This window comes from Globicephala melas, chromosome 17 (assembly GCF_963455315.2).
Source record: "Globicephala melas chromosome 17, mGloMel1.2, whole genome shotgun sequence".
Taxonomy (NCBI): domain Eukaryota; kingdom Metazoa; phylum Chordata; class Mammalia; order Artiodactyla; family Delphinidae; genus Globicephala; species Globicephala melas.
The window spans coordinates 25,610,674-25,754,852 of NC_083330.1; positions in this window are offsets into that span (position 1 = coordinate 25,610,674).

The window sequence follows — 144,179 nt, forward strand, 5'->3', positions numbered from 1 at the left end:
CTGACATACCTGGGAACAGGAGGATTGGTGAGTAAATACCCCTTCATCCTTTATCTTCCCTTGTGGACCTTTACTTCCCCAGCTTCTTCCACATTAGTACAAGATATTGTTCCTACAAAAACTCCTTACCCTATCATACTCATACTGATTTTGCTTCCTTGACTGAACCTTCACTGATGTATCTTGCAAGCGAATGTCAAATTTCCTTAGGCCTCATCACAACAAACTCTCATTACCAATCCAGATTCTAGTATTACCCCATGAACCACATAAAGTCAATGTCAGATGGAAATTTTTGAATGTCAAAACAACTTCAAATTTCCCATTTATATTGGCAAAAAAATCTAGGGAATATATGTAAGAGTAGATTCCATGCATATTACAGAAAACGGAGAGGAGCAGAATTTAAGACCAGGTTGGATTTATCAATATGGGTGCTCTTAAAGATGAATTTCAATGTATTGTGCTAGCTTGATTAATGGGGAATGGTTCAAATTGTTTACTTGGTTGGTTGATTAAATCATAAACTCAGACTTGGTCTATATTGAACTAAGGTAGAGTGAAAGCCAGTTCATTAAACTATTCATTAACTATGTCCATTACAGAGGTCAAAAGAATCTCCCTTAATAGTGATGTTGATTAATATTTTGGAAGTTTCAGTAACCTTGAAAAGCACTTTATTAACTCTCAGAGCCATAGGAACCTAAGGACACATGATGATTAAATATAATGGGATATTTTTGATGGGGTCCTGGAACAGAAGGAAACACATTACGTAAAACTAAGAAAATATAAATAAAGTGTGGACTTTAGTTAATAATAATATATCAATATTTGTTCACTAACTGTGAAAATCTACAATTATAAAGTACAATAATAATAACAGGAGAAACTGTGTGGAGTATTTGAGGACTCTGTTGTCCCCAATTTTCCTGTAAATCTAAAACTATCTAAACTAAAATGTTTATTTAACAAAAGAGGTATTATAGTTACTTTTCTCTGAAGTCCTGAGATAAATATGGGAGATACTGTTATTAAAAGGGACTCCAATTTTAGTGAGAATGAGTTCTGGCTGCAGAGGCAAGGTTTTAGCCCCTTAGTACCAGGAGTAATGGGCATTGTCATAGACAGCAGGGCTAATACAATAATGAGAATGCTGTGGCGTGGAAGAATCTTTGAAGATGACATATTGCTCATTGTGTCCCCAATTTTGTGGACAACCTTCAAATGTTCAAAAAGAAAACAACAGCACAAACAAAAACCTTTAGTTCTTCTAAAGAAAAATAATCTTTGATCAGTTTAGTTGTTTTGGTTCCTCATCAACATTCCCGGGTTTGAATCAGTTAATAAACACAGAGCTCCTTGAATGAAGCCCTTTGATCTTCTTGTAGAAACACCCTGAAATATCACCAAAATCTTACTGCCTTTCTTCAGAGGATAAACGACCATTAACCCAAGTTTCTTTCCATGTCAACAAGTAATCGTCAACAATACCAGACTATTGGACGCTGACTTTAGAAAATGTCATTCCCTGGATCGCAAAGTGGGGAATTGCAGGGTTTAGGTGGTAAATGGAATTTGGCCTATTACCATCCACTGTGGCATGGTGATTCCATGAACCCATTATGTGTTGGTCACAGACATTTAGGCGTTGCATGCAATCAAACATGTGGATCATCTTTGCCACAACTATTCCCGTTACCATCAAAACTGCTTGTCCACTCTGCCAGCAGCAGAAACCAATATGAGTACCAAAATGACATCCTATTCAGGGTGGAGGGAAAAGGCAGGGGCCAGCTGGCCACTTGACTATATTTTGATTGTATTTAATGTCTTCTATCATGGAGGAAACAACAATTTGTTCACCTTAGAGTGGATATTTATTCTGGGTATGGATTTGCCTTTCTTTACTTGCTATGCTTCACATGCAATGTTAACCACAGAATTATTAAAAAAAAAAAAAAAGAAAGAAACAAAAAAGTCTTCTAAGGTATGTCACTTCTTACAGCATTGTTTCTGAGCAAGTAAGTCATTTAATAGCAGAAAATATGCCCCATTATTGATAAAGAGTTGATCACAAAGAAAGACATAACTTATATAGGACTTAGTTATGGTACCAGCTAGGAGACAAAAACTTATTATATTAGATTTCTTTTTTATAGCAGGAGATATATATTCTGAATCAGTAAACAGAACATGATGTTGTTTCTTCTGTAGTCAGAGGAATCTATAAGTAGAGAGATGTCTCTGATCATTGTGTCTAATTACCTATTTCTCATCTTTTTGATTCCTGAACTTGAAACAAGAGAGAGTAGAAAGAGTTACCTTGAGCTGGAATTTGAGACTGGCATTTGATAATATGTTGTTGACTGAATTCTGGACCAATAGACTGAAGATTAAGTGTTGTTTGGGGGTGATTAATGACTATCAAGAGAAAATAAGGTTGCTTCTGCACAATGGGAAGAGGGAAAATAATACATGCAACCTAGAGAACTCTCTTAGGGTGTTTCCCACTATTTCAATAGTTTCATTGTAAACTGTAATAAAAGATCTGAGTAAACTTATACAGGTAGGAACAATAGCTGTGAATCACACTTCAGGAAAGATTTGGGTTACTTTCTAGAGAAGGTGCAAGCTTACAAACATTGTCAGTACGAAGAAACTTTTGGGGGTAATAATATCTTCATTATTGTGTTGTCTTAATTATGTGTATACATGTATACATACAAACGTGTGTAAATATTAAAAGTGAATGATAATAACATATACAGTTGATTGTATTCATTTATTAATAAACCTATTTTAAAAAGAAATAGATAACTTCATATTCCTGTAGCTTATAAAGAAATTAGATTATTTAAAGACATTCCTACAAATAAAATTCCATATCCAGATGGCCTCACTGATAAATTTTACCAAACTTTAAAAAAATAAATAATAGAATTCAGAGTTATATTGACATTTGAAAAACAGTGTGATTTATCACATTAACAGACTAAAGAAGAAAAATATATTTACCTATATAGATGCAGGAAAAACATTTGACAAAATCTAATATCTATTTCTAATGAAATTTCCCAGCAAATAGGACTATCTCTCAACCTGATAAAGAGCATTTACAAAAAATTCATAATTTTCACCCTTCTTAATAGTGAAAGAGCTAATATTTCTCACTAAGCTCAGGGACAGGGCTAGGATGTAAGCTCTCCCTGCTTCTATTCTTCATTGCACTGGAGACATAACCAGTGCAATTAAGGTAAAAAAAATCATTCAGGCTCATAAGAAATAATTCAACTCTCTTTGTTTGCACTGTTTTTGTTCTCAGGTGACCTGATGGTTGGAGAAAGTAGTATGGAATCTACAAAATATCTACTTGAGATATTAACTGACTATAGCAAGTTTGCAGAATAAGACCTATAGATAAAAAATCAATTGTGTGGTCTTCCCTGGTGGTGCACTGGTTGGGAGTCCGCCTGCCAATGCAGGGGACATGGTTTCGTGCCCCGGTCCGGGAAGATCCCACATGCCGTGGAGCGGCTGGGCCCGTGAGCCATGGCTGTTGAACCTGTGCGTCTGGAGCCTGTGCTCCGCAACGGGAGAGGTCACAACAGTGAGAGGCTCGCGTATCGAAAAAAAAAAAATCAATTGTGTGTGCGTTTGTGTGTGTATGTGTATATATATATATATATATATAATATATATATATATATATGAGACTATTTATTATTAAAAATTTTAAAAAACACCATTTAAAATGCAAATATATTATTTTATTTGTTCTACCCTCCAATCCACATATATTCAAATTATAAAAATAACAAATAAGTTAATAAACTTTAAATGACAGAAGACAGGAGGTTTTACACTGTCAGAGAAATAAATAGAATATAAGAAAGGGGAGAAGACTTGAATGAACTGTGTGATGATGAATTAGAGTCAGTCATATCTGTACAAATTCATATTGATTTTATTATACATGCATATGGATAGATAGATAATTAAATATTGAGTTGTAGGTATAGGTGGGTTAGTATATATACATATAGATTTCCTAGGTGCATCTGCTGAAAGAACCTAGAGATGGTCACAAACATGCCAGCACCTAGATCTTTGTTTTTTATACAGTTAGTTCTCTAATAAAAGGAAATGGTTCCACTTAGAGAAATGGATAATTTAAGGGCTGAGGCAGAGAAATTACAAAATGAGCCTAGAACATCTTGTAATACCAGAAAGCAAGAGAAAAAAAAATTAAGGCATAGGGCATGTCACAAGGACATAGGAGCCAACTAAAATGAGTTCCCAATGGCCAAATTTGTAACAAAATTAATGGCAATAGTATTAGATTCTAAACCAAGGAATAAAATGGGTATCTGCAATTGTCTATACTGATAAAACTACGTGATAATCTAATGGGTGAATAAACGGTGAAGAGGCAGAGAAGAAGCAATTAATTTTACTTACACAACATAGAGCCAAGCATTTATGTATATTAAACACGTACACCCTACAATCACGAATGTTTATATTTGGGTGTTTTAGATATATGTGTGTGTGTGTATATATGTGTGTGTGTGTGTGTGTGTGTGTGTGTGTATGTATATATCTGTTATATATATATGCATATGCATTATATATCTTAAGCAGTCATATACACAATGTATATACACTATATATATATATAGTTTATATATATAAATTCACAGTAAAATGGATGTTTACTATTGCTATTAATATTCCTTATTATTTTATTAGATTATAATTGCTTTACAATTTTGAGTTAGTTTCTGCTGTACAACAAAGTGAATCAGCTATATATATACCTATAATCCCTCCATTTGGGGCCTCCCTTCCACCCTCCCCATCCCTCCCCTGTAGGTTGTCACAAAGCACCTAGTTGATCTCCCTGTGCTATACATCAGCTTCCACTAGCTTTATATTTTACACATGATAGTGTATATATGTCAATGCTACGCTCTCAATTCGACCTACACTCCCCTTCATCCCCCTTGTCCACAAGTCCGTTCTCTACATCTGCATCTCTATTCCTGCCCTGCCACTAGGTTCATCAGTACCATTTTTCCAGATTCCACATATATGTGTTAATATACGGTATTCATTTTTTTCTTCCTGACTTACTCCACTCTGTATGACAGACTCTAGGTCCATCCACATCACTATAAATGACTCAATTTCATTTGTTTTTATGGCTGAGTAAAATTCCATTGTATATAAGTACCACATCATCTTTAACCCTTCATCTGTCGATGGACATTTAGGTTGCTTCCTTGTCCTGGTTATTGTAAATAGTGCTGCAAAGAATATTGGGGTATATGTATCTTTTTTTTTTTTTCTTTTCTTTTTTACTGTGGTCTCTCCCACTGTGGAGCACAGGCTCCGGACGCACAGGCCCAGCAGCCATGGCTCACGGACCCAGATGCTCCACGGCATGTGGGATCTTCCCGGACCAGGGCACAAACCCATGTCCCCTGCGTCAGCAGGTGGACTCTCAACCACTGCGCCACCAGGGAAGCCGTCTAGGTATACTTTGGTTTCCTGTTTAATTTGTCCAGTTATCTCTTGGTTGTTTAGTAGCGTATTGTTTAACCTCCATCCGTTTGTGGTTTTTGCAGTTTTTTTTTTAACCTGTAATTGATATCTAATCTTGTAATGTTGTGGTCAGAAAAGATGCTTGATACATTTTCAATTTTCTTAAATTTACAGAGGCTTGACTTGTGACCCAAGATGTGATCTATCCTGAAGAACATCCCATGTGCACTTGAGAAGAAAGCATATTCTGTTGTTTTTGAATGGAATGCCCTGTAAATATAATTAAGTCCATCTGCTCTAATGTGTCATTTAAGACTTGTGTTTCCTTTTTATTTTTCTATCTGGATGATCTGTCCATTGGTGTAAGTGGGGTGTTAAATTTCCCCACTATTATTGTGTCACTGTTAATTTCCCCTTTTATGGCTGTTAGCATTTGCCTTATGTATTGAGGTACTCCTATGCTGGGTGCATAAATATTTATAATTGTTTTATCTTGTTCTTGTGTTGTTCCCTTGATCATTATGTAGTGTCCTTCCTTGTCTCTTGTAACAATCTTTATTTTAAAGTCTATTTTGTCTGATATGAGTATAGCTACTCCAGCTTTCTTTTGATTTCCATTTGCATGGAAAAACTGTTTCCATCCCCTCACTTTCAGTCTGTATGTATCCCTAGATCTGAAGTGGGTCTCCTGTAGACAACACATATATGGGTCTTGTTTTTGTATCCATTCAGCCAGTCTGTTTCTTTTGGTTGAAGCATTTAATCCATAAGGTGATTATTGATAGGTATGTTCACTATTTTCTTAATTGTTTTGGGTTTGTTACTGTAGTATTTTCCTTCTCTTGTGTTTTCTGCCTAGAGAAGTTCCTGTAGCCTTTGTTATAAAACTGATTTTGTGGTGTTGAATTCTCTTAGCTTTTGCTTGTTTGAAAGCTTTTGCTTTCTCCATTGAATCTGAATGAGATCTTTGCTGGGTATATTAATCTTGGTTGTAGGTCTTTCTCTTTCATCACTTTAAATATATCCTGCCACTCCCTTCTGGCCTGCAGAGTTTCTGCTGAAAGATCAGCTGTTAACCTTATGGGGATTCCCTTGTATGTTATTTGTTGCTTTTCCCTTACTGCTTTTAATATTTTTTCTTTGTGTTTAGTTTTTGTTAGTTTGATTAACATGTGTCTTGCATGTTTCTCCTTGGGTTTATCCAGTATGAGACCCTCTTGCACTTCCTGGACTTGATTAACTATTTCCTTTCCCATGTTAGCAAAGTTTTTGACTATAATCTCTTCAAATATTTTCTCAGACCCTTTCTTTTTCTCTTCTTCTGTGACTCCTATAATTAGAATGTTGGTGTGCTTAATGTTCCAGAGGTCTCTGAGAATGTGCTAATTTCTTTTCATTCTTTTTTCTTTATTCTGCTCTGCTGCAGTTATTTCCATCATTCTATCTCCCAACTCACTTATCCGTTCTTTGCCTCACTTATTTTGCTATTGATTCACTCTAGTGTATTTTTAATTTGGTTTTTGTGTTGTTCATCACTGATTGTCTGCTTTTTAGTTCTTCTAAGTCCCCATTAAACATTTCTTGTATCTTCTCAATCTGTGCCTCCATTCTATTATTGAAATTTTGGATCATCTTTACTATAATTACTTTAAATTCTTTTTTAGGTATTTTGCCTATTTCCTCTTTATTTATTCGATCTTGGGGTTTTATCTTGCTCCTTTGTCTTCAGGATATTTCTCTGTTTTCTCATTTTGTCTAGTTTACTGTGTCTTAGGTCTCCTTCCCCCATGCTGCAGGGTCATAGCTCCTCTTGCTTTTGTTCTCTGCCCCCAGCGCTGATGTTGGTCCAGTAGCTTCTGTAGGCTTACTGATTGTAGGGACTGGTGCTTGTTTTCTGGTGGGTGGAGCTGAGTCTTTTCTCTCTGATGGGCAGGACCATGTCAGATGGTGTGTTTTGGGGTGTCTGTAAGCTTTGTATGAATTTCGGTAGCCTCTCTGCTGATGGGTGTGTTGTGTTCTTGTCTTGCTTTTTGTTTAGTGTGAGGTGTCCAGAGTTGGAAGCTGCAGGCAGTTGGGTGGAGCTGGTCTTGTATTCAGATAGAGGCCCCCTTAAGAACTCTCACCAAATAATATTCCTTGGGGCTGGGAATTCTCTGGTGGTCTAGAGTCCTGGACTCGGAACTCTCTCCCCAGAGGCTCAGGCCTGACTTCCGGTAGGGGAACGAAGACCCTGCAGTTGCTCATTACAGCAATAAAGAGGATTAAAAAAAAAAGACAAACAAAACTCTAGACAAATGGTAAAAGCAAAATCACACAAACAAAAACAGAAACAAGGAAACACATGCACACACACAAAAGGAGTAAAAACAGAATCAAGTAAAACAAAAAGCAAGATAACAACCAGACAAACAAAAGAACCCAAAAATGAAATCAGACAACTAAAAACAAAACTAACAAAAACACAAAGCCAAAAAGCAAAACCAGAGCAGATTGCCAGCTGAAGAATAAAGCAAAGAAACAAAAAACAAACTGACATAAATGATTAAAAAAAAAAGGGGGGGGAACATAGAACAACAGAAAAGCAAAGTGGAAATAGAAATATATTTAAAAAAATATATTAAAGAAAAAGTTGTAAGAAAAGAAAAGGGGAAAGAACACAGGACAACCAAAAAACAAAGTAAAAATAGAAATATTTTTAAAAAATAAAAATGAAAGATAAAAAATGTGTTAAAAAACAAGGCTTATTTAGCCAAAAGGCTAAATAAGAATAATAAAAACAGTTACAACAAGAACAATAACAACAACAAAAGTAAAAAATTAAAAAAAAGAAGCAACAACAGGATGAATCAAAACATAATAAAAATAGTAGTAATAGTAGTAATAATAATGTTATCCTGATGTCTCAGCTGTCAGTGTCCTTGATCCCACTGTAAGCCACAGCCCACCTCCACCTCTCCAAGAGGCCCTCCACTATCTCTGGGTTGGTCTCTGGACTTGTTGTGGGCTCCGTGGGGACCACTCAGTCTCTGAACTGGCCCAACTGCCATGTGTGCTTGCTCCCAAAGTCCACAGCTACCAGAGCTGGACCGTTTTCATTTCTGGGAACTCTGTCTACTCAAATAGTCCATAGACACAGGGTCTACCTAGCTAATTGCAGGGATTTAATCTGCAGCTTGTGCAGCTGATAGAAAGATTTTCAATCCTCTTCCTTGGTCTCCCCACTCCTGGGTTCAGCTTTGGTTTTATCCCCACTGCTGGGTGTGGGCCATCCACAGGATTCTGCTCCTGGGACTGCCTTGGAGCACTTGGGTCTGCCCCTGTGAGGACAGGGTGCAGAGGTGGTATGGATAATGGGATCCCCAGTAGTGCCAAATGTGCAGAGAAGCTGGCGGCCACAGGAGCAAAATATATGGCCTTAATGAAGGCCTTTTTTTTTTTTTTTGCACCTGGCAGCAGGCATGCAAGGACCAACTCTTGCCAGTCTTTATCTAGCCCCATGCAGCAAGTGCACTACTATTTCTTTTTCTTTTTCTATTCTATTATTTTTTAAACGTCTTTATTGGAGTATAATTGCTTTACAATGATGTGTTAGTTTCTGCTTTATAACAAAGTGAATCAGCTATACATATACATATATCCCCATATCTCCTCCCTCTTGCGTCTCCCTCCCATCCTCCTTATCCCACCCCTCTGGGTGGTCGCAAAGCACTGAGCTGATCTCCCTGTGTTTCTTATTATTTCTTAGAGTTTGCTGTTAGTAAAGAGGAAGGGGAAGAATAAAATGAGACAGTGCCCTTAAGAATAAGATGATTATAGTTTGTGATGAACTAAGAAGTATGTATCAAAAATAATTATAACAACAACAATTAAGATGTAAATGGATATAAGTAAAAAGTAGTCCCTGATCACTTAAGTAATTACCCATTATTTTATCAGGTATCTTATCTGATGACTAGTATAATTCTATCTTTAATAAAATGTAAATTACAATTGTTTCTCCAAAAGTTAAGATCAAAATAAATCTATTCACCCATTTAGAATTTAAAATCCAGGAAATTAAGAGGATAAGAAGAAACAGAAAATGATTCATTAAGTGCCTGTCAGACTTTACAATATCACCCTTTTTAATGCACTATATTTGCTTCCTTTTAATTGACCCTTGTGAAAACCTTTTTCTTTCTTGAGCAAAAATGTTTATAAAGTATTAATAATTCTCAAAAGAAAAAATATTGATATATTATAGGAGTAGCCACTTATAATTTTCCAAGTGAGGTTGGAATTTTATGTTCAAGCAATTATGAATCTTCTTTTTCTGTACACTTGTTCAAGAGCGAACCACGATATCTCCAACTGCACAGGTACTGCTAACATTTGACTACATAAGTGTTTGTTACATGCTGGTTTTTAGATAAGAGATATTAAAAACAGTGTGTCCTTAAGAGAGCATTTGTGTTACCCCTGTTTCCATATATCAGAAAATAATACACTTATTTTTATTGCTATCAATTTTACTATTTATTCTATGCCATGATCTATTAACTCCAAATACTATAAATAAGCATAAGTATTTGTGAAATGATATAAGAACATTTATAACAATGTTTTCTTTTGTAATTACCTGGAAATATTTGAATCCACAGTGCAAATAAACTTTTTGTTTAATGTGTTATTCACATATATTTGTGTTTGTTTTACATGAAAAAATAAAAGACTGAGGCTTTATTTTAATCAGAAAAAAAACCAAGATTTTTTTCTAAATATTTGACACAAAACTCCCTTTTGCGAGCATTTTTCTTAAAAGTTTCAAATACATCTATTTTGTCTACAATCTTATCTAAAATTTCTACTATCAAGTCATCAAAAAGTCATAAAAATAATTTTAGAAATAATATAAGTAATCAAGATAGGAGTAAATATTCATTCCTGAAAAGAAAATTTAAGGATTAAGTTGATAGTAAGCAAATTGGTTAATTGTGTAGTACCGGAAATAGACATGTTTTCCTGAAATGCAAAGTCTATAATAATAGAATATTTAAAACTTCAGACAAAGGCTTCAGCAATAAGGAAACAAGGATTTTATAATCTGGTACTTTTATAAAGAAAGACCTCTGAGGTGGGGTTAATTATTTACCTATTTCCCAGTTAATATTCAGTGGAGAAAAATTAAATTCGCACATTTGTAAGATTATTTTAATCAGAATCTATGCATCTGTGAATTGTTTGAAGAAAGAGACTCATTTATTCTTGTAATTTATCTATTAGTTTTGTAAACCTGTTTTGTAAATTTTACTATGCTAGATCCTGAAACCTGCAATGGCAAACTATTCTATTTGCCTTAAAGGACATGGGATTTCCAAGGAATAATAATAACTAAAAAGGCAATTATAATGTATCTGATAGGCAATAATTTTCATCAGAGAACAAGAGAGTCACCTAATTCAGTATTTAAATATCAAGGAATGTTTTCTGTTGTAAGACCTTCTAATCTGTGGACTAAATTAAAGATGATGAATAAAAGTTACAGAGATAAAGTCAGACAGGAGTGGGAAGTGTTGATGAGGAAGGAGAATGAGTGCTCTGTGCCAAGTGAGAAGATTAGACAGAGTGACAAATAGGAATCATTGGAAGAACCACAAGTAGTATAATAACATGGTAGAAATGCCAAAAGCAAGACATATGGGTGGCCATATAGATAAAAAAGTAGGAAACAAATAATAAGTGGATTTATTATCATTTTTAGGGAAATAAAAATCAGTAAAGAGACTGGGGATATGTTTTTGGTGCTAGATTTAACTGGGCATGGTGATGGAACAAGAAAAAAGATGCGGGATTTGTTTGGGCAAGGGCTGAAGTCATATTCTGAAAGGAGGGGAATTATTTTGGGGCGAGAAGACATTGATTAGCTCACTTTTTAGCACATTTAATTTGATTGGCTTTTTGTATATCAAGTGAAAATGTCCAAGAGGAACTGGACCTGGAGCACAACAGAGAGTTCTAGGAAGGAGATATAGATTTAGCACATCACCGTATATTAGTAATTTATCTCCCAGGTAGTAGATCACATCTCTCATTGAGTGTGAGTCTAGTGAGAATGGAAGAGGGCCTAGTATTGTCTTCTTTTTCAGTCGATTTTATTGAAGTATAGTTGATTTAAAATATTGTGTTATTTTCTGCTGTACAGCAAAGTGATTCAATTACATATATATATATATATATATATTCTTTTTCATATTCTTTTCCATTATGGTTTATCACAGGATATTGAATATAGTTCCCTGTGTTATACAGTAGGACCTACCTTGTTGTTTATCTATTCTATACATAATAGTTTACATCTGCTAATTCCAAACTCACAGTCCATCCTTCCCCCACTCCCCCTCCCCCCTGGCAACCATAAGTCTGTTCTCTATGTCTGTGAGTCTTGTTCTCTTTTGTAGATAAGTTCATGTGTGCCATAATTTAGATTTCACATATAAGTAATATCATATGATGGTTGTGTTTCTCTTTCTGACTTACTTTACTTAGTATGATTATTTCTAGGTACATCCATATTGCTGCAAATGGCATTATTTCACTCCTTTTTATGGCTGAGCTGTATTCTATTGTATATATGTACCACATATTCTTTATAGAATTGTGTTGATAATATGTTACCTAGGCAGAGGAAGAACAGTTCAGAAAGGATATTTTGAAGCATCAAATAGGCAAAGGGAAAATGAGTATAGTGACATGGATTCTTATGACAAAAATTCTTGTAAGGAATGAATTGTTATTAACAGTGTCATAGGCTATGGGGAAGAGTATAAGATGGAAAATATGCAGTGGATTTAGCCATTAAATTGTTTGCTCATTAAGGTGATAAATCCACTATTAGTGAATCTCAGGGCAGTGGTAAAAAAGAATTATGGTTGTAGCATTCTTAGTACTAAACCCACAGTAACTAGCTTTAAAACAGCAAATACTGAATATTCATGAAAGAATGCAAAAACATGAACTTGCTTACCAAATCTTAGAACATAAGACCTATAGTTAAACTATCACATTTCAAGAAAGTATTCCTTAAAACAAATTTAAGGAAGTGGTAAAGAGAATTTATACAGTAAGTAATGAATCCATGTCCTATTTTCCAAACCAGTTAAACAGGCCAAAAACAAGAATAGATTTTATAAAGTACTTAAATGTTCTTCTGAGTTAGAGATAAAAATTTACATAAGCTAAGCAGAGAAGCTTAGGAAGCTATATCTCTAAATGTGTCTCACATTATTGAAGATAAGGATTAAAAATTTTATTGTAAGAAACAGTTTTCTATTTCTGGATCAATATGGAATAACTTACTCATACTAACTACATCAAGGAAAGATGAGTGTTATCATCATGCAGTTAGAAATCTTATAGGAAAAGTTTTTAAAAAACAATCTGATAGGGTCTCCCTGGTGGCGCAGTGGTTAAGAATCTGCCTGCCAATGCAGGCAACGTGGGTTTGAGCCCTGGTCCGGGAAGATCCCACATGCCATGGAGCAGTTAAGCCCATGAGCCACAACTACTGAGCCTGCATACCACAACTACTGAAGCCCGTGTACCTAGAGCCTGTGTTCCACAACAAGAGAAGCCACTGCAATGAGAAGCCCACGTACCACAACGAGGAGTAGCCCCCGCTCACCACAACTAGAAAAAGCCCTCGCACAGCAACGAAGACCAAACATAGCCAAAAATAAATAAATTAAATTAAAAAAAAAAGAAACAATTTGACAAGCTTATTAAGTAGTGTGAAGTAGGTGCACTGATTAAGATCATAGTTTGTGTTGTTGAATTAGCATATTTTCGATGTAATATCCAGAAATTAACTATATTATAGTTAACAATTTATTTAATTTCTCCAAATATAAACCTCAGCATCCAGATTAGTAAAATTTAGCCAATAACAGTACCTATCTCATGGGGTTATGATGAAGGATGACATAAAATTATCCAAATATATACACAAATCTGTGCCTAGTGTATGCTGGATACTTAATAAATCTTTTTCCTATTATTGTTGTTATTGGTTTTATTATAATGAATCATCATAAAATCATATCAAATATCTTGTCTTCTGTTCAATAGCTAAGGGATGGTATCATACTTGAGTTAAATAAACTCACTTATTTGCAGTTTATTATAATGATTATCATTAGAAATTTTAAAAGATTACAGTAGAATGATCATGTATGTAACCCCCACTGCCTCTGTGTCTCCCCAACACGAAGGAGCAAACATAAAATGAGAAATTTTACAATTTATTGCAGCCCTGGGCCTCTGCTCAAGTATGAAACAGTGGGAGATTAAGAGTTCAATTTCCCACAGTGCAGTTGCTTTAAGCAGAAAACTTTATTTTTCAAGGGTAGCATCCTTGATTATGTTTATTAGAATAAGAGTCTACAGTTATTCCTCAGATTATTTTTACAGTCATACATACTGATTTCATTTTGCTAACAGCATGGAACTTCAGGTATTTTGAGTCCCCTGGTGATTTAAAGACTGTGGGCAGAAGAAATTTCCCCCATCAATTCATCTATATTCCATTATTTTTAATACGTTTAATGTAAAACTGGTACAAATTTCAATAATATTGAAACATCAGAAAATAAGATGAAAATCTGTACTCATGTTGTTATGGTAAAGACATATAAACAGCATAAAGGAAGTGTGTATTTTTACTGTTTTACATAAATTTAAGTAGCTTACAAGTTTTCTGTTTAAACTTTTTTTTGTCTTAACTCAGGCCAAACAAAACCATTTTATTTTTAGTATATATTTTATGACTTTGTTTTGGAAATCACTACATATAAATTATTCATAACAAATTCCTATTGCTATTCTTTCTATAAAGCTATCCATAATATATTATGAATGCTATGGCTGTTCAGAAACATTTTAAGAGCAGAGATTTTTATAAATCTATAGTGAGGAATGGAAGCCATTAGATAAATTTTGAAGAAGTTTTACAGTGACAACAACTAGCACAAAAAAATTAAGCAACAACTATAACAATGACATATATACCTAGCTATTTATTGTTTTTCTGTTATTAGGCTTTGACTGTAGAAAGTTCATTAACAAGTTACATTGATTAGATAGTTAGATTGATTAGAGTTCTTAAAATAATTGTATGTATTTAACAAAACTTTATACAGAACTCAGAAAATACATTTGAACACTTTGAAGAAACTTTGTGGTCATGTATGTCCTTTCATTTTTCTTGAGTCAACCAAAAACAACAGAAGAATCTTATAATTTTGCTAAGAATCTTAAAAGATATTTAGTCATGAAGATCTGCAATGGGGTCCTAGTCGGCAAATCAGTTTCCACATTTTAATCAAAAATTTCTCTTTCATACACTGAAATTTTCCCTACAGACTCTTAAATTCTTCTTGCGATAATTTGTTTCTTAACTTGAAAATCTATGCATAGTATATATTATTAAGTCTACCCACCTTTCATCTGCTAGAATACAAGTGTATTTCTTTAGGATAGTTACTGATTGTCATTCCAAGATCCCTTGAATATGGATGATATTTTTCAAAATTTGTTATTTCTTTTCCCAATGTGTATACCAATAGTGTATCTCAATATTTGGGGTTTGTTATGAAATATGCCTCTTCGTTCTAGTCATGTACAGAGCCAGAGATTATCTACACTTATTTCTTAAAGATTTTGCATTCAGTTCACTATAGATCTCTCTACTATGTGATTTTCCAACATCTTGGACTTCAAAGTCTTCTCCTCCAAAGCTCTTGTCCCCGAACCTACTTTAGCCACCCACTTCAATCATCTTAGCCCACGTCAATAAATTTGGAACTGCAAACAACCCTATGTCATTCCATCATCTCTTTACCTTCTTGCCCCTTCTATTAACCTAATTGCTACAATTTTTTAACACTTATCAGATCTGCTACCAGCACCAAATGCCCACTGTTTCCTTTTTCTTTTTCCTAAGGTTAACTAGACAATGGCTTTTCTTTTTTATTAATTTTTTTATTGAAATATAGTTGATTTACAACGTAGTGTTAGTTTCAGGTGTACAGCAAAGAGATTCAGTATATATATATATATATATATATAAAGTATATATATATACTTTGACCTCATTATCTATCAACTCACTCTGCTTTTCTCTTCTCCAACTACATTAGTCTGCTTATGTTTCTTTAACATTCCAAGCATATTCTGTGCCCTGGTCTTTGAACTTCTTATGTATATAACATTTATGTGTGTATATAAGTGTTTTACCATCTGTATACTCTCACCAGAATGTAGAGCAGCTTTCATAATTCTTGACATATATTATGCACTTAATAAAATAAATATATGTTGAATAAATTTATAAATTAGAATTTTAAACCTGAAACTCATCCTTTGGTTTCAGGTATTTGTATTTGGTTTACTGATATTTTAAGTCATTTTTATTTCCCTAATGGGATCTGGTTTGGCTACACTTATGGAAGATTTGTAATATCTCGAGCAAAAATCTATGCTCTAGCACAACCTGTGAAGAGCTCTATCCTGAACCAAGTCTCATGTCCATTGATCTAGCAAGGTAATCCTATGCCCATTTAAGGTGGAATTAATTTAAAACACAAACATATCGTCCTTTTACTCAGGATCAGATGGCGATATATCACCATGTTAATGGAGGGATGACTTATTTCTGTTTCAAATACAGTTCCTTTTTCTAGCATTCCATCAAGACCCTATTCCATATCCATTTCTCTATATGGACTCGATTTTAAAGTTTATGGTTGTCTGACTCCTGCTCTAGACATTTAGGTGAATTTCATGAAAAAATTCCCTGCCTGGGAGTCCTAACTGCTAGACCACAGAAACCGGCAGCTAGGACATAAACCCCCAGTTATTGTCTGCCTTATTGGGAAAGAATTCAGGAGAGGAGGCAGAAGGTAAAGAGAAAAGTAAAATGTTTATTGGAAAAACAAAGTACATGCGGAAAGATGCACAGGCGAACTCAGAGAGTGAGTCACACCTTTGGGAAGTTTAAATCCTTTATAAAGGAGCAGTTTTCCGGGTCTTTTTCTCCCTTCTGGCCAATCATCTTGCTTTGTTAACCCTGACTAATCTGTCTCAGGATCCTCCCCTTACGTGCACACGCACCTCTCAGCCAAGATGGACCCTGACACGAAGGTGTCTGGGAGAAGCAAGAGTCACCATGGCCTGGAGTTGTCCCCTGACTTTTGACCCCCAAGGAGCATTTCTGCACATGTGTTGTGTCTCCCTTGCCCCAAGGAGTGTGGGGGGGGGGGAAGCAGAGATCCTTTGATCCTTTGCTCAAATGGGTTTTGCCCCCTTTGTTCTCGCCATGACTGCTATCTTATCCACAATAGACAAAACTTGGCTATTTACCCCATTTCTGTCATTGCTTCCATTTCAGAGAGCAAATAGGAAACTCATTTTAAATGTCTAACCTGAAGCCCACCTGTCTCCTGTCTCAGGAAATGCAAACAGGAGGCTAGTTCTAAGTGTCCAGACCAAGCCCACATATTTTCCTGCCCTGTGAAATGTAAACAGAAGGCTAGTTGTAACAGATTAACCTGGAGCCCATCTGTCTCCTGCCTCAACAGGTTGCTGTATATTTACAATAATGTTGTTTTTGATGGTGTCTACAGATCAAAATAACTATAATTTAATACAGACATTTATAAAGTTGAGAGTGATGGAATAAACAATGGTACTTCCACAAAATGAAAAAAAATAACAATGTCAATAATAATAATAATCATTAGAATATATGGAGATATGATGAGAACAAGTTTGGATCAAAAGAATGGTGGGAGGTCTTCCCTGGTGTGGCAGTGGTTGAGAGTCTGCCTGCCGATGCAGGGGACACGAGTTCGTGCCCCGGTCCGGGAAGATCCCACATGCCGTGGAGCGACTGGGCCCATGAGCCATGGCTGCTGAGCCTGCACGTCCGGAGCCTGTGCTCCGCAACGGGAGAGGCCACCACAGTGAGAGGCCCGCATACCAAAAAAAAAGAATGGTGGGAAAAATACAGTCTTTTCAGTAATTGACTACAAGCTCATTCCCAGTGGGAGGATGGGAAAAAAAAAAAAGCAGGTCCTCTACCTCACACCATATACAAACGTCACTCCCAAGAAAATTTGTAGTTCTGAATATTTATAAATATATGTAATTTTAGAAAAAATATAGGAAAATATCTGGATCAGAAAAGTTTCTAAAGAGGTCACAAAAACATTATCATTACAGAAAAAATTAGCCAAATTGAATACAATTAAAGGAAGAACTCCAGTTCATCAAATAATATCATTAAAGAAGTATCTAATGAGTTATACATATATCTGTCTTTGTACAGCAGAAACTAACATAACATTGTAAATCAACTATACTCCAATAAAAATGTATTAAATAAAAGAGTATATAATGAAAATTACAAAGTCATATGAGAGAATATTTGCACCAAATTAACAGAAATATCTCATATCTAAATAATACCTTTGAAAAATCTCTGCAAATCTAATAGTAAGACAAATACCAAAATAGAATAACAACTGAAAGCCTTAAACAGGCATGTAGAAAAAGAAGATATCTACATGTGCCAATCATAATTATTCATTAAGCAAGTGCAAATTAAAAGCCCCAATGTGATACCAAACTATTTACCATCCTTAATGGCTAAGGAAGGAAGGAAGGAAGGAAGGAAAAGAGATAGAGATTACTAAGTATTAGAATGTAATACAACAGGAGTTTTCATATACAGCTATATATAATATATATTGGTTTAATCACTTGTACAACAGAGATTTTCTATTAAACTTAGAAATATGTATTCCCCCAAACTTAACAATTCTATTCTTAGGTATATACTAAAAAATTGCATAAAAATACAACTAAGAAAATATTTCAGTAGTACTAATAGACACATACTAATAGACACAAACTGGAAACAACCTAAGTTTTCATAACCAGCAAAATGCTTAAAAAAGTGTAGTGTCCTCTTAAAATAGAATATTACATAACTAAAAAATTGGGAAAAATATAATGGATGAAACAGATGAAAACAATGCACACTGTACAAATGTCTTTAAAAGAAAGAGAAATATATTGAATACACCTTTAAGATGCAAACGTACATGGTAAAATCATAAGGAAAGAAGAAAAAAGCAATAACAATACAAATTAAGATCAGGAGTATTTTTGCCAAGGGGATCAATGGTTGAAAGAAAATATGACAGGGCCTTTAGCCTTTAAAGTTGTTAGTTGATGTTCTTTTGTGATGTGTTTACCCAACTGTTTACTTTGAGCTAAAAGGTATCTGCTTTTCTTTTTGGTCCATTCTTATGAATACACACTATATTTTACATTATAAAGACTACAAAATTCACCTGGACATGTTATTTTTTGAAGATGTTCTGTTGAAAAGTCAAACATTAATACTCTAGGATTAAAGGAGAATCACATATTAAAACAAATAGTGTTATTATATTTTTGAAGGAAGGTATATCTGATGTGTTCATTTTATAAGAAAGGAAATTGATCTTTAGTTTTATTATGTGATTTTGTTCAGAATATGCAGGGACTTGTCAATAGGGACAGAAAAAGAACAAAGATCTATGCTCCAAAGTCAGTGCTCTTACTAATACACATGCTCTCCATAATGTAGATATATCCAAAATGTGATATCTTCTATATGTTTACACTTTCTGTGCCTCTATAAAATCCTAAGTTACGGTTAACTTCTTCATTGTTTCTAGAGATTTTGATAAATAAGCAAGTTGGATTGGAAAAGTGTAGACTTCAAAGGTTTGGAACTATACAGCAAAGTGACATGTAATTCAGGAAGAAACTTTTGATGAATAAGGAAAAAGAAATGCTTTTGGCAGCTCTGGGAGCCAATCTGAAAGTATCAAATTTCTAGAAGAAATCATCATGAGCAAAACACAAATTGGAATAAATACAATAGACCTCATTGAATAACCATGTTAATTGTCTGTATGTGCATATTTTTCCTTTAAGTAGGAGGAACTTTTTGTAGTTAGAGAAGAAAATTTGAAGCCATGTTATTTTCAAAATGATGTGTATTGAATAGGGCCAAGTAAAGGTAATATTCATGAGGATACAGCTTCCTAAAGTGATAGAATTAACAAAATATTCATCTACCAAACATTTAAAGAAGAATTTATACTAATTCTTCTCAAAATCTTACAAAAAAGATGAGGAGGAAATCCTTTCAAACTCATTTTATGAGGTCAACATTGCCGAGATAGCAAAACCAGACAAGGGCACCACAAGAAAAGAATGTTACAGGCATGAACAAAATACCCCTGATGAACATAGATGCAAATATTGTCAGCAAAATAATAGCAAACAAAATACAGCAGTACCTTACAAAGATCATACACCATGATCCAATGGGATATATCCAGGGATGCAAGGATGCTTGAATATTTGTTAAAATGTGATGCACAACATTAATAAAATGGAGGATAGGGGCTTCCCTGGTAGTGCAGTGGTTGAGAGTCTGCCTGCCAATGCAGGGGACACAGGTTCGTGCCCCAGTCCGGGGGGATCCCTCATGCCACGGAGCGGCTGGGCCCGTGAGCCATGGCCACTGAGCCTGCACGTCCAGAGCCTGTGCTCCGCAACAGGAGAGGCCACAACAGTGAGAGGCCCACGTATCGCAAAAAAAAAAAAAAAAAAAGTAAACTAAACTAAACTAAAATAAAATGGAGGATAAAAGTAATATGGTTTTCTTGATAGACGAGAGAAAAGCCTTTAAAAAATTTCAACTTTCAGTCATGATGAATACCCTCTATATCACAGGCAACTCTACTCAAATTCTGTAATAACGTAAATGGGAAAAGAATTTGAAAAAGCATAGCTACAAGTATATGTATAATAGAATCACTTTCCTTACACCTGAAACTAACACAAAATTATTAATCAACTATACTCCAACATAAAATGATATATATAGTGTATACAAAATATATATAAAAGTATATATATTATATAGAATGTACAATATATATTTATATATTATAATTATAATTATATACTGTATAATATAATGTATAATAAATGTAATACTATGATATATTTACATTTTATATATTATATAATATGGTATTTATATATACTATATAATATATATTGATATAATACAATATAACAATAATATATTATGAATTATATTATTGTATATTATATTATTATAATCTATTATATTAATATATACTATATGCACTAATATACATATTAATAAATTAAATATATATATTTAATATAATTATGTATATAATATATGCACAATAATATATACAATATATTAATATTATATTACAATTACTGTATTAATATATACCATATTGCATATTAGCATTAATATTATATATCATATGTTATATATAAATATATGCAATTATATATGTTATATGTAAATATATAGAAATCTATAACCTTGTAGACAAAACCTAACCTTTATATATGAAATTATATATGTACATTATATATATAAAATCTTTATAGATTGAATGTACCTCAACATAATAAAGTTCATACGTGAAAATTTCACTGATAATATATACTCAATAGTAAAATCTGAAAGATTTTTCTGTAAGGAAAAGATGCCACCTTTCACTAATTTTATTTAACATAGTACTGAAAGTCCTAGCCAGGCCATTAAGCATGAAAAAGAAATAAAAGTCATCTAAAGCAGAAGGAAAAAGTAAAATTGCCTTCATTTGCAGATAACCTTATAGTATATATAGAAAGTTCTAAAGATTCCACCAAAAAACTGTTAGAACTAATCAACAAATTTAGTAATACAAGGTCCACATAAAAAAATAAGTTGCGTTTTTATATACTACAATCTATCAGCAAAGAAATTAAGGAAATAATATTATTTATATTTGTATCTGAATAATAATATACCTAGGAGTAAATTTAAGCAAGAAGGTGAAGGATCTGTAAGTGCAAACTCTAAGACACTGATAAACAAAATTGAAGACACAAGTAAATGAAAGAATATAGATAGGAATAATTAATATTGCTAAAATGTCCATGTTACCAAAATAATCTGTAGATTCAAAACAATCCTTATCAAAATCCCAATGAAATTTACACAGAATTAAAAATCAATCCTAAAGATTTTATGAAACTACAAAAGATCTCAAGTACCCAAAACAATCTTAAGAAAGAAAAACAAAGCTAGAGACATCACAGTTCCTGACTTCAAACTATACTACAAAGACATAGTAATCAAAATAGTATGGCATTGGCATAAAAAGAGATACATTAATTAATGGAATAGAACAGATAGCCCAGACATTAACTCATGCATACAGAGTTGACCCTGAACAACATGGGTTTGAACTGTGTGGGTCCATTTACACATAGATTTTCTTCAGTAAATACATACTCCAGTACTTCATGATCTGAGGTTGGTTGAATCCACAGATGCAGAACTGCAGATATGGATTGCTGAATATAAAGTTATATGTAGTTTTTTGAATGCTGGGGTTGGGGATCATCTCCCCAACTCCCACATTCTTTAAGGGTAAACTGTGTATATACACACACGCACAGGAATATTGTATAGCCATAAAAAGAAGGAAATCATGACATTTGTGACATAATAGATGGACTTTGAGGTCATTATGCTAAGTAAAATAAAAACACTGCATGATCTAACTTCTATATGGAATCATAAAACGTTGGATTCATAGAAGCAGAGAGTTAAATAATGTTTAACAGGGGTGGTAAACTGGGGGAAATGAAGAAAGTTGTTTCCATACTGCTGCAATGAAGACAGGAATAAAATATCTCTCCTGACCGTATACAAAGGTTCCCTTTTCTCTACAGCCTGACACACCAACTTATATTTTTTTATTTTTTGGTAATAGGTATCCTAACAGGTATGGGTGATACTTCATTGTGGTTTGATTTGTATACACCTAGTGATATTGATCTCATTTTCATGTATTTGTTGCCCATCTCTATGTCTTCTTTTTTTTAAAAAAAAAATGTTTATTCAGGTCCTTTTTCATCTTTTTTTATTTTGGTATTGAGTTGCATAAATATTATATATTTCAGATATTAACCCATTATCAAGTAGTTAATTGGCAAATATGTTCTTTCATTTTCACAGGTTGCCTTTCATTTTGTAGATTATTTTATTTGGTATGCAGAAGCTTTTTAATTTGATATAGTCCCACTTGTTTATTTCTGCTTTCATTGCCTGAGTGTCATATCCAAAAAATCATGGAAAGGCCAATACCAAGGAGCATTTTCTATATTTTCTTTTAGGAGATTTATGGTTTCAAGTCTTACATTTAAGTCTCTAATCCATTTTGATTTGATTTTTAGGTATAGTATAATATAAGGGACCTGTTTAATTCTTTTGCATATGGATATCCAGTTCTTCCAAAAGAATTCGTGTTATGAAAAAATAAACATAATGGACAAACCATTTGTTAGACTAACTAAAGAAAAAAGAGAGAAGACTCAAAATCAGAAATGAAAGAGAAGACATTAAAATGGATGTCTCATAAATAAAAACGATATAAGAAATTATTATGAATTATTTTATGCAAAGAGGATAACATAGGAAAAAATGGATAAATTCTTAGTAACATGTAACCTAACAAGACGGAATTATGTAGAAAAATAACATCTGAACAGAGCAATAACAATTGAGATTGAAGTAGTAATTAAAAATTTCCCAAGAAAGAAAAGCCAGATGACTTCATGATTGAATTTTCTCAAGTGTTGAAAGAAGAATTAAAAATAATCCTTCTTAAACTCTTCCAAAAAAATTAAAGTAGACTGAATATTTCCAAATTCATTTTATGAGGATATCATCTCCTTTGTACCCTAACCAGACAAAGAGATCACAATAACGGAAAACTACAGGCCAATATCTCGATGCACAGATGTGCAAATTCCTCAGTAAAATACTAGCAAACTAAATTCAACAGCACATCAAAAAGATTTTACACCAAGACCAGGGGGGACATATCTCTGAGATGCAAGGTTGGATTAAGATATGCACATCAACCAATGTGATACACCACACTAACAGAATGAAATATAAAAACCACATGATAATCTCAATAGATGCAGAAAAAGAAAAAAACATTTGACAAAGTTCAACATCTATTCATCATAAACAATCTGAAGAAAATAGATATAAAAGGAAATTTTCTCAACATGATAAAGACCAACTTATGAAAAGCCCACAGCTAAAATCATAAACAATAGGGAAAACTGAAAGTTTTCTTTATAAGATCTGGTGCAAGGCAAAGATATCCACTCTCTCCATTTACATCAAACACAGTACTGAAATTACTAGCAAGAGCAATCAGAAAAGAAAAAGAAATAAAAGACACCCAAATTAGAAGAAGTAAATTTACCTCTTCAGATGACATGATATTCTATGTAGAAAATCCTAAAGATACCACAAACTTAAAAAAAAATATTATAACTAATAAATAAATACAAACTCAGCATACAAAAATCAGCTGCATTTATTTACATCAAAAACAATCAATCTGAAAAGAAAATTTAAAAAGTTCAATTTATGAAAGTATCAAAATGAAGAAAATGCTTAGGAATAAATTTAACCAAGGAGGTAAAAGATATTACACTGAAAACTATAAAACATTGATGAAAGCAATAGAAGATATAAATAAATGAGAAGATTGTCCATGTTCATGGATTGGAAGAAGTAATGCTGTTAAAATATCCATAATGGAGAGCACAGTTTTACTTTTGCTTTAGGCACTAACTGGTGGGCTTTGGATAAGTCACCTCACTGCCCCATTCCTTCAATGTATCAAGCCGTGTGGATGAAAGGCTCTTGGTGCTGCAGCCAGGAGTCAGTGCTGTGTCTCTGAGGTGGGAGAGCCAACTTCAAGACACTGGTCCACAAGAGACTTCCCAGCTCCACATAATATCAAATGGCGAAAATCTCCCAGAGATCTCCATCTCAACACCAGCACCCAGTTTCACTCAACGACCAGCAAGCTACAGTGCTGCACACCCTACGCCAAACAACTATAAGACAGGAACACAACCCCACCCATTAGCAGAGAGGCTACCTAAATCATAATAAGTCCACAGACACCCCAAAACACACAACAATACATGGACCAGCCCACCAGAGAGACAAGATCCATCCTCATCCACCAGAACACAGGCACTAGTTCCCTCCACCAGGAAGCCTATACAGCTCACTGAACCAACCTTAGTCAATGGGGACAGACATCAAAAACAAAGGGAACTATGAACCTGTAGCCTGCAAAAAGGAGACCCCAAACACAGTAAGGTAAACAAAATGAGAAGACAGAAATACACACAGCAGATGAAGGAGCAAGATAAAAACCCAACAGACCTAACAAATGAAGAGGAAATAAGCAGTCTACCTGAAAAAGAATTCAGAAAAATGATAGTAAACATGATCCAAAATCTTGGAAAGAGACAAAATGCAAGAAACATTTAACAAGGACCTGGAAGAACTAAAGATGAAACAAACAACGATGAACAACACAATAAATGAAATTAAAAATGCTCTAGATGGGATCAATAGCAGAATAACTGAGGCAGAAGAACGGATAAGTGACCTGGAAGATAAAATAGTGGAAATAACTACTGCAGAGCAAAATAAAGAAAAAAGAATGAAAAGAACTGAAGACAATCACAGAGACCTCTGGGACAACATTAAATGCACCAACATTCGAATTATAGGGGCTCAAGAAGAAGAAGACAAAAAGAAAGGAACTGAGAAAATATTTGAAGAGATTATAATTGAAAACTTCCTTAATATGGGAAAGGAAATAGTTAATCAAGTCCAGGAAGCACAGAGAGTCCCATACAAGATAAATCCAAGGAGAAAAACGCCAAGACAAATATTAATCAAATTGTCAAAAATTAAATACAAAGAAAACATATTAAAAACAGCAAGGGAAAAATAACACACAAGGGAATCCTCATAAGGTTAAAAGCTGATCTTTCAGCAGAAACTCTGCAAGCCAGAAGGCACTGGCAGGATATATTTAAAGTGATGAAGGGGAAAAACCTGCAACCAAGATTACTCTACACAGCAAGGATCTCATTCAGATTTGATGGAGAAATTAAAACCTTTACAGACAAGCAAATGTTGAGAAAGATCAGCACCACCAATCCAGGTTTACAACAAATGCTAAAGGAACTTCTTTAGGCAAGAAACACAAGAGAAGGAAAGGACCTACAATAACGAACCCAAAACAATTAAGAAAATGGGAATAGGAACATATATAGCGATAATTACCTTAAATGTAAATTGACTAAATGCTCCCACCAAAAGACACAGATTGGCTGAATGGATACAAAAACAAGACCCATATATATGTTGTCTGCAAGAGACCCACTTCAGACCTAGGGACACATACAGACAGAAAGTAAGGGGATGGAAAAAGATATTCCATGCAAATGGAAACCAAAACAAAGCTGGGGTAGCAATTCTCATATCAGAAAAAATACACATTAAAATAAAGACTATTAGAAGAGACAAAGAAGGACACTACATAATCATCAAGGGATCAATCCAAGAACAAAATATAACAATTGCAAATATTTATGCACCCAACATAGGAGCACCTCAGTACATAAGGCAAATATTAACTGCCATAAAAGGGGAAATTGACCATAACACAATCATAGTATGGGACTTTAACACCCCACTTTCACCAATGGACAGATCATCGAAAATGAAAATAAATAATGAAACACAAGTTTAAATGATACATTAAACAAGATGGACTTAATTGATATTTGTAGGACATTCCATCCCAAAACAACAGAATACACATTCTTCTCAAGTTCTCGAGGAACATTCTCCAGAATAAATCATATCTTGGGTCACAAATCAAGCCTTTGTAAATTTAAGAATATTGAAATTGTATCAAATATCTTTTCCGACCACAACACTATGAGACTAGATATCAATTTCAGTAAAAGATCTGTAAAAAATAAAAACACAAGGAGGCTACATAATACACTACTTAATAATGAAGTGATCACTGAAGATATCAAAGAGGATAGAGAAAGAAGAACAAAAACATCCAAAGTTAGCAGAAGGAAAGAAATCATAAAAATGAGATCAGAAATAAATGAAAAAGAAATGAAGGATATGATAGCAAAGATCAATTAAACTAAAACCTGGTTCACTGAGAGGATAAACAAAAGTGATCAACCATTAGCCAGACTCATCAAGAAAAAAATGGAGAAGACTCAAATCAATAGAATTAGAAATGAAAAAGGAGAAGTAACAACTGACACTGCAGAAATACAAAAGATCATGAGAGATTACTACAAGCAACTCTATGCCAATAAAATGGACAACCTGGAAGAAATGGACAAATTCTTAGAAATGCACAACTTGCCAAGACTCAATCAGGAAGAAATGGAAAATACGAACAGACCAATCACAAGCATTGAAATTGAAACTGTGATTAAAAATCTTCCAACAAACAAAAGCCCAGGAACAGATGGCTTCACAGGCCAATTCTATCAAACATTTAGAGAAGAGCTAACACCTATCCTTCTCAAACTCTTACAAAATATAGCAGAGGGAGGAACACTCCCAAGTTCATTCTGCGAGACCACCATCACCTTGATACCAAAACCAGAAGGATGTCACAAAGAAAGAAAACTACAGGCCAATATCACTGATGAACATAGATGCATAAATCCTCAACAAAATACTAGCAAACAGAATCCAACAGCACATTAAAAGGATCATACACCATGATCAAGTGGGGTTTATTACAGGAATGCAAGGATTCTTCAATATACGCAAATCAATCACTGAGATAAACCATATTAACAAATTGAAGGAGAAAAACCATATGATCATCTCAATAGATGCAGAGAAAGCTTTTGACAAAATCCAACACCCATTTATGATAAAATACTCTGCAGAAAGTAGGCATAGAGGGAACTTTCCTCAACATAATAAAGGCCATATATGACAAACCCACAGCCAACATCGTCCTCAATCGTGGAAAAATGAAACCATTTCCACTAAGATCAGGAACAGGACAAGATTGCCCACTCTCACCACTCTTAGTCAACATAGTTTTGGAAGTTTTAGCCACAGCAATCAGAGAAGAAAAGGAAATAAAAGGAATCCAAATTGGAAAAGAAGAAGTAAAACTGTCACTGTTGGCAAATGACATGATACTATACATAGAGAATCCTAAAGATTCTACCAGAAAACTACTAGAGCTAATCAATGAATTTGGTAAAGTAGCATGATACAAAAAGTAGCATGTTACAAAATTAACACACAGAAACCTCTGGCAATCCTATACTCTAATGATGAAAAATCTGAAAGTGAAATCAAGAAAACACTCTCATTTACCATTGCAACAAAAAGAATAAAATATCTAGGAATAAACCTACCTAAGGAGACAAAAGACCTGTACGCAGAAAATTATAAGACACTGATGAAAGAAATTAAAGATGATACAGATAGATGGAGAGATATACCATGTTCTTGGATTGGAAGAATCAACATTATGAAAATGACTCCAGTACCCAAAGCAATCTACAGATTCAGTGCAAAACCTATCAAACTACCACTGGCATTTCTCATAGAACTAGAACAAAAAAATCCACAATTTGTATGGAAACACAAAAGACCCCGAATAGCCAAAGCAATCTTGAGAACGAAAAACAGATCTGGAGGAATCAGGCTCCCTGACTTCAGACTATACTACAAAGCTACAGTAATAAAAACAGTATGATACTGGCACAAAAACAGAAAGATAGATCAATGGAAGAGGATACAAAGCCCAGAGATAAACTCATGCACATATGGTCACCTTATCTTTGATAAAGGAGGCAGGAATGTACAGTGGAGAAAGGACAGTCTCTTCAATAAGTGGTGCTGGGAAAACTGGACAGATACATGTAAAAGTATGAGATTAGATCACTCCCTAACACCATACACAAAAATATACTCAAAATGGATTAAAGACCTAAATGTAAGGACAGAAACTATCAAACTCTCAGAGGAAAACATAAGCAGAACACTCTATGACATAAATCACAGCAAGATCCTTTTTGACCAACCTCCTAGAGAAATGGAAATAAAAACAAAAATAAACAAATGGGACGTAATAAAACTTCAAAACTTTTGCACAGCAAAGGAAACCATAAACAAGACCAAAAGACAACCCTCAGAATGGGAGAAAATATTTGCAAATGAAGCAACTGACAAAGGATTAATTTCCAAAATTTACAAGCCACTCATGCAGCTCAATAACAAAAAAAACAAACAACCCAATCCAAAAATGGGCAGAAGACCTAAATAGACATTTCTCCAAAGAAGATATACAGACTGCCAACAAACACATGAAAGAATGCTCAACATCATTAATCATTAGAAAAATGCAAATCAAAACCACATTGAGATATCATCTCACACCGGTCAGAATGGTCATCATCAAAAAATTTAGAAACAATAAATGCTGGAGAAGGTGTGGAGAAAAGGGAACACTCTTGCACTGCTGGTGGGAATGTGAATTGGTACAGCCACTATGGAGAACAGTATGGAGTTTCCTTAAAAAACTACAAATAGAACTACCATATGACCCAGCAATCCCACTACTGGGCATATACCCTGAGAAAACCATAGTTCAAAAAGAGTCATGTACCAAAATGTTCATTGCAGCTCTATTTACAATTGCCCAGAGATGGAAACAACCTAAGTGCCCATCATCAGATGAATGGATAAAGAAGATGTGGCACATATATATAATGGAATATTACTCAACTATAAAAAGAAACGAAATTGAGCTATTTGTAATGAGGTGGATAGACCTAGAGTCTGTCATACAGAGTGAAATAAGTCAGAAAGAGAAAGACAAATACCATATGCTAACACATATATATGGAATTAAAAAAAAATGTCATGAAGAACCTAGGGGTAAGACAAGAATAAAGACACAGACTTACTACAGAAAAGACTTGAGGATATGGGGAGGGGGAAGTGTGAGCTGTGATAAAGTCAGAGAGAGGCATGGACATACATACACTACCAAACGTAAGGTAGATAGCTAGTGGGAAGCAGCTGCATAGCGCAGGGAGATCAGCTCGGTGTTTTGTGACTGCCTGGAGGGGTGGGATAGGGAGGGTGTGAGGGAGGGAGATGCAAGAGAGAAGAGTTATGGGAACATATGTGTATATATATAACTGATTCACTTTGTTATAAAGCAGAAACTAAAAAAAAATCCATTCTACCCAAAGTGATATACAGATTGGACATTTCTCTATCAAACTTAAAATGACATTTTTACAGAAATAGAACAAACAATCCAAAAGTTTGTATGGAACCACAAAAGAGCTCTAGTAGCCAAAGTGATCTTGAGAAAGAAGAATGGAGGTTGAGGCAGCATGTCTCAAGTTTCAATTTCAAATTATATTACAAATTTATAATAATCAAAGCAGTATCACACTGACATAAAAGCAGGCATATAGACTAATGGAACAGAATAGAAAGCCCAGAAGTAAACCAAAGCATATACAGTCTCTTAATTTTCAACAATGGTAACAATAATACACAATATGGAAAAGATAGTACCTCCAATGATTTTACAAAAACATGTCTCCTAGTTTCTTTATTCTTATCTGTTTTTTTCCCACAATCTCTTCCCTTCCTTTCCATATTTCCTGCACATTAAAAGTAGTGAACATTTTCTTATAATTATAATCACCAAATTAAAGTTTTTCAAAAGTGCCCCTATTTAAAATTATGTATTAGATAATAATGTTTAAATTCTTACTATATCTCCCTACCTGTCACAACTCCTATTTCTTAGCTTGATTAATTTTTCAGTCAAATTGAAATACCCTAGTTGTCAAAAATATTCTGTAATTACTTATTTATTTGCATTTTAGTACAAAATTTGATCTATTGTAAGATGACCTTTCTCAATCCACCATCTTTTATCACAGTGAAGTCCTATTTCTATATCAAGCCTCCATCCATAAGGTATATATTTTGAAATACTTTTCTTTCTCTCTCATGCAAATTTAGCCTCCTTCTACCTTGCATTCTATGTAGTAGGACTACATGAGATAGTATTTCATTGTTGAACACTATGTTGATTGAATATATTGCTCAACACTTACACAAATTATATTTTCAAAAATATTTTTTAAATTGATAAAAAATATATTTATTCTCATATATTACATCTTGGAATTGTATGTTACTTTGTCACCTCTTAGAATTAGGAACCATGTAAAATTTAACATGACTTTATAATCACCTTAATCTGACCCAGATCTATATATCATCTGAGGTATCCAGTACTTATATTTTCCAGTATATTTTATTTCTGGTTTTTGTAGAAAGAAAAATTACATATTTTACTTTATTTTCTTTCCTTTTTAAAAGAAAATTATTGGAGTATAGTTGCTTTACAATGTTGTGTAAGTTTCTACTGTACAGCAAAGTGTATTAGATATACCTCTTTTTAGATTTCCTTACCATTTAGGTCATCACAGAGCACCAACCAGAATGGCCATCATCACAAAATCTACAAACAATAAATGCTGGAGAGGCTGTGGATAAAAGAGAACCCTCTTGAACTGTTGGTGGGAATGTAAATTGATGCAGGCACTATGGAGAACAGTATGGATCTTCCTTAAAAAACTAAAAATAGAACTATCTTGTGACCCAGCAATCCCACTGCTGGGCATATACCCAGAGAAAACCATAATTCAAAAAGACACATGTACTCAATGTTCATTGCAGCACTATTTACAATAGCCAGGACATGGAAACAACCTAAATGTCCATCAACAGAGGAATGAAAAAAGATGATGTGGTACATATACACAGCGGAATATTACTCAGCCATAAAAAGGAACAAAATTGGGTCATTTGTAGAGATGTGGATGGACCTAGAGACTCTCATACAGAGTGAAGTAAGTCAGAAAGAGAAAAACAAATATTATATATTAACACATATATGTGGAATCTGAAAAAATTGGTATAGGTGATCTTATTTACAAAGCTGAAATAGAGACACAGATGTAGAGAACAAACGTATGGATACCAGGGGAAGGGGGTAGTGGGATGAATTGGGACATTGGTGTTGACATATATACACTACTGATACTATGTATAAAATAGATAACTAATGATAACTTACTATATAGCACAGGGAACTCTGCACATATTTTACTTTTAAATATAAGTTTTAGAAACAGTAAAGTAAATTCTGATAATAATAGTCATGATTCAGTGAATACGTAAATGTAAAGAATACTAAGAAAAAATGTTTGATTAGGAAAATGCAATCAGTCTTCATGTCCCAAAAATAATTAGCACAGCAGGCCACTATTCAGTTGTGGATTAAAAGTATAAATTGATATATTTATAATAATTATTTTTGCTACTATGTTACACGGTGTAATAAAACAAGAGGAGTTATTTTTGAGTTTTAAAGACTCTTTTAGGTGGTATAGGTTAAAACTTAGCATTCAAAGATGTCTAGTTATTGCAAATAATGAGATAGTGGCAAAACAACAAATTTATTGACTTATTGAATAACTTTTCAGTGAAGTAAATGGCAAATGTAAACATCTGGATAATTATGACATCTTAACACTAACTGCTCTCAAACTGTCACCAAAATACCTAGAAAAATAAAGGAACCATAAAATTAATAAATAATAAATATAATGGATAAAGCTTCTAGAATTCAAAAGGAGGTAGCAAACGTAGAATGTTCATTAACTGTAAAATTATTTGTGCTATATTAAAATGTAAAAACACAGTTAGATGTGTTTTACACTATGAAAAAAATTATGAAAATTAGTTGCAAATTTGTCTGTACATTTCGAATTCTCTGACCTCTACTTGAGAACAATCATTCCTAAAAACTAGAGACATTAAAATGCACAAATTTTCCATGTGAACCATATTTCAGATGTTGCCAATGTATTTTTTTCCCAATGTCTTTCTATATTAATACTGGAATACTATTAGAAAGAAGATAGACAGAGAGGTTTGAGAAGAGGAAGAATAGAAGTTTTCACTCTATATAGTGAAACATAATAAGAATAAATAATATTTTGGTTTCAGGATTCAAAGTGGGAAAAATAAATTATAGTAGTAATGTTTCCTGGGTACCAGAGGAATGAGGGGAAATAAAGAAACTGAAAAGTGTAAACACATCTGAAACTTAGAAAGGAACTTATTTCTGTTCACAACAAACTGCATCTATAGATTTGAGAAACTTATTTCACATCACAATGGCCCAAGCCCAATGCACAGTTACACATATGTTTACACACAAAAAATATGTTGTGTCAAAAAAAAAATGTGTTTTGCATTGTTGAAAGATAATTAAAAGAAAAATATTAACAAATACAACAACTTGTATTCTATGAAATACCCAGCAGGGTAAGGGAAGGAGAACAGAAACTTAAGGACTCAAAAACTCTAAAAATTATATTGAAAAAAAAATCCATACTTAAGGATGCAAAGGAAACTTCAGTACCACAAGAAGACATACTCCTTATAAAAAGGAGCATAATACTATTAGAAGACACATAACCTGGAATGAAAATGTCCAAAATACAAAGGAACAAGGATAAAATAAGATTTTCAAAAAAAAATAAACAAAATAGCTAAATTTAAAAACACTGGAAGCAGTAAAGAATAAAACCAACAGTGCTGGATACCAAACAAATAATTAACAAACAAACTTGGGTAAAAAGCTTAAAAAGCAGTGAAAAAGGAAACAGAAATAAACGTATTGGGAAAGAAGTTTGTACATAGAGAGGCAGGGAATAGAGATAAACTTGTGGATACTAGATTATTCTTTAAAAACACACTAAAAGACACCACACTAAGTATTGTCAGAAAAGATGAATGCTAAAAGAAAAGAGAGTGTGATCAGTGAGGGGGAATCAAATCAAAAGATATCTGAAGTTCAAGGGTAGGAAAATCCTGAGGACAAACAAAAATCCCAAATCCTCTAGCATGCTTACATGCCTGAGGTGACAGTGATCTCAAACATTCAGTTTAAAAAGTTCTGGATTTTAATGAAATGAGAACACTCCCTAACACTATACACAAAAATAAACTCAAAATGGATTAAAGACCTAAATGTAAGGCCAGATACTATAAAACCCTTAGAAGAAAACATAGGAAAAACACTCTCTGACATAAATCGCAGCAAGATCCTTTTTGATCCACCTCCAAGAGTAATGAAAATAAAAATAAACAAATGGGACCTAATTAAACTTAAAGACTTTTGCACAGCAAAGGAAACCATAAACAAAATGAAAAAACAACCCACAGAACAGGAGGATATATTTGCAAATGAAGCAACTAACAAGGGATTAATCTCCAAAATATACAAACAGCACATGCAGCTCAAAATGAAAAAAACAAACAACCCAATCCAAAAAATGAGTGTAAGGAATAAATAGACATTTCTCCGAAGAAGATATAGAGATGGCTAAAAAGCATATGAAAAGATGCTCAACATCACTAATTATTAGAGAAATGAAAATCAAAACTACAATGTGATATCACCTCACACCAGCCAGAATGGCCATCATAAAAATCTATAAACAATACATGCTAGAGAGGGTGGAGAGAAAAGTTAACCCTCCTACACTGTTGGTGGGAATATAAATTGGTACAGCCACTATGGAGAACAGTATGGAGGTTCTTTTAAAAAACTAAAAATAGACCTAACATATTACCCTGCAATTCCACTCCTGGGCATATATCCAGAGAAAACCATAATTCGAAAAGATACATGCACCCCAGTGTTCATTGCAGCACTATTTACAATAGCCAGGACATGGAAGCAACCTAAATGTCCATCAACAGAGGAATGGCTAAAGAAGTTGTAGTATCTATATACAATTGAATATTATTCAGCCATAAAAAGAACAAAATAATACCATTTGAAGCAACATGGATGGACCTACAGATTCTTATACTGAGTGAAGTAAGACAGAGAAAGACAAATATCATGTGTTATTACTTATATGTGGAATATAAAAAAAAAATTGTACAAATGAATTTATTTAAAAAACAGAAATAGACTCACAGATGTAGAAAACAAACTTATGGTTACCACAGAAGGAAAGTGGCGGGGGGAGGGAGGAATAAATTGAGAGACTGGAATTGACAAATACACACTACTATATATAAAATAAATAACTAATAATGACCTGATGTATAGCACAGTGAACTCTTCTCAAGAGTCTGTAATGCCCTATAAGGGGAAAGAAACTAAAACAGATGGATATATGTATATGTATAACTGATACACTTTGCAGTACAGTAGAAACTAATGCAAAATTGTGAATCAACTATAATCATGTTTTTTGAAAAAGTTCTGGATTTAAACAATCTGCAAATAAAAAACATGTCAGAGATTCTTCATAATACCTCACGAACAATGAAAGGCTAATTTGTGTATCTGAAGGAAAGGAATGTTCCTTCCAAATAGCCTTTTATTATATTTTTAATTTTTTTTATTTAAAAAAAATTAATTTCTTTTAACATTTTTATTGGAGTATAATTGCTTTATAATGTATTAGTTTCTGCTTAATAACAGTGAATCAGTTCTACATATATCCCCATATCTCTTGCATCTCTCTCCCTTGCACTCTCCTTATCCCACCCCTCTAGGTGGTCACAAAGCACCGAACTGATCTCCCTGTGCTATGCATCTGTTTCCCACTAGCAATCTATATTAAATTGTAGTGTAGTAGTGTATATATGTCCATTCCACTCTCTCACTTTGTCCCAGCTTACCCTTCCCCCTCCCATATCCTCAAGTCCATTCTCTAGTAGGTCTGCATCTTTATTCCCGTCTTGCCCCTAGGTTCTTCATGAACTTTTTTTTTTTTTTGGATTCCATATATATGTGTTAGCATATAGTATTTGTTTTTCTCTTTCTGACTTAATTCACTCTGTATGACAGACTCTAGATCCATCCACCTCACTACAAATAACTCAATTTCGTTTCTTTTTATGACTGAGTAATATTCCATTGTATATACGTGCCACTTCTTTTTCCATTTATCTATTGATGGACACTTAGGTTGCTTCCATGTCCTGGCTATTGTAAATAGAACTGCAATGAACATTGTGGTACATGACTCTTTTTGAATTATGGTTTTCTCACAGTATATGCCAAGTAGTGGGATTGCTGGGTCATATGGTAGTTCTATTTTTAGTTATTTAAGGAACCTCCATACAGTTCTCCATAGTGGCTGTATCAATTTACATTCCCACCAACAGTGCAAGAGGGTTCCCTTTTCTCCACACCCTCTCCAGTATTTATTGCTTGTAGATTTTTTGTGGATGACCATTCTGACTGGTGTGAGATGATATCTCATTGTAGTGTTGATTTGCATTTCTCTAATGATAAACGATGTTGAGCATTCTTTCATGTGTTTGTTGGCAATCTGTATATCTTCTTTGGAGAAATGTCTATTTAGGTGTTCTGCCCATTTTTGAATTGGACTTTTTGTTTTTTTGATATTGAGCTGCATGAGCTGCTGGTAAATTTTGGAGATTAATCCTTTGTCAGGTGCTTCATTTGCAAATATTTTCTCCAATTGTGAAAGTTGTCTTTTCCTCTTCTTTACAGTTTCCTTTACTGTGCAAAAGCTTTTAACTTTCATTATGTCCATTTGTTTATTTTCGTTTTTATTTCCATTTCTCTAGGAGGTGGGTCAAAAAGGATCTTGTTGTGATTCAGGTCATAGAGTGTTCTGCCGATGTTTTCCTCTAAAAGTTTGATAGTGTCTGGCCTTATATTTAGGTCTTTAATCCATTTTGAGTTTATTTTTGTCTAAGATTTTAGAGAGTGTTCTAATTTCATTCTTTTACATGTAGCTGTCCAGTTTTCTCAGCATCACTTATTGAAGAGGCTGTCTTTTCTCCACTATATATACTTGCCTCCTTTATCAAAGATAAGGTGACCATATGTGCATTGGTTTATCTATGGGCTCGCTATTTTCTTCCATTGATCTATATTTCTGTTTTTGTGCCAGTACCATACTGTCTTGATTACTGTAGCTTTGTAGTATAGTCTGAAGTCAGGGAGCCTGATTCCTCCAGCTCCGTTTTTCATTCTCAAGACTGCTTTGGCTGTTCAGGGTCTTTTGATTTTCCATACATATTGTGAATTTATTTGTTCTAGTTCTGTGAAAAATGCCAGTGGTAGTTTGATAGGTTTTGCACTGAATCTGTAGATTGCTTTGGGTACTGGAGTCATTTTCATAATGTTGATTCTTCCAATCCAAGATCATGGTATATCTCTCCATCTATCTGTATCATCTTTAATTTCTTTCATCAGTGTCTTATAATTTTCTGCGTACAGGTCTTTTGTCTCCTTAGGTAGGTTTATTCCTAGATATTTTATTCTTTTTGTTGCAATGGTCAATGGGAGTGTTCTCTTAATTTCAGTTTCAGATTTATCATCATTAGTTTATATGAATGCAAGAGATTTCTGTGCATTAATTTTGTATCCTGCTACTTTACCAAATTCATTGATTAGCTCTAGTAGTTTTCTGGTAGCATCTTTAGGATTCTCTATGTAGAGTATCATGTCATTTGCAAACAGTGACAGCTTTACTTCTTCTTTTCCAATTTGGATTCTTTTTATTTCCTTTTCTTCTCTGATTGCTGTGGCTAAAACTTCCAAAACTATGTTGACTAAGAGTGGTGAGAGGGGGCAACCTTGTCTTGTTCCTGATCTTAGTGGAAATGGTTTCAGTTTTTCACCATTGAGGATGATGTTGGCTCTCGGTTTGTCATATATGGCCTTTATTATGTTAAGGTAAGTTCACTCTGTGCTTAGTTTCTGCAGGGTATTTTATCATAAATCGGTGTTGAATTTTGTCAAAAGCTTTCTCTGCATCTATTGAGATGATCATATGGTTTTTCTCCTTCAATTTGTTAATATGGTGTATCACATTGATTGATTTATGTATATTGAAGAATCCTTGCATTCCTGGGATAAACTCCACTTGATCATGGTGTATGATCCTTTTATTGTGTTGTTCGATTCTGTTTGCTAGTATTTTGTTGAGGATTTTTGCATCTATGTTCATCCGTGATATTAGCCTGTAGTTTTCTTTCTTTGTGACATCATTGTCTGATGTTGTTATCAGGGTGATTGTGGCCTCATAGAATGAGTTTGGGAGTGTTTTTCCCTCTGCTATATTTTGCAAGAGTTTGAGAAATATAAGTGTTAACTCTTCTCTAAATGTTTGATAGAATTTGCCTGTGAAGCCATCTGGTCCTGGGCTTTTGTTTGTTGGGAGCTTTTAAATCACAGTTTCAATTTCAGTGCTTGTGGTTTTTCTATTCATATTTTCGATTTCTTCCTGGTTCAGCCTGTGCATTTCTAAGAACTTGTCCATTTCTTCCAGGTTGTCCATTTTATTGGTGTATAGTTGCTTGTAGTAATCTCTCAAGATCCTTTGTATTTCTGCAGTGTCAGTTGTTACTGCTCGTTTTCATTTCTAATTCTATTGATTTTAGTCTTCTCCCTTTTTTCTTGATGAGTCTGGCTAATGGTTTATCAATTTTGTTTAACTTCTCAAAGAGCCAGCTTTTAGTTTTATTGTTCTTTGCTATAGTTTCCTTCATTTCTTTATCATTTATTTCTGATCTCATCTCTCTGATTTCTATCCTTCTTCTCACTTTGTGTTTGTTTTTTTTTTTTTTCTTTTCTCTATTTGCTTTATGTGCAAAGTTAGGTTATTTATTTGAGAAGTTTCCTGTTTCTTAAGGTAGGATTGTATTGCTGTAAACTTCACTCTTAGAACTGGTTTTGCTGAATCCCATAGGGTTTAGGACATAGCGATATCATTGTCATTTCTTTGTAAGTCGTTTTTGATTTCCTGTTTGATTTGTTCAGTTGTCACTTCGTTATTAAGTAGTGTATCGTTTAGCCTCCATGTGTTTGTACTTTTTACAGATCTTTTCCTGTAATTGATATCTAGTCTCATCGTGTTGTGGTCGTAAAAGATACTTGATACAATTTCAATTTTCTTAAATTTACCAAGGCTTGATTTGTGACCCAATCTATTATCTATCCTGGAGAATGTTCCACAAGCACTTGAGAAGAATGTGTATTCTGTTGTTTTGGGATGGAATGTCCTACAAATATCAATTAAGTCCATCTTATTTAATGTATCATTTAAAGCTTGTGTTTCCTTATTTATTTTCATTTTCTATGATCTGTCCATTGGTGAAAGTGGAGTGTTAAAGTCCCCTACTATGAGTGTGTTATTGTTGATTTCCCCTTTTATGGCCGTTAGTATTTACCTTATGTATTGAGGTGCTCCTATGTTGGGTGCATAAATATTTACAATTGTTATATCTTCTTCTTGGATCAATCCCTTGATCATTATGTAGTGTTCTTTTTTGTCTCTTCTAATAGTCTTTATTATAAAGCCCATTTTGTCTGATATGAGAATTGCTACTGCAGCTTTCTTTTGGTTTCCATTTGGATGGAAAAAGATATTCCTCACTTTCAGTCTGTATGTGTCTCTAGGTCTGAAATGGGTCTCTTGTAGACAACATATATATGGGACTTGTTTTTGTATCCATTCAGCCAGTCTGTGTCTTTGTTTGGAGAATGTAATCCATTTACATTTAAGGTAACTATCGATATGTATGTTCCTATTCCCATATTCTTAATTGTTCTGGGTTCATTATTGTAGGTCTTTTCCTTCTGTTGGGTTTCTTGCCTAGAGAAGATCCTTTAGCATTTGTTGTAAAGCTGGTTTTGAGGTGCTGAACTCTCTCAGCTTTTGCTTTTCTGTAAAGCTTTTAATTTCTCCATCAAATCTGAACGAGAACTTTGCTGGGTAGAGTAAGCTTGGTTGTAGGTTTTTCTCCTTCATCACTTTAAATATGTCCTGCCAGTCCCTTCTGTCTTGCAGCGTTTCTGCTGAAAAATCAGCTGTTAACCTTATGAGGATTCCCTTGTGTGTTATTTGTTGTTTTTCCCTTGTTGCTTTTAATATGTTTTCTTTAATTTTTGACAGTTTGATTAATATGTGTCTTGGCATGTTTCTCCTTAGATTTATCCTGTATGGGTCTCTCTCTGCTTCCTGGACTTGATTAACTATTTCCTTTCCTATATTAGGGAAGTTTTCAACTATAAGCTCTTCAAATATTTTCTCAGTCCCTTTCTTTTTCTCTTCTTCTTCTGGAACCCTTATAATTCGAATGTTGGTGCATTTAATATTGTTCCAGAGGTCTCTGAGACTGTCCTCAGTTCTTTTCATGTTTTTTTCATTATTCTGCTCTGCAGTAGTTATTTTCACTATTTTATCTTCCAGGTCACTTATCCATTCTTCTGCCTCAGTTATTCTGCTATTGATCCATTCTAGAGTATTTTTAAATTCATTTATTGTGTTGTTCATTGTGGCTTGTTTCATCTTTAGTTCTTCTAGGTCCTTGTTAAATGTTTCTTGAATTTTATCTATTCTCTTTCCAAGATTTTGGATCATGTTTATTATCATTATTCTGAATTCTTTTTCAGGTAGACTGCCTATTTCCTCTTCATTTGTTAGGTCTGTTGGGTTTTTATCTTGCTCGTTCATCTGCTGTGTGTTTTTCTGTCTTCTCATTTTTCTTATCTTACTGTGTTTGTGGTCTCCTTTTTGCAGGCTGCACATTCATAGATCCCATTGTTTTTGGTGTCTGTCCCCAGTGGCTAAAGCTGGTTCAGTGGGTTGTGTAGGCTTCCTGGTGGAGGGTACTAGTGACTCTGTTCTGGTGGATGAGGCTGGATTTTGTCTTTCTGGGGGGCAGGTCCACATCTGGTGGTGTGTTTTGGGGTGTCTGTGCCCTTATTATGATTTTAGACATCTTCTCTGCTAATGGGTGTGGTTGTATTCCTGTCTTGCTAGTTGTTTGGCATAGGGTGTCCAACACTGTAGCTTGCTGGTCATTGAGTGAAACTGGGTGCTATTGTCGAGCTGGAGATCTCTGGGAGATTTTTGCCATTTGATATTATGTGGAGCTGGGAAGTCTCTTGTGGACCAGTGTCCTGAAGTTGGCTCTCCCACCTCAGAGGCACAGCACTGACTCCCGGCTGGAGCACCAATAGCCTTTCATCCACATGGCTCAGAATAAAAGGGAGAAAAAGTAGAAAGAAAGAAAGATGATAAAAGAAAATAATATAAAGTAAGGTAAAATAAAATAAAGTTATTAAAATAAAAAAATAATTATTAAGAAAAAAATTTTTAAAGTAAAAAAAAAAAAAAAAGGACAGATAGAACCCTAGGAAAAATGGTGAAAGCAAAGCTATACAGACAAAATCTCACACAGAAGCATACACATACACACACACAAAAAGAGGAAAAGGGAAAAAAATAATAAATCTTGCTCTCAAAGTCCACCTCCTCAATTTGGGATGATTCATTGTCTATTCAGGTATTCCATAGATGCAGGGTACATCAAGTTGATTGCGGAGATTTAATCCACTGCTCCTGAGGCTGCTGAGAGATATTTCCTTTTCTCTTCTTTGTTGGTACAGCTCCTGGGGTTCAGCTTTGGATTGGCCCTGCCTCTCCGTGTAGGTTGCCTGAGGGCGAATGTTCTTCGTTCAGACAGGACGGGGTTAAAGGAGCTGTTGATTCAGGGGCTCTGGCTCACTCAGGCCAGGGGGAGAGAGGGGTACGGAGTGTGGAGTGAGCCTGTGGTGACAGAGGCCAGTGTGACGTTGCACCAGCCTGAGGTGCACCGTGCATTCTTCCGAGGGAGTTGACCCTGGTTCCTGGGACCCTGGCAGTGGTGGGCTGCACAGGCTCCCCAGAAGGGAGGTGTGGATAGTGACCTGTGCTCGCACACAGGCTTCTTGGTGGTGGCAGCAGCAGCCTTAGCATCTCATGCCCGTCTCTGTGGTCCTTGCTGTTAGCCATGGCTCACGCCCGTCTCTGGAGCTCCTTTAAGCAGCGCTCTTAATCCCCTCTCCTCACGCACCAGAAAACAAAGAGGGAAGAAAAAGTCTCTTACCTCTTGGCAGTTCCAGACTTTTTCCCGGACTCCCTCCCGCCTAGCCGTGGTACACTAACGACTTTAGCTGTGTTCATGACGCCAGTCTTCTCCCTGCGCTCTGACCGAAGCCTGAGCCTCAGCTCCCAGTCCCGTCTGCCCCGGCGGGTGAGCAGACAAGCCTCTTGGGCTGGTGAGTGCTGGTCGGCACCAATCATCTGTGCGGAAATCTCTCCACTTTGCCCTCTGCACCCCTGTTGCTGAGCTCTCCTCCGCGGCCCCAAAGCTCCCACCACACCACCTGAAGTCTCCACCCGTGAAGGGGCTTCTAATGTGTAGAAACTTTTCCTCCATCACGGCTCCCTTCCACTGGTGCAGGTCCCATCCCTATTCTTTTGTCTCTGTTTGTTCTTTTTTCTTTTGCCCTACCCAGGTATGTGGGGAGTTTCTTGCCTTTTGGAAGGTCTGAGGTCTTCTGCCAGCATTCAGTAGGTGTTCTGTAGGAGTAATTCCACGTGTAGATGTGTTTCTGATGTATCTGTGGAGGTGATCTCCGTGTCTTACTCTTCCTCCATCTTCCCCCTCTCTCTCCATCATAGTCATTTTATATATATATATATATAAAAATAATTACCCTCCTCTAGTTAATTAATTAATTAAATTAATTAATTAACTAAATTGTTTATTTATTTAATTTTTGTGATAATATTTACGTTTTACTCTCAGCAAATTTTGATTAACAGGAAAGTTGCAGGATACAAAATCAAGTTACAAAAATCAGTTGTATTTCTATATATTAACGATGAACTGTCAGAGGAATTATGAAAACAAACCCATTTACAACTGCATTAAAATAGGATAAAATATCAGGAATAAGTTTAATCAAGGGGGCCATATGTACCCTGAAAGTTGTAAGATATTAAGTAAAGAAATTGAAGAGAACACAAATAAATGGAAATATATTCCATGCTCATGGATAAGAATAATTAATATTGTTAAAATGTTCATATAACCCAAAGCAATCTACCAATATGTATTTAGTGCAGTCCCTATCAAAATTCCAATGAAATTTGTTACAGAAATAGAAAAAAATCCTAAAATCCTTATGGAACCAAAAAAACCCACAAATAGCCAAAACAATCTTAAGAATGAAGAACAAAACTGAAAACATCACACTTTCTGATTTCATACTATATTATAAAGCTATAGTAATGAAAGCATTATGGTATTAGAATAAGTACAAACACATCGATCAATGGAACAGAATAGAGAGCCCAGAAGTAAACTAGTGATATCAGTCTTAAATAAGAATGGACAGCCAATGATTACCAGATAATCAAGGAAAACTTCCAAAATGGAAGCCAGAGACGAATGCAAATGAATAGAGAAAGGGAGCCCAGAAAGAACAAAATTAATGAAGAGGTAAAAGGACAAGTTAAATACATTATAATTATTATTTTTTTTTGGAGAGATGAAATGTTGTATTTCATGGTACAAATACAAAATGCTATTAAAAATTAACCATCAGAAAATAGAAAATAGATGTTGGAAATTAAAATAGGTTGGTCCAAATGTAGATGTTCATAGAATGTAAGATGAAGATGAGGTATTCCCTTAAAAAATAGTAGAAAATAAATGGAAGTCAATAAGAAGAGAATATTAAGAAAACTAGAATATTAATTTAGAAGATAAAAAGAAGATCATCTTGAAAGTTTCAGGAATGTTTTCTAGATCAGATATTCCTGCATCCTCAGATTGAAAATGCCATCTATGTACTTTGCACAAGGAATTAAAAAATATAGTGCCAAGGCACATAATTGTCTGAATTTAGAATGTTTCACATAATGAATGTTGCACAGTTTAGAACAGTACACAGTTTGTAACAAAATAAGATATATTACAGGAACTGAAAAAAGTGAAAAAAAAAAACCAGTTCTCAATGTATCAGTGGCTAACTCCATTAAAAATAAAAGTTCCGGAAGGAAAATATAACCATGCAAAACTATTTGAATCTGTATTAAATTATTTTCATGTAGTTACAATAACCAAAATACTAAATATAAACTTAACCAGAATTGAAGATATTTATGGGGAGGATCAATTAAAAAAAAATTGTGGACTTGAAAATGAGCTAAAATCTTATCTCCAGTAAAGGAAGTCACTAAAATATTTAAAAGCAAAGAATTAGGAGATGTAATAATGTTATTGGTTTCAATATATGTTGATACATTTCAAAAAACACACACACATGAAAATATCTAACTATTGGGAGTGGTGGTTTCCTCTGGGCAAGAAGTGTTGAAAAATGATGAAAGAGGAACTTTTGTTGTTGTTATTGATGACATAATATTTTTAGCACTTTAAAACTGTTCGAACCACTTGAATGTCATAATTTAACAAAAATAAAAATTAACATTAATGAAATTTAAAGAATGATTTCATGTTTTCAAAAACTAGTAAGTGCAAAAAGATAAGTAAATTAAATAACAATACATACACTGCCTGGAAATTACAGTAGTGAGTTTAACTTTCTCCATTAATTTGAAAGATTCCCTCAACTCTTGATTTTTTCATTAATTGTACTCAGCAAATTATTGTCCCAGTTTGACATTCCTTAGGCAATTCTCTGCTTCAAGGACTCTTCTCACTACTAGTTGGTAAATTCTCTTGTAATGTACCTTAATTTTAATTTAATCTTTCTAAACTATAATTGGAGAGTTGACCCTGAAGTACTATCATCAACATTTTGCATAAGAACCTGTAGTTTTATGGGTATCTTATATTCCATAATAAGGATTTTTTTAAAAATATGTAATTTTACTCATTTTATTTCCACTGGAGTTATTTTTACTAATTTATTGGCTTTTTAATGATATAATTAATATTACATGATACTCATCTCTGGCAAGTCCTCAAATAATTGATATTAAAATGCTTAAGAATATTGTGGTAGAAACAAAATTAACCCAAAGAATAAATATGTCATAAAATATAATTTAAAAAGGAATAAATTATTTACCTTCAAAAAATCTATAGGAAAACAACATATACAGTGCCAAAAACTTTTTTCAAAAAGGCATGGAGTAACTGATTAATATGAGTAATGAGAAAATTTTTATTGGCAAATTCACATAACTTAGAAATTAGTGCAATAATGCTCCAATGGTCATAAGGGATTTAGAAGCACTCACAACTGTAAGAAATCATATTTTGGTCAACAAATATATATGCTACCAAGAAAATTACATGATCGATGTCAAATTCATGAATATATATATGAAAAAGTTGTTTCTTTATATTATCAAATATATATTTCTTTCCATCTTCCTGTTCCATCCTTCTCATTCTCTCTCCTAGTTCTTCCCTTCCTCTTTTCATCTTTTCTTCTTTCTTTCCTTCCTTCCTTTCTTTGACAAACAGTAAGACTAGTATTTAACAAACATTAAGCTAGATGTATAAGGATACACAGATGATCAGTAATGTTTCCTATATCCATCTAGTTAACATTCTATTTAAGCAATCAGTCAAGAAAATCTTTTGGTTTACTTTATTAAAAGGTATTATGAAAGAGGACCATATCTCTTTGTGATTAGAAACTATGTCTTGTTTCCAAATATATTCCAGTCTCTAGAAAAGGGGTTGCAGCCTTTTCCTTAGAGTTTGAGATAGTAAGTATTTTAGTCTTAGTAAGTATTTTAGCCATACATACATTTTTGATCCAGTAAGTATTTTTGATCTTAGTAAGTATTTTAGCCATACATACATTCTCTGTGGTAACTGTGAAAAAATTTATAGACAAAAACAAATCAGTTGTAGCCTGTAATTTGTTGACTCCTTGTCTAGAAAAATTATAACTTAATTCTTTTGGATTCTGGAACTCCATACTCCCTTGATTTCACCTCATTACACTGGCTGCTCCTTCTCCATCTCCTTTCTAATTCATCTTGCTTACGTGCTTCTGAAAATAATGATAATTTTAAAAATAAAGACAAAATTCACCATACCTGTCATCTGATTAAAAACAAAATCAGGCATGCAAAGTAACAGGAAAATACAACACATACTATGGCAAAAATATCAGTCAGTAGAAACAATTCCAGAAATGAGACAGATGTTAGAAATAGTAGGCAAGCATATATAATATACATTGCTTCATTTGTTCAAAAAGATAGAGAAAATTGTGAAATGATAAAAGAAATGGATGATATAACTAAGAGTCATACTGAATTTAGAGTGAATATATGTTGGAGAGAGAATATACCCAGCAGATTAGACACTGTGGAATCAAAGATTAAGGAACAAAAACTCTGGAAATAGAAACTATGCAAAATGAAATACACAGAAAAAAAAAGCCCAAATGATCAAAATAAAACCGATTATTAGTGAATGTTTGAACAATATCAAGTGGTTTAAAATAAGTGTAATTGGGGTCCCATAAGGAAAGAAGAAATAATGGCTGAGAATGTTTTCAAAATTTGGTGAAATGTATCAATCCACAGAGTTAAGAATCTCTATGAACTCCAAGCAGGAAACATTGAAGAACCACATAAATGCACATCATATGTTTCTGAAAACCATGTATGTGGAGAAAATCTTGAAAGCATTTAGAGGAAATAGACACACATATGGAGAAACAAAATTAGAGTAACAGCTAACAATTCAAAACAGAAGACTGTCAGACAATATCTCAAAAATTTTAATAGAAAATAAGAAATAAATTTGAATTATGTATCCAACAAAATTTACTCTTAAAAAGTTTGAAATAAAAACTATTTCAGGGCTTCCCTGGTGGCGCAGTGGTTGAGAGTCCGCCTGCCGATGCAGGGGACACGGGTTCGTGCCCCGGTCTGGGAAGATCCCACATGCCGCGGAGCGGCTGGGCCCGTGAGCCATGGCCGCTGAGCCTGCGCGTCCGGAGCCTGTGCTCCGCAGCGGGAGAGGCCACAACGGTGAGAGGCCCAAGTACCGCAAAAAAAAAAAAAAAAAAAAAAAAAAAAAAAAAAAATTTCATACATAAAAAGCTGAAATAATGCATAACCAGCTGGACAACACTATAAACAAGAATAAAGAAAGCTTTTCTGGCAGGTTAAAAAATAATATGGATGGAATTAGGATTAACTTAAAAAAGAAAAAGCAATGAAAATATTTGGGTAAATAATTTAAACACTTTTTATCTTATTGTTTATATATCTGTAAAGAACAAGTGTTTAAAGGCAAAATAATAACAATAGATTGTGGAGTTCATACAGTACAATAAAGTAGCACATACAATAGCACAAAGCTGCAGGAAAAATTGGAATTATATTATTTTAAGGTTCTTATACTGTATGTGAAGTGGCATAATATTGCTAGAAGGTAAACTGTGATTATATTAACGTTTTATTCTGTAAACCCTAGAGCAATGATTGTAAATTCTATAAAAAGAAAAAAAAAGAGATAGGGATAAGAAACAAATAAAACCTATACAAATCAAACATAAAAAATATATTCCATTAAATCAACCATAAGAGAGAAATAGAGAAAGGATAGGGGGAAGAGGAGATGAGACAAATAGAAAACAAATAGAAATATTATAAATTCAAACCAAATGATATTCACATTGAATATAAATAATCTAAAAACAACAAATAAAAGGCAGAGATTGTCAAATTGAATAAAAATGAAGCCTCTTACTAATATATGCTACCTACAAGAAATCTACTTTAAATACAAAGACCAAATAAATGAAAAAATAAAAGGATGGGAAAACATATACTAACTAACACTATTCAAAAGAAAGCTTGATTGACTGTGGATGGTAAGAAATGATCTGGCTATGGATAAGAAGTTCTTTATCCATTTGGAGATCTTCACTGATATCGTTCCTTCTCATTCTTCTTCTTTTTTTTTTTGTTTTCAAGAGAAATAAAACTGATTATGAAAGAAACGGGAATGCCTCAAGGTAACATGTATTCTGTGTCCTAAATTGGAGTGGTTATAACCTTCCTTAACCTTACTCTTCTTTAAACAATACCATAAGTACTAACACTTTGAGAGGTTCAAGGCAAAGATAATGAAGGTGATTTAAAAAAGGAAATAAGGCAATAAAGATAAGATGCAGTGTGATTGTGTTATATTCTCCACCTGAAAAGACATGGTTTTTGACAGCCAGTTGCTCTGCAGACAAATTAGCTAATAGAAAGGTTGAAAGGAGAAACCATCTACTGATAGTACCAGGTTGGACAGAGAGAAGGAAGCATGTATTCCCTGGTTCTCTCTCATCTAATTTCCTATTGCTTATGGTGTATCCCAAGTGGGAACTATCTCCTCTACCCTCCTCATGTTGGGTTCCCACGAAGTTAGATCCCAAAACCTGCCTGATGTTTGTTTTACTGAAGTCCAGAAGTAAAGGGGCAACCTCATATGAGTAAGGTGAGAGCCAAGATAAAGAAGAGGGAGGTAGTTGGGGGAGGCTGAGAAGCAGTACAATGTTCATGTATAATGTACTTCTCAACTTTACATTTTTTTTGTTTCCACCCCCATACACCTTTTGTTCCCAAATTTTAATGTCCCAGTTTATTTTGAGGAAGGCGGGTTCACTGTATGGAATATTTAGTATATCTATGAACCAGCTCATCTTTTTGGAGCTGTTGTACATGAAATGCTTCTACTCCTCAAAATACCATCTTAATTCTAACTGGGAAATGAACAATGAACCAAACAAAGTTTTGAGTAAATAAAAACAATATTGTATGTAGAAATGATAAAGAGAGAATGAGAGAAATACACAATTACATTTTATTCCATTTGAAAGAGTTGGGTTTTCACTTTTGTTGTTGTTCAATACGATCATAATGTTTCCTCTTTATTTTCAATACTACATTTTAAATTGATTCAAAAATTTTAATGTTGTCCCTGAAATAGACTAATTTTCTCTGAGCAGACCACTTAGCCACTTGATATTTTTTTCTTTTGAGAGATTTATATGGCAGCATATTTCTTTTGGTAAACAGGTGACTAACACAAAGAAAAGTGGAAAGTTGGTGTTGAACTGAACATTTAATATCCTCTCCATGTGTAAAATCCTAAGTGTTGGCTGGGTTTCTGCACAGTAAATGTGAAAAATGAAAGAATATATATTTTTCTTTTGATTTTCAGCCAAAATGTCAAAAGGAATGACATTTCTCTTTTATTTATTCATGTATTTGATTCTAAGGGCTAGAATTTAAAAATTATGATAAAAAAGAGAAGAGGCAGACCAAGCATTTTGTACATTCAGAATGGGCAGTAGTATAAGAACCTACAAAGTAATACAAGAGGAGAGATTAAATATGAAATATGTTGATCATCTTTATCTGAATAATTTCCTAAATTCAATCTATTAAAATTTAAGATATAAGAGTTGTATTCTATGTGGCAGTTTAAGACTCCCATAAGAAAGGATGGTAATTTGGATCAATAGTTGAGTCAGGTAAAATTAGGCAAAATTAACTGGACATGCTGTATTATTTGAATATTTCTACATAATTTTTATTGACTTTGATTTCATTAGCAGCTTGAACATGAAATTGTTGAATAAATACTTTCACTTCTGAGACTTTTTTCAAGCATCGATAACCCTACTCAGATTTAATATTCAGAGCAGTCATGGAGACTGAACCATTCCTTAAAAAAAAAAAAAATCTTAAAGTGATTTGTAAAATATTTATACAATTGAAAGAATCCCTGATAAACATTACCATGATTTTTTGAAAAATGTAATAATAGGTCTAAACTGTCAAACACTTTATCCACTTCAAAAAGTGCTATATAAACATGTCATTAATATTCTACCACTCTCAATTTCTTGAACATATTATTAATAAAAGAGCAATATTCCCAAGTTTCTAAATGTTTTTCAATAAGGTAATGCACCAAGAAAGCAATAACATAATTTTTTACAAGAAAGCAATAACATAAATAAAAAATTTAATATAGTGAGAAGTATGTACTTCAGGACATGCTTGGGTTCTCACAGATACCAAGCAAATGTTCTGAAAAATCAGTTTAAAAGAAATTGAATAAATTCTTGTCTTTTTTCCTTCCCATTTAAAGGATGACTATGTGTTGTCTAAGTTGAAAACTTGTGTGTGGTCTCTGACTACTGCCTCTCAATTCTTTAACCAATTAGTTATAAAACTCTTCAAAACTACTTACAAAGATTTATTCAGATTCATCTGCTTCTCTCCATAATCACTACACACATTCCCACCATCCCTCACCTAGATTTCTTTACCAGCTTCTTTAGCTTATCTTCTTGTATCCAGTATTGTCCCCATAATATCCAATTCAGTGTGGTACTGAAGCAGGTATTTTCAAAGTTTTTGACCTCAAGATCCTTTTAAATGCTTAAAATTCACTGAAGAACCATTTTTTTTTTAATCTGGGAGAATGTACAAAAGGGATTATAAGAAACTATTCAGAAGAGTACAGGCACAGTAGGCCTCAGTTGGGTTACATTTTGATGGAAGTCTAATTATTTCCTAAATCACACCTAACAAGATTGTATGTATCTTGAGAAATTGTAAATGAGTGAGATTGTGATTTTTCACTTATTTTACGTGTTTGTAACGTTTGCCTAAACATTTCAAAATGTATATGGTACCCATTTAAAAATAAAGGACAAACATATAACAGAAAACAATGAATAAAGTTGAGTGGAGAGAAATATCGAATGCCAGGATAATGGAAGTATTGATTTTTAAATTTTTATAATAGAGGTAAGAAATCAATATTTAGTAGTACTATATAATAATAACCAGTGTAGGGCTTCCCTGGTGGCGCACTGGTTGGGAATCTGCCTACCGATGCAGGGGACGCGAGTTCGTGCCCCAGTCCGGGAGGATCCCACGTGCCGCGGAGCGGCTGGGCCCGTGGGCCATGGCCGCTGATCCTGCGTGTCCGGAACCTGTGCTCTGCAAAGGGAGAGGCCACAGCAGTGAGAGGTCCGCGTACCACAAAAAAAAAATAAATTAAAAAATAATAATAACCAGTGTAAATCAAACAATGATCAAATTAATTATCAAAAACCATATAATTCATGTTTCTATCTTTAGGGTGAAGTGAAAGAATTTACCCAATACTGAGCAAAAAGTATGTTTATGTAATATAACATTTGAAATATATTCTAATTTGTCTATATGTATTTGCTTCACAGTGCATTTTCAAATGTTTCACTCTTAAACAAATAACAAAGTACACTTTTTTAAAATGATTTATCTAAAATTAATCTAAATACATGAAATTCCAAAAAAAGTAAGAAATTCAAGTAAACAATTTACAGGTCCTGGCAAACTGAAAGAACTACCCTGCTAGGCACTGATTAAAGCTGATTAATTTAGGCTTTCACTATCAAGAAAGTTAACCACTATATATTACATATGCCTGTATAGAAAAAGGGGGCTTTTCAGGGTAATGAACAGATAGAGACAACTTTTCAAGGCTTGAAATGGTAGGAATTATATGATTCAGAGACCATTATTTATTTACTGATGGCAACAAGTGATGCAAAAACAATAAAAATATTCAACAAAGTAGCTGTACATAAGAGGTAGCTATGGAAAACCTGAATTTAATGTGTTGCTTTTAAAAATATCATTAATTGATACTATTTTTATATCAGTTTTAAGTTTATATAAAATTGAGTGGAAAATACAGAGAGATCTAATACACTTTCTCACCTCCTCTTACAGTTTCCTCTATTAGGAACATCTTGAATGAGTGTGGCACATTTGCTAAAATTGATAAACCAATATTGACACCTTATCATTAACTAAAGTTCATAGTCTAATTAGATTTCACTCTTTATTTTGTATAGCTTTATGGTTTTTGACAAATACAAATGCCATATATTCGCCATTGGAATATCATACAAAATAGTTTCATTGCCCTAAAAATGCCATGTGCTTCACTTCTTCCTCCCTCTTGTCCTCCCCATTAGCCGCTGGAAACCACTAATCATTTTGCTGTCCTCTGAAGTTTTGCCTATTTCAGGATGTCATACAGTTGGAATCATACAGTACATAGCCTTTCAGACTAGCTTCTTTCCCTAACCAAGGTGCCTTTAAGGTTTCTTCAAGTAATTTTGTGACATGGTAGCTCATTTCTTCTTTCTTTTTGTTTTCATGACGTTTTTATTTTTAAAACGGTTTAAGACTCATAGGAAAATTAAAGGGAAGATATAGGGACTTCCCATATACACCCTGACCCTAAACATGCAAAATCTCTCCCATTATTAACATCTCCTATCGTTGTGGTACTTTATTACACCTGATGAATCTACCTTGACGCATTCTAATCATCTCCAGATTACCATTACAGTTCACTTTTTGGATTGTACATTCCATGAATTTAGACAAATGTATGATGATACCTATGAAAGAAAGAATGTATTAGATGTTGGATCACTTGTTGAACATTTGTATATATAATTTCTTCTGGGCATTTTGACAGAAAGCTAATTGATATAATTGAAAGTAGAAATGTATTATCTATTTTAAATTTCTATGTGATTGATGCAAGAAATCAAAAGAAAACATTCATATTTAGTAATTGATATCAACAGTGCACTCTCCATGAAAGTCTATCATTTTTAAGTAAAATATAGTTTTGAAAGCCATTAAAAATCAAAATTTCAAATAAATAGATTAAAACTCTAGAATCATATCACAAGACAATTATATATCTTATAAGTTCATAAAATATTCAATAAAATTTTTCAATTTAAAATTTTACCAATAGTATTTTATAAAGAACAAAACCATTTTATAACAACAATAAGCTGTTTGAAATATTATTCATTTAATAATTATCTTAACTGTTTATAAGTTTAAAACTTTTGAACAGTTAAGTGAAATTACTATAATATTACTGTTAGTAATATTAATCATTATATACCGGTAAGAGGATGAATTGTAAATAAAATATAGATATGGAATTTATAATTTAAAAACTTTAAGATCTAATGTTTTAATGGATTATAAGCATTTTTAGGGCAATTAAGATGTCTTGTTCCCCACTGAGTACTTCAAAATTAGCCTAATGTTTGGTACATAATAGGCTCAAAATAAAGATTTATTTTAGGAAAGAATGACTACCTTGAAGTTAAATTAATTAATTAATGAAACAATGATCACATTATAAATGAGGAAATTAACTAGTTATTTTCTAAGATAAGGACCTAAACCTAGAATTTCTGAGTTTCTTAGTGCTAAATATTCAAGATCCCACATCTTCTTAATTTGGATTCTTTTTTTCTCACTGATATCAAGATAATTGGAGAATTATAGTTTATTGGACATATAAGGAGATGCTAAAGGACAGAGTAATTCAAACAAAAATAGGCATGGGAATTCACATCTGTTAATTCTTTATGCAAAATGTCTGTTAAAAATGTAAGGAATTTAGAGATGATGGAGAAAAAAAAGGTGCTTATGTGCTCTCTTGGTGCAGAATGGATGTACTCTGAAGAAATTCATCTGGATGGACCCCAGAAGGCTTTTACTATGATAAGATATCCTACAGCTATCTTGACAGTAAAACAATAGGTATAATGTGCTATTACCTGAGCTTTAGCAAAAATTCATCAACTGTATCAAGAGCTTCCTACCAAGGTGGACATAAAGGAGTAATATTTTATAGATATACATAAACCACAATAAAAGCAGGTTATATGTAAGTACAATTTTGTTTTAGATCATGTCACTTCAGAAGTTTGATTATATCATTTCTAATGTGTCAATTGGGATACTTTGCATGTATTTTTTTTGATAATTAAAATGCAATTGCAAAATTAATCTTTCAATTTAACTTAAATTGTACACTTACAGAAATCATGAGCCCTCTGAAGGCTTCCTTATCTATTTTCACAGGCAAGAGTATCAGTCCTGTAACTTTGCAAAATATACAATTTTTGTGTGCATTTCTGGTAGTGTTGTCTCCAAAAATATGTAGGGAAAATGAATGAATAAACATCAATGAATAAGCTTTTAATATTCAAGAATATTTGAAAGTATTTGGCTTAACTCATAGAGTATTACTAAGAGAAATATACTCTAGGCTTCGTGTAAAATTACCTGCTATTAATACTGATTCTCAGCTGCAGCTGATTTCTTTCTTTATAACTGAATTCATACCTAACTGGTAAAATAATAATGCTGTTTCCCATTTCTAACTCTTTCAAATGGATTGAAGATATGCAAGAACTTAAGTAAATATAAACTTCTAGGTCATTTTATAAGGAAAAAAGAAGGTAATACACCATAAACATATGATTTTGTCTTGTTACACTAATCTTATGGAAAACAATTTGTCTGGGAACAAAGAGGTCACTTGCACACAATGATTTTATTTTTCTTTAGGGGTTCCAGTCAATACCTAAGAAGAGACAATTTACTAAGCTGTGTCTTGGGGCATTGTAATTCACCATACATGGGTGAATATTTTGCTTTGGGAAGGTAGTTACTCATGGCAAGATCAAATCTATCCTGTTCTATTTTGCAATGACAACAGTAACTTGTATAAGAATAACATTACAGTGTAGAGTCCACTTTTTTTTGAAGTCATGCTTTACTCTCTTAAAATTTTAGTCTGCTTTTTAATATCTTCCTAATTGGTTTTCTCTGTGTAACGGTATAACCTTAACAATGTGACATAAGTTAAAAAAGAATAACTGAAGCATTCTGTATATGTATTCTACCTCTTTAATTAAGCTTTCTTTTGGCTCAAAAGACTATAATGCTATCCATTTATATAAGTCTAAAACTAGTAATAGTGTTTCATTCAAGATGCATTTAATGAAGCACTGATTTACATTACTTTTGTTATTTGATCAGGAATTTTTGTACATAACATTTAATCTTCAAAAAACATTAATAGTTGAGTATTTGTCCTTTCTGTATCAAGAAATCAATGTTAGTAAAGATTGACATTCTCAAGGTCATCTGGTTATTAAATGGCAGAGCTTGGGTTCAAAAATTTTTCTATAAATTTTTGTTGAAAAATTTCTCTGAATTTAGATATAAATTCTTATTTCTATTTATCATGTCAGTCAAAATTGAACTTACCTATGTTGATGCAATAGATTTAACCCATACTAGGTGTTCACTGACAATTTAATATTGAAGGACATACATCTCAATTTTGGACTTATTTAAAGCTCTAGAACCATTCAAATACATTGTCATAAAAGAGAAATGTCATTTTTATAACTGTTAGGCTGACACAAATTCAAATAACTAGATTGTAGGTATCCCTGGTGTGTACCTCAAAATAATATATCATTCTCAAGGTTTTTGTGCCCATTGTTGATGAAAAGCCACATGGTAATCTCTCAAAGCTCAAAATCTTAGAAAGTAATATGAATTATTTCAAATATTTTAGTTTCCTGCTGTTGAAAATATTATTTGAATGATTCCTCCCACAGGACCATTGTCGACTTGTTCTAATATGTCATTGTAACTATAAATGACCAGATACAATTTTGCTTTTGACTGCCTCTTTGCTTTGAAACCTCTCTACTAGGTAGAAATATACGACAAGGTGTGTTTAGTGTTTCTAATACTGCCTTATCTTTTGAACTGATTATTACATTAAAGAGTGCACTAGTAGCCATTTTCTTTTTTTTCTTTTCTTTTTTTGCCCCTGTTTTTAATTTCATATAGCTCTGTTTGATGAACGGTTCTCTGCTACCTTCAGGATCAAATCCAGACCCTTTTTAATTTGCCCTGTGATTAGTTCTCCAATATCACCATTTGGCAGTCTCCCCTCATGCCTGGGCTCCAGGCACACTGGACCATTTCCTGTGCCATAGCAATGCTGTGTTTTCTCATGCCTGGGTGTCTTTGCTTGTTCTGCCTAGTGAGTGCTTCTGTTCATTTCCCTGCTTGGTTAAATCTTACTAATCTCTCAAAACTCAGTTCAAACATTGACTAGGGATATTTCCCACTTGACTGTAGCCTAGATAAAATAGATACAGATATACATAGATAGATATAGACATAGACATAGATATAGATTACAATTGTACTACATACACATTCAAATTTCCTCAAGACTTTTGAACTTATCTTAAAAGCCAATCTCACCAACTTGTGCAGTCTCTATAAAAACAAACAAAAAATGTGGTTATGTTCAGTTTAACAAAGCTTAATATTATAATTGAATGTTGTAAACACTAAAGCCCAGCAAGAAACTTAGAATCTTCACCCATCTTCGCAGTTATCTCTGATGAAAGTGAAAATGGATCAAATATCCAGATCTGCTGCAATATATTTCTTATGCTCCTTCCTTTATTCCATCTCAAGTGTTCCACATATTCCCTCATGAATGCACCAGAGTTTACACAAAGCCATGTATAAAGTATTTTATGAGTGAGTTAAGAGATTTTAATAGTGATTTTAACTTTATACTGCTTCAAAATAAGTATTGATTTTAGGATGCATCCCTCAATTAAAATGTAACTCCAATTATTTTATATGCCCACATACTCCATTAGCACCCTATGCTTTTTAAACATTTTCCAAATTGAATTAAATAGTATAATAGTAGGTATGTGTGTGTGTATATATATATATATATATATACATATATATATATATATATATATATACACACACACACACACATATAGTGGTCCGCTTAAAGGTTTTTAAAAACAAGAGATGAGATGTTTTTTTAAAATTTTGCAACTAATTGCTCTACTTTGGAGGTTCAAAACTTTTGGATAATGCAGTTTTTAAATTAATTTATACATAGACCTTAATAGGTATATTTTCTCAAATCACAGAAAACTTTATCACCACTTTGTTATTGAAAATTAGAAAATTTGACCACATGATATGATATCTTCATTATTTCTGTCACTGCTTGTTCTATTGCCTTAAGTTCATCAAAGGAGATATATAATAAGAACAAAAATTCTTTGCATTTGAGGGAAAGTATATACATAAAGTTATCAAAGAGGTATTTTACTCAAGATTAAGATCTATGAATCAGCATAAAAATAGGCAGTGAAAATAATCAGTTTAAAATAGTGCTTTGAAAAATGCAGTAAATCTAAATAAGATTTTAAATATTCCAATGATGAGAAACACGTACGTGCAAGTCCTTATACTGACACCGTTGTTGTATATCTTCAAGTAGCAAAAGATGCTTGGACATTTAAATAATTATCCATTTTGACATATTTTTCACTACTTTGAATCAAGGATGAGTATGTAAGTTATGACTTCAATTCATCTTTTCACTGGCAAGGAAAAATGTTATTTGTCTTTATCAACCTGATTAATTCTAATATAGCCACCAGAGACCAACCAGTTTTATGAATTATTTTGAAGTTATAGACACCTACAAGACTTTGAAGTTTTTGCCAAATGACATTGGAGCAAGAATTTTCTTTTTCTAAATAGAAATATGTTTTATGCCATTGAATTTTTAAAATTATATTATTTATGTTTTCTATAATCATGGACTCATTATTTGTGTTACAGTTTATGTAAGTCTACTCTGATGGTATAAACTTGTAAAAAAAAAATGCTGTTTTGGACTGTTAGGAACAAGAGGTTTTCAAGATGATGTGCTTCTTGACATATATTGATAAATATCAGTGAAGAGAAAGTCCTGCAGAGGATCACAGCAATTCCATATGTTATATTTTTCAACAAAATCTTAATTTAACACAAAATTTATGGGTTTCCCATATGATATAAATAATCAAAATATGTTAAAAATTAAATTCAGTCTTTTCTTCTAAACTTTCTGCTCTTCTTTATTGACTTTTCACTAACAGAATTATACCTCTTTCTTGGACCAGTCCTTCAATATTAGATATTACGCCTTTTAGAGTATTTAGGTTGTAAAATAACAACACTATAAAATTTATATTTAAAACTTTTATTTATACCAGAAATCCAAATTTAAAATTTACAATTATAAGAAATATGCCAATATGTGTCTGCCTCATTTATTCACATAACTGAGATAAATTTGAGGTTGGTATTTTAATAAATATATTTTAAAAATATATGATAAAGGATATTTACAGGTTGGGGACAATTTGGTAGTAGTCCAAACTCAACAATTATATATGATATTTATATATGTGATCGTCTACAAAGAAAACCATTTTCATACATTCAGTTTCCTAATCTATAAAATGTATGGGTTGCAATGGTTAGTACTTAACGTCTATTTTATATTATAATTAAATTGTCATAAGATTCTGGCAAGTCTAAATAAACCTGGTCCTGGGATTTTATCTCCATCCTTTACACTTCACTCTTTACTATTTAGCACCATTTATGTTAGAGTAGTTTTACAAGATCAAAGCGCTTTCTCCTCTCATCATTATTAGAGCTCCTTTATACAATATAAAATCATTAAAATATTCCTCCTTCAGTGCTGAACTAAAGTATACAAGGAAAATAATCTTTAACACTAAAATTTTCACACATATGAAAATTATTTAATAGTCAATAAATGGAAATTGTTTCTATCCATGTCTATGTTTCACCCATATAACTCAATCAATTCCTCTATTTTTGTAAAATATTAAGTTAATTCTTACATTGTTAGGGCCTTTAATGGGAATTTTGAGAGAGTGTATAAAGTTATTGTATCATAAATTACAAGGCAAAGAGCATTACATGAAAACAAAAAAAATTTTAATGAAACCAAAACATTTTCCAATACTATTTTGAGAGGTATAGTGACCTCAGTTTTGTACATGTGAGATTGAGATTCAAGAATATATAATATTAAAGTGGTAAAGTAAAATAGTAACTTAAGTAAATAATCTTGATAGGGATGAATTATGTACATAGTGTAGCAGCATGTGCTGTTTGATGATTAAAGAAATATTTAACAGAAAAATAAGAGAAGAAGATCAGAGTGGGTGATGTAATAAAGCATTGACTTTATGTAGAGGAGCAGGCATATTTTCATAAAAATAGTATCATATTGCTCAAATCATTTATCACACTCCTGATAATGAACTTGTTCTGTGGCTAATAGACATAATTATTTCATTCATTAACTTTTCAAATGTATCTATCTTACCTACAGTAAAGAAAAAAATATTTGCGTGCCAAGGTCAAGACTGTATTTTTGGCTTCAGCCACGGATATACGTATGTGTGTGTAGTACAACTGGATGCCAGTGTTAGGGAAGAACAAAGAAAAAAATATTGAAACACGTTGTCAGTATTCAGTATATCCTTTGAGAGTGAATGTTGGAAACAGTTGAAAGTTTGTTTATATATGAAACAAAGTAACTACATTTTATAGAAAAATAAGTTTTTAATTTCCATTATGTACAGCAACTTTCTTCACTAATTTTATGTGACCTAACAAATCCATAGTTATAGGTGACACAACCATAGAGTATTTTTGGAAGCCATTTGATTTTAACTTAATAGAAAATTATTCTTTCTACAATTGTAAGGTTGAAACAGATTCTTTCATCAACTTATGGAAATCACTATGCCCTAATAATGGGTATTACTTGTTGAATGCCTATTAATTGTTAAAATGTATATACTGATTCCAATTTATTCCTTGAAACAACTCCTTAAAAATGAATGTTTTTATTACAATTTTATAGATGAGGAGAGTAATGTTTAGAACAGTTAATGAATTCCCAAGTCTAATTAGGATTTTCCAAGTTCCCCAAGTTTACTGGCTAAAACCTCCATCGTGAGGCTATTTACAAACAGAAATAGAGTCACAGATATAGAAAACAAACTTATGATTACCAAGGGAGAAAGAGGTGGAGGGATAAATTGGGAGAATGGGATTGACATATATACACTACTATATATAAAATAGATAACTAATAAGAACCTATTGTACAGCACAGGGAACTCTATTCAATACTCTGTAAAGACCTATATGGGAATGGAATCTAAAAAAGGAGTGGATACATGTATATGTATAACTGATTCACTTTGCTGTACAGTAGAAACTAATTCAATATTGTAAATCAACTATACACTAATAAAAGTTAATTAAAAAGATAAAACCTGCATTCTTTCTACCACACACACACACACACACGCTTGCATGAACACAATAGTTTTTTTTTTCTAACACATTCATTTTTTCCTGTGACTGGGCCTTATTTGTTTGTTTGTTTATTTATCTCAAAAAAACAAAGGTGGAAAAATTTCTCTTTTATATTTACTGCAAATATGCCAGAGACAAAGAGATGAAGAAATACTGGGTTGGCCAAAAAGTTGTTCAGGGTTTTCTGCAACATCTTATGGAAAAACCCAAACGAACTTTTTGGCCAACCCTATAGGAACCCAGGGGGGAGAGGTGACTAAGGACACAAACAGCCTTGCATCTGGTCCAAATTTTGGTAGGTTTTTAGATTTCTCAGGAGCATGGAATAGGGATTTTAAACAAAGTTACCTAAATTTCAATGCCTGGAAGTATCTTACCTAATATATGTGTTGAGTTTAAGAGATCTTTTCTCACAGTAGTCAAAGAATAAAATAGTAGAGGAAGTGGGTTGCCTTAAACCACTCTCAAAATCATGCATATCTGACAAAGAGTTAGAGAGGTCAGAACATTCAGGGTCATCTCTCAGCACAGCATGATACATTATTCTTCAGGTCACTAACCCATGAATCATCATGAATGGGGATGGGGTATGAATGAACACGAATGAGTCACCTGTGTGAGAAGCTGAAGAAAATGTATTGAGAGAAACGACATCATTAAATTATAGCCCATCATTTTTGACTGTCTCAACATTCAGCTTCAATATCAACAATCATCATGATGTCTTGATTTTTCTATATGGTGTTTCCCAAATGATACAAAAATATATACAGAATATTCAGATTTAATTAGCATAAAAAATGGATAATACAAAAAGAAAATTTATACTGGTGTCTATGGGAGGAAGAATAATAATGCCCCCTCCCCACCAAGAAATGTCCATGTCTTATTCCCCATAAACTATAAATACGTTACCTTACTTGGCAACAAGAAATTAAGGTTTCAGAGGCAATTAGTTGGCTAATCAACTCATTTTTTTAAATGGGGAAGATTATCCAAGGTTATCTGGGTGCGTCCAATCTAATGACATTCCTTAAAAATGGATGAGGAAGAGGCAGAAGAAAAGTGTCAGGGAGTTGTGATGTGAAAAAGATTTCGCTCTCTTTTGCTGGCTTTGAAGATCAAGATTGGCCACAAGCCAAGGTATGTGGCAGCCTATAAAGCTGAAAAATACAAAGAAAGAGATTTTTTCCCACTGTTTCCAGAAAGTCACACAGCCATGCTGACACCTTGATCTTAGTCCAGTAAAATTCTATGTCAGGCTTGTGTTGTTTTAAGCCACTAAGCTTGTGGTAATTTGCTATAGCAGCAACAGAAAAAAATACAGTGTTGTTGCATTCAAATCTTTATGCTTTTGAATAGAGTGAGGAAATAGGAAAGCTATTTTTGTGTGTATTATTGCAATGGTTTATAAATATGTTCAGGTAAAAATGAAAGCAATATTGTAGTTAGTTGGATTTATACCTGGATATTACCACTGCCCACCAATCTTCTTTTCCAGATCTCATGTATATCTGTTTTCACTTCTATTTTTTCTTTGCTTTGTAGTTATATCAGCTTGTCTGATCATATATCTGACTATTTTTGAGTACTCAAAATTAAATGTTAAATATTATAGAGATAATCTAAGGCTAAGTCTGATATAACTTTCCTCAGAAAGAATTTATTTGCTTTTGGCAAGTATTTACCTGAGAGAACTAGCAACCCTATTTCACATTCATCCAGTCAGGGATCAATCTGATTCAAAGACTGTTTTTCACTTTTATGAGGGCTGGTTCATATAGGTTTCACTCTAACTTCTTGTGTATAGGCTTTCTGGAGGGTTTCCATTCCCCCATATCCTTAGAGGGTTTTGTACTGAAATTTTGATTTCTCTCGGCTGGAGAGACTATTGAAATCTCTGCTTATTTCTCAGTCAACTATGTGGACATAGCATCTTTTGGGAGAAAGTGGCTCAAAATATTGGACTCAGCTCGTCGCATTTTCTTTTTTTTACGTTTTCCATAATGCAGCTCTGTCTTCGTGATCTCATGTTTTCCATTTTTTTTAAAATTTTTGTTCAGCTTTCTCAGTTGTTTTCAGTGGTATGATCAGTTCAAAGGATCAAGCTGCATTAATGGCTGTTTGTAGTTATTCTAAATGTTTAGGGAAAATTTGGCATCTGTGTGTTCTGATTTAAAATAATGAATTGCCTATAAACTTTAAATATATATATAAATGGAAACTTTAAATAGCACATGCTACACTTACTTTAAAAATGTAAAAATAAAAATGTGTATATATTGGTTTCCTATTTTCATCTAGAAACCTAAATTCCTTTCATTTTGGAAATGAGCAGACTTATTGAATATGGAATATCTCTTTTTTAATTGCAGCTTTTGGTTTATTGTAATGATTTAAATATGATTTAAGGAAAATGACGTTAAGTTGCACAAAGGACATAGATTCAAACATATACATTGGAGTATATTGTTTACAATAGAACCATTACAAAAAATTATACTCTTTATGTCCAGAATTATAACAAGTTTACATTTTATTCACAAGAGGGGAGAGCAGAAGCAACACCTTGGTAAAAATAAGAGAGGGGGGGACTTTTAAAAACTAACACAATAAATAAATGTGGATACTAACTCGGGGTGGTTGCAAGCATGATGATGGAAATAGTTTGCCATCATTTTTTTCCACTGGAAATAGGTCTACAATTACACAGATGGCTTTTTCTTTAAGGAAGTTTAGTTGTCATTCACATTATATTTGATACATTTTGGAATGAATCAAATATGATTTTCTTCCATATGTCTAGCAGATCAAGCCCATTTATAAACACTAGTCACACTCATTTCAATCTGGTTCCTCCAAGTGTAATTCCCCAGAGATAACATGTATCTCCTATAAGTGCATCAGATGACAGTAATGATATACTTTAGTTATAATTTCCCTGGAAAATAGTAGGGTATCTTCTGTCATATTGGTTCTTATGAGCTAGAAAAAAAAGTGTCAGCAATTTGAAGTATTTTTATTTTATTCACTGACATTACTTAAGAACCAAATGTTTCCTTCATTGAGTCCCACACGAATACCAATAAATATTTGTATTTCTTAATAACCTTTGATTTAAGGGAAGAAAAAAGTAGATGAGATTTTTATCTTTAGAAGATATTTTAATCTAATTGTTTGAAAGACAATTAGAGGTAATTCAGTTCAACCAGGTAGTTTATTCAGTTCTCTGCCCTATAACTAAGGCAAGTAGTTTGAATGTGCTTAAATACCTCTAAAAGTTGAGAAGACATTTCCTTATATGCTGAGAAATTCCTCTTATGGAGGTTTATTTGACCCATGGCAAACTAATGGGTATTTTTTTTCATGAATGTGACAAAAGCAAAACTTTTGTTGAGGAAATTAAGGGTTCTTAACCTTTAACATTGCACCATTTACCTCAAATATTTGTTCAACGTTTTCATTTTGTCATTTGTTTAATAACAAATCACTAAAAGAGCTGTTACTTGTTTGTTTGTTTTTGCTTTTGTACATAATTTGTTATCATCTTTAGGATTATTGAAAAGTTTAATCTCTTTTCTCTTGAAGTTTTAGTCCTCTTTGCACTGTTCATTACAAATATATATCATCTTATTCTATGAGTCCTCGCTTTTGCATATCCTTTTAAATGGAAGCTACTGCAGAATCCTCTATGCAACCAAAGTCAATTCTATGGGCATGTACCATGTTGCATTTAACATAAAAGAACATTTGTGGTTATGAAGTCATAATCATTATTTGAGAGCCCTGTGCATTTTTGAAAAATCTTTTATCAAGGAACATTATTCATAATTGATTTCAACAACTATGTGCAGGGTGATAACTGCCACCCACTGTTTTCTCACACTCCTCATTTTCCATTTTTCCTTATTCTCATGCAGTGAAAGAAATTCTTTTAAACCCTTTTGTTTTTCTCAGTTAGTAAGTTTTTATTCATGTATATGAGCACACAGCATGGCAGCAGTGAAAAGGGCCTGTGGGGTAAGGTGGTATTATTTCTTTCTACTACATTTTGATCTCTTCCTCCAAGGTAAGAATTAACTCTGTTCACCTCAGAACCAGCCATCTCTAGGAGGCTGATCCTCTGATGCACAAAGAAAAAGATGGTATTAAACTAACGGGGTGTTCTTGGAGCAGAAACCACAAAGAATATTTTTGTTCCTTTAGCATCAAGAGGGACATAATATGAGCTCAACTGAGAGCTAGTATAAAATAAAGGTTAAGAAAATGGATATCAGAGTGCATTCATGAATAACTTTTTAAAGAAAGGATATATGAGTTCCATACTTTCTGAATCCTAGACTGTCTAAAGTGCCTTTCTTCTGTCTGTGTATTTGAACATCTTAGCTGATGATGTTTTTTATATTCTAGTTCTATATTTTTCAAATGTTTGAAAGCATTATTATGTCATCTTCTAGTCTTCAGTACTAGATATGAGAAATCTGGATCTTTCTATCTCTCTCTTTCCCTCCATCTAAATACATATATTTTATATATACACACACACACACACACACACACACACACACACACACACACACACACACACACACACATACATAGTCTGTACAGTCTAATGTGTCGTTTGTGGCCAGTGCTTCCTTATTGATTTTCTGTTGGGATGAGCTGTTCATTGAGGTAAATGGGGTGTTAAAGTCCCCTATTATTATTGTGTTACTGTCAAATTCTCTCTTTATATCTGTTAATATTTACTTTATGTATTTATGTGCTCCTACATTGGGTGCATGTATACTTACAATTGTTATATCTTCTTCTTGGATTGATCCCTTGATCATTAAGTAATGTCCTTCCTCGTCTCTTGTAAGAGTCTTTGTTTTAAAGTTTAAAGTTTATTTCATCTGATATGTGCATTGCTACCCCAATTTCTTTTGATTTCTGTTAGCATGGAATACATGGTCCTATCCACTGACTTTTAGTTCGTGTGTGTTTTTAGTTTGGTAGGCAGCATATATAGGTTTTTGCATTCATCCAGCCATTTTATATCTTTTGATTGGAGTATTGGTTCCATTTACATTTAAGGCAATTATTGATTGTTATCTACTTATTGCCATTTTGTTAGTTGTTTTGAGATTTTTTTTTTGTAGCTTTTGCTTTTCTATTGCTCTCCTCCCTGGTGATTTGATGATTATCTTTAGTGTTATGTTTGGATTCCTTTCTGTTTTGTGTGTGTATATCTGTTATAGATTTTTGATTTGTGGCTACCCTGAGGTATATACATATAAAACAATGTACATATATATATGTGATAATTTTAAGTTGCTGATCTCTTGAGTTTGAATGCATTTTAACCACCCTGCATTTTTACTCCCCACACACACATTTACTCTTTCAGACATCATGTTTTACATTCTTTTGCTTTGTGTATCTCTTATTTACTTATTGTAAATGTAAATGATTTTACTACTTTTGTCTTTTAACCTTCTTTCTAGATTTAAAAGTGGTTAACTTACTACCTTTATTGTATATTTGCTTTTTACCAATTATATTTTTCCTTTCGTGATTTTTATATTTTTAATTATGGTTGTTTTTTCCACTTAGAGAAGTCCCCTTAACATTTCTTGTAAAACTCTTTTTGTAGGGCTGAACTTTTTTAGCTTTTGCTTGTCTGTAAAACTGTTGATATCTCCTTCAAATTTGAATGATTGCCTTGCTGGGTAGAGTATTGTTGGTTGTAGGATTTTCCTTTTCATCACACTAAATATATTGTGCCTCTGCCTCTGGCCTGCAGAATTTCTGCTGAAAAGTTAGCTGATTGCCTAACGGGAGTTCCCTTGTATATAACTTGTATGTCCCTTGCTGCTTTCAATATTCTCTCTTCATCTTTAAATTTTGACATTTTAATTACAATGTGCCTTGCTGTGGTCCTCTTTGGGTTGATCCTGTTTGGGACTCTGTGCTTTCTGAACATGGATGTCTGTTTCCTTTCCCAGGGTAGGGAAATTTTCAGCAATTATGTCTTCAAGTTTGTTCTCTGGCCCTTACTCTCTCTATTCTCTTTCTGGAACTTTCTATAATGTGAATGTTAGTTTAATATTGTCACAGAGTTGTTTTAAACTGTCTTCATTTCTTTTTTTTAAAGTTATTTTTCTACTTTCTGTTCAGCTTCAGTAATTTCCACTATTCTATCTAATCCTGTATCATCTAATCTACTGTTCATTTCTTCTACTATATTTCTCATTTCAGTTACTGTATTTTTACCTCTGTTTGGTTATGCTTTATATTTTCTAATTTTGTGCTAAATTTCTCACTATGTTTGTCCATTCTTCTCCTGAGCTCCTTGAGCATCTTTATGATCATTAACTTGAACTCTTTATTGAGTAGATTGCTTATCTCTACTTCACTTAGTTCTTCAACTTGGATTTTATCTTGTTCCTCCATTTGAAACATATTCTTCTTTTGCATCATTTTGCCTAATTTGCTGTTTTTATTTCTGTGTATCTGGAAAGTTGGTTACATTTCCCAGTCTTGGAATAGTGGTCTTTTGTGGGTGACAGACATCTTATTTGTGTCGACAGCATATTCACCTCTGGTCACCAGAACAATATGCTCTAGGGGTGCCCCCCTGTGTGGACTGTGTGGACCCTTCCGTTGTGGCAGGCTGACCACTGTGAGCCAACTTGTAGGTGTGGCTAACCCTCCGTCCAGCTGGTTGCCATGTTCTGCCTTATATAGAGGCTGCCAGCTGCTGATGGGCAACACCACATCACTAGGTGACTAGCTGCAGAGCCCTAGAATGTACTGATGGTAGTGCTTTAGGCCCTCTGGTGGGCAGAGCTGGGTCACAGGGTGACTGACTGTGGGGCCAGAAGTCTCTGATTTAGTGTCTGCCGGCCAAAAATCAGAGCCATTTCCTGACATGCTAGCTGCAGGGGCTGGTATGTCCAAAAGGTATTGAGTGTGGCCCAGTACTGGGGTTGCTGACTGAGAGATTCAGTGTGTCCCAGAGCTGGTGTCAGCTTACTGGTGGGTGGGGCCACAGCTCAGGGAATCCCAAAGCTAGTGCTGACTCAGTGGTGGGTGGAGCCAGGTTGCAGAGTGAGTGGTTGTGTGTCCAGGGTCTTGGATCTACTGTCAGCCTTCTGGTGGGGTGCTGGTTCCTGACATATCTGGCTGCAGGGTTCACTGTTTCTACAGCTAGTGTTAGTCTGTTGGTGAGTGGAACTGGATCCCAAGTTCTGACACAGCAGGCTGGGCTCTCGTGGTCCTGGAGCTGGTGTTGGCCCACTGGTCAGCACATTTGGGGTATAGAAGGTTCTGGAGCTGTTATCTGCCCACTGGTGGGTAGAATCAGGTCCTGAGCACTCTGGGGCCTGTGTTTCCCCTGCTGGTGTTGGCCCACTAGTGGATGGGACATGGGCCCAGGTGGTCCCAAGACTAGTGCTGGATCACTGGTGGGTAGAGCGGGGACCTGAGGTCTCTGGCTGCATGACCCTGGGTGGGCCCTGAGCTAGTGCTTGTCCACTGGTGGGTGAGGCCGGTTCAACGGTATTTCCAGTGCACTGGTAGATGGAGCCTTGTCATCTTCTTTCAAATAATGTTGGAGTTTTCTAGAATTTCATATCAATGGAATCATGCCATATTCACCCATTTGTAGTCAGCTTTTTTTTTTTTTTGCCTCAACACAATGTTTTTGACATCCGTCTATGTTTTTTACACATATCAGTATTTCATTTTTTTATGGCTGAGTAATATCTATTATATGGATGTCCCACATTTGTTTTATCATTGTTTTCTTTTCTATATTATGAAAACTAGTTAAAATATCAGCTCCAATTAACATAACAGGATACAAGTAATTTGTAAATCAAGAAAGTAAATAGGAGACACATCGTCCTTTGTGCTTGCTTTACAATTTGTATTATAGACCAAATTACTAAATTACAGACTTGTCATTTTCAAAGATCTCTGAATATATTCACAGAGTTTATCACATGGAAACCAACAAGAACAAAAATGATTGCTTGTTGAAACATTCCATTCCTTATATTGCCAAAATTGTTGCTTTGAAGCTGTTATGCATGAAACCATAATACTGGAATAATAGAACCCTAATGAATGTAAGTCACTATTTAAAATGGAAGCTAATCAGTGGGATAGTGCTGTAAAGTGTTTGAAGATGGATATTACTGCTGTGTAGTAACATCAGTCATGTTTATAAAGCACTTAATGCATGTGTTTGTCTTAAATATATTTCCATCATTTAGTTCTAAGAGAAGTGTCATTTAAACCACAATAACTCCAAAACAAACAATAAAAGGGAAAGTAATTTTAAAAGTTTTCTAGTGTTTTATCCCACTCATGCCTTTCCTCTCTCCCCTTCTAGCTTGCCTCTTCTCAAAAGATGAGCTAAGACCTTAAGCCCAGGTAAGACATTACAAAGCACGGGGACCTTCACTTAAGAGCATCTTGAACTTTAAGGAGTCCTGCACTTAACCATCTGTGGCTGAACCCCTTTCCATGAGGTCAGAACTTACAGGGCCAAGGAGAGCTTCCCGTCTAGAACATAAGCCCCTTCATTCTAAACCATGCTCTAGCTACATAGTAATTACAAGCCCCTGAGTCTCATTCTGGTTTCTGTGCTGGCCTCTTCCCTAGTACCTTCTTTCCAATAGTAGACACATTACTAGTCTGTGTACCTGAGGCCTTGAAGAGTAGTTAAAGAGTGGCTAGCTGAAAGGGGTTGGGGATGAGAAGAGCATGTGCTTTGGCTGTGTTGTCCACATGAACCTATGGGATGGCAAAAGAGGAGAGGTTTATGGGCTAGGAACCTGAAGGCAGTGTCCAGTTCTCCCTTGACTGTGGTGTTTGGCCATAGATATATAAGGAATAGAAAATTCTAATTTTGAACCTGTTCTTCCAGGTCATCATGAAGAATATTTTTCAAGATATAAAAATAAGATATATTGATATATTTTTTTAAAGTTTGATGGCTTAGTTTACATTTGAAGCTATTTATATGTATGGTGAGTCTCCATGTGTACTCTGGCCCAAGTCCCCAAAATATGAGACAAACTTAATTTGTTTTTGAGTCTAATATTAGATGAATATTACAGGCCAAGTATAAAAAGTTGTTTTAATTAACTCTGTTTTCAGTAAGTTTTTCCTAGGATATTGCTCAAGAGCTAGATCTGTATCTCTATACAAAAGAGTCTGAGAGTAAAATGATCTGATCATTTCATTCTTCTTGTGCTTTCCATCAGTGAAAGGTCAGGGAAGAAGGTCTATGCTGTTTTGTTGTGTTTTAATAAAACAGACTTCTTCTTATTCCAGTCACATAACCACTCATTATTTAAAATAGTGATGATTTTTTATCATTTTCAAGTAGATAACCACACCACTCACCGAGCTGTTGTTATTTGTTTTATTTAGAATAAAACATTCAAACACTAGAAAACCAAACCAAAAAGTTAACATTTCTCATGAATTTTAAATGTGTATATTAAATGCTAAGTACTTTAGAAAAGACGAAGGATACAGAGAAGTTTATATTTTTAGAGTTGAAAATTTTACACAGAGTTTTACAAAGACATATATCATCTGTGTAAGAGCCAAACACAATAGACTTGACAATATAAATTTAAAACTATGTATGTCAAGAATAGCATAAAAATAGTGAAAGGAAATAAGAAAAATGTTCTAATAAATTATTCAAATTTGTTAATATCTTAGTTATAAAGCATAATTTTTAAGGAGGAATTAAAAATATAAACAATTCCAAAGAGTAATTAGGCAATGACTAAGAACAATTAACTGGAAAAGTAATAAAATAGCTAAAGATATCTGAAATTTTATTCAACCTATCACTTGTTAGTAATTAAAAATAATAAAATAGAAAGAATAAGGACAAGCCATTTTAAATTTGTCACATTATGTAAAATGTTAAGATGAAATAATATTCTGTGTTTGGAATTGTACATTCAGATTGACATCACCATATTCTGTTATTTAGTTTGTTTTTTCATCAAAAGAAATTTAGCCATATATATTAAGGAACACATCTAGTACTTTAACCTAAGAAAATGACCTCATACACAGGGATTTAAGAATAATTTTTCTCATCTGAGTATTATTAATATAAAAAATATATGAGGAAATTTATGGATAAATTATGTCACTAGCATATAATGGGATAATCTACAACCATTAAAACAATGTGTTCAAAAATATACTGATGGTATTCAATTATTAACTTTAAAAGGTGCTGCATTAAAAATTGTATTGGGATAATTATCATATTTTTCAAATACAAATGACCAAAAGGATAACATTTATTCTGTCTGGCTGTTTAGATTCTAGATTATTTATTCTGATGCCTCTTCATATTTTCCAACACACATGTATTATGTTTTTAACAAGGAAAAATATCATATTTTGAAGGATCATGAATTAAGCTCTTCATTTTACTGCACTTGAGACACAGATGGGACTGGGGGTTTCTCACAGAGTTAATTGGTCAACCAGGTTCAAAACCCAGTATTCCAAACTAGGGTTCTCACCAGGATATCTTTCCCGTCCACAATCTGATGTCCCACGTCTTTGTATATTATTGTCAGGATTGATCTGCTTGAATTCACCTTGAGTAGTTGGTATTAAATCCAGCAGTGGTTTTGCAGTGGAAAGACATTGAGTTTTAAATATAATAGAGGACTTCCCTGGTGGCGCAGTGGTTAAGAGTCCGCCTGCCGATGTAGGGGACACGGGTTAGTGTCCGGGTCCGGGAAGATCCCACATGCCACAGAGCGGCTGGGCCCATGAGCCATGGCCGCTGAGCCTGCGTGTCTGGAGCCTGTGCTCTGCAACGGGAGAGGCCACAACAGTGAGAGGCCCGCGTACCGGAAAAAAAAATAATAAAAAAATAAAAATAATAGAAGTTCAAATGTTGATATATTAAAAAAACTTTACAGTAAAACTCTACATCACCCAATAGAGGAGATGGATGGAGAGGAATTGGTGCTAGGAGTTTCGGTGAATGGGGGGACAGTTTTCTGGAAAATGAGAATTTTCAAGTTAAGTTTTATGCAATAATATAGTAAGAAAGTGAAACTCTGTAAAAAAAAAATGGTAAGCTTAAATCACGGAGTAAAAGAATAGAGCAAATTGTGTAATGAAAGCAAGTAACCATATATCAGTCAAAAGTGGTACTTGGACTTCTCATAACCATAACTTATACAGCATTTAAAGCACCACGATGAAGAGAAATGACTGGGCAGGTAGGAATCAGCAGTTCTCATTCTCTTACGTCAGGCCTAAACTATCATAAACCCATATTTTGTACACAAACACTAACAAGAAAGCATAAAAACGGACTATAATTATATATACATGCATATGTGTATTGTACATGTGTGCATGTATGTGTGTGTGCTTGTGTGTTTTTGAGTTTTTGAGTATCTTGCCAGGAAATAATTAGTTCTCGATCTTAATCTGACTACTCTAAAAATAAAAGTGTGTGGTATATCTCTGTCAGAGCAGGCATTTGGAGCATGTTTTCACAGATTGATGCCTAATTATGATTCCTGCAAGATGCCTAGTCCCTGTAATTTCCATTACTATAAACTGAAATTCCTATGAATAAGACACTTTCTTTTGAAGCATTGACTAAAATATTCACATTCATTCCCATTTCCAAACTTTTTATTGATGATAAAAATTTTCTAAATGTAATGAGAAAAGAGTGATATTAATTAAACATAAAATTTTAAATGAATAGCAGCATTCCTGATTAAATAAAATATAGTGTGTCATTACTTAAAAACTAATTAAATTACTATTTATTTCCATCATTACAATCAAATTCTCTATATAACGTTCAGTTAATTTTTAAAAAGTGAAATACTTTACATTGTATCTTTTATTTTTTTTTGATTTATTATATTTCTTTTTTATTCATATAATACTTGCTCAAAGTTGTTACATTTCACAAATCCACTGGTGTACATTACTTTTTAGAAATCTATATTTGATAATCATATTTATACATCTGTTTTAAAAATTGAACTATTTCGTTTAAGAATCTTAAAAATGACTTTGAAAGATACTCAGAACAATTTTTTCAAAGTTGAAGTCATCACTATGGAAGTAGACGAGCTTGTGACATATCTGATTTGGCATGCTTTTCTGATTTCTTAAATAGGTAAGCAGCAACCCAGTAAAGTAGCTTATGTCTTCTCTTCCATAAAGACTTGAAGTTCACCCACAAAGATAACAATTACATTTTCCATTAAATACAAATTATCACTTTTCATTTCAACAGTATTTTACCCATTTTCATATTTACATATTTTCCCACATAGATCTAAGTTATTTGAAAATAGCAGTGCTGATATTAAATTGAATTAATGACTGCATTTCTTTAGTAATCTTAAACACTGTACCTACAAGGCCTTTTATTCATATTTATTCATATTCAATGTGGAATTGGAAATTAGGACTGTAAGAGGGAAATACATACTTAACATCACATGAAATGAAGTATTACATGAAAAAAGTCAACCCTCTTTTTTTTGTCTATTTTGTATTATCTACAAAAAAATCACAGAGATTTTAAGGATATGAACATTTTAAAAGTTTCCATATCTGTTTACTTTCTCACAAGACAAAATTTAAAACACTAATATTAAACCACGGTCACAGAGGGGAGAAAAAAGGCAGATTAAAAGAATAAGAAATGAAGACACTAATAAAAAGGAATGGGAAACATCCTAATGACACAGTGTGGTATGCAGAGAATCATCCTTGAAAGACTTGGCTCATAGTTGTCTGGGTTTTGTGTTAATTAGGTGCTTCCTTCATTAAGTGTGCCTGTAACTTACTTAAATTCTTTCCAATTCAGCACTTAGTGTTCAGAAACAAACAGAAAATAGCCTTGTCCCCCCTTTAAAAGTCCAAGATAAAGATACAATAATTATTAGAAATATAGGTTCAAACTTTTTAATGAAAGTATGAAAAATACCTTTTCATTCATTTGGTTTGGGAAGATAATTTTGTTGAACACTTTTGTCCTCGAGAGTCAAGTACAAATCAACTCTGAGAAGTTTAAGATAATATTTTTGGAGCAAATGTTATTTCCTGTATTGTTTGGGAAGAGCAAATAAGAACTAAGTCTTCAAACCATCTAGACATAAAATAATATGACAAACCCCAAAATTCAAGAGCTCATAATACATGGTACTTCATTCTTCAACTAGGTAATATTATTCATAATAGAAAAGTTGCACAATTTTCAGTTACATATTGTTACACACTTTCACATTTTCCTGTAAAGCCCCATAAAATACAATTTAAATTCACTTGGCAAAACACCATAGATTTACCTTAAACTTTTTAAGATTTCAAGATTTTTGGTCTGGCAGTTTCCTTATGAATTATTGACAATAATCACTTCCTTAAAGTGATATCATGGAGCAAATCATTATTAATGGTATTACTGATGATATTAAATTATTTTGAATGAAAAATCTATGCTTAGGTACATGGATAGATGGAGATAAACAGGGAGGAAGAGAGAAAATACTACTTCAAATAATATATTTTAAAGTTTGTGTGGAGTTTTTGAATGTAAAGTTTAATAAACATGTGAAAAAAAGAATAGGTATCTAAGGAACTGAAAGGAAAGTAAGTCCCAAGAAATATATAACTGTAACATTTAAATTATTTAGCTTATTATTAGATACCTACATTAGAAAATAATTATCATTAAAACATAGAAGGTGAAGACATCATAAACAGAGAAAATCTCCAATGTAATAAATAAAGCACATGAACTGAATAATGTGGCACTGATGAATATCAAAGACATTAAGTTAATCATGCGTTTGTACCAGCAATCTAAAGTGAAGGGTGAACTTGACAGAAATGATGAAATGTTTCACATTAATCGTTTCAGATTAATGCCTATACCAATAACATCGTTTCTAGTAACATTAGTGATCAAAAAAAAATAACAATAGACTTTATTTCTTAGAGTAGTTTTAGGTCTACAGAAAAATAAAAAGAAAGTAAGTACAAAGGGTTTCCATATAGTACATATATCCCCCACCAACAGCCCCACCCAAGTTTCCCCATGATTAAAATTTGCATCTATATGGTACATTTGTCACAACTGATGAATCAATATGTATATATTGTTTCTAAGTTATGTTCATAGTTTATATTAAGGTACACTCTATGTTGTACAGGTCTATGGGTTTTGACAAATGCATAATGTCATATATCTATCATTATAGTATCATATAGGGTGGTTTCACTGCCCTAAAATCCCCTGTGCTCCACCTGTTCTTTTCTCCCCCTAAACCTCCGGAAACTAACATTTTTACTATTGTCACAGTTTTTCCTTTTACAGAATGCCATGTAATTGAAATTATACAGTATGTAGCCTTTCCAGATTTGCTTCTTTCATTTAGCAATATGCATGTAAGTTTCCTCCATGTCTTTTTTTTTTTTAACATCTTTATTGGAGTATAATAGCTTTAAAATGGTGTGGTAGTTTCTGCTTTATAACAAAGTGTATCAACTATACATATGGATATATTTCATTTTAGCAATGAATAAGCTTCCAGTGTATGGATGTACCATAGTTTATTTATCAATTCATCTATGGAAGAATATCTTTGTTGCTTCCAATTCACTGGCAATGAATAAAGCTGCTATAAACAATCTTTTGCCAGTTTTTTGTATGGATACATTTTTCCAACTAATTTGGGTATACACCTAGAAATACAGTTTCTGGGTTATATGAGAAGACTATGTTTACCTTTGTACGAAGCTACCAAACATTTCTCCTAACCAGATGTACCATTTTGCGTTGCTTTTAACAAACAATAAGTTCTGTTGCTCTGCATCCCCTCTGGCATTTTGTATTGTCAGTGTTCTGAAGTTTAGTCATCCTAACAGGTGCATGGTAGTATTGTTCCTGGTGAATTTGAGGTTCTTGCCACATATCAAAGGAATTCAGAGACAAAGCAGGGAGGTTAAGAAAGTAAAATGAGAATTTATTTAAGCAAGAATACTCTCTCAGACTGAGAGCGGGCAGACAGGGGGAAGGAGGAATTTTTGTCCTTATTTAGCTTAGATCAGAAGTGTCATGGCATTGGTGAATGATGAGTACTTCTTATCTGTAAGGCTAATATTATTGTAATGAGAGCATAATGAGTAACAGGTTCGCCCAAAAAGTGTGGTTTCCTGTCAGTCTGGAGGTTCCTGCATTTTTTTTTCTGTCCATGGACCCCCCCGCTGTTTATAAGACGTGTGATTTATAATCACACCTGGCCACCTGGCCTCTGCCCCCATTTCTCTGCTCATACCTAACTACCTGCCTGCTGTAGCAGTATCTCATTGTTGTTTTGTTTACCGTTCTGTATTGACCAATGACGCTGAGTACCTTTTCATTTGCTTATTCAGTATATATCTTTTATAGTGAGGTGTCCAGATCTTTGGCCCATTTTTAAATTGTTTGCTTTCTTATTGTTGAGCTTTTAGAATTTTTTGTATATTTTGGATATCCATCCTTTACCTGAAATGTTATTTTCAAATATTTTCTCAGTCTTCATTTCCTTAATAGTGTTTTTCACAGAGCAGAAGTTTCTAATTTTAGTGTTGTTCAACTTATCAATTTTCTTTCATAAACAGCATTTGTTGTTGTATCTAAAAAGTCATAGCCAACCAAAGGTCACCTAGATTTTCACCTAGGTTGTTTTCCAGAGCTTATAGTTCTGCCTTTTGCGTTTAGGTCTATGATCCATTTTGAGTTATTTGTGGGAGGAAGGTTTTATGTCTAGATTCATTTATTTGCATGTGGATGTCCATTTGTTCCAATACCATTTGTTGAAAAGACTTTTGTTCTCCATTCCACTGCCTTTGCTCCTTTGCCAATGATCAGTTGACTGCATTTGTATGAATCTACATCTGGTCTCTCTATTCTATTATATTGATCTAGTTGTTTGTTTATTTGCCAGTACCACCCTGTATTGATTCATGTATCTCCATGGCCAGTCTTAAAGTAGTGTGGTGTCAGTCCTTCTACTTTACTCTTCTTCAATATTATGTTGGCTCTTCTGAGTTTTTGCTTTTCAATATAAACTTTAGAATAAGATTTTCAAAATCCACAGAATAATTTGTTGGAGTTTTGAATGGGATTGTGTTGACTCTGGATAAATTTGGGAAAAACTGAAATCTTACCAATACTGAGTCTTCCTTCTCATGAACATGCAGTGTCTCTCCATTTGTTTAGATATTCTTTGATTTCTTTCATTAAAGTTTTTCATGTAGATCTCGTACATATATTGTTAGATTTATACCTAAGTATTCTTCTTTTGGTCCTAATATAAACAGTGTTGGGTTTTTAATTTCAAATTCCAATTGCTCATTGCTGGTACTTTTGTGTATTTTGCAAACTTGCTACAATACCTTACTTTTTCGGAAGTTTTAACATTTTTTCTAAATAGATGATGAGCATGCCATATGTGAACAAAGATAGTTTTTTTTTTTTATCATCCTTTCCAATCTGTATTTTTTTTCTTTTTGTTGTCTGATTGCATTAGCTAACACTTTTAGGGGAAAAGCATCTAGTTTATTACTATGAAGTTAAGCATAATGTTGTAGACTTTTTTTTTGCCAATGTTCTTTGTCACTGTGAAGAAATTCCCCTCTGTTCCAAATTTGTCGATAGTTTTTATTTTGTTTTAATTACAAATGAATGTTGGATTTTATTAAATGCCTTCTCTTTGGCTATTTATATAACTATTTATAACTTTTATTAATTTTATATTTAAACTTATAAAACAAGTAGGTTTGATGCATAGATATTTGAAAATTTTTCCTAAATGCCAGTCAATATACTTGTTCAGGAAAACACATTTTTACCCCTGAAATTATCATTAATTAACATGTTTACAAAAGTATTTATTTCAAAAAACTATTCAAAGTCTACAAAGAAAATGAACTAAATTAATAAACTTATTTGAAGACAGGTTATAAGAAGTCACTGTGCTGGGCAAAAAGGAAGATATATGGAAATATAAAATGTGGCCATTACTTTTGAAAACCTTGCATTCTATTTTGCTAAATAATATGAAGGAAATAAATTACTGTTTAAATAACAAATTATTTTAATATCAGTAAAATATAAAATATAAGGAATTAAAGATCCCAAGGCAAAAACCATCAAATTATAAATTCAATAATTATTATGGCTTTCAAGGAAAGAAAAGTTCAATAGTATTGAAATACCTGTCATTTACAACAATTAGCTTCATAATAACAGATTTGTCTATTCCATTCTCTGTATCTAAATGTTTGTATTTCCCTTCACTCCCAAAATATTACATACTTCATAACATGCACTGAAGATAATTCGTGATGTGACTTTAGAGCTACCTTTAAAGTATCATCTCTAGTATATTCTATTTTCTATCTCTTCTACAGATAACTCAAACAACTGGGCTAGTGATTTTTAATATGAAAATGTTATATAACTTCACACATCGTAGCTATTGTGAAACTGGCATAAGCCAAAGTTGCCAAAAATGACTTTGACAATTTGCTTGAGATCAAGATGGTAGAATAGGAAGACCCTGAACTCACCTCATCCCATGGGCACAACAAAATTACAATTACTTACAGAGAACTGTCTATGAGAACAACCTGAGGATTAGATAAAAGATTTTCCACAACTAAAGATATAAAGAAAGAGCCATAACAAGATGGGTAGGAGAGGCAGAGATGCAGTCTAGTCAGGACCCACATCCCTAGGTTGGCAACCCCAAAATGGGAAGGTGTCACAATCACAGAGGTCCTTTCTGAAAAGTGAGAGGTCTGAGTCCCACTTTGGATTCCCCAGCCCAGGGGTCCTGCAGCACTAGGAAGATGAGTTCCAGATATCTGGCTTCAAAAACTAGCTAGGCTTATGTTCAGGAGAGCTGGAGAGCTATAGAAAACAGAGACTCTGCTCTTAAAGGGTGCTCACAAAATCTCATATGCTCTGAGTCACAGTCCAGAGACAGTAGCTTGAAAGATGCATAGGTCAGACCCACTTGCTGAACTGGCAGAGCCTCCCAGAGAGTTAGGAGGCAGATAGGACTCCCCTCTTCCCCAGTTGGAACCACTGGCAGTAGCCATTTTTGAGATCTTGGTTTACCATACTGTCAACAGTGCTGAGAAGCACCATTCTGGGATTCTTCCTCAACTCTATTAGAGCTAGGGGCTTGCCCCCACACAACAAAGGGCCCATAGCAGTCATGAGTTGCCAGGATTGCACAGCCAGCTATTCAGGAGCCTGCCCCATTCAACAGTGAGCTTGTAGCCCATCTGCCACCAGGTATTGCCCTCAGCTGTGCCAAGTGCCTGCCTTGCCCACCAGCACAATCACAGCAACCTCATGAGGCAGAGCCTCACAACCAGCCAGACCAGAGGCGAGCCTTGTCTACCAATGTACCAAGAGTTGACCCCACCCCAATAGCCCACATAGCCCACATAAAATACATCCCTGGAGCATCTAGCTTGGGTGGCCAAAGGGGAGTGTGCTGCTAAGCCCCATAGGATATCTCATAAATAAAGCCACTTTTCTAAGATTAAGAGATGTAACAGACCTAGCTAATATGTAAAAATAAACCTAGAGAAATAGGCACAATGAGGAGACTAATATGTTCCAAATGAATTAACAAGAGAAAATCTCAGAAAAAAAGAAATAAACAGTGATAAGCAACTTATTCAATAAAGACTTCAGTGTAATTATTATAATAATGCTCACCAAAATTGGGAGAAGAAAAGATGAACACAGTAAGAATTTCAACAAAGAGAAAATACAAATAAATAAATAAATAAGAGCTGAAGAATACAACAATTGAAATAAAAAATACACTAGAAGAAATTGACAGTAGATAGATGATACAGAAGAATGGATCAGTGATCTGGAATACAGAGTAGTGGAAATAAACTAAGCATAACAGAAAAGGTTAAAAATAATTAAAGAAAATAGTATGGTTTAAGAGACCTCTGGGAAAACATGTATCATTATAAGGGTCCTAGAAGGAGAAGAGAGAGAGAGAAAGAGGCAGAGAACATATTTGAAGACATAATAGCAGAAAATGTCCCTACCCTGGGGAGGGAAACAAACAAGGTCCAAAGAGCACATAGAGTTCCAAACAAGATGAATCCAAAGAGGTTCAAACCAAGATACTTCATAAATAAAACGTCAAAAACTAAAGATAAAGTGAGAATCTTAAAAGCAGTGATAGAAAACAACTAGTTACATACAAAGGAACACTCATAAGGCTGTCGGCTAATTTTTCAGCAGAAACTTTACAGACCAGAAGGGAATGGCATGATATATTCAAAGTGCTGAAAGAAAAATACCTGTAACCAAGAATAGTGTACCCAGCAAGGGTCATCATTCAGAATTGAGAGAGAAATTGTTTTATAGACAAGCACAAGCTAAAACAGTTCATCACACAAAACCGGCCTTAGAATAAATGTTAAATGGAATTCTCTAAGCAGAAAAGAAAAGGTCATGACTAGACGTAGGTAAATTAAGAAAGAAAAACATCACTGGTAAAGACAAACATGCAATAAAATTAGAGCATCAACCACTTATAAGGCTAGTACGAAGGTTAAGAGAGAAAAGTAGTAAAATTAATCATATATACAATAAGTAGTTAATGGTTACACAAAATAAAAATATGTAAAATATGACATCACAAACATAAAACATGGGGGTGCAGTAAAAATATATCACTGTTAGAATGCATTCAAACTTAAGAAATCACCAACTTAAATAGGTACCTATATAAATAGGTTGTTATATATGAACCTCATGGTAACCACAAAATAAAAACTTATAAGGGATACACACAAATAAAGGAGAAAAGAATCCAAACATAACATTACAGAGAGTCATCAAATCAAAAAGGAATAGAGCAAGACATGAAGAAAAAAAAAAGAGAACTACAAAAACAATGAGAAAACAATCAACAAAATGGGAAAAAGTATGTACCAATCAATAATTCCTTTAAGCTAAGTGGACTAAATGCTCCAATAAAAAGATATACAGTGGCGGAATGGTAGCAAAAACAAGAATCATGTATGTGGTAACTACTACAGACACACTTTAGATTTAAAAATGTACACAGATAGAGAATGAAGGGATGGGTTGGAAAAACATATTTCCTGCAAATGGAAATACAAAGAAATCTAGGGTATCAATACCTATTTCATACAAAGTAGACTTTAAAACAAAGACTGCAACAAGAGAAGAAGAAGGACATTACACAGTGATAAAGTAATTAATCCAAAAATATATATAGCACTTGTAAATATATATGCACCCAATATAGGAGCATCTAAATACATAAAACAAATATTAGCAAATATAAAGGGAGAAATTTACAGTAATACAATAAATAAGTCTGACACAGAAATAGAAGTCTTGTATGATTCCATTTGTATAAAATATCCACAATAAGCAGATCTATAGACACTGAAAGTAGATTAGTGTCTGCCCAAGCTGGAGATGTTGGGAGAATGGGAGGGTGATAATTATTTCGGCTGATGAAAATATTCCAAAATTATATCATAGTGATGGTTGCACAGCTCTTTGAATATACTAAAAACCACTGAATGGGCTTCCCTGGTGGCACGGTGGTTGAGAGTCCGCCTGCCGATGCAGGGGACATGGGTTTGTGCCCCGGTCCGGGTAGATCCCACATGCCATGGAGCGGCTGGGCCCGTGAGCCATGGCCACTGAGCCTGCGCGTCCGGAGCCTGTGCTCCGCAACGGGAGAGGCCACAGCAGTGAGAGGCCCGCGTACCAAAAAAAAAAGAAAAAAAAAAAAAAACCACTGAAATGCACACTTTAAAAGGGTGAATTCTGGGGTGTGTGAATTATATCTCAAATAAAGCTACTCAAAAAAAAAATTAAGAAACCTACTTACATTAATAGATCATTCAGAAAGAAAATCAATGAGAAAACATTGGCCTTAACAATCACATATTCAGATGCTTTAATAGATATAAACAAAACATTCCATCCATAAGCAGAGGATACACATTAAAGTGCACATAGAACATTCTCCAGGATAGCTCACATGGTAGGCTACAAAACAAGTCTCAATAAAACTAACAAGATTGAAATCACATCAAGCATCTTTTCCAACAAAAATGGCATGAGAATAAAAATCAACTAAAAGAAACAAAAAAAACAGGGAAAAAACACAAATACATGTAATCTAAACAACATGCTATTAAACAACAAATGTGTCATTGAAGAAATCAAAGAGGAAATCAAAAAAGTGCCTTGGGAAAAATAAAAATGGAAACACACGGTTCCAAACTCTATGGGAGGCAGCAAAAGCAGTTCTAAGAAGAAAGTTTACAGCAATGCAGGCCTACCTCAGGAAAAGAAAAGAAAAGCTCAAGTAAACAATCTAACCTTACACATAAGGAACTAGAAAAGGAAGAACAAACAAAACCCAAAGTTAGTAGAAGGAAGGAAATAATAAAGATCAGAGTGAAAATAAATAAAATAAAGACTAAAAAAAAAAAGAAATGAAATTAAGAGCTGGTACTTTGAAAAGATGAACAAAATTGATAAACCTTTAACAAGCCTCATCAAGGAAAAACAAGAAAGAAGGCCCAAATAAATGAAATCAGAAATGAAAGAGGAGATGTTAAAACTGACACCACAGAAATACAAAGGATCATAAGAGTATATTATAAAAAACTATATGCCAACAAATTGGATAAACTAGAAGAAATGGATAAATTCCTAGAAATGTACAATCTTCCAAGATGGAATCAGAAATAAATAGAAAAATATGAACAGATCAATTACTGGTAATGAAACTGAATCAGTAGTCAAAAATTGACAAATAAATAGAAGTCAAGGACAAGATATCTTCATAGGTGAATTCTGCCAAACATTTAAAGAAGAACTAACACCTATTCTTCTGAAACTATTCCAAAAATATTAAGAGGAAGGAATGCTTCAGAACTAATTCTACGAGGTCAGCAATACTCTGATATCAAAACCATGTAAAGACAGCACCAAAAGAAAGAAAATTACCAGTCAATATCACTGATGAACATAGGTGTAAATTCCTAAACAAATATTGTCAAACTGAATGCAATAATAAATTAAAAGGATCATATACCTTGATCAGTGGAATTTATCCCAGGGAAGCAAGGATGATTCAATAACTAAGAATCAATCAATGTCCTATACCTTATTAACAAAATGCAGAATAAAAATCATACAATCATGTCAATAGATGCAGAAAGAGCTTTTGACAAAATTCAACATCCATTCATAATAAAAAGTTTCAACAAGTGCATATATGCCCCATCCCTACCCCATCCTCCCCGCTGTTCTGATGTTGCTCTGAAGTGAGTGTTGCAGATAGTTGTCAGTTGGATCATTCTTGTTTTTTTTTGTTTTCTAGATGTACAAAGCTGGAGAAATCCAAAGTTCTCTTGAGAAAAGTCAAACCTATCATCTTAGACAAGAGTTAGACTTTGAGATCTTTGCCAATCTTATCCAATCTCTTTATTAGCTGGAAGAAATCTCTCAAATATTCTGATCCAGGATATGCACTCCAAACTTTTCTACTGCCCTAATGAAATTCATTCTTAAAATGAAAGAATATCTCTTCAAATATTTTTGATTAACGAACTCTGGGGAGATTAAGGCAAATTTTCAGTCCACATTTTAAAATGAGAAGCGTATTTTAATACATTCTCTCACCTCCTCAGAATTACTATCACCCAAGCTCGTTTTGATTAATTATTCTTCTAAATACTTGAAAGACTAAAAGATATTGGACCATTAATCTTGGAAAATTATTATATATCTTTTTCAATCTTAATTTAACTGTTAAATTATTTACCTTATACACCAGTTTTACACCTGATATTTCTTTGGTTTATTAGATAGGAGAAGAGTTATGATCATTTGTTCTGATAGGAGGATCAAGGTGCTCATCTTTGAAAATTTATATAGCACATCTAAAATGTCTTGAAAAGACTGAAAGTGAACATCATATGTTGTTTGAGGACAAAATTAAATAATGAAACTCCCAAAATTTCAGCTCAATAATCCACCTTTCTAACCACAGAAAAATGAAGCTCTGTGATAAAAAGGGAAGAACACAGAAAGGGAAAGACCTTATTTCCCTTCTCACATCATGTCAGACTCATAACTACAACATAAGCATCTGATGCTTGGAGCTGATGCAGCCATCTCACAATCATGAGCAGACACATCATCAACACACTCAAGGTGGCACAGTGGACAGATGGCAAGATTCTGGGTCCTTGATTACACAGATAAGCACTAAACCAACCATGGATCTCCCTGTTGCAGACCTTTTATTTATTGAGATAATAAATGGTGTTTGTCTCTTGCAGCTAAAACCACATTAACTGACACAACACCCATTACAATCTGACTGCACTATCCTAACATTGCACTTTCACAGTATATTCTAACCACATTCTACTTGCCACCCAAATTACCCTTTAAAATGACAGAATTCTACTCACATTTGAAGACCTAGTTCAACTGTCACTTATTCTTTGAAGGTTTCCCAAATAAGGGAGTTATTAGTCTTCACTGTTTTCATACATCTTTACGAATATTAAAGCTCTTACCAAAATAAATTGCAAATATTTTATTACAGATTAAGAATAGCATAATGGCTACATCCCTATGTTATTAATTATTGTATTTCCCAGCATCAAGACCAGGGCTTGACTATAATAAATCCATGTAGACTAAATGAAATTTAAAAAGATAAAATTTCAATTAAAGTAATTTAAAAGTCTGTCTCCTTGGAACTCATACTCTAATGAGGAGAGAAAATCACCTATCAGCTAGTCTGTTAATGGCATTTTTAACAATTCAAATTGCCTGTACTGAATTTGAATCTCTGATTCAATCAACTTGCTCAGGAATAGACTGTAGTTAACATTATAATTACAGATTATTTATCAAATGTAAGAGACTATCCTTACTATGGGATAACAAGGTATAGACACTTTCTAAATAGAAATGGTACAGATACCATAGAGTTTCAATAAACAAGAGAGTAATGGTGGTTAATCTTGTGTCTTTCATTTTTCCTTTTAGATTAATGCTAAAAATTCTTCAAAATGCAAAATCTCTGAAGATATGTTATTAGTCAAGATAACATGTATATGGAAGAGAGCATGAGTTGGCACAGCATATCAGGGAGACTTGTATGTGTTGACTCAGAATAGCAGATGCTTTCTTCACAGTATTAAAGAAATAACTAGAGCTTGTTTTCCAAATATAGAAAATGTTGTCATCTGTTACCAACATTGAAAAAGACTTTTGTTGTGTTGGTGGAAGCTGTTTTGTTTTTCAGGAAAATTCATCAGAGCTACACTGATATTTACAGGCATACTTCATCTGACTGTACTTCAGTTTATTATGCTTCACAGATATTGCATTTTTTAATAAATTGAAGGTTTGTGGTGTTGAGCAAGTCTATCAGAGCCATTTTTCAAATAGCATTTGCTCACTTCATGTATCTGTGTAACATTTTAGTAATTCTCTCAATATTTCAAACATTTTCATTATGATTATATTTGCAATGGTGAGCTGTGATCAGTGATATTTGATGTTACTATTGCAAAAATACTATGACTCACTGAAGGCTCAGATGATGGTTAGCAATTTATTTTAGCAATAAAGTATTTTAAAATTAAGATATGTACTCTTTTTAGACATAATGCTATTATTGCACACTTAATAGACTACAGTATACTGTCAACATGACTTTTATATACACTGGGAAACAAAGAAATTCATGTGACTCATTTATTGTGATATTTGCTTTATTGTATTATTATGGAACAGAACCTTCAATATTTCCTAGGTATGCTTGTACCTTTGAACTGACTTTGAATAAAGTATGAACAAAGCAAACTAACAGTATAAACAAAAACTAGAAAAAGGATATTTTAACACTTAGAAAAATAAAATATACTAAGTAAATTTAGAGAAAAACAATTGACTAGTTATTTATGAACTATCTATTTATTACAGCAGATAGGTAAGACATCAATGGGTTAACAAATCCATTAGCTGAAATTATCTTACATGCTATTCATTTGCATATACATATTAGATATACCATGGCTTTAAAACTTTTATAAATCAGGGTTTTCATTAATTCATAATGGCCCTCTCCCTAATTAATTAAAAATAATGTGTATACTATCATGAGTTACATGAAAGAGAGTTGTGTAAATAAACTCACTACCATCATCCCTCGGTATTTTGGTGGATTGGTTCCAGAACTGCCTGTGGACACCAAAACCAGAGGATGCTCAAGTGCCTTATATAAAATGGCAAAGTGTTTGCATATAACCTACGCACATACTCCTGTATATTTTAAATCTTCTCTAGGTTATTTATAACACCTAATATAATATAAATTCTATGTAAATAGTTGCTGGAATGAAACAGATGCAAGTTTTGCTTTTGGGGAGTTTCTGGAATTTTTTTGTTTTGAATATTTTTAATCTGCAGTTAGTTAAATATGTAGGTGTGGAATTGGTGGATATGGAATCTGTGGATATGGAGGGCTGACTGTATTCATTGTATTCTTTTAAAAGAGAAACCATGGAAGCAAATTGAGACATAAACAATGTAAAGAAGCTAAATATGCACATTGTACTAATGAGCACCTGTCTCACACAGTAGTTATATTTTAATTATGGAAAGATTTTGCTTTTAAAGGTAGATCACAATTATTATTCAGCTTATTATATTTGTTGTAAAATTCTTCCATAAAGTTTCACAAGTGAAAATGTGACATCAGATGGGTATAAATGATGCATATAATATTTTTATTACTATTGTTTTTACTTTATAAAATGTCTACTGAATAGAAAATCCCTGTCTATTTTTATCCATTTAATATTCATGCACAAGTTTTGAGAGGAGTTATCATACAGGTAAGAATAAATTCAATTACAGCTATGGACAATTAAACTGATAGAGATACATTTTGAAGATTGTTAGGTATTTCTGTTAATAATGTGGTGCAATCAAAAATATTAGTTTTTCTAAACTGAAAATTATTTAAAAGTAACTATTAAAAGTATAAAAGAAAGTTTCTATTTTCTCACAAAGCACTATTGACATCGATTAGTTTATACAATTGTAATCATGCTAAATTAAGGATTAAATAATGTAAAATATTAAACAAGATAAAATATATTTGAAAGAAGTGTGTGGGAAATTGTATTACTCGTTGCTAATTAAGAAGACTGACATGCATAACAATGGGTAAGAAATTAAGAAACAAAAGAGACTAATTTAGAATAATGGATAATAGTTTTAAAAATCTGTAAGTTCCCTAATGCATTTAGAAATACAGCCTGTTGGGGCTTCCCTGGTGGCGCAGTTGTTGAGAGTCTGCCTGCCGATGCAGGGGATGTGGGTTCGTGCCCCGGTCCGGGAAGATCTCACATGCTGCGGAGCGGCTGGGCCCGTGGGCCATGGCCGTTGAGCCTGTGCGTCCGGAGCCTGTGCTCCGCAGCGAGAGAGGCCACAGCAGTGAGAGGCCCGTGTACTGCAAAAAAAATAGTAAAATAAATTAAAAAAAAAAAAGAAATACAGCCTGTCTTGCTAACAGAAAAAAGCATGCAGCTGACACAAAATAATTGCAGAAGACTTTGATGGGTTAGTGGAAAGTTGTTTTAACTAGTAGATGTAAGGAATAGAAGAGGTTGTCCTAGAAAGATCCAAACTATAGTGCAGAAAACTATTTGAATATAAAGACTTCAGCATGCATCTGTAAGGAAGAACATTCTTAACATGTGATGACACATACTTGAATGAACAGACAGGAAATGTGATCTGAAATCTGAAGTGAGTAAATTGGGGACTGAGATGGGAGGTCACATAGGGAGGCCTGTGACTTAGGCAGTTGTAAATACAAGAGGCAATAAGCTTTGGCTTTATTTTTGCCTAGCTCATACTCACTAATCACTGATTTCTGTTTACCTTTTTTTTGTATGCATTGGTTCCTTCAGATTGTATTTTTATTCCTTGCCATATCTTTGAGAACTTTTCTTTTTATTAAAACCCTAATTGTTAGCATCCTCTTAAAATTTTTATAGATTGAATATTTTGGAAAAGTAAACACAGAGGAAATATAATTATTTGTCTTCTGAAATAATATTAAATTGAAGTAGGGCAAAGAAAAGAAGATTGAGATGAATTAAAAAATGCATTTCCTTTGAGAGCCTCACTTTGCATTAGCACAGAGAAAAGTTTCTTGTTATTAATTTTTATTTAATAAAGCTAATATACTTTTAATGCCATTAAATATTTGAATTTTCCTTTCCAGAGAAAATATAGAATTGGACAATTAGAAAAGAACATTCAGCATCCTATAACTTCATATGCACATTCCCTCTGATTTTAGTGAGCATCCTAATTTCTCTGGGAAGACTTCCTGTTTGAATGCTTTTTCCTACAATTAGCCTGGCTGTGAAATTCAGAATCCTAGTGAGATTCATCTTCATTCTTTCTCCAGGACTAGGAGAGACAATTTGTTTCTTAGTTTTGATAATTTTGGATTTAATTACAATTTAAATAACATCAGTTGCTCTAGTTGTTGTTTTTTACTCTTCAGGGTTCCAGTCATTTTCAAGATTGTGTCTTCGGTGCTGACACAAGTCTTTGGGATAACAAGAATGGTTTCATTGTTTAGAACAGGAAATTTGAATCATCTATTTTGCCAGTTCTACTAAATTTAATTGTGCTGCATCGTGTGCATGTGTGTATGTGTGATTTCCAGTGTAGATGTATAATACTTTATCATTCGTTAGTTTAATTACCTTTCCTGATTTCCTAAATGATGGGGTGAAGATTATTTTTTATATTTTCTGGCCTAAAGCTAATGCTTTATCACAAATTAATAATTCACTCTCTTATCAAGCTTGAAATGACATTGCAGATCATTTTAACATTTGGGACACAATTCATGCCAGCTATTATGGGACTGAACCACCTTTCAGGTGCTGGAATAAACAAGAAAATACTCCAGAGACTGCTTTCCACGCCTCACTTTTCCTGCTTTTAAACGCATTCCATTTTTGTGTGATTTGCCACTTCAAAAACCACAATGAAACTCATGTGTAACGCTTAACGTATTCAAACTCCTCCTTTCCACAGACCAACAAAATTATGTCTACAGAAAGTGGTATGTTTGGTGTTACAGAAGTGACTTTAATCCAAGAGTCCTTGTCTTTAAGGACTCTATCAATTTGAGTAGAAAAGTAATGATACAGTGATCAGATATCAATAATAAAACTCCCCTAAAAGATCCGCTAAGCCAACCATTAACAGCTTCTCAAGAACAGAAAGCTATGACTGATTGGCTGTGTATTCCAACCTACCTAGCAAAGAGCCTGGAATGAAGTTCAAGCTCAATGTCTGTTGGGCAAGTAAAAACAAGGAAGAAATGAATGAAAGAAGAAACGGAAAAAAGAGTGAGTGAGAGAAAGAGAGTTACTCCTCTTTAAAACTCTTCAAAGATTTTCCATTGCCATTAATAAAATAATTTTCTTACCAGAGTCCTCAAGCACTTTGTGATCCAGTCTTTGCTGCCCCTAAAAACTCACCTCTCTCCACTTCACCATTTATTTATGCCTGTGACATTACTCTTCTTTCAGGCCCTCTAAGCCTCCAAGATATTTACTAAGTCCCAAGTGCTTTATATATTTTATTTCCCCCCCCCCCGTAATTTTTCTCACACTCCTCAACCTCTCTACACATTTGCCTAAATAATTTCATTTTTAATTCCTCATCATAAAAATCATATTCTCAAAAATTCTTCCCTGATCACCTGATCTTAAATTGCTCTCATCTCCATCGCAGTTATTCACATAATACTTTAAAATATTTTTGTTAACAGCACTGTAGCATTTTATGTATTTGTTTGATTAGAGTCTGTCTTCCTCCTTTGATTGTAAGCTCCATGGTATCAAGTCCTGTCTGTTTCATTCACCAGAGTACACCCAGTATTTAGCACATATTTTAGCACGTCTATGTAGTAGTTATTTCAATATTTGTTGGCTGAATATGTTAATACATTTAAAATCAATAATTAAATTTAAAAGAATTAAAATTTGCAAGCATAGAAATAATTTATCAAGTGGTGACTATAGAGGAAATCACTGGGGTCGCATAATATGAGGTAATATCTTATAACTCTCTCATAAGTAGACATGGGACCAAGGCAAACACATGCTTTCAAGTAAAGTTGAATAAAAGATAAGTTCAAGAGAAATGGATGATCTAAGGCCAAATGAAGTCTCAGTCTTAAGTTTTAGATTGAGATATGGCTCAGAAGTAGTATAGGAAATAATGAACAATGTTACCAAAAACAAACAATAGCTGAGATAAGGAATTACGTTAGGGAAAAAAATGAGAGAAGAGCAGCTGGTTGAAGACCTAAAGTACTAAACTGCCCTCTGCTCTTGAAAATAAGTTGAATCATATACCTTTAGAGTTTATGTATAGAATTTACTGGAATTGTCATTTAACCCACAAAATTATGACGTACAAAAATCACCCTAAGCACGTTGATAACTTATACAAAGGATGAATAGAAAATATCATTTTAGTATGGATGGTAAAGATCAAAGGAGAAACAGTGATAAATACAGAATAAAAGTTATAGAAAGTTTTGCTATGATTTATAATCTTAAAAAAAAGAGAAAAAGGATAGAAGAATGGTTGTAGGATTATGACTTACTTTAATACTTTCTTGGTAACTTTTATTTTCAAATGTTTATGGTGGACATTATCAATTCCTTATGCATTCAAAAATAATTCTTGCTGCTTGGTTTTCTTTTGATTGTAATATGTCATTTACTAAAAACTACATTAAATCAAGTATTATAAAAATAGTCAAGTAATAAAAATTCAAAGTAAAAATAAATGTTTTCCTCTTCACTTCCTCAATTCTCTGGTGTCTGTCACCAGTCCTGAATGTTTTGTCATTGCTGTAAACTATTTATTTAACTGTTAGAAATATTAATTGTAATAAGTAAAATTTTCTTATATATTACATTATTTATATGACTGGTTTTCTCAGATTACAGAGCAAAGCCAAAATAAACATTCAACATTATGAATTACTTTGAAACATTTTACCAATGGCAACTCTTTTTGACCTTTTATAGCTTTTTAAGTACAAAAGTATCAGATATAATTCTAACCCTCTTTGGTAGGTAGATACTTCTTAGGTAGTTGGGTAGATTAACATCTCCACATGCTATAAATCTTGTAAATGATCTTGAACCTCATTCTCTTCCAAAGGGGGAATGATTTGAGATAAATACAATAAGAACAGGTCTATTATCTAACATAATAAGTGCCTAGTAAAGTGTCTCCAGCATAAAAGATTTTGAGTAAGTATTGATTTACATTAAATGAATAAGTATTCTTGGTTTCTATATGCCAAGACTCTTCCCTCTAGGTGTTTGCTAATCCATAGGTGTATTTCAGGGTTACGTGAGCTGCTGACAGATACCCGAGAGGAAAGGATAGAAATGATTCTTGTTTTCAACATCTGAGCAAAGGAACAGTTCTGAAGAGGGTAAGTTGAGGTAGGCTCACCAAGGCAAAGATCAAAAGGCAGAACAAGGCTGATACTTAATGAGTAAGATCTGGAATAGAACCAAGAAAAAAGTTTGCCATTTGAGATGAATTCAAGAATATGCTACCATAAAAATCATTCAGAATTGGGATAGACACATGATTAAAAGTTATATTATGGAAGTATTTTACAACCTGCAGATTGATAGTTAAACACAGCACAGTACTCAGGACTAGAGGAGACAGCAGTGGAGTGACTTGGGTTGTGACAATTCAATGGAGGAACCTTAGAAAGAGTCTAGGGGTGTCATATTTTTAGGCAAACAAATCAAGCTACAATGAATTAGGAATTCAGGACAGCATTATAAATATGACTGTGTAGAAACAAAAGCTCATGCCCAAGATTACAGACTCAAGGCAAGAGCAAAAGAGGTCTTTATAATAAAACAACCTCCAGCTATACCCTGTAAGTTTATATTTATTTAAATATACATATAGTTATTATACAAGGAGATAATCTCAAGGCATAATACAGGCTTCTGCTAAAGTAAGTAAATGAGTACATTTAACTGGGAAAAGCAATTGGAGTACAGATAAAATTAGAAGTATATAAATTCCTGTATGTCTCAAATTCTATGAATTTTAGAAAGGTGTTTATCAATTATAGAAAAGTTAATCTATTGTTTTTAGTGTCTGTGACCTATAATTTACGAAATAATATCTTCAAAGCAAACATGTTGATAGATTAACACGTTGACTTTCTTATAAGATTTGACCCTTTAATCAATGGTTTTGAATCAACAATTGATGGGATTTCTAGGTGATTTTCCCATGAGAAAATAAACAATCCTTGAACCATCAGGGTTCTAGTCCTTATTACAAAATCCTCTGCCATAAACAATACCTGTTTTCTTCTTCCTGTTTTATTTTAAACATATATATTTTTTTCTCTAGGAAACCTGATTTTATCACAAAAATACTTTTGAACACCTGGATTGTTATGTATAACATTGCATTTATATTATCTATTTTCTGTGTGCTCATTAATGAAGCTTAACTTTGGTTACATTAATAGTCACATTAAATATCTTTAATATAAAACAAAACTTCACTCTATACTTTTGTACTAGACCTGTTAAAATATAGAAAACTATTTTCAGGTAATCAAAAATTCCAGTTTTCTAAACATTCATTATCATATACTATAAAAAAGGTAAACTTTAATGAAAGCAAAATTTAACTTATATAAGAGAACTTTGGTCAAATCATTGTAAGATTATATTGTCTTAATTTCCCTATACCTTCTCATAAGTTTTTGTTTGGAATACATTTTTTTAATGATTGAATGGCAGATTTATTTTTCCAAATTTCAGGAGCATCAGAAAATACCAAAAATTATGATTAGACTTACCTATGAAATTTTCTCATGACATTCACATGAAAGTCTTGATTTATTCTGACCATTTAGTGTGTCCTTTTAATGGCATTGATTCTCAAGTGATGTACTGATTTTTAAATTTGCATCACTGAGCACTCTATGGTAAATTTTTGTTGCTGAGCCTTAGATCAGAGCTTGCCACATAGTAGGTAAGCAATACATATTTCTTGAATTAATAATATATAAACCACAGATGGTCTAAGAAAGAAAGAAATATGGAAAACATAAGAGGAAAGCCAGAAGGTGATAAGAGTGTGTTGAATGAAATGTCTGTATAAACAAATTTAATGCTGGGAAATTGAGCATATTCAGCTGCCCACTTTCTGAAACCAACATTTAATTAAATACAGTTGTTTCATAACATACTCAATGGTTAAGCTTCCTCACAGCTGAACTGAAATTGTTTAAATAAAATGAGACATTAACTTTTCTAATTGTTGTTTGCGTGAAGACTTGAACTTTGCTTTTAAAAAGAAACTGCTCCATCTGCAGCTAGTAAAAAGAATCAGCTGGCAGTGTTTAACCCTCATGAATCATCAATTTATTTTTCTTTCCCAAATCAGTGAGCATTAGGGAGAAGAGATTCTATAAAAAAAAAAAATCAAAGAATGTTTCAGAACTTTGTTTTGTGCCTGTCTTCTGAGCTTATGCATACCAAAATATAGAGTTTGCCTAGTTTGTATAAAGGTAAAAGTACATGCATCATGAGAATGTAACAGCTGCACAACTTTAGCCTTCTTAGTTGTCAATAGAGAGGAAACAGATCATCAACACTTGAATGTTTCATTTTATAATGATGCTTCATATTGTACAGCTTTAAGATGGCAAGTGTCTCTCGACAAAGAAAATGTTATCATTGCTGCCAGCCGATAACAAATATATGTTTTCCTTCAGAGAGGTAGAATAAGTGAAACTTCAACTTGATTTTTAGCATTTTAAGGTTAACATAATTAAAAAAATAAAACTTCTTACTACTTGTTGAAATTCTATAGAAAACAATTCATTATAACCCAATCATTTTTATATGTAATGATATTTTTATGGATTAAGTCAATTTCAAATGTAAATAGTTATTTTTGGAAACAGATGTCAACTAGTTTTTCTTATTTGGAAATGACTTTTTGTAATTTAGCAGGAAAAAAAATGTTCCATGATTTTCTCCTGACTTTAAGCATACTTAAAGACTTTTTTCTAATAAATGCAGATGTTATTACAATTAAAATCCATTGACGTAAGAGTTAAGAAATTTGTTCTGGGAAAAAGAGAAACTGAAAAATTGTCATGGATTTATTCTCACATGCAAAAGAAGGCTGGAAGTAGGTAAAATGGAAGTTCCAGTAATATTAGTGGCTCATGCTCTGCATTTTTTCTTCCTTCTACCATTCTCAGTGAGAAACTTCCAGCATGAAGTTCCTTTATGGTTGAATGTTGAAATTCCAATCATTGAGTCTGAATTTCAGAAAACAGGAATAAGAGAAAGTGAGAGACGAAGGGCTGACCCTAATAGAGTCCCTAATAGAGAGACTGCTTGGAAATCCTGTGCCACATTTCTGATAATTGCTCATAACTAACCTCGGAGTACTGGGATCCAAGAGTCATGCTATCAGAAATGTAGTTTTCTATGAGGCACATAGCTTAGGGTTTTGCTATGAATGAAGAAGCAATGAAAAAATCAGTGAGGCCCTGAAGTCACTAGCACAGAGAAATAAATCTATCATATTTTTATATAATAGCAACAGATAGAAACAGTTAAAATGCAATCTGAAATTTAAATTTAAAATGAGACAGAAATAAACTAAAATGTGAGAAACCTGTAGTGTGGGAATTGATATATTTGTATAAAGGAATTAACATGGAAATAGAGAAATATAATGTTCATTAACAGAAAAAACTATACTTAAATGATGTCAATTCTCAAACATTTCATTTTTAGATTAATACAATTTCAGTCAAGATCTGAACACTCTTTTTGGGAGTTGCTGAGGAATATGACAAGTTAATTTCAGATTTTATATGAAAATGAAAAAGGTCAAGAAGAGTCAAGACACTCTTAGGAAGACAAATCTATGTTCATACCTTACATTTAGTGATAATATTTGACACCAAAGACAAAGGCAACAAAAGGAAAAATAGAGGGGTCTACATCATACTAGAAAGCTTCTGTACAGCAATAGCAAACCATTAACAAAATGAAAAGGCAGCCTACTGAATGGGAGAAAATATTTGTAAATTATATATCTGATAAGAGGTTAATATCCAAAATGTATAAAGAACCCATACAACTCAAAAAAAAAAAAAAGAAAATACACCAAAAATCCAATTAATAACTGGAAAGAAGATCTGAATAGACATTTTTCCGAAGACATATAGATGGCCAACTTGTTCATAATAAGGTACTCGACATCACTAGTCATCAGGAAAATGCAAATCAAAGCCACAAAAAGCTATCGCCTCACACCTGTCCCAATGGCTATTATCAGAAATACAAGATAACAAGTGCTGGCAAAGATGTGGAGAAAAGAGAACCCTTGTGTACTGTTGGTGGGAATGTCAATTGGTGCAGCCACTATGGAAAACAGTATAGAAGTTACTCAAAAAAGTAAAAATAGAACTAATGTGATACAGCAATTCCACTTCTGGGTATTTATCCAAAAGAAATAAAAACACTAATTCAAAAAGATATCTACATCCCTGTATTTATGTCAACATTATTTATAATAGCCAAAACATGGAGGCAACTTAAATGCCCATCAATGGATGAATAGACAAAGAAGATGTAGCACACACACACATATACAATGTATATATATATATATACAATGAAATATTTTTCAGCAGTAAAAAAAAAAAAAAAGACGAAAATCTTGCCATTTGTAACAACATGGATTGGACCTTGAGGGCATTGTCCTAAGTGAAATAAGTCAGAGAGATAATTACTATATGATCTCACTTATATTGGAATCCAAACAAACAGACAAACAAACAATACCAAACTCATAGATAGAACAGATTGTTGGTTGCTAGGCTTGGGAGCTAGTAGGCAGGAAAGATTGGTGAAGGTGGTCAAAAGGTACAGACTTTCAGTTATAAAATAAATAAGTCCTGGGATGTAATATATAGCATGATGATTGTAGTTTATAGTACTGCATTGTATGTTTGAAAGTTGCTAAGAGAATAGATCTTGAAAGTTCTCATCACAAGAAAATAAATGTGTAACTACGTGTGGTGCTATATATTAACTAGACATTGCAATGGTCATTTCACAACATACAAATGTCAAATCATTATGCTGTACACCTGAAATTAATATAATGTTATGTGTTAATTATATTTCAGTGAAAAGAATGATTATAAAAGTAGAATAACAAAGACATCATGCTATTGATACAATAATAAAATAAACACATTAGCAAATGCAATGTAATAGAAAATCCTAATATATATGCTATTATTTTTTTAAAAAATACAATATAGAAGACCTTGCAGTGGAGATCAGTCGATAAAAGAAGGACCATCCAATATATGATGCTGGATAATAGCTTATTTATATGAAAATAATTAAATGACATTTCTACTCCAATGCAATGTACAAAAATCTATTTCAGATAGGTTACAAACATAAATATAAAAAACTAAGATATGAAAATATTTAGAAAGCCATATAAAAGAATACCATTATGACTTCGAGGCAGGAAAGAACTTCTTTAACAAGTTCCAAAACAACAGTAGAAATAAAAAGTTCAATGAATTACACTAAATTTAAATTCATGAACTATGCCTATTTCAGTGTTGCCTTACAGAAACTGAAAAGATAGTTGCATTCTTGGAAAAGATATTCATAATACATATAATCATAAGGTATAAGTATTTGCATTTTATAAAGAACACTTTGAAATCCATAAGAAATAGACAATTTAATGGAAAATTTGGCAAAAGATATGAAGATATTAGGCATTTTACAGAAAAGGAAACATGAATTTCCCTAAAGATAAGTAAATATTCACAGCTCCATTATTGCCAGAGAAATTCAAATTAAAATCACCCTGAAATAGTATATTACTCCCACCAGACTGCCAAAAATTAAAGGACAATAATAAGTGTTAGGCAATGAAATGGAGCAACAGGGATTTTTACACTGTGTAGATGGGGGTTGTAAACTGACACAACCTCTTTGGAAAACAGTTTGACTCTGCACAATTGCCTTGAAGATGTGCACACTCTGTGTCCCAGCAATTCTGCTCCCTGGTGAAGAAGCCCAAGATATAATTGCACATATACTGAAGGAAATATTTTCAAGGATATTCCTACCAACATTGTTTTTAATATCAAGAAACTGAAGGAGTACAAAATCGTCAACAATCAGAGAGGTGAATAAGTTACTTTATATTCAGAAAGCAGAGTGCTAAAAGAACTGGTAAAATGGTGATCTATGTTTGAAGGAATTAATCTCAAAAACATATTGAATGATAAAATCAAGCCAAAGAAGAATTTATGTCGTATGATTTCATTTTATTTTTTATTTTCCGCATTACATCCCATAATGCATTTATTTTATAGCTGGAAATTTGGACGTTTTGACTTTCTTCACCTATTTCACATCTCCCCCATTCTCCTCCTCCTTGCTTCTGGCAACAGCCAATCTGTTCTTTGTATCTATGAATTGGGTTATTTTGTGTGTTTGTTCGTTTTTAGATTTCACATATAAGTGGGATCATATGGTATTTGTATTTCTCTGTCTGACTTATTTCACTTAGTATAATGCCCTTAAGTTCCACCCATGTTGTCACAAATGGCAAGATCCCCTTCTTTTTTTATGGCTGAATATTAAATTACATTTTATAAATGATTTCATAAAATCATAAGCAGGCAAAATTTAACAATATGCTTTACCATACATATATATGTAGTAAATTTTAAAAAGGCAAGGAAATGACCAACAAAAAATTCAGAATAGTGTTCATCTTAGGAGTAAGGTATAAGTTAGAAGAGATTGATTATAGAAAGGCACAGAGGGAGCTTCAAAGTATTAATAAACTATATTTCTCAGATTGTGAGATAGGTATGTGGGTGTTTATTATATTTTAAATAATATATGTATATTATTTTACTCTGTACAAATGATACATCTTAAAGTAAAACTAATTTTTTATATGCTGTCTATTTGATGGAGCTTTCAGTAGATTAATATATGTAGATATAAAAATGTTTTCTATGTAATATGTTCATACTGAGGCCAGAATAAACAGTTCATGGCACCAGGTATTAAGGAATGCTGATTTCTTTTCTGAATATTGCAAATGCAAAATTCTTGACTGCATTTGTTCTTTGGAATTCATCACTTTCTAACATATATTTTAACTATACTTGGAGGACTTCCTTCAGTTGAGACATCATGCATTATTCAGGGATGTTTCACTGCAAGTAACAGCAAACCAGTTGAACTTAGGCAAAAAGGAAAATTTATAGGCTAACATAATTTTGCCAAAAAAAAAAAAAAGAACAGGAGTGCCAAAAAAGCAAAACAAACCCACAAAAACTCAGTGTTTACAGTATTTTTCACCTCTGTGTCTCTGCTTTCTGCTTACAAACAAGCTTTTGAGACCAACAGGCTGGACAATTATGGCTGGCAGCTCAAGGTTCACATTTTCCCAACTTTATTACAGCAATACACATTAAATCTAAATCTCTAATAGACCTCTTTCACAAACCCTTTAGTATTTCAGTTATTTAATTAATTGGTGAAACAATTAATGCATTTTGAATGTCAAATATGTAGGAGATATTTGGAAAGTAGGATGAAACTCTTTCTAGGAAGTTTCTTACGAAAAGGAGGCATAAAATGTGCTCTTCAATAACTATCAAATAAAGTGTTTGCGTATGAATAGTACTGTTATTGCACAGAGTTATAGACGATTGTATCTCACTGAAAATACTTAGCTTTAAAGAATTTAGTATATATATTTGGAAGTTAGAGAGGAAATTAGGTTAAAATCAGTCAATCATTCAATTGAAAAAAATTATTTATTTGGACATACTAATTTTTCATGTTTTTTTAAAATTAATTAGCTTATTTATTTTGGGCTGCGTTGGGTCTTCATTGCTGTGCGTGGGCTTTCCCTAGTTGTGGTGTGTGGGCTTTCTCTAGTTGCGGTGAGCGGGGGCTACTTTTCGTTGCGGTGCACAGGTTTCTCATTGTGGTGGCTTCTCTTGTTGTGGAGCACAGGCTCTAGGCATGTGAGCTTCAGTAGTTGTGGCATGCGGGCTCAGTAGTTGTGACTTACAGGCTCTAGAGTGCAGGCTCAGTTGTTGTGTGGTGCATGGGCTTAGTTGCTCTGTGGCATGTAGCATCTTCCCAGACCAGGAATCAACCCGTGTCCCCTGCATTGGCAGGCAGATTCTTAACCACCGCGCCACCAGGGAGGTCCCTGTTCATGTTGTAAAATAGACATTTAAACATTCAGTGATAACTGTAATCTAAGAGAACTATAATTAAAGTGTTGTTAATAGAGTCTAAACTGTTATGAGTGTATCTACTTTATACAACAGCTCTATAAATTAGTTGTGAGTAAATGACTCATGAGAGAACAAAAAATTATAGTCAGTTTACTTTTATATATGACATTTAATTTTAGAACAATCTTATCCAAGATAAAACATTTACCTGTGCTATTTTATTTCATATGTCTTTTAAAAAATTCTTTAAAAAAATTATGCACCTCCACTCCCAAATCCTAATCACAATAGTTTTAATTTTTACCCTGCCATTGTTCTATACTTTCTGCTTTACATATGGAATGAAAAATAATTAATATCTCAGCCATTTGTTTTGGACCTGCCTCTGGCTGCTTTTCCAGAAAAGACTGAAATGCACACAGTTCATCCTTTTATGTACTCTGTTATTAACACTCTCTACTCCCTGTAATGTTTATTTAATGTTTATTTACACTGGGTAATAATTTTAAATCAACTCACAGACTTTCACAGAAAATATCCAACTTTTCTCCTTACCCCTTTACTCCCATTTCTAAGGTAGAGTTGATCCATTTCCCTTGCTAAGAGTTTCAACTATTTCTTTAAATACATCTCTTCTATTTTTATCTTCTCTGTTCTGTACTCATTCAAGGCTATTGTACTCTCACATACATCCACACAATCCTTATCTCTGCCTCCAATCTCTCAGCTATTGTAAGGATCCTACAGACTGTTTAGCTTAACTGTCTTGTAGATATTTTATTTTATTCTTTGAGTGTGCCGGTCATATATCACAGAAGTGTGTGTTTTATGAGATAAATAGCCTCACTCAGAAATTGCCCAATTTATTAGATCAAAGATTGTTTAAAATAATGTTAAGACTTTTTGGGATTATATTCAGTCTAAACTGTATTTCTCAACATGTGACACAAAGGAAATTCTTGATCCCAATCAGGATCAGACCTCTCTTCTTTACAGAGAATCCCGTTTGACCTCCCAGGGACTGCTGACACATAACCCAAGGGTATAATATGGAAACATACCTTATCAATGTTAATGCTTCCAGAGTGTCAACAGGGTCTATATTTCATTAACTGATTAGAAACAAAGAACTTGGGACATCCTTACTGCTTGAAAGAAACATTACTTAACTTCTTCTCCAAACTGTATTGGGTTTTCACAGTATGTTCCAAAAAGAGAAAGGGAGAGAAGGGAGTGAAGATGTCCTAACATGGCTGAGTTGATTTGTTAGTTTGACTGGGACTTCATGGTAGAGAGAACAACATAGTTTTAAAATAGCAAATTATGGGGCTTCCCTGGTGGTGCAGTTGTTGAGAGTCCGCCTGCCGATGCAGGGGACACGGGTTTGTGCCCCGGTCAGGGAGGATCCCACATGCCACGGAGTGGCTGAGCCCGTGAGCCATGGCTGCTAAGCCTGCACGTGCGGAGCCTGTGCTCCGCAACGGGAGAGGCCACAGCAGTGAGAGGCCCGTGTACCGCAAAAAAATAGCAAATTATGTTGTTGCGATATACTCCTTTTTGTTAATGTTGAGCTATTCTTCAAAAGTTCTTATAGAGTATGTCCTGACTGAAATCCACTAGATTTATTCCAGAATTGAGTATTCACATATTAAAATGATAATTCCCTTATATTCTTCTTTTAAATTTTATTTTATTGAAGTATAGTTGATTTACAATGTTGTGATAATTTCTACTGTACAGCAAATTTATTCATATATATATCTGAATATATTATATATATATATATGTATACATTATAGTTTATCACAGGATATTGCATATAATTCCATTATGGTTTATCCATTATGGTTAAACCATTATGGTTTATCACAGGATATTGCATATGGGTCCTTGTGCTATACAGTAGGACCTTGTTTATCCATTCTCTACATAATAGTTTGCATCTGCTAATCCCAAACTCCCAATTCATCCCACCCCACCCCCCTCCCCCTTGACAATCACAAGTCTATTCTCTATGTCTGTGAGTCTGTTTCTGTTTTGTAGATAAGTTCATTTGTATCATATTTTAGATTCCACATATAAGTGATATCATATGCTTTCTATTTCTGATTACTTCACTTAGTATGATAATCACTATGTCCATCCATGTTGCTGAAAATGCCATTATTTCATTCATATTTATGGTTGAGTAATATTCCATTATATATATGTACCACAACTTCTTTATCCATTAACTTGTCCATGGACACTTAGGTTGCTTCTATGTCTTGGCTGTTGTATATCGTGCTGTTATGAACATAGGGGTGCATGTATCTTTTTAAATTAAACTTTTGTCCAAATATATGCCCAAGAGTTGGACTGCTGGATTATATGGCAACTCTATTTTTAGTTTTTTGAGGAACCTCCATACTGTTTTCCTTAGTGGCTGCACCAATTTACATTCCCACCAACAGTGTAGGAGGGTTCCCTTTTCTCCACACCCTTTCCAGCATTTGTTATTTGTAGACATTTTCATGATGGGCATTCTGATTAGTGTGATGTGGTACCTCATTGTAGTTTTGATTTGCATTTCTCTAATAATTAGCGATGTTGAGCTAATTATTTTTTTCATGTGCCTGTTGGCCATCTGCATGTCTTCTATGGAGAAATGTCTATTTAGGTCTTCTGCCCATTTTTTGATTGGGTTGTTTGTCTTTTTGTTCTTGAGTTGTATGAGCTGTTTGTGTATTTTGGAAATTAAGCCTTTGTTGGTCTCATCATTTGCAAATATTTTCTCCCAGTCCATAGGTTGTCTTTTCATTTTGTTTATGGTTTCTTTTGCTGTACAAAAGCTTGTAAGCTTGATTAGGTCCCATTTGTTTTTATTTCCATTGCCTTGGGAAATTCACCTAAGAAAACATTGGTACAATTTATGACAGAGATTGTTTTGCCTATGTTCTCTTCTAAGAGTTGTTTTATGGTGTTATGTCTTTTATTTAACTCATGAAGACATTTTGAGTTTATTTTTGTGTATGGTGTGAGGGTGTGTTCTAACTTCATTTATCTACATGCTAATTCCCCTATATTCTTGAGACAAATCATAATCCATTGAAAATTGTTCAAATATGTTTGAATTATTTAAGTTTTACTTGCTCATTATTTATAAATGAGATAGTAAATTTGCTTTGGTGAAAAACAAGCAGCAGCTAAGTGAGGTCCTAGGTAACAAATTATTAGAATTTTAGGGTATGTGAGAGGAAGTTTATACCAAACTGGACAAAAGCTATTTTACCCTATACTTAAAGTGTTAATGTCATTGTTAATAGAAGAACATTTCTAATTATGACCTTAATTTTCATAGAATGAGGACATTAATTACCAGAAGGAGTTCACAGAGAACTTTAAAATTGTTCTTGCAATAGAAATAATGTACCTTCCAAATATATAAATACCATATGCAAACATGGCATATCTTAAGATGAAATACAGTTCCATATGCTATTAATAACTGAAGAGATAATCATTTCTAAACTGAGAGAAAAAAAATCAGGCACTATGTGAGAGAAAAATACATGGTTAGAATAGTTTTTTCATATTAAATCTTTATTATTTAATTATCACTTGGCAGCTTCTTGGTGTTGTCATAAAAACTATAGAAAAATGGAATATTTACTTACACTGATAATAAATTATATTTTTGATCCATTGTTTTTCTTATATAATAAGAGCAAAAGTCTATTTTCTCTTCCAACTAAACCAGAAATGGCTTAATGTCCTCTTTCAGAGTAAATAACTTTTTTCCCATACTTTTTTCTCTTTCTCTTTACATTTTAAAAATCTTTCTATACTTTTGTTTTCCTTTAGTTTAGCAGACCAAGAGCACTAAGATGAACAAAAATCCAGAAGAAAATGAAACGTTACAGGAGGCAGAATGACTAGAGGAAAAAATACAGAATGAATTATGTAGACAAAAGCACTCAAAAGCAAGATAGCCATAAATTAGGAGAGGTTTTATCTTTTTATTTTTTATTTTTTTGGCCACACAGTGTGGCTTGTGAGAGTTTAGTTTCCCAATCAGGGATGGAACCTGGGCCCTTAGCAGTGAAAGCGTAGAGTCCTAACCACTGGACTGCCAAGGAATTCCCATGAGTTTTGAAAAAAAAAAAAAGAATCAGCAAATAATTAACCAATTTCCAAGTAAAAAACATGTTCACAATCAAAATTAAATTATTCATAATGAACTTAAGCTAAATAGAAATTATGTGTTAGTACACTGGTTCCTGAATTGTTACTTAACAGTCAACATCACAATTTCTTTAAAAGAATGAAATATGTTTAAGATATTTATTATAAAAAAAATCAAGAGTCTAGGAATAGTGCCTACATTTATTAGAAGAAAGGTTTGATGTTACAGATATTATCAGTGTAAAGCCAGAAAATTAATGAAATAATTATGTTGGGAAGAAAGTGTACAGAGATGTGATTTAACTGAGTTAAATTCTTCCATGCTTTTACCAGTATTCAACACACAATATGCAAAGCTGATAAATCAAAAATAAAAATATTATTTGAAGCAGTTGATCCATTTATGTAACACATGGAAGTAAAATCAATTCTTAAAAATTGTGTGAGAGCAAAATTTGGCTAAGGTAAGATGGCAAAAGGAAAATATTACACATTATAAACCTATATTGTTGTTTTGACCCTATGCATTTGTTTGTTATGGTAAAATTCAAAATAAATTAAATAAGGTAACACAAAACGTGGACATTTGTTTGTTTTAAGGCTTATAAAATGGATTTAAAGGCAATATTTAATAACATTATAATAAAACATTTAATTTTAGAAGGTGAGGCCCTGCAGTTTGTTGCATGTGGATATGTTCAAGCTACCAAAGACCTCTGGGATCTTGCTGGAAAGATTCTATAGCCAGGTTGAAAGGAACTCCACTAGCTCTTTCAACAGGAAGAAAAATAACTATAAATATGTGTAAATTAATAAGTACATAGCAAATACTACAGCAATCCATGGTTCATATTTGTGGAATGCTATTGGGACACCTCATTATTTTAAAACTTGGTAATTTACAAGAAAGAATCAAGTACTTATCCTGTCTTTAGTGCTTTATTATAGAATAGGGAAATTTCTCATTAAGGAAAGTTCTTATTTACAGACAAATTTCAACTAACAAATGAAGAACCATAATAAAATTAGAATATCATAATCTTGTAGCCTTTGGTTGAGTGATTTAATCTAAGCAATCTACAACCATTAGATAAAAATCAGATGAAAATTTTGTAATGAGCAGATAAGAATGACAGGACCTGAACACATTATTCCAAATATCTAATAAAGAAATTACGTCTCTTGATGGATGCTATAAGAATTACCAAATTATACATATAAATTGTAACTGTTAAATATAGAACTCAAATATTCATCAAGGTGCTAAAAAAAACTACCAGTTCTTAGGAAATATAAGGGTTAAAGAGGACAAAGAATGAAATTAGCAAATTCCAGAATACAGTAAAACTAAACTTATACTATAGGATACTAAACTTACAAATAATTTCCTAGAAAAAAATAGAGGCAGAATGACCTATAGAATAAATGAGAAAAGACTTATCACCTAAATGAAATGTATAGAGCTTGTTTAGTTCCTGACTTGAACAATCTATACAAAAAGTTTGAGTCAATCTGAGAATCAAAACCTAAAATTACTTTTACAGTATACTTACTGAAGACCCTGAAAAGACAACAATAACTCTTTATACTGTAAAAGTCATTTTAGGTTTTAGTCCTCAGATTGACTCAAACTTTTTGTATAGATTGTTTAAGTCAGGAACTAAACAAGCTCTATACATTGCATTTGGGTGATAAGTCTTAAGTCTCATTTATCTTGTAGGTTACTTCAAACTATACTACAAAGCTACAGATATCAAGACAGTATGGTACTGGAACAAAAAAAGAAATATAGATCAATGGAACAGGATAAAAAGCCCAGAGATAAACCCACACACATATGGTCACCTTATCTTTGATAAAGGAGGCAAGAATATACAGTGGAGAAAAGACAGCCTCTTCAATAAGTGGTGATAGGAAAACTGGACAGCTACATGTAAAAGAAAGAAATTAGAACACGCCCTAACACCATACACAAAAATAAATTCAAAATGGATTAAAGACCTAAATGTAAGGCCAGACACCATCAAACTCTTAGAGGAAAACATAGGCAGAACACTCTATGACATAAATCACAGCAAGATCCTTTTAGACCCACCTCCTAGAGAAATGGAAATAAAAACAGAAATAAACAAATGGGACCTAATGAAACTTAAAAGCTTTTGCACAGCAAGGAAACCATAAACAAGACAAAAAGACAACCCTCAAAATGGGAGAAAATATTTGCAAATGAAGCAACTGACAAAGGATCAATCTCCAAAACATATAAGCAACACATGCAGCTCAATATCAAAAAACAAACAACCCAATCCAAAAATGAGCAGAAGACCTTAATAGACATTTCTCCAAAGAAGATATACAGATTGCCAATAAACACATGAAAGAATGTTCAACATCACTAATCATTAGAGAAATGCAAATCAAAACTACAATGAGATATCATCTCACACCGGTCAGAATGCCCATCATCAAAAAATCTACAAACTATAAATGCTGGAGAGGGTGTGGAGAAAAGGGAATCCTCTTGCTCTGTTGGTGGGAATGTAAATTGATACAGCCACTATGGAGAACAGTATGGAGTTTCCTTAAAAAACTAAAAATAGAACTACCATATGACCCAGCTAGCCCACTACTTGGCATATACCCAGAGAAAACCATAATTCAAAAAGAGTCATGTACCAAAATGTTCATTGCAGCTCTATTTACAATAGCCAGGACATGAAAGAAACCTAAGTGTCCATCAACAGATGAATGGATAAAGAAGATGTGGCACATACATACAGTGGAATATTACTCACCATAAAAAGGAAGGAAACTGAGTTATTTGTAGTGAGGTGGATGGACCTAGAGACTGTCGTACAGAGTGAAGTAAATCAGAAAGAGAAAAACAAATACTGTATGCTAACACATATATATGGAATCTACAAAAAAAAAAGGAAATTGTCAGAAGAACCTAAGGGCAAGATGGGAATAAAGATGCAGACCTACTAGAGAAGGGACTTGGATATACAGGGAGGGGGAATGGCATGGACATATATACACTACCAAATGTAAAATGGATAGCTAGTGGGAAGCAGCCACATAGTACAGGGACATCAGCTCAGTGCTTTGTGACCACCTAGAGGGGTTGGGTAGGGAGGGTTGGAGGGAGGGAGATGCGAGAGGGAAGAGATATGGGGACATATGTATATGTATAACTGATTTCCTTTGTTATAAAGCAGAAACTGAAACACCATTGTAAAGCAACTATACTCTAATAAAGATGCTAAAAAAATTTTTAAAAAGTGAGTACAAAAAAAAGAGTTATTGTTAATTTTGTTATAGATATTGTTAGTATATTGAAACAAATTGGCCCTAACTTTTAAGAAAAATATACTAAAATATTTATAGGAGAATGATGTCTAGGATTGACTTCAAAATAATCCATTGGCTTGGATCAGCAGCTCGGGGTGGCGGGAGTGGTGTTGCAGGAAGGTTGTAGGGAGAAGTGGGTGGGGATAAAAATAAAACAATATTGGGCATGGGTTTATATTGTTGAAATACGGGTGTCTGAGGGTTTATTATATATACTTTTCAACTTTTGTATATACTTAAGATTTGCAATAATAATGATTTTAAAAGAACATATTCAATATGGAATTTAAAGTACAGGGCATAAGAAGAAAATAAAAATCACCTATAATCCCATCATTTTAAAATTAATCTTTATTTTTACATTATTTTATAATATTACACAAAAATGATTAATTATAAATGTGAAAATAATTTATAATTTTAATTGTTCCAGGAAATTATCATATCTGATTTAAAGAGAAAAGGTAAAGCAAATTAGAATTTTCAGGGCTTTATAATTTCCTTGTGATGGCCACTGTTGTGTATAATTTCTGTAACATTATATAATGCTGAGCAACATTTAAAGGGATAATTATTATCCCTTCATTAATTAAGTAATATTCTTTTGATATTAAAAAATGAGACTTTTGATGTTTTATGAGTGATTATAACACTAAATGATATAAAATAGAAAGGAAATCAGGCATCTATTATTAATACATTTTAGACATAAATGATGATTTTAAAAGATTTGCTTTAAAGAACCTAGAAAACTATAATTGCCATTCTTTTGACTGAATGCTTTTTTTCTGAAATTTTACTATGAATAGAGAATGTTGATTACATCTTGTAAGAATTGCAGCATATGAGCCCAATGATGCAAGCCAACACAATAAATCAACACAATAAATTAAACTATAAGGCTAATTGTAGGTCAACAATAAATGCATATTGCTTCTGGAAACTATGAGAGTTTCTGAGCAGTGTAAAGGAAGTGTTTTTTTTTCTATTGATTATTTTTGAATATAGAAGTAGTTTAAACTCAGACAAATCCATAGAGGTTATCTGCTTCAGCTTTTGAACTTTCTCAGAAAAGTCACGCTTTACTCTCAGGAATAACAACGCTCTGTGATCAATGTTAGTTCTGTTTTCTTTCTTTCATATTTTGGTCCTCCAAGAAAAAACTATTCTTATGATTTTAAAAATCTTGGCTACCTATTGGTTCAATTGTACAGTTATCAAGAAGATAACTTATGATCAATTAGGAAATAAACATCTAGTCTCCAAAGAATAGTAGTACTGTGAAAATTAGCTATCAAAAATGTTTACTGAGCTCCATAGAAATACAATTATTCTGGTGAGACTCAATTGGGTAATAAGAGTAATAATTAGTTTTTATGTACTAGATAAATCTAAGAAGTGACACTGAACACTTCTCTATGGATTTTTAAAAATAATTTTCACAACATGTTTTCTTTATAAAGATATTATAGATTTGAAAAGTTGTTTCTAATTCCCCTCTTCGAATGGGAAGAATAGCATTCATGGAGAGTGTGAGGCTTTATGAATCAGAGAAACTTGGATGCAAATTCTGACTTTGTACCTCTTTAACTACCACCTTATGACAAGCCTCTTAGAGCGTTGGTGCCTCTTGGGTGACTCTTTCCTTAGCTTCGGGTAATTTCTGCAGAGGAATAAGCTGATCAGTGCTCTGTTGAATACTTGAGGGTCATTCTCTTCTTGTCTCCTGAATCTCTCTTTGCATCTTCCTCCTCTCCAGTATTCTGTCCTGTCAACTCTGTCTTCCTTTGGGTGTGAGGTGGTATCTCATTGTGGGTTTGATTTGCATTTCCCTAATTATTAGTGATGTTGAACATATTATAATATGATTGTTGGCCATTTGTATATCTTCTTTAGAGAAATATCTATTTTAGTCCTTTGTCCATTTTCAAATCCAGGTTTGTTGTTTTTGTTTTTGTGTTTGTTTTTTCTGCTGTTTGCTGTTGAGTTGTAGATGATATTTATACATTCTAGATACTAACCCCTTGTCAGATATGTAACTTGAAAATATTTTCTCTCATCCCATGTGTTCACTGTTCACTCTGCTGATTGTGTGCTTTGATGCACAGAATTTTGTAATTTTGATAAATTCCCACTTCTTTTTGTTGTTGTTGTTGCCCATGCTTTTGGAGTCATATATAAAAGTCCTTGCCTAATCTAATGTTATTAAACTTTTACCTAAGATTTCTCCTAAGAAATTTATAGTTTTAGCTCTCACATTTAGGTCTTCTATCCATTTTGAGTTAATTTTTGTAAATGGTGTAAGGTAAGGATCTAAATTTATTTATTTACATTTTTGTATGTGGAATGGGAGCTGTTTTAAAGAGTGTGTTGATATTGTTGACCTAAAGCAAATAACACTGCCAAATATTTTTCCAGTAAACATGAGTTTAATCAGGATCATAAAAGAATTTCAATTTCGGGTCTGCAACCATTGTGAACGATGTGCAAGACCCTACACACATGGCAAGAGAAGAAGAATGCTTTTATAGAGTGGAAAAGGAAGTTGGGAGGGCTAGAGTAAGCAAAGAGTCCATGGCTTTTCATTGGCTGAGTCTTGCCAGGAAAGTAGAGGAGCCTTGTTTCTTCATATTGAACTCTACTATTATCACAGTGTATGGGGGTTTCCCATTCTTTATTTAATTGAGGTTTCTGTTTATTGATTTTTTAATATAAAGAACTGTCTATACATGTCAGTTGTCAAATATTATTATTGTTTGTAGAACATGTGTTTTCATGATTCCATTTTAAATTTACAGCTAGCACTTTTTGGAACTCTTCCTGTATTTGTAGAATTCCTAATTTTGAGAGACCTCCCAACAGAAGGAGTCAGAACCTGATTTTTCCAGCTTCTCTTGAAACTGGAACACACCAGACAGGTGAACCCACATGATCTAGAAGTGAGTGAAGAATGGAGCTCTGTGTGGTAGATTTTGGAGTGGTGGAGGGATAACTTACAGACATCTGGCAGCCAAAGACTGCAGGGATTCTAGTGGCAGCATTTCTTTCCCAGGTCAGAAGTGTGAGCATCACAGAGTTGAATATTCTCTTGGCCACATAAGTCCTAAACCTACCAATTACACTTTAGTATATTCCATGTCTGCTCAAAATAGCCAGAGTGATTTCTACTCTTGTCAAATAAGAACACAGACTGATTCTGGAAGTGTCTCTTCTTCTTGATAAAGTGAAGGAAATAAACCTTGACTTGACTGAACTCAGAGTAACAAAATTACAGAAAGGAGAACTGTAGGATCTAGTGCAAAGGGTGGCAGATTTGGATTGTGAGGTTGCTGTATACTTTCTCTTCTCGTGTTTAGTTCATTCTACATATCATTGCCTCATTTCTTTTGATTAAGGACCACATACTTCATGAGGGAGAAGTACAGAGAGTTTCTTTGATTCCATACCCAAGTGTTTTCATTGTTGACATTTTTCAGGCTACGTTGTTGAAAATTAAACCTATTAAGTGATTTATCCACAAATATTAACCTAAAAATAAACTTTTAACCACCAGCCAGACTTTACTGAAAGGGGGAGGTCAATGGGGAGAAATCCCTCTTCACTTCAAATTGCCCACAATTCATGAAGGAAAATAGGGAAAATAACATAACTTTCAAAGATATGACACTTTACCTATGCATACAAACATACTACTACACACACACACACACACATAAAGTGACCCTGTAAAATATATTAGGGTTTTAATCTTAAGCAATTGACAGAAGTCCCAATACTAACTTTCCAGACTCCATTTTGTCATTCACCATGGAAGAAAACTTCATTTCTCTCATAAATGTAACACATCCATAGAATATAAAGAAGACAGAGGAGAAGAAAGATACTGTTGACTGATATAGTTGTGTTTAATAACTGATAGCATTATTGGAGGAAGAGTGAATCCTGAATTCTATTCATGAACTAATAAGTAGAGCATGTATCTGAACTTCATGGAAATTAGGTTAAAGCCAGGAATCATTCAGTTTTTCCTTTTTCTCTTAACATTCATCTTGAAGGATTTTGTTACCTGAGGAATGTGAAAACTGCCATTTGCCATCTACCTAATGCAAATTGTGTGCCAATTCTTTTTTATTTACTATATCATTTAAAATCTCAAAACCATTCTCCAAGGTAAAATTAACATGCTACTTTTAGATATGGGAAAATTAAGTCAACTTCATAATCATTAGGCTATGATTTAAATATATGTTTGTTTGAATTCCGAACTTATGTTATTCCTCTATTCTATGAAATATAAACAGATATTCACCATTTAGAATACATTCTGTGAACATAGATAAAAGTTAGGATCTCCCCTGTAAGTATGAAAGATTTTTTTTCAGTCCTTGCTGAGCATAGGAAGAATCAGGTAAACTATGACGTTGAATTTTATTTTCCAACTTCATTCATTTTCATAGATATATGAAACCATTTGCTTTGTCATGTGACTGTTTACATACCAAATTATAGACACTTCCCAAACCTCCCTGCTAGTTTATTTCTCATGACAAGACTTGATGTCATTCTCTCTTTCAGTAAGTGATTTAAAATAAGCTCTTATTCAATGTTTATCATATGCAAATCACACAGAAAAAAACCTGGTAAAAATGAGCCATAGCTGATTATTTTGAAAGTAAGAGAATATTCCAATTCTCCTCTTCCTGCCACATATTATAAGAGGTATACAAATGCATCTCTGGTGAGGTGTTAAGAGAATATAATTTAAAACATAATGATACATGCAATCAGTAACATAAGCTATTATAAAGCAGTGAGAATTGTATATTTCTGTAAACTTACAAATTTGTTTTGAAGTACATGAAGAAGAGAGGAAGTTCCTGCTGGATTAATAGAATTAGCCAAAGTATAAAAGTTTGTTTTGAGAAAAATAAATTTTAGAGAACCTGTGATAGAACTATGTTGAGTATCTGATATAATTTAGTGGGAGATGAGAATGATGAAGTAGTTTGGAAAAATATCATGAACGCCTGCAACCAGCGTTGAAAGCTTGAATTTTAGTCTGAAGACAACTAATTACAAATAAAACCATTAAGAACTGGTTTCTTTTTTCTATTTTAAGAAAATATCACTGGAAATTATGTAAATGTGGATGAGATGGGTGAGAGAATTGAAGGTAATGGGACCAGTACAGAAAGGAGGTGATGAAGGCCTAAAATCAGACAGCCAGTAATGGAAAAAAGTGTGTACAGTGTATACTGTCAACATACAGATGTGCAGACATAGGAAAGTGAGGGTTTAGGAAGACATGCAATGAAGCCAAGAACTCAGGTGAATGAATAGATGTAATCATATAATAATATTAAGTTGGGAGAGTCATGAAGATCATAGTTTAATGATATGATCACTCATTTTTCAGTTGAAAAAACATTACTAGAGAGAGTCATTTTAATGATAGGAATATGTAGAATTCTTCAGGTATCTTGGGGCAAATCAATATTAATAATCACTGACACAGTAAGAGGACATTGATGAGTAGATAAGATAATCAAGGCCCTGAGAAAAACTAGGGCTTTTGGTTCTAAGTCCAATATTCTTTCTAATCATTTATTTACTAAATCAGAAATTATTATTAAGCAACTAGTTGTGTCGAATGTAAGCAAAAGAGACTTAGCTCTTGCCTTCAGAAAGCTTACATTCTAGTTAAGGAGTGGAAAAAAGCCTGTAAATAAATGTCAGTTATAAAATGAACAGTCTTGAAAGAAGAAGAAAGAGAGTTATGACAGAGAATGGGAGAAAGAAAATGGCATAAATAGGAAAAGTACAAAAATCTTCAGTGAGGATTGTAATTTAAAAGGGAGACCTGAAAGATAAGTATACCTTCATAAGAAAAACTAAGATAAAATCATTCTAGGTAGAGGAAACAGTGTGCACTATGACCCTGATATTGGAGAGATCTTGGCACATGTTTTACAAATATAAAGAAAGAATCCATATGTAGATTACAGCAGGAAGTATTAAATTTATATTAAGGCTTTATAAGAGGGGTTAGGAATGGATATATTGCAGGAGTAAAGGGAATAGAAATAATCAAAGCCAAGGAGAGTATTAAATTAAATGTGAAAGTCATGTAAAAAGTGAAAGAAGAAACTTAAGGTCAGAAATTTGGAGCTTCCTTTTACAAAAAGTGGAGGCAGAGAAGTATAATAATTGCAATAATAAAAGTGACAAGAGAAGTAAAAGACATGAAAGAACATGTAGAAAAAGAACTCAAAGCAGAACAATTTCAAAAAGTAAAAGATCAACTATGTTAAACGTTGTTGGGTTGAAATATAAAATTAGAATATAAAAGGTCATTGTGTTTTCCAAATGAAACTCTTCCCAAAACAGTTTAAATATATTGTGGACAAGGAACAGTTAAGTGTTGGAGAGTCACATGCATCATTTTCATTTAGTGGTAAGTAGGCGATCCAAGATGAAAAGACTTAAAGACTTGGATAAATTTTCCTTCTGTAGGACCAATAGCTATGGGTGACCCAAAATAAAACTTGGACCAATAGGTATTATTTAGTTATAAAAAGAGTTAAAAGTATTATAATAATATGTAAAATATCCACTGCACGTTACTACTATTCAAACAAGCTATGTATATATACACACATAAATACCTAATGTAATATAAAGTTGAATATCATCAAATTTAATTTCCACAACAATATTTTTATTCCACTTTTTAAGATTATAAAGTTCTTTCTCAGAAAGATTTAGAACTTACATAAGAGGGAAGTATTTCTAGAATGGCAGAGCAGGGGTCTCCAAAATCTACTCCTCCTTAAAAGCAGAGAGAACACTGAGAAATCTGTTGTCAAATCAACTTTTTCAGAAGTCTGGAAATTAACAAAGAACTGGAAAAATTTAAATTTTTAAAGAAAAGTAGCTGATTCTCAGTAAGAGCAGTGAGCTTTCTGGTGCTGTATTTTGTCCCAATTCCATCTTCTTCTCTTCTGCTCTGCAGAATCATTGAACAGAACACTGTAGCAACCATGGAGGCCAAGAAAAACAGCAGTCTAGCAGACTAAGGAGAGATAATATGGATCTGGAGCTCCCACAAGAACCCCTTTCCCCAGAAGTGTCCCAAGTTGACCTGTCTAGCAGCTTTCTGGAAAATTCCCACTCACAAGACTCCTCTTTATTTGACCTGATTGGTGGCCTTGTTCATGGGGAAACCCTATTTTCAGGGAATTTTTAAAGCAATCAGTAGCAATTGTTTATCATTGTAGCTGCCTGAGAAAGTGCTACCAAGTGATACCAAACAAGACGCTGCCAAAACATCTTAAAAGGGAAGTCTGGAAAATATGATGCCTATAGGAGCCTTTGAAATGCTCCAACACATTTCTCTGGAGCTAGAAAGACACTTGCATGTGCAGGTCTGTGCTTGCCCTGGAAAGCCTCAACATCTCACCTGTCTCTGACCTTAATTTTCTAAACAATCAGGAAGTGAAGAGTAAGCCTCAACATCTCACCTCTCTCTGACCTTAATGTTCTAAACAATCAGGAAGTGAAGAGTAAGGCAGAGCTGTAAAATGCCAGGGTGACAAACATGTACCCCAACAACCCTGCATCACCACAAATCCTTGGTAAAAACTGTGAGACATATTGTTTTAAAATATTTAAAGAATTCTCTATGTAATCATTAGCTGATCACTAAGGTAACCAGGCACAGACCTCAGTGGCTTCATACAAAAAAATATACTTCAAAGAATTAGTCTAGGAAACTCAGGAGACAAGCAACAGCAAAACATGGCAACGATAGCAAATCCTGTGGAGGAAGAATATGATTTTAAAAGTTACCAATTATATTGTTAAAAATGTCAAGTTTTCTACAAAATATATACAAAACATGCAAAAAATTGTAAGTTATAACTTATACACAGGAAAAGAGGGTCAATAGAATCTGTTTCTAAAGAAGCCCAGTTACTGGACTTACTAAGGAAAGACTTTATATTAGCTATTATAAATACGTTCAAAGGACAAAAGTAAACCATGTTCAAAACATTAAAGCAGGGCTTCCCTGGTGGCGCAGTGGTTGAGAGTCTGCCTGCCGATGCAGGGGACACAGGTTCGTGCCTTGGCCCGGGAAGATCCCATATGCCGCGGAGCGGCTGGGCTTGTGAGCCATGGCCACTGAGCCTGCGCGTCCGGAGGCTGTGCTCCGCAGCGGGAGAGGCCACAACAGTGAGAGGCCTGCGTAACGCAAAAACAAAACAAACAAACAAACAAAAAAAACAAACAAACAAAAAATTAAAGCAATAAATGAAAAAAAGCTCCACCAAAGAAAAAAATCTAATAAGGAAAGATAAATTACATTTAAAAAATAAAAATTATACAGTTGAAAAGTTCTGTAACTGAAAAGCATAAAACAGAAGCTAAACAGAGTTGAGTTGTCAAAACAAAAAATCAGAAACTTGAAGATAGGTGAATTGAAGTTATCTAGTCTGAAGAAAACCAGTTAAAAAAAGTAAAATTCATAGGTATTTGGAACACCACTAGACACCAACATAAACATAATTAAAGTCCCAGAATGAAAGAAGAGAAAGATAAAGGAGCAGAAATAATATTTTAAGAAAAAAAAATTCTAAAATCTTCCCAAATTTATTGAAAAATTAATGTACATACTCAAGAGACTCAATGAACTTCAACTAGGATAAAATCTTCCTTTTCCAGTTGAAATGACAATACCATAAACCAATAATTATAGAACTGGGTTGATGGGCTCTTTATATAAATATATAATGTGAATAAGAATAATAACACAAAGGAGGTGGGAAGGGATGAAGCTATAGAAACAAAAAAATTTACACTATTGAACTTAAGTTGGAACTACTTTCTTTGGAACTAGATTATTTTAAGTTACTGTTAGTTTTAATGTCCAGAGCAATTGCTAAGAAAATATTTCCAAAAAATATTAAAGAAAACAACATGGGGATTAAAGTGGTACACAAAGAAATATGTATTTTCAAAAAAACAAAGAAAGGAATGGAAGAAAAGGGGAAAAAATCTGAGACATATAGAAATAAGTCATGAAATCACAGATACAATTCTTGCTTTATAAATAATTAAAGTAAACATAAATGAATTAAACACACCAATCAAAGGTAAAGAATGGAAAGAGTGGCACAATTAATTTTTTAAAAAAAACATGTTTAAAAAACAAATGAGTTGAAAGTAAAAGAATAGTGAAAGATATTTGTGCAAATATTAACTAAAGGAGAGCTGGAGTGGATATATTGTAGCAGACAAAAATAGACATTAAAGAAAAAAATACTAGAGGCATAGAAGGAAATGCCCTTCTTTTTTTTTCTTTGCGGTACTTTTTTTTTTTGCGGTACGCGGGCCTCTCACTGTTGTGGCCTCTCCCGTTGCGGAGCACAGGCTCCGGATGTGCAGGCTCAGCAGCCATGGCTTACAGGCCCAGCCACTCCATGGCATGTGGGATCTTCCCGGACCGGGGCACGAACCCATGTCCCCTGCATCAGCAGGTGGATTCTCAACCACTACGCCACCAGGGAAACCCCTGGCCTTCTTTTTTGAATATCTTTTATGATGATAAAACTGTCAATCTATTATGAAAACGTAACAATTATAAACACCTATACACTTAACAATATAGTCCAAAATTTATGAAGCAAAAATAGACATAATTGAATAAAGAAATTGAAAATCAAATAATAATTGGGTATTCCAAACTCAACTTTCAATAATGGAAATAACTAGTAGAAATAATATTAGTGAGGAAATAGAAAAATTTAACTATAAACCAACTATAGTTGAGAATTATCTATAGAACAGTCTACCAACAACAGCAGAATACGCTTTGTTTTCAAGTACACATAGAACATACTACAGGATACACTATATATTAGGCCATAAAAAAACCCTCAATAAATTTAAAAGGATAGACAACCTAAAATGTATGTATTCCCACCACAATGGAACTAAATTAGAAATAAATAACATAAGGAAATTTGTGAAGCTTACAAGAAAATTTGGGAAATTTTAAAGTATGTGAAAATTAAACAACACATACATAAATAACAAAAGTGTCAAGAAGAAATGAGGAAAAATGAAAATACATTTTGAGGTGAATGAAAATTTAAATACAATGTACCAAAACTTATGGTATGCAGCTAAAGCAGTGCTTATGGGGGAATCTATAACTGTTAACAAATGTGAAAAAAAAAGAAAAATCTAAACAATCCCAAAACTCATTTTCCATCTTAAGAAACTAGGAAAAATATTAAACTAAACCCAAGGGAGCCTAAAGAAGGAAGTTATATAGATTAGAGTGGGAATATGCAAAATAGAAACAGTAAAACAAGAGAGTAAATTAATTAAACTAAAGGTTAGATCTCTGGAAATATCAACTTAATAAGCACAGAGAAAGCATCTAACAAATCTAACGAAGTCCAACACCCTTTCATGATAATGTCATTGAACAAACTAGGAATACAGAATTTCATCAACATGAAAAAGGACATCTATGAAAAAAAGAGAGCTAGCATCATACTTAATGCAAGAAGACTGAATGCTTTTTCTCTAAGATCAGGAACAAGACAACGATGTCTACTCTCACCACTTCTATTGAATATTGCACTGGAGGTTCTATCCAGAGAAATTAGGCAAGGAAATAAAAGGTATCCACATCAGAAAGGAAGAAATAAAACTATTCCACTTGCAGATGACATGATCTGTATTTATAAAATCCTTAAAAAAAATCACAAAAATGGACATAAAAGGCAAATTCATAGAGATGGAAAGTATGTGTGTTTTCCTGAAAGGGAGAAATTGGGGTTGTCTGCTAGTTGGTATGGAGTTTCTTTTGGGGCTGATGAAAATGTTCTGGAATTAGATAGTGTTGAAGGTTGAACAACTCTGTAAATATATTAAACCACACTGAATTGTACACTGTGAAACAGTGAATTTTATATGTTAATTTTATCTCAACAAAGCTGCCATTGAAAAATACACAAGGTCAGGGTTAGTAAAAAGAGTAGCTGTGATTTGGGCCTACATCTAAATTCATGTTCTTTTTATTATAAAGAATTAATAATGAGGAAAATATTGTACTCATTAATGAAAAACATTGAGCCTGATATACTGAATGATTAAAGTATATGACAACATTCATGAACAGAAGAGCTGGAAGTAAGGTTTAAAATAAGATTTGCCTGCCTTTGCAAAAGCTGTATACCTCCCTAAGTGCCTTATGCAGAGTAAACAAATTAAGAGAACAGAATCTGAATTTGTATCAGGTAATATCATTTTATACAGTTTCTGAATTTATTGTAACCAACAATATAGGATAAATTTTTTTCTCAAGACTTCTAGTCATCAGTACTAATTTTCTAACAAAATTAAACTTCATTTAGCTTTTTACTACTTTGCATTTTATAAACTTGTTCTACTTAATTTTCATTTCTATAATTCATCCGTTCAACATTTGCATATTGAGCACCTACTAGATGCCAAGAATTATTATTGGCTCTGGGTAAAATATTTTACTTTTATTGTCTTTTTCTCAAATGTTTCTAAATGCTAGTTCCTATTTATGACCTTTGTAAGTTTTTCTTGTAATTGATGGTAGTAGAGTTGTCTTCTTATTGTTAGAAATATTTACACTTTCTCAAAGTGTTTTTTTCATCCATGAATACACTGTAGAAAAGTACTGCAACACAAAAAAAAATGGAACTATTAAAGAGATTCCTTTAATTTGAAAAAAGTTTTAACTATAAATGAGTAAAATTAACATAAATATGTGTATATTTGTGTAAACACACATAAACTCACACATACATATGATGTACAACAAAACTAAAATCAATTACACAACATTTATTTCATCCCACATAGTCCCCAAATCTGGCTCCAGGCATCTGTTGATTAATTATTCAGGATGGAAGCCATATACTTCTGGTTCTTCATTACTCAATTTTGATTCAGCTTCATTTTCTTTTAAGGTTCATTGTGATTAATGATGCACTCCATTTAGTGCAACAAAAGAATTCTAATTCTCTGTAAATTCAGAGTTTGTTCTCTTGAGAATTACTACTCCTCTGGTAATTAGACAGCCTTAATATTTGCTAGTTTTTTTTGATGACATAAAGGCCAAAAGGAAAAGTCATCTTATGACTACATTTACCAAGTTATTAGATAAATACATTTTCTAGACAGTTTAATCTCATCATTAGATTTCAAAGTGCTTTAAGAAAAGCCTTTCAAAATGTATGTCAGTTCTCAATTATCTACATTAATGGAGAGGAGCAGCAGCAGTGTGTATAATGCAAAATGGATGAAAATATACATATATTTGACTTAGAGGGCACATATGTCATATGCTCAAAGAATAAGTAAAATTCAAATTAAGCAATGAGATTGAGTTGGAAAGATCCTTCCCAGTAGGCAATCTGTTTTTGCCATTGCATAGTCCATGTTACTGCTAAACTTCTGCCCGTATTTTCTCTTTTCAATCATAATGTTGAATATTTTCATCTTCCAGATGTAAACAATGGTGCTAGCACAAGCAAAGAAGTACATAGCCTCTTGTGAGTTTTCTAACTAAATGGTTTATCCCTCCTTGTGTAGTTGAGAGAGAGAATCATACTGTATTAGAAATGCCTTTTATAACACTTGCTGTGCAGAATACAAGGAGTAAAGACCCCCAGAGAATCAGGATGAGTAAAGGTATAGAAATTGAATAATATATTCAGGAACTATGAAGTGCTATCTACTTAGTTTAATTATTGCTAATAGGTAATTAATTTCAAAACACTGATTCAGACTTCCACTATGTGCAAGAAAATGTGCTAGGAGCTGGGGATTCTATGGTAAGCTTAACTTACAGCAGGAAACACCCATATCAAAAGAGTAATCGCAAATTACTTAGTCATGAATTTTGTAATTTATTATTCCAAAAAGGTAAATGTTGAGAGTTAAAGAAACTTATGGAAAGTGTGCTTACCTAGTATAAATAGAAGAGCAGTCAGGGAAGACCTTTGTTTAAGTGATATTTCACTTGTGACCAGACTATATGACAAGAAATTGTAGGATGATGTGGGGTGACGATACCAAAAAGAAATATATGTAATGATCTAGAGTCAAAATTGTAAAGCCTGTTTAAGGAACCCAAATAATTTTAATATTAGCTTTAAGAAGAAGTAATATGCTATAAAAGCTGATAAAAAGTTTGGTTCATGGTTGCTTACTTCCAGGGCTACTTCAAGAATCCTCTGTTGCGGTGAATGGTATTCCAAGCTAGGAGGGGAAACCAGGTCCAGAAGCATGTCAATGTCAACCTTTTTTTTTCAAAAATTTATTGAGTTCTGAAAAGAAAGGAATCTATATCTCCAAGACTCTCTTAATGTGATGCAATTTATTTTTTCCTACTAATAACTACTGACTTTAGTACTTAACTTTGTATTTATGTCTTTTTTTTATTGACAGAATTGTCTAAGCTTCAGACTCCCCATGCCCATATATCTGCCCTGATTTTAAGTAAGCAGCAAATTGAACACAAGATAGCACAGCAATAAGAAATCAATCAGAGTGGCTAATGTGATGCATCCTAATTTGATCTTTCCAATTTTTAAGATTGCTAAAGACCATCACATTTAACTTTTCTTTACAGTGTGAATTATTCTAGTCCTTTGTTATACCTTTAAGATAAACAGTACCAACAATCATCACAATTTTAAAAATAACAAATATGGTTCTATTAGAGAAATCAGAATTTAAAAATGGGATTTTCTCTTTGGAAAAAAAAATATTATTCAAATTCTGAACAGTCTCCAGAATATTGTGGATTGCAAAATGTAGAGAGATTGATTATAAATGATTATTGGGCTCTAAAACAGTGGCACTGAAAAATGGAGAAAACTTCCATAAAAAAACCCAGAAAATTTGACTAACTATTTCAGGATCTTACTTATTTCCTTTCTCTTGAGGGAAAAAAAAGTCCAATATTTAGTTATAGATGTAAGGTTTTTTTCCTCCTAAAATCTCTCTTAAAATGACTGTCTTTTTTTTTTTTTTTGCAGTATGCAGGCCTGTCATTGTTGTGGCCTCTCCGGTTGCAGAGCACAGGCTCCGGATGTGCAGGCTCAGCGACCATGGCTCACGGGCCTAGCCGCTCCGCGGCATGTGGGATCTTCCCGGACCGGGGCACGAACCCATGTCCCCTGCATCAGCAGGTGGACTCTCAACCACTGTGCCACCAGGAAAGCCCTAAAATGACTCTCTTTTTTAAAGTTATCTTTATTGCTAAATCTGTCAATAAGAAAAAGATAAAGAATGAAGGAGAAAAATAGGAAATAAATCTTAAAAGTAGAGGAAGACCATTGGACATAGTGGCTAGGAGTGTGGGCTCCAGAGTTAAGGTGCTTGGGTTCAAATTTGTGTTCAGCTGTGTAACCCCGAATAACTTATTTCTATCAGTTTTCCAAAAAGTAAAATGGAGATAATAATAGCCACTACCTCATAGGGTTTTTAAGAGAATTGAGATCATGTATGTAAAGTTTATAGCTTCTAGCAAGTAGAAAGAACCCCATGAAAGCAGGTTGAATCTATATTGGCAAGAAATTCACAGAATATAGAATATTAACATAAAATTTCATTATTGGTACTCAATAAAATGTAAGTTAAAATACTGGAAATTATTATTATTTTTTCTATCAATTGGCAAAAAGTAATAAAAAAATCATTTTAGCCAGCATTTTTGATAGTACTGGGGAAACATATCCATAAGTTTATAGTATTATAAATGGATGTGATATTTTCAAAGGACAATTTTATAGTGAATATCAATTTTTAAAGTTAAAATTTTAATAAGATATATTTGCAGCATTATTTGAAGAAAAAAATACAGATAATCTAAATAGCTATCAATATGATACACATAAAATGTGTGATAAGTCCAAATTGCAAACATGTGGCTTCAAAATATTTAACTTATTTTGGATATTCATGAAAATACAATGCCTGTATAGACATTATATGGAGTAGATGTGATATCAAAGTCAAGCTTATTATATTCTGTAGTTTAATTTTTTTTTTTTTTTTTTTTTTTTGCCGTATGTGGGCCTCTCACTGTTGTGGCCTCTCCCGTTGTGGAGCACAGGCTCCGGACGCGCAGGCTCAGCGGCCATGGCTCACAGGCCCAGCCGCTCCGTGGCATGTGGGATCTTCCCGGACCGGGGCATGAACCCGTGTACCACGCATCGACAGGCAGACTCAACCACTACGCCACCAGGGAAGCCCTGTAATTTAAAAATTTTATTAGTCATTTAGATAAATCATTACAAGTAGGGGAAAGGAGCATTGAAATAATGTTGTATGTTATATCAACTTTAGAACTGCAGAACAAGATTTTGTTAACTTGGAAGAAAGTTATAGTTACTAAAAGTCTTAAAAACACTGAAGTGAAACAAAAATAGTTTGTATTACTTTTCTGAAATTTATTACCAATGTTCAGGTTTCTATAGTAGAATATTTAATTTATTGCCAAGACTGCATAGAATATCAGGTCTTGTTTTAGGAAAAAATAAAATAAAATCTACATATTTAGTGAACTAAAAATATATTGAGGTCTGTGTTACTTACTTTTATTCCTTCACTTAACAAATTAGGGCCTGCTACGTGTTTCACCAAAAACAAAATAATAACAACATTTCCCTTACGAAACTTGCATTATTTTTTATTTTATTTATTTATTTATTTTTTGTGGTATGTGGGCCTGTCACTGTTGTGGCCTCTCCCATTGTGGAGCACAGGCTCTGGATGCACAGACTCAGCGGCCATGGCTCACGGGCCCAGCCGCTCTGCGGCATGTGGGGTCTTCCCAGACCAGGGCACGAACCCGCGTCCCCTGCATCGGCAGGCGGACTCTCAACCACTGCACCACCAGGGAAGCCCAAAACTTGCATTATTTTTGAGGGAGAAGGGTGGAATTAAGCAAAATCAATTAAAAAGACATTTAGAGGGTGAGGAGAGATAGATAGAGATGACACTTCCTGGCCCCCCTGGAAACAAAGCCTGAGACAAGGATTTGGTACAGGAGTTTATTTGGAAGGAATAGAGTGATAAAGTAGACAATATATGATATGAAATAAGAGGAGAAAAAGCCAAAAAAGTGTAGATCATTTGAGGTTGCTCATATAGACAAAAGATGCTTGAGTCTGCAGATATTTCCAGAAAATGCACAGGTTCCCAGAAAAGTCCATCCAAAGAGCAGAGGTTGGGTCATGTATCCACTGGCTCCAACCCTCATTGTTTGGGGAACATCCGGGAGACATATGGGCAGACTTAGTCTAGGAGTGTCACAGTGGCTGAGCTGAGAGAACGCACTAGCGGAGCAAGAAAGCATTCATCATTGCGTCTGAAGTTCATTTTCTTCCCCAGTTTAGCAGAAAGCCAGACTTGTAAAGAGCTGGCTCATATTATGTGCACTCAGTGGAGAACAGGACTGAGGATTGCCCACTTACCTACCGTGTTGTGGCCATTGCAGAACTGATAAAAGCAAGTGGAAGAGTAGGAGTGAAATCCTGGAGGGGACCAAGATGAAATGTGAGCAAAGGGCTCACAAAGAGATGTTTGACATTGACAACTCTTCACAGAGATTATCTGTAAAAGGGAAATAAAAATGGGACCATCAAAAGAGTTTTTATTCCGTGTTTTTTAAAGACTGCAGCAATAACTCCATTCTTGTATGCTGAGGGGAATATCCCAGTAGAGAGGGTAAAACTTGACTACACAGAGACCAAAAAGAGAATTGCTGGGGTCATGTCCTTGGAAGGCAATGTGTTACTTAAGCTGATGACACTAATTTGCTGCTGAGTGAGGACTGTGAAATGTAGATTCATCATGTAGCCATCACGATCTGGTAGAAAGGGGAAACTTAGAGGCTTAAAGTTAAATTGATAAAGCACACACTATTTTTGTTTAATTTTCCATGGTGCCTGATGGAAAGTATAGGGTGAAAAATTTCCCATAAACTACACTTGGTGCTTCCACTGAGTAAAAGCTTGGCTCTGAGGACTTCTCTTTTCTCTAAACACTGGAAAGATTAATATTCACATTCTACAAGTCAATAACAACCAAGCATAAAGCTAAATTGAATTATTTCTTTTTTGGATGTATTCAAACTTGTGGTTTTCTATTTTACTGTTTACTAAAATACACACACACACAAAGAGTTACTATGGTAATACATAGGTAATGACTCAGTGTTTTTTAGTACATGAGTAAATAACAATTTTAAAAATAACTTTATTGTTAAATCACATAAAAGAAAATCAACGTAGGAAAAAGATAATTTAGATGAATTCTCTGCCATTTTTTCTAATTACCTTTATTTTAGGTCCTTTTCACATTTTATATTATCACAGTCACAGACACACAATGGCAAATGTTTTAAAAGCCACATTTATTTAAAAAAGAACAAGGATGTATGGAAATATACTTAGCACTTTGTGCCTCATATTATGCAACCAGATAGTTATTGAAATCATGAGTTTGTTTATTAACAGATCCATTTATTTATTCCACAAAGATATTTTTAAAACCACTATGTAACAGTACATTTAGTTCTAAAGTTCCAAGTCCCATTCTCATTTCTCAATGAGCTTAAAATTTAAGTGTTTGTTGAGGAGTTGGTAGGGATAAGTAGAGGGATTTAGAAATTTGGAAATGTCTAAACTGAAGTTAAAGAATCTAGAAGAAAGAAGAAAGTAATTATATTTCCAGTGACCTCTGGTCTGAGTTTATTTGTATTTTAAGTGAAGTTTATGATATCCACATCATGTTTGCACCTACTTCATTTATCCTGATGCAAATGATTAAGCAATGACAATAATACAGAAGGAAAAATATGGAAATGTTTGCATCAAATGCTGTTGATAAATCATGTAACTTGCTGAATTAATATAATAATGATTGTCACAGACCTAAATATTTTATTTTTCTTTCAAGAAAAATTATTATTATGCATTTTTTTTAGGTGTCAACCAAGAGGAATGTATAACTTGTGCTGATAAAATGCCACAGGTAACCAAATATATTATAGACTATAAAATGTATTTCTCTTTATAAGTGCCTATATGCAATAACATCAAAATTTATTTACATAACTCACTATAAATAATTTCTTCTATAATATTATGTGTCACTCTCTAAAAATCACAGAGTACAGTTGAGATATATTTTTAATAAAGAACAGAATATTTTGCTTTTGATTTTAATTTAATATGGCAAATCTTACCTAATTGTGTTTTAAAATTTTATTAACCTACATATTACTTAGGGTTTTTAAAGTCATTCTTTTAATTGTTAACTGATCAACTCTACTTGATTCCTCTGTAATGAGGTCAAGAATCAATATTTCTCTTTTCTGATAAACACAATTGGCTGAAAAACAATATAGCCAGATTATTAATAAAATTTAAAAAAAATACATGGAAAGATCTAAATGAATAAATTTAGAAAATGGATATTATACATGAAAGATTGTGAAAAAAGTATTGTTTTTGTTGCTGAAACTTGGCCTCTGTTCACCAATGCCCAATAGAAATGAGAAGACAGAGTTTTGGGTGAAGTAGAAAAGAATAGCTCTATTGCTCTGCTAGACAAAGCAGGCCACAGCAGGCTAATGCCCTCAAAACTGTGTCCCACCCTGGAGGGTGTAGTGAGGATTCATATGGTGTTCAAGGAGCAGAACGTGATCAGCTCATGGGCATTCTTGGATTGGTTGGCATCAAGGTGAATTTTCAAGTATCATCAAACTTCTGGTTTCAACCAGTCTAGGTTTATGTTCTTGTGGTCAGCAATTTTCACCTGGTGGGGGTCAGCTTCCTATGAAAACAACTTAGAAATATGTCGGGCCTTTAACAATATCTTTCAGGGAATTGTGAGTTTTGTGACTCTTCTGTGCAGCAGATTTATAGTCTAAATTGTTACCAGTTCCCCAGCCCAACAGTTATTCTTTGTTTCTACATCTTCACATTTCCCAATCATTACTCTTGAGTCAGGCTTTTACTTCAAAAGACAAGGATTGTACACGGTTTCATTTTAAGACACATACTAATTTAACAATGCTTCAAAATTTGAAGGGGAGGGAGAAAAAGCATCAAACTGGACACTATGCTTTTCTGACTTAGAAGAAATAGCATAATACATGAAGAGCACAGCAATTCTGAGAATCAAATATCAAATAATAATACTTAAGATGTCTAGATTTCTAAAATGACTGTCCTTATTTTCTTGTGTTCCAGTTTCTGGCTATCAAGGAACTCCACTAACCCAAACTGATCATCTTACGTACCATGATCTCTAATATGTTTTTAGTTGCTGGTAGGTCACAAATATGTGGTTCTTCTGCATCTCCAAAGGTTATGCCTGGTGCACATATTTACAAAGTTATTCAAAGCTCTAAGTAGATACCTTTCAGGGAGCACAGAGTTCCCAGCTTAGCCTTTGTTTTTCAAATGGTATTTAAAGAACCCTCCCCTAGGTGTGTACCTGACAAGACTCAGCTCTGGTGCATAGTTTATGTCTAAACCACTCAGGCTCAGCCACTGCTGTGGTTTTGATATGGGATTCAAGTGCTAGCTCTGTTACTCCCAAGTTACCTCATCTTTTCCTGTGCCATTTAAGTTAATGTTTCCCTTTAGTTTCCTAAATCAAAAGTAAAACCAACTGAGTAAACAAAAAAGGACAAAACGCATGAAAAAGAGTCATACCCATGGGTGCATATGAAACACATCAAAGGAGGACTAATCATCTATAGCTTTTTGCTCTGGTTTTCCTTAGAGCTCTCTCTCTAAGTAGAACACTGAAATATTATGTACAATTTTTGAAGGAAGAAAATTGGCAAGAAGAGACCTCACATACTACCAACAAAAGGTTAGCGTAAACTCCAAATATAAGTGGGCAAGCATACAGAAATTTAATAGAACGAGATGGTCATATAGAGCAGGAAAAAATGCAGCATATATGTGCACAGTATTTTATGTTCTCTGAAGCACGTGATGGAAGGGTGCACCTGCTCGTAATCTGTTTTCCGAAGAGCCTAGACTCCCATTGTTTTACTTTACTCTAGTGTAATTCTTGGTATATATGTTTCTTTGGTTCCGCTTGGACCACTACTTATATTTTGTGATTGTGGACTACATCACACGAAATGTACTCACCTGGTCCAGTTTTCTACTTCTTCCTAAATATCTTCTCTTTTTTAGTCTTAAACTTGAAATGTAAAAATATTAGAAGTCCCTCCCCATCTCCACTGTACACTGTCAAGTATATAATCTCATATCTTTCATGTAGTGAAGAAATAGACCAATATATATTCCTTCAAATATATATATGATCAGTTGTTTTCTGCCTCAATTAAAATTCAAAACATCATAGCTTGAGTTAAAATAAAATACACATTTGAACTATTTACTTGAAATAGCCACAAAATAAATGTTTTTTCTTCCTTCTACATTTTATTTTGTTGTTGCTGTTATTATTTCATCAGAATTTTAGAAGATTTTAGTCTTAGGGATGGACCCTTGTGTTTTCAATCTCCCAGCCCCACTAGATGCTTATTTTAAGATAGGAACCTAGTTTTGTATGAAACCAATTGCAAAGACCAATAGTGTTATTTTTCTCCAAACACTGTCCTCAGATAGTCTCTGTAGGTTTGGTGTTTGGCCTGACAATACAATTGGCCAATCTCATTAGTGTTTAATTTCAGGTTTGGAAAAGTCCATCCTAGACCAATTAAAAATTTTTGATCTCAAAATATATACTTTTGAATTTTTATATCCAATTTGAAACTTTTCTCCTCCTTGTATTGCAGATCTGATCTTGGGAAGGCGAGGTCAGAAAGGAACTCATTGTCTGCTTTGACCTTCCCTTTACTTCTCTTATCTTCCAGTTTGAGAATGGAGAAAGGTGAGACAGAGGAAGAGAAACAAAAAGTTTTCAATCACTGATGCTAGTACAGTCCTCCCTTGATCCACACTGATCGTCTTGCATGTTTCTGTTACAGCAGGAATTGAAGTGATGACTTTTTCAGGGGGCAAATTTGAGATTCTTTGGAAGCTCTACATGGCCTTTTAAACTAGGAGATATATGCGCTGGCCTCTTTAGAAATTCAGTGTTCTTTGGTCTCTACAAGTTAGCCCCTTACAAAGTCCAATAAAGAAAGCGTAATCCAGGTATTTATTTTTATGTCAGCCACTACACATTATACCTCATAACTCTGCCAAGATGTATGTGTACAGGTCACTCTCACTGTGGCCTTCTCTCTTCGCCAAACAATTATAGGCTGATGCAATAGGATTTTCGCCTCCATTTTGCTTTTCAACTGAAAGCAATATATATGTCTAAACTCCTGGTAACAAATGTTGAGGTCACCAAAAAACACTCTTACTACACTTTTCTGCAGTGTACCATAAAAGGACTCTGAAGCTCTAGCCTCTCTTCTTGTAGTCACATCAATTTCTATATCATGTTTTACTCCTTGGACCTCTCCTCACTTTATTTGTGATGCTGTGAAGATGTGAGAGGAAACCTCTAGCTAATAACACAAAGCTTGGAGAAATCCCCTACTTCATTAAATTCCGTTGAAGCTCATTATTAAAAAAAAATTATATATACTGGTTAGGGAGTAAAGTAAAGCCATCTCTTAGTTTACCTTTTAGAGTTTGAAAGTCCAATCTGCCTAAAAGTCTTTTTTTTAGCTGCAAAGACTTAGCTGCATTTCTGAGACAATAAACATACCCAATTTAAAAGGCTGTTATAAACACAATCTCAGTTTCAGTGTTATTGAATTTATTTCTCAATTTTACCATCAGTCTGAAGTTCCATAATCACTAACTAGTAGGCCTTCATCTAGTGTTCGGATGATCCAATTACTCACTCCCTCTTCCTCTTCCTATTTCCTGCTTCTTACTGAAGTTGTGAAATGATGTAACATGTGGATAAATGCAGTCCTCTCCTCTGCAAAGCCTTCCTTAACACTCACTCTAATCAGCCACCTTCCAAGATTTGAATTAAAAATATGTATCTCCATTAATATTCTTATTAATTGATCCACTATTAATATCTTCTCACAACTTTCAAACCAGCACAGATGGGTGTGATCCCATTGGCAGAGATTCTGAAAAGGAATTTATGTGAAGAATATGATAATGTTTTATAGGTTTCTCTATGATCAGTACCTTCAATAATCCATAATTGTTTTCCACAGTTCACAGCCCCTACTCACCACCCCAACAGTTATTTATTTATTTATTTATTTGCGTTACGCGGGCCTCTCACTGTTGTGGCCTCTCCCTTTGCGGAGCACAGGCTCCGGACGTGCAGGCTCAGCGGCCATGGCTCATGGGCCCAGCCTCTCTGCGGCATGTGGGATCTTCCCAGACAGGGGCATGAACCCATGTCCCATGCATTGGCAGGCAGACTCTCAACCACTGCATCACCAGGGAAGCCCCCAACAGTTAATTTTTATCACACCTTCCTAACACCTTCACTAAAACCATCCTCCATATTTACAAAGCCTTTCACCTTTCCTAACTTCAAAATGGAAGGGACTTCTGGCTTCTTCCAGAATGCTGATTAGGTAACTCCACCCTTGTTAAAATTCCCATGTTCTATTTAGATACTAACTGAACAATAACGCTTTTCTTCATTCTCAGCCTCATCCTTTTTACTGATTCTTTCATAAACATTTAAATATTCTGGCACTGGAGACCATGAAGACAGAAATATCTCCCAGATCAACTAATTGCCAATTTAAGGCAAGCTATGAAACCAACAAAGCCTCTATAGGTTTTTGTTTTGTTTATTTTATAAATTTATTTGTTTATTTATGTATTTATTTACTCATTTATTTATTTATTTTTGGCTGTATTGGGTCTTCATTGCTTTCTCTAGCTGCAGCAAATGGGGGCTACTCTTAGTTGTGCTGCACGGGCTTCTCATTGTGGTGGCTTCTCTTGTTGTGGAGCACAGGTTTAGGCACAAGGGCTCCAGTAGTTGTGGCACGTGGGCTCAGTAGTTGTGGCTCACGGACTCTATAACACAGGCTCAGTAGTTGCGACACACGGGCTTAGTTGCTCCGCGGTATGTGGGATCTTCCCAGACCAGGGATCAAACCCATGTCCCCTGCATTGGCAGGTGGATTGTTAACCACTGTGCCACCAGGGAAGTCCCCTCTATAGGTTTTTTAAAGAAGAATTTCTTCTTTTGTAGTCCTATAGGACACTGCTGAGACTCAGACCCAGGATCTAATTATAAAATTGGCATGGATGCAAAGAACAAGAACTGCTCAGCCTTAAATATCTACCATGACAAAGATAGAGCCCTGAAAAAAGGAAACTGTCAATACCTGAGGTGAGGGAAGCCTGAGCATCATGTATTCCCAAATTTTCTTGAAACTGACTTACAGGTACAATCTGTCCTTCCAGGCAAGAGCAGACAAATCTCCCCTTGCTTAGGTATCATGTAGTGACCTCGGCTGAAGCAGGTGCTTCACATGATGAATCTTGTCCACTTCAGCATCCAGCCCTGACATTTTTTATTGCCTCCAGGCAAATATCCAGAGTCACGTCTTATTAAAATTTGGGTGGAGAAGTATGGCCTGATCTAGGAAGAAATAGTCTTAATGCCACAGGAACTACACAAACTGGATAATATCTGCTGGCATTAATGGAGGAAAGAAACATTCAAGTGGATCTTGGGTGTGTTAGACTGGAAATTGCAGAACATAAAACTAGATAAATAAGAATCTGTTGATAAAAGCCACTCACTTGTGACTTATGATTTAAAATTCTGACAATGACATTTGGCCTTAACTCACCTTGCTTCTTAAAGATTGGATATGGCAGGGGTCTAGAGTGAATTAGGTGTAGATGCTAGAACGTTTGGAACATGTTTTGTAGAAGGGTTCTGAAGGCTTAAGGAGGTGAGGATGTTGTTATAGATTTACGCTTTAGACCTGAGAATGCACTACTTTTCTTTAGAAGAACCCAGAGGACAACCATTTCTCTAGATTACTCAAGAGTACACTGGAGAAGGAGCATTGACACATTTGTGCAGCAAGTTGATGTCTGTCATCTATACACTGGAGAAAGTGGGAGATGCTGTCTAGAATGGTGCATGGCATTCCACAGTGAAAGACACTAGATGGCATTACGTGTCAGTGGCAAGACAGATATAATTACCCTAAGAGATATCAAGGAAGAATGGAAATTATAGCTATTTAGGGTGGTGACTAATAGATCATGGTGCCACTGGCGGCAAGACAGAGTGCTAGTCAATTAGAATATTGCTCAATTTACATAATAATAATCACATACTAGGTACTAGCAAGCAGAGGCTGATATCAGTTGCTGCTATCCCTTACTCATTTTCCAGGGGCAAGTAAGTTCAGAAATCCTGACCCTATTATTTAGATTGCCTTTCTACTGAGGAAAGATCCTGTAATTCCAATGCAAGTATATATAGTAAATAATCATTTGAATTTTTCATAATGGAGTCTACAGTCATTTGCTAGAATAACTATGCACTTAGCAAAGAAGAATACCGAATTTCTCACATCTCTTAGACAAAGAGTTCTGAGCTGACACTAATGAAGCCCCAAAGTGCATTTACAGTCTTTGCGTTAAGTAGGAGTTTATGGAAACCAGATGATAAATTTGGATAAACTAATCCAAAGCTACCCCACAAGCTAACCCATCCTGTGAATATTTCTTCAGTTTACAAACATAAATTTGGGAGATTATATATACACATATATATAAACGTATATATATATATATATATGTAGATAGATAGATGATGGATAGATAGATGTAACCCTCACCTGTAGAGTGAGGAATATTTCCCTGACCTGAGAAGTAACAGCCACTGGGGTAGAAGAGATGAAGTGGAATCTCCTGCAACTTCCCCTCACTCAAGTCAAGATAGTAAACCAAAAGAAATACCAAGTTCTATGAAAAATTGCAGATATGGACTCCATCAACAAAAACTTGAAGAATGTGAGGATCTTTCATATCAACTATCCTCTGTGATGTTAATAAAATTCCGATGAATCATGGCAGATGACTCTAGAGTGTTGTATGCTAGTCAGTTTATAACTCCACCATAGCTAGTGTTTATTTTAAACAATGTTTATTTTTAATCTATTGTTATGAGATGGAGTAAAATGAAACTTGTCCATTAAATTGAAAGTCCCTCAAGACTTGCTCAACTTTGTGTCCTTAGGCCCTACAACGTAGCAGACACAAGAAATAATTACAATCAGCTATTGCAACACATAGACAAAACTTCTGGCGCTTGATATATATTATTTGACTTGTCAAATGTTTTTTCCTTTATTCCAATAGAAAGAGAAAATCAAAAGCAGTTAAACCTTAATCAGAAAGAAGAGAACACTCCTTTATGAGAGTGCTTCAGGGTTCTGTTAACTTGCCTTTCTTTGTCACAGTAGAGTCATAGAGATCTTGATCATCTTAATATTCACTAGAACATCACATCGGCCCTTTATATAAATGATATTAAGTAACTGAATCCTATGAGCAGAAAGTATAAAGTACGCTACATGCTCTATTAGGAAATAATTACCATTTACCATCATAATTACCACCTATGGTAGGTGGTAATTGATTTAAGGACCTTCTACATCAGTGAATGTTTTAGGAGTCAAGCGGCTGTGGCATGCCAGGACCTTCTCTCTGAAATAAAGGGCAAATCGCTACATTTCACACCTCCACCAACCAGGAAAGAGTAATAATGGGCTTCTCTGGACTTTGAAAGCACAATATATAATATCTGGGAATTCTACTCTGATTTAATTAACTGGTGAGACTGTTGTTCAAATGTGATTCAGGACAAGAGAGAGTTATACTGCAGGTCCAGGCTCCAAAATTATCTTCAGCATATGTGAAGGTGCTGAAAGTATCTGGGGTAGATAAGAATGTTATATGGAGTCTCTGCTAAACAGTAATAGGTGAGTTGCAAAGTGTACCTTTAATGTTCTGAAGAAGTGCTATTTTCCATTTGCAAAAAAGTTCTTATTATGTTACTCTGACACAGAAGGAAAAAATTGCTAACCTTAGGGACTAATGGAGATTCTCAGCATGTATCAAGATTGGGTGGGTATAGCAGAAATCTATTGTGTGTTGGAAAAGGCATATTGAGAACCAAGTTTAAGCAGACCCAGAAGGCATGAATAAACACATTGGGAGAAGCATAGATTCCTGTGTCATCTTTCTATGTTGCACTGATAAGTTTCTAGTTCTGTCTTATGATCTAATGCGGTTTTCCTTTGAGTAAATGATGACTAAGGAAAGGACTCAAACCTGGCTTAGAGATATGTCATCACACTCCATTGGCAACAGTCAGGAATAGTCAGCAACTCCATTAAATCACTTGATCTAACCCTGACACTAACTCTGCAAATGCAGAACATATAACAGTTTGAAATACCCCCAATCTCCTGAAGAAGATCTACCATTAGGCAGTGTAACAAGCAATAATCATAACATCCAATGACTTCAAGCCAGCAATGAAAAAATTAGAAGAATGGAGGCTTATCATACTCCAAGGAGTCTTTATCACATAATTTAGATGTAAAATTAATAATGATCTTTAAAATCAGTGGTTGAGATATGATTAGATTTCATGCAATCAATCTAAATTACTATGAAGACAATTTAAATAAAATAAAGTCTTACAGTTCTTATTAAAACTTCTGGACTTTGCCTTGATATATTAGATAATGATAATATAAAGATATGAATAATAAGATATTTTATAAGTAAACAAGCAAAATACAGAGATAAACTCTATAATCTTAATATCATTAAAGCCATTTGATAGTATTGTTTTATTACCTTATAAAAACAACTTAATGAAATACTTTACCCTGCTTTTGATTAAACATAGATTGGAAGTTGGAAATTTTATGGAATTCATTGAAGCTTTTTTTGTTTTAACATCTTTATTGGAGTAAAATTGCTTTACAATAGTATGTTAGTCTCTGATGTGTAATAAAGTGAATCAGCTATAAGTATACGTATATCCCTATATACCCTCCCTCTTGCATGTCCCTCCCACCCTCCCTATACCAACCCTATAGGTGGACACAAAGCACTGAGCTGGTCTCCCTGTGCTATGCAGGTGTTTCCCACTACCTATCTATTTTACATTTGGTAATTTATATATGTCCATGCCACTCTCTCACTTTGTCCCAGCTTACCCTTCCCCCTCCCAGTGCCCTCAAGTCCATTCTCTACGTCTGTGTCTTTATTCCTGTCCAGCCCCTAGGTTCTTCAGAACGATTTTTATTTTTCTAGATTCCATATATATGTTTTAGCATACTGTATTTGTGTTTCTCTTTCTGACTTACTTCATTCTGCATGACAGACTCTAGATCCATCCACCTCACTACAAAAAACTCACTTTCATTTATTTTTATGGCTGAGTAATATTCCATTGTATATATGTGCAACATCTTCTTTGTCCATTTTTCTAATGATGGACATTTAGGTTGCTTCCATAACCTGGCTACTGTATATAGTGCTGCAATGAATATTGTGGTACATAACTCTTTTTGAATTATGGTTTTCTCAGGGTATATGCCCAGTAGTGGGATTGCTGGGTCATATGGTAGTTCTATTTCTAGTTTTTTAAGGAACCTCCATACTGTTCCCCATAGTGGCTGTATCAATTTACATTCCCACCAACAGTGCAGCAGGGTTCCCTTTTCCCCACACCCTCTCCAGCATTTACTGTTTGTAGATATTTTGATGATGACCATTCTGATGGGTTTGAGGTGATACGTCTTTGTAGTTTTGATTTGCATTTCTCTAATGATTAGTGATGCTGAGCAACCTTTCATGTGTTTGTTGGCAATCCGTATGTCTTCTTTGGAGAAATGTCTATTTAGGTCCTCAGCCCATTTTTGGATTGGATTATTTCTGTTTTTGATATTGAGCTGCATGAGTTGCTTATATATTTTGGAGATTAATCCTTTGTCAGTTGCTTCATTTGCAAATATTTTCTCCCATTCTGAGAGTTGTCTTTTTGTCTTGTTTATGGTTTCCTTTGCTGTGCAAAAGCTTTGAAGTTTCATTAGGTCACATTTCTTTAGTTTTCTTTTTATTTCCATTTCTCTAGGAGGTGGGCCAAAAAGGATCTTGCTGTGATTTATGTCATACAGTGTTCTGCCTATGTTTTCCTCTAAGAGTTTGATAGTGTCTGGCCTTACATTTAGGTCTTTAATCCATTTTGAGTATATTTTTGTGTATGGTCTTAGAGAGTGATCTAATTTCTTTCTTTTACATGTAGCTGTCCAGTTTTCCTAGCACCAATTATTGAAGAGGCTGTCTTTTCTCCATTGTATATTCTTGCCTCCTTTATCAAAGATAAGGTGGCCATATGTGCATGGGTTTATCTCTGGGCTTCTATCCTGTTCCATTGATCTATATTTGTGTTTTTGTGCCAGTACCATAGTGTCTTGATTACTGTAGCTTTGTAGTATAGTCTAAAGTCATGGATCCTGATTCTTCCAGCTCCATTTTTCTTTCTCAAGATTGCTTTGGCTATTTGGGATCTTTTGTGTTTCCATACAAATTTCGAATTTTTTTGTTCTAGTTCCATGAAAAATGCCATTGGTAGTTTGATAGGAATTGCATTGAATCCATAGATTGCTTTGGGTAGTATAGTCATTTTCACAATGTTTATTCTTCCAATAGAAGAGCATGGTATATCTCTCCATCTGTTTGCATCATCTTTAATTTCTTTCATCAGTGCCTTATAGTTTTCTGCCTACAAGTCTTTTGTCTCCTTAGGTAGGTTTATTCCTAGGTATTTTATTCTTTTTTGTTGCAGTGGTAAATGGGAGTGTTTCCTTAATTTATCTTTCAGGTTTTTCATCATTACTGTATAGGAATGCAAGAGATTTCTGTACATTAATTTTGCATCCTGCTACTTTACCAAATTCATTGATTAGCCCTAGTAGTTTTCTGGTAGAGTCTTTAATATTCACTATGTATAGTATCATGCCATCTACAAACAGTGACACCTTTACTTCTTCTTCTCCAATTTGGATTCCTTTTATTTCTTGTTTTTTCTCTGATTGCCTTGGCTAAAACTTCCAAAACTCTATTGAATAATAGTGGTGAGAGTGCGCAAACTTGTCTTGTTCCTGATCTTAGTGGAAATGGTTTCAGTTTTTCACCTTTGAGAATGATGTTGGCTGTGAGTTTGTTATATATGGCCTTTATCATGTTGAGGTAAGTTCCCTCTATGCCTACTTTCTGGAGGCTTTATATCATAAATGGGTGTTGAGTTACGTTGAAAGCTTTTTCTGCATCTATTGAGATGATCATATGGTTTTCATCCTTCGATTTGTTAATATGATGTATCACATTGATTGATTTACTATATTGAGGAATCCTTGCCTTCCTTAGATAAACCCTACTTGATCATGGGGTATGACCCTTTTAACTGCTGTTGGATTCTGTTTGCTAGTATTTTGATGAGGATTTTTGCATCTATGTTCATCAGTGATATTGGCGTGTATATTTCTCTTTTGGTGATATCTTTGTCTGGTTTTGGAATCAGGGTAATTGTGGCCTTGTAGAATGAGTTTGGGAGTGTTCCCCCCTCTGCTATATTTTGGAAGAGTTTGAGAAGGACAGGTGTTAGCTCTTGTCTAAATGTTTGATAGATTTCACCTGTGAAGCCAACTGGTCCTGGGCTCTTGTTTGTTGGAAGATTTTTAATCAGAGTCTCAATTTCAGTGCTTGTGATTGGTCTGTTCATATTTTCTATTTCTTCCTGATTGAGTCTTGGCAGGTTGTGCGTTTCTAAGAATTTGTCCATTTCTTCCAGGTTGTCCATTTTACTGGCATATAGTTGCTTGTACTAATCTCTCATGATCTTTTGTATTTCTACAGTGTCAGTTGTTACTTCTCCTTTTTCATTTCTAATTCTGTTGATTTGAGTCTTCTCCCTTTTTTTCTTGATGCATCTCGCTAATGGTTTATCAGTTTTGTTTATCTTCTCAAAGAACCAGCTTTTAGTTTTATCACTCTTTGCTATCCCTTTCATTTCTTTTTCATTTATTACTTATCTGATCATTATGATTTCTTTCCTTCTGCTAACTTTGGGTTTTTTTGTTCTTTTTTCTCTAACTGCTTTAGTATAAGGTTAGGTTACTTATCTGAGATGTTTCCTGTTTCTTGAGATAGGATTGTACTGTTATAAACTTCCCTCTTAGAACTGCTTTTGCTGCATCCGATAGGTTTTTGGTTGTCGTGTTTTCATTGTCAATTTTTACTAGATATTGTTTGTTTTCCTGTTTGATCTCTTCAGTGATCTCTTTATTTAGCAGCATATTGTTTAGCCTCCTTTTTTTGGTATTTCGTATAGTTTTTTTCCTGTATTTGATACTGAGTCTCATAGTGTTGTGGTCGGAAAAGATACCTGATACAATTTCAATTTTCTTAAATTTGCCAAGACTTGATTTGTTACCCAAGATAAAATCTATCTTGGAGAATGTTCTATAAGTACTTGAGAAGAAAGTGTATTCTGTTGTTTTTGTATGGAATGTCATATATATATATATATATCAATTAAGTTCATTTTGTTTAATGTGTCATTTAAAGTTTGTGTTCCCTTATTTATTTTCATTTTGGATGATCTGTCCATTGGTGAAAGTGGGGTGTTAAAGTCCCCTACTATGATTGTGTTACTGTCGATTTCCGCTTTTATGGCTCTTAGCATGTGCCTTATGTATTCAGGTGTGCCTATATTTGGTGCATAAATATTGACAATTGTTATATCTTTTTCATGGATTGATCCCTTGATCGTTATGTAGTGTCCTTCTTTGTCTCTTATAATAGTCTTTTTTTGTAAAGTCAATTTTGTCTTATATGAGAATTGCTACTCCAGCTTTCTTTTGATTTCTACTTGCATGGAATATCTTCTTCCATCCCCTCACTTTCAGTCTGTATGTGTTCCCAAGTCTGAAGTGGCTCTCATGTAGACAGCATATATATGGCTCTTTTTTTTTTTTTTGTATCTATTCAGCCAGTCTATGTCTCTTGGTTGGAGCACTTAATCCATTTACATGTAAGGTAGTTATTGATATGTATGTTCCTATTACCATTTTCTTAACTGTTTTGCATTTGTTGTTGTAGGTCTTTTCCTTCTCTTGTGTTTCCATCTTAGAGAAGTTTCTTTAGCATTTGTTGTAAAACTGGTTTGGTGGTGCTGATTCTCTTAGCCTTTTTTGCCCATAAAATTGTTAATTTCTGTGTTGAATCTGAATGAGATCCTTGTTAGGTAGAGTCATCTTTGTTGTAGGTTTTTCCCTTTCATCACTTTAAATATGTCCTGCCACTCCCTTCTGGCTTGCAGAATTTCTACTGAAATATCAGCTGTTAACCTTATGTGGATTCCCTTGTAAGTTATTTTTTGTTTTTCGCTTGTTGCTTTTAATAGATTTTCTTTGTGTTTGTAATTTTTGATAGTTTGATTAGTATGTTTCTTGGCATGTTTCTGCTTGGATTTATCCTGTTTGGGACTCTCTGTGCTTCTGTACTTGATTGATTATTTCCTTTCTCATATTAGGGAAACTTTCAACAATAATCTCTTCAAATATTTTCTCAGTCCCTTTCTTTTTCTCTTCTTCTTCTGGAACTCCTATAATTTGAACATTGGTGTGTTTAATGTCACTGAGGTCTCTCAGAGCATCCTCAATTCTTTTCATTCTTTTTTCTTTATTCTGCTCTGAGGTAGTTATTTACACTGTTTTATCTTCCAGGTCACTTATCTGTTCTTCCACCTCAGTTATTGTGGTATGATTCCTTCCAGATAATTTTTAAGTTCATTTATTGTGCTGTTCATCCTTGTTTCATTTCTCTTTAGTTCTTTTTGGTTCTTCTTAAATGTTTATTTTATTTTCTCTATTCTGTTTCCAAGATTTTGGATCATCTTTACTATCATTACTCTGAATCTTTTTCAGGTAGACTGCCTATTTCCTCCTCATTTGTTTTGTCTCATTTGTTTTTACCTTGCTCTTCATCTGCTGTGTATTTCTCTGTGTTCTTATTTTGCTTAACTTCTGTGTTTGGGGTCTCCTTTTTTCAGGCTGCTGGTTTGTAGTTCCTATTGTTTTTGGCATCTGCCCCCAGTGGGTAAGTTTTGTTCAGTGGGTAGTGTAGGCTTCCTGGTGGAATGGAGTGGTGTCTTTTTTCTGGTGGATGAGGTTAGATTTTGTCTTTCTGGTGGGCAGGACCATGTCTGGTGGTGTGTTTTGGAGTGTCTGTGAGCTTATTATTATTTTAGGCAACCTCTCTGCTAATGGGTAGAGTTCTGTTTCTGTCTTGCTAGTTGTTTGGCATAGAGAGTCCTGCATTAGAGCTTGCTGGTCATTGAGTGGAGTTGGGTCTTAGGTTGAGATGGAGATTTCTGGGAGAGCTTTCACCAATTGATATTATGTGGAACCAGGAGTTCTCTTGTGGTCCAGTGTCCTGAACTTGTCACTCCCACCTCACTGATTGAGGCCTGACACCTTGCCAGAGCACCAAGACCCTGTCAGCCACATGACTCAGAAGAAAAGGGAGGAAAAATAAAATAAAGTTATTAAAGTAAAAATTTTTTAAAATATATTATTAAAATTAAAAAATAAATACTAATAAAAAAAGAAAGAAGAGAGCAACCAAACCAGTAAAAAAAAAAACACCAATGATAACGAGCACTAAAATCTATACTAAAAAAAAAAAAAAACAAAAAAATGGACAGACAGAACCCTAGGAAAAATGGTAAAAGCAAACTTATACAAATCATGCAAAGAAGCATACTCATACACACTCACAAAAAGATAAAAAGAAAATAAAAGCATTATATATAGAGAGAGAGAGAAAAAAAAGAAGATAGCAACCAAATCAATAAACAAATCTACCAAAGATAATAAGCTATAAATACTAAACTAAGATAAAAATAAAACCATAACTAATTAGATGTAGAAAGCAAACACCAAGTCTACAGTTGCTCCCAAAGTCCACCACCTCAATTTTGGGGTGATTCGTTGTCTATTCCAGTATTCCACAAATGCAGGGTACATCAAGTTGATTGTGGAGGTTTAATCCACTGCTCCTGAGGCTGCACAGAGAGACTTCCCTTCCTCTTCTTTGTTCTCACATCTCCTGGGTTTCAGCTTTGTGTTTGACCACACCTCTGCATGTAGGTCGCCCTCTGGCAACTGTTCTTTACCCAGACAATATCGGGTTAAATGAGTGGCTGATTAGGGGGCTCTGGATCACCCAGGCCAGTGGTAGGAAGGAGTAGAAATGTGGGGCAAGCCTGTGAAGGCAGACACTAGCGTGACGTTGCAACAGCCTGAGGCATGCCATGTGTTCTCCCAGGGAAGTTGTCCCTGGATGACAGAACCCTGACAGTGGTGGGCTGCACAGCCTCCCAGGAGGGGAGATGTGAATAGTGACCTGTGCTTGCACACAGACTTCTTGGTGGCTGCAGCAGCAGCCTTAGCATCTCATGCCCATCTTTGCTGTTTGCACTGATAGCCACAGCTCGTGCACATCTCTGGAGCTGGTTTAGGCAGTGCTCTGAATCCCCTCTACTTGTGCATCCCGAAACAATGGTCTCTTGCCTGTTAGACAGGTCCAAACATTTTTCCCGGACTCCCTCCCAGCTAGCTGTGGCACACTAGCCCCCTTCAGGTTGTGTTCATGCAGCCAACCCCAGTCCTCTCCCTGGGATCTGACCTCTGAAACCCAAGCCTCAGCTCCCATCCCCCACCCACCCCAGCGGGTGAGCAGACAAGCCTCTCGGGCTGGTGAGTGCTAGTCAGCACCATCCTCTGTGCCGGAATCTCTCCACTTTGCCCTGTGCAACCCTGTGGCTGTGCTCTCCTCCACGGCTCTGAAGCTTCCCCCCCTCCACCACCCACAGTCTCTGCCCATGAAGGGGCTTCCTAGTGTGTGGAAACCTTTCCTCCTTCACAGCTCCCTCCAGGAGGTGCAGGTCCCATTCTTATTCTTTTGTCTCTGTTTTTTCTTTTTTCTTTTGCCCTACCCAGGTATGTGGGGAGTTTCTTGCCTTTTGGGAAGTCTGAGGTCTTCTGTCAGAGTTCAGTAGGTATTCTGTAGGAGTTGTTCCATTTGTAGGTGTATTTTTGATGTATTTGTGGGGAGGAAGGTGATCTCCACCTCTTACTCCTCCGCCATCTTGAACGTCTCCCCTGAAGGTTTTGTAATAATGAAATCTACTTTTTTCATGTCATTCTCAAGGAAAGGATATGCTTGGGAAAGTGTATGTTCAATTGAAAAGCACTTTTTTTTGATGAAAACTATATTTTAAGGAAAAACTAAAACAGTGATGCTATTAATAGTGTTACTCCTTTGACTGGCATTCAGGAAAAATAAAAAAAACTGTAAAGCAAACCTATAAGCAATAAAGGATTCTGTCATAAGGTTTTAGAGGCAGAACCACCAGTGAAATGACAAACACGTCATTCATAGGCAAGTTATTGCTGAATCACATACACACACTACATATAATTATTGAAAGGTAAAATGAGTATTGTAGTTTGTAAAGCTTGTATCAGTTGAAGTTATCTATATTTGTGAGATAGCTTTTCCAGTATTTATAGATATTAAAATCAAATATCAGAACAAAACTAACACAGATCTGTATTTTTGAAAATAATAAAACACTAAATTACAACATTTTAATAATTAATAAATAATAATATTATTTTGGTGAAGACAAAATTTCCCATTAATAAAGTGATATATTTATAATTCTAAATTTCTGTTTTATATATTTTACTTTATACATCTTAAATAATTGAAATATATGTATAGCATTTTTGTATAAATATACACCCATGAGAATATGCAGAATTAAAGAGGAATTACAGAAATCTGAAGATTCCTACTTTTTCCATTGTAGGTTAACTTTCAATTATACTGCCAAATCATGATAAAAATAACTGTCTTTCTAATAGAGGGAATCTACACAGCACCAAATAATTTAGAAGGGAGAGAAATATATTTATCAGATTATTTTTACAGTACATTTTAAATATGCATGATAATTATCTCTTTTCCTCTTCATAATGTTTGGCAGTATCCGTGTTGATTTTAAGAATAACGAGGTATTATAGGTATCATATTTTAGAGTATTCACTAATTTAACGGGTCAGCTATATTAGCAGGGCCAGGTGTTTAGACATTATTCTTAATCACAGTCTTCTTTAGAAAGACTTCTTGGCTACTTATGAATTTCACATGGCCCTGCTTATCAATGAGATTGTGAAGCGTTGAGACAGAAGAGCGGAAGCATTATATCACAATAGGGAAAAAGACAATCAGTGCTTTGGAAACTCAAAACCAGTACAGAGAACATTAACTAATCAGGCCAATTCTGATAAATGTGCTGAGTGAGCTAAGCCTGTTTCTTACACCTGCTGCATTTCCTATTACTAGCTGAGTTTTTCTAACCAGACACCAAATCTTTGTTGTCTAGTTCACCTTAGTGTCTGTTAGCCATTCAGAATCCCCTCTGGACTGTTCTACCTATATGTGACTCCTTCATTGCCATGTCACAGATCAAAATTATCTTTGTTGGGCTTCAGTCTTATTCTTCAGATTTATTATGGGGTAATGTTACCCCTTTGTGAGGGGAGTTTTAATTGGGTGTCTTCTATGGACACAGTGACTTTATCCTCAGACAGGAGTAGATGGACAACATTTAGACATGCAAATATATGGTGTCTCCAACAGTCCCCAACTCCTACTACTACTTTGTAGTATTTTAGGTGAGTGGAGTCCATGACTCTTTAGAGTTCATGGGTATATGGCTACTAGATGTGAACTCTGGCACAATTGTCTCTGGAGGCTCTTGGATCTTCTTATGTTTAAAATTACAACTTTACATGAGCTACATAAACCTCTTATGCAAAGTACAGCACATAAGCAATGTGGCATTCCCAAATCAGCTGTTTGGGAAAGGGCTCTAATTATACCCCCATTGATTTGAGATTATTTAAATATACTTTTCATATACTTATTATAGATCACTATCCCTTTGAAAAGGGAAAATAGTGCTGATCATGTATTAGTAAGTTTGAGCTTCTCAGAAGTGGTTCATATAAATTGAAGGTATTGTTATAAACATTGTATACACAATAAAAATGCATAGATTTAAGCAGTGAACTCCTGGAAAATCTCTGTATTTAGCTTAAAATGAGCAACAAACAATCAATAATTATATGTAAATGAGTCTTTTATTCAATATAATCAACCTGCATAACATTTTCAGTCCAAATCAGCAAGTACTGTAGAATTAAAAAGCCTTAGGGTAGCTAGTGGCCAGAACACTTCTTGCATGCATGATGTCTCAAGAAAGTACATTTAGCCTGGTTACACCAGCAATTGATATTTTGTACAAACTGCCAAAAAAAAAAAATCCAATCACATTATACTTAATTTCACTTAATTTTAATCACAGCGTACTTGCATGGACAGGTTTATTTTAAATACTGATTTATTTTCTAAATGGAGAGGCATGGTTGTTATTTAAAATCTAATGTTCCCTGCTGGTGACATTTGAGAGGCTTTCCAACAGCAGGGCAGGATTATTGTTTAAGATATAACATGCCTCACCAGTCACATTTGGGAGCTGCTTCTGCCTGTGCCGAGGCTCTTGCCTGCCTGGCCAAAAATATAAGAGCATCCGGAAAGAGGCATAAATTCCTTGATGTCTCTGTGGACTTTTCCTGAATTAAGCTAACCTCTTGTTTTCTTCTTGTTCTAATTAAAATGCTAAATGAAAGGGGCAACATTTTTAAATACCTATATTTTTTCTTTTTGGTGCAACAAGCTTACTCTGGTTATTTATTCTGGGCATACTTGAAAAAATTAATAGAATCTGAATAATAAAATCAAGCACGTCATAAGGCAAAGATTAACTCAGGAAAGTGGTACTTGAGCTTTAAATTTTTCTTATGAATGCAAAATTGACAAGCATAATCTCCAGAGCAATAGTGTAACATACCAAAGTCTTGAAGTAGATGATGTTCATCTGGACAAGTGCAGAGCACTGACATCTATCTCTGTACCTTATCTATTTTAATAAAGTCATCCCTTTGTACTTAAGGGTCCAAGGAAATTATCATTTTTACCTCTCTTCCTAGAGATATTAAATCATGCTCTGGACTCTAATATAGCATTAAAATAAAAACATAGGAAATGTTTACTCTGCTATGGACTTTTTTTTACACTGAGTGATAATTGTATCACTTGTACAGATCTTAAGTGTTCAACTTGATGAGTTTTGACAATTCTCATAAATACATGAAACTACCACTCAGTAAAATATTTATTACATTTTCATCACCCAGAAATTTCTGTTGTACTCCATTTCACACACTTCTAATCCAAGAGGTAACCACTTGGTTGGGTAAGAAGTCAAAAATGGAATTGGATAGGATGCATTATTTTTTGTCTGTCTCCTTTAATTTGATATAGTAATTTTGAGATTAATCCATGTTGCTGTCATATATCAGTAGTTCATTCTCTTGTATTATTATTATATGAATATACCAAAATATGTATTTATCTAATATTTTATTGATGGATTTTTTTTCTTTTTCTTTTTGTACTATTATGAATAAGGCTACTATAGGCATTCTTGTTGGCATATGTTTTATTTCTCTTGGAAAACATTTACAATAAAATTGCAAAATCATTGTCCAGATATGTGTTTAAGTTTTTAAGAAATCATGAAAAAGTCCTCCAAGATGGTTTTATTATTTTATGTTCCCTCTAAGAATATACAAATATTCAACTTGTTTTCATCCTTGCCAACATCTATCTGGTAATGTCAGGGTGCTTTTTATTTAAACCATTCTACTTTGTGAAATGGTATCCCACTCTACTTTTATCTCACTGATGACTACTGTTATTGAAAACTTTTGCATGTACTTATTGGCTATTTCTGTATTTATTAATACTTCCATGAATGTGAGAGGAAGATTTTTAACGCTTTCTAAAATAAGTTTAATAGGAAAACATAGTTTCAACATATCAAAAATCTTTAATCAAGTGTGCAAACCCTCATATTTTAGGAAAATGGTCAAAATTGATAATTGGATATTTTCTATTGATACTTTCAAAGTACACAGATAACCACCATTTGAAAGGTAGAGTTTTATAAACTATTTAGAATTCCAAGGTGGGGTAAAAACCTGAAATTTGATTAAAAGTTTCTACTAATGATGATCTGAAAATGTTTTGGTCAGTTACTTTTTTTGTTTGTTTGTTTACG